This window comes from Eschscholzia californica, unplaced genomic scaffold (assembly GCF_041429995.1).
Source record: "Eschscholzia californica isolate CP2 unplaced genomic scaffold, dmEscCali1.0.p SCAF_3, whole genome shotgun sequence".
NCBI classification, from domain to species: domain Eukaryota; kingdom Viridiplantae; phylum Streptophyta; class Magnoliopsida; order Ranunculales; family Papaveraceae; genus Eschscholzia; species Eschscholzia californica.
Window position 1 is genome coordinate 60,649,127 of NW_028238420.1, and position 137,279 is coordinate 60,786,405.

A 137,279-nucleotide genomic window follows, 5' to 3' on the forward strand; every position below is an offset into this window, starting at 1 on the left:
TAACATTATCTACAACTTATACATGCAATATATATAAAATTTACTCGGAGAATCGACATGAATTGGCTCGGTCTATCCGATCCACGAGTTACTCTAGTGGGTCAGGCGATTGCTGATTAGAAGAACTACAACCATCTTTTCATTTCTTGTTCTTTTTATGATCAGTAAATAGGCCATCTACGGATTCAATGTTTTTTAGTACATAATTTACATTGACCTAACCTAATTAGCGACATAAACAAAATTCATATTTCACGTTTTACTAAAAATACCCAGTTCAGAATCCACCAATAGAGCACAGATACTCCATGTTAATACTTTTGGCCATGTCGGATACGGATATTTGTCACATACTACTGGTCACCTCAATGGGTGTAATGTAATATTTTGCATGAGTGCATGTTGTCTGTACTTGTAAAAATCATGTTAGGTCACAAAACCTTTCTTTAGGTTAATTTTATTGTGTATTATCTAGGAATGTTAATCCTAAAGTAAAAATTTGAAAATACAAACGTAACCTAATCTCTGACACAAAAAAACTCATTTGGTACTTTTTAGCGTGTTGCATCTGATATGTCATACCTATGCCGAATACCGATATATGAAGTTACGAACATGGACACATGGAACATAACAATCTAGCATATGTTCAACTACTAATAACAAGATAAAAACAACTTCCCATATACTACATTTGTGTAAACTCCAACTAAAGGCAAGATGACAAAATAAAGTAAAAATATCAGGGGAGAAAAAAAAAAGAACTGTATTTATGTTGACTTATTCGATTATTCTAAATACCTTCTTCAATGCAAATGGGTGATTCAATTGTCTCTATAATCTCCATATCGCCAGCTTCGTCAAGTTCTGGTTGCACATCCTCCTCCTTGACCTTTTTGACCTGACAAAACCGTACTTGGGATTGTCAGAGAAAAAAGGAGAATACAGTCTATATTTTTTCTTAAATAACTTAAAATATAAAGATTGGCATCTTTTTTTTATATATATTAGATCTCGAAACTTACAAGAATACCCTCAAGATCCTTCGCAGAATATCCCTTCACAAGCTTCCCTCTTTCTCTCTTCTGATATCTAAACAAAAACTCGAATGAACAAAAATATAAAACAATACATATCAAGCAAAAAATGTGTACCAAAATAATAAAGAAAACATATATATTTGTCAACCTTCCTTGAGGACGAGTACTCTTAACAGGTTCTTTGACATCTTTCGACACATCTTTCTCGACTTTTACCGGAGAATCATCTTTTTCATTATCTGTGAGTTACACAATATCCTTGTCAAATCATTCAACCATTACAAAGTTCATTCTAGGTTTTCTATAATTACCTTCTTCGATATGTTCGGCTGCTTGCTGTCAATTACAAACACATAAAACACACCAAATGAGTTTCCGTAAAATCACATAGAATTGAGTCACATTTCTTGTACTAGGTATAAAAATGAATGAAACTTTACCACTTTCAATTTCTTCAGTATATTATCAAATTGTGTAGTGTCAAATGCCCAATTGTTAACTTTGTCCAAACCAACTCCTATCAAATAATCAAGAAATCATATCATAAATTAAGCAAACTCTAAGCTTTTCATAAAGCAAATAACACACACAAAATGTTAACTTTCAAAAGAAATCTAGAGAGAGAGAATGAACCATTAGTATCCTGTTTAACTTTAACTCTGACATGACCCTTAATTCCTTGCTTGTCTTTTCCAAGCCCTTCACCTTCTTCCCAACCCTAAAAATTATTCTTGTTTTTTATCAGAAGACTTGTAGTATAAGAATCAAGAAATCAAATTTATATATGGGGTTCAGATTTCGAGGTGGATTCAAATATAAACCCTAAAAGTTACTTAGTGTTGATGGTAGTTTCCCAAAAGATAAATGTAGAGAGAGGGAGAGAAGATTGACCATTTGCTTCATGAGTCGGAAAGCGGCAGACTGTCTGGCGATGCCGACGTAACATACGGGAGCTTCAGGTGCCGCCATGGCTTCTTCTCCTTCCGATTACGATTACTCCCTCTCTGACTGTTCGCTTTTGTTGGAGAGAGAGAGAGAGAGGGGTTTCCGAGAGGGAGGAGAGAGAAAGAGGGGGGTAACAAGGGTTTACGAAGCTAATAAGTAGTAATGTTACGGAACTAACTACAACCGTCAGATGTACCGTAGAAAGGGATTAATTCCGTTTAGACCCACATATCTGGCCAACTAACTATTTCGACCCCTACAATTGTCTAATATGTCGTTTTCATCCTCTAGCTAACAATTCTTTTATGAGTTAATTTTTTTTATTTCCAAATTCACCCTTCAATTAGTTGGAAAGAAAATTTATTGTCTCCTTTCGTATGTTTTCGTTCTTCGAACTTCAACTAATTGAATTTTTTCTTAAATATATAAGGTTTGAATTTACTTCCCACATATCCTTTCGGAAAATTAGGGAGAAGATTGCACAGTGGGAAGGGGATTAAGTGGAAGAGGAATCAACTCCTTCGGAGATGGGAACGTTCCTCGACACAACGTAAGTGATCCGTTCTCTTCCTACTTTCTTTTATGCCTCAAAGCGCCCACCAAAAAAAAAGAACATTAAAAAATCAATTTTTTCTTGGAGGAGGCAAAATAATATTACGAGCGACCCAGTGACCAAAATAACATGTTGATCACATCTGGCGACAGAAACACAAGCAATGTTCACATTTACAGAGCAAGATGGAAGTAACCCTCATCCTAATTGATCCGAAGATCTTATGGTAATCATTTTGCCATGTCAGGTTGCATGCGTGTAATTTTTTTTTTTCAATTTATTTACGGGTACTTTGTGGATTTTTATGGCCATTTTTATACTCCCTCTCCCTCCTAATTTAACAAGTTCTCTCTAAAGTCTTTCAAAAAAAAAAAAAAAAAAGTTCTCTCTAAAGTCTATACTCCAATTTTTTTTTTAATGGAAGTCCCAACTCTGAATTTGGTTTGAAATGTCCATGTGAGGAGTAGCATTTGTCTAACTGTCCTCATCATTTCAACGTGGCAACTGATGTGGCCAATGACGTGGTAATTAGCCACGTCATGTGGTAAGCAAGTCGGTAACAATTTCGTGATACTATGCTAATAATCAATCAGCATTTTCTTGCCTAATCCCTGTAAATTGCCCACCTCTCTCTCTCTTTATTGTCCAAAGAAGTAGAAGAAGAAGCTTCAATGGTGATAATGGCCTCTCCCATCCTCCCCTCCACCATATTTCCCGCCAAATCAACTTTTAATTCATTTCCCTCTTTCCCTCCTCTCTCTTCTTCTTCTTCTTCTTCTTTGAATCTCATCTCACTTTCTTCTACTCGACCATCTCTACGAAGTCTCTCTCTAAAAGCTTCTTCAACTACCACCACATCAATTGAAGTAGAGAGAGAAAACCCCACAAAGAATTCAGTAAAATCTTTGCCTTTTCGAATCGGTCATGGTTTTGATCTTCATAGATTAGAACCTGGGTACCCTTTAATTATTGGTGGTATTAATATTCCTCATGATAAAGGATGTGAAGCTCATTCTGATGGTAACAACTAGGGTTTACTTTTGTGTAAAGAGAATTTCTTTGATGGGTAATTCTGTTAATGTTCTTTTTGTTATTGCAGGGGATGTTTTGCTTCACTGTGTTGTTGATGCAATTTTGGGTGCATTAGGGCTTCCAGATATTGGGCAAATTTTTCCTGATTCTGATCCTAAATGGAAAGGTGCTGATTCTTCAGTTTTCATCAAGGAAGCGGTCAGTTCTCTTCCAATCAATTTAGGGTTCTTTTATTGCTTTCGTGAGTATTTAGTTTAAGTATTTGAATTTTGATTCCAATGAAACTAAAGAGTTAGTGAATTTTAAATTAACCATTAGAATTCAATTTTGCTTATTAGGTTAGATTTTGTGACAAATCTCACATAATTTTGAGTTTTCAGTTTCAATGTATGAACTATCAATTACTAGTAGTGTTTGCTTGATAAAACGATTAACAAAATGTCTATAGACAAATTGGAGCCTGTTTTTCGGTACAATTTGATCAGATAGGTAATACATTCGTTTCTTTAGAACTTGTATGCGATAGGTATTTCCATTAAGTGAGAATTAGATTCTTTCACATGTACAAAATTATGCATTATCCTTGTATATGGTGTTCTTTTCCTGTTAGAATACGTTTCGTCTATTTGAGAGTTAGAAAAAGTAAGTACTCCAGGTCAGCAAATAGGTTACCATAAGACATGATTGCGTTCCGTGATTGATTTCCACATCATGGTGATATCCTCAGTCCTCATCCCTACGACAATTCTGGCTATGTTTTTAATTAGTTAAAAAAACTTCTGAATTTGAACTCGTGAAGTGATGACCAGTGTGCATTGTTGTTAGGTTCTATCGAAATTGAAAAAGAGGGTAAAAAGGATAGAGAAGTTGCTTGACAAATCAGCAGTTAGGTATGAGCTCAGTCATAGAATGGTTGGTAAATAGTCTTGGTTGGTAAATACTTTTCCTGTGTATTTCAAGGTAAACAGAATTAGATGACCTATTATTTCCCTCAATTGGAAGCTGAAATAAGAGATCTGTTGTTTTGTCGTTGTTACGGACTCTTCAAGGAATTAAATCCGTGACGCAACTTCGTTAGCAGAATGAGTTTATAGATATAGGAAGTTGTTTGAAAATGTCCTTCCTACTTTTGGTGCTTGTTTGTTTAATTAGAGTTTTCATTCTTGGCCATTGTTGGGATAACATAGGTAAAGTAACCTATGTTTTTCAAGGAATGGAAGAGTAAGGCAACTTTAATTACGTCAAAGTCTTTTTTTTTTCATTTCTTCTATTTTTTCTCCTATATGTCTACTTTGTAGTGTATGAAAGGCATTTATGTAAGCAACAATGCCCATAATAGAAGTCGGTAACTAGAAGTCTTCTCTTTCGTCCTGACTAATCTATAAGAGGTGGTTTTTGGTCCTTATTTCCACTAAATATAATAAGTTGTAAGTCTCGAGTACTTGTTAGTGGCAACTAAGTGTCTGACGTTTCCTTCTCATTCTGTACTTCTTACAATGTCTTTTCTTTTTTGAGAATTTAATTATCTGCTAAAGTTTGTCGCTTGAAATATGTGATTAGCGTTTATATTATTTGTTATTTGTAGTTTGATGTCAACCTGAGTATCTGTTATCCGGTTCATTTTCAGGTGAGGCTAATGCATGAAGCTGGTTACGAGATTGGAAACTTAGATGCAACCTTGATATTACAAAGGCCAAAAGTGAGCCCACACAAGGAGACCATCAGGGCCAATTTGGCCGACTTACTAGGTGCTGATCTTTCTGTTGTCAATCTTAAGGCGAAAACTCATGAGAAGGTTGATAGCCTTGGAGAGAATAGAAGTATTGCAGCTCATACCGTGGTTCTGCTGATGAGGAAGTAAAAGAGAGAGAGGGAGAGGCGCTGGATCTCTTTCGGAGCTCGATCTCGACTGTAGAACTTGTAAGAACTTTACTGTCATTGTTTAGGGCAACTAGTGGTTTGCCATGGTTGAGGTTAAATCTGTATTTCATGCATTTGCTGGTATAGAAATATGTATTAAAAGAATTGGAGAATTTGTACTTATATCTAAATTGAATAGTAATAAAATATCTGAAAATTCTCTATTCCAACCAGTAATTGTATTTTAGATATAATGCACAGATTGAATAGCTCAGAATCACATAAAAAGTCATACAATTTTCTCCATGTAAAAGAAAGAAAGAAATCAAACTGACGGAGCACGAGATTTTCTGAGTCTGATTCATTTGAATTTAGTTCATCCGTGGATATAAGAGGAATACACCGGAGTTAAACATCTAGCTGTCGCGGTTGAATCCAACCTTTGAGTTAGATAAGGTTGATAGCCTTATAGAAACCAAGTATCGCAACTTTCTCGGTTTTAGCTGTTAGATAATCGTTATAACGCCTCACCTAATATCATGAATAAACATCTTAATATATTTACTTTTTAACTTCATAGCTCTAAAGATCTAACAAAACATCTGAAAGATATGGATTAAAATTAGTGGACCCTAATGACTTAAGACGAAGTTGTTAATGTTGCCTCTTTACACCCATCTTAATCACTTAATTCCATTTCTAAACTTGTTTATACCAATTAAACTACATGAAAATGCTTAGACAATGAAGTTTAAGAGAAAGCATATTCTAAACTAATCTGTAATCAAAAGATACTTAAGATTAATAAAAACTCTCTTAACAACTTCACTAATCACAAAGAAATAACATAAACCAAACATAAGTGGGTGTTTATACTTTTCAACTACTCCCACATTAACACTTGATTAGCATAATTTAAGTCTTAACCTGCACTAAATTACACAAATATCATTTTCTATGTTCAATAATCAGAATATCTTATGCTTATCATCTTAAACTTTAGAGCATAATTTTTGTTACACGTTTCGATAGATTACGTGTGGTCAATGTTCTTACATTTATTTCATTAATTAGCATTATTATTTTGGCCTAAAAACTCATGCTTGGGTAGTTAACTTTCTTTCACAAACAAAATAAAGATTAACATGTCCTCGATTGGATTTCTCCGTTTAAGAACGAAGAATTGAATAAATGTAGTTGAACTTTGTTCATATTCAAGTGTGAATAGAACAGAACTATAAAAGTGACTTGATTTTCGAGAGATGGGTTAGTATGTGTTCTTGATGGTCACAACATATTTACTACTAAAAACTTGATTCAGGTCTTATTCTTCGCACTAATCTAGAACCAAACAACAAACGTTATAAACTATATCGGTTCTCGCACGAACGGTGCAAACCAATCCATGTTTCCAAACACCCTTAAAGTTCTTTCTCTATCAACAATTAGGTTCTTACTTTTCATCACCATTATAGTAACCTAAAACCAAGATATTAGAAAAATTAGAATTATCTTTGGCAGTTTGGAGTTGGAAACTTGGGTCTTTAGTGAATGTCATCCTCCACTTTCCACCACTCCACTTTACTCCATTAGTTTTCTCTCTAAATACAAAAAGCTTATGAACTTTCTTTGTCATTAATGTCAAGTGGGATAAACTAAGATAAAAACATACCTGAATCGAATTCTTTATCATCTTGTTACAGAATTATCTTGTCTCTTAAACCATATAAATCATCTTCATTTTTCAAACATGTTTTCTTCATAACTAACATAACCGCAACCAAGCTCGGCCACATTTTCACATTTTGTTCAGAGCAAAGCAACCATGGCTGCAAATGATGTGCCATGTTGTGAACCCATGTTTTGGATATACATACTTATATGTGTTGCTCTTGTCATGTTTGCCGGCTTAATGTCTGGTCTTACCCTTGGATTAATGTCCCTTAGTCGAGTCGATCTTGAGGTCCTCATTAAAGCTGGTCAACCACAGGACCGAAAAAATGCAGGTTGGTTTCATACCTTTCTACTCTGGAACTCTCCGATTTAAACTTTACGGATTGACAACTCATTTTTCTCACGTTTTTTTGTTCTACCCGATGCAGCTAAAATTCTTCCAATTGTGAAGAATCAACACTTGCTTCTTTGTACTCTCCTTATAGGCAATTCCTTGGCAATGGAGGTATAGATCTTCATGTGCGTGTATGTCTCTGTCAGTTTTATGTTGTTTGGTTCCAATTCTACTCAGATGATTAATGATGGACTTTATGTTGTTTAAGGCACTGCCTATTTTTCTTGATGCCGTTTTACCGGCTTGGGGTGCTATACTTATATCTGTTACACTTATACTTGCCTTTGGTGAGGTAAAATGATCAAACCCTGTAACTCGCAATTTGATTATATGAAAATTATCTATTCTTTGAGTCGCCTAAGGAATGATATCTTCTTTGTTATTACTTATTAGATTATTCCTCAAGCTGTGTGTTCAAGATATGGGTTGAGTGTCGGAGCAAAAATGGCAGTGATTGTTAAGTTACTCGTGTTAGTCTTCTTCCCGATCTCTTATCCAATTAGTAAGGTAAGTTACTTCTTTGTATACCAAGCAGACCAAGTCAGAAATGAAGACGTTTTAGAATTGTCTTTACTTATCATAACATGGTATACGAGATCCACTCAAAGTTTCTTGGGATTCCTTTGATTGTAGTTACTAGATTATCTACTAGGGAAGGGACACTTTGCTCTTTTACGACGAGCCGAGCTGAAAACGCTGGTTGATATGCATGGGAATGAGGTATATTGAAATCAAACCTCATTTCATCTCAAATCTCTTATAATTTTTTTTATTGTCGGTGTTTATTGTGCGAATGTCTTCATTTGGTTCCTGGATAGGCCGGAAAAGGTGGCGAGTTAACCCACGATGAAACAACTATTATAACGGGAGCTTTAGATTTAACACAGAAGACTGCCAAAGATGCTATGACTCCAATCTCTCAGACGTTCTCCCTTGATATAAACTCCAAACTTGACACGTATATCCCATAAATATTTCAGTAAATTATTAGAAATTATGGTATGAATCTCTTTCTATGACTCTTATGGTTTCGTTAAATCTTTCATCAGGCCTACAATGGGTTTGATAATGAGCAAGGGGCATAGTCGTATACCGATCTACTCTGAAACACCAACAAATATTGTTGGCCTCATCCTCGTAAGTACTTCACAATCTTTTTTTTTTTCGAAGGAAAGAGAGGTTGATGTTTTGAGATTTACGGGGTCTGGCTGATTTGTTTGAACTATTTAAGAATCATCGTCATTTTCATGCTTTATGCTAGTGATTGAGTGAATAGTTAGTATTGTTGGCGATTAAGGTAATTTTTTCAGATTTGACTCTATCTAGAAGCATAGTTTCAATGAAGCGAGGGGCGGAACCAGGAATTTATATATTGTTGGGTAATGGTTGATAAGCTACTGTAGCGAATATATCCACTTGGACTAGTTAGTATGAACCCCACAGACGTAGCCATTGTTTGCCTACTAGTGGTCCAACCCTGGGCTTTTTACTTAGTCTATCCATGTCATCTGATCTTCCTCTAATATACTTCAAGAGATTGGTTTTTTGACTTAGACTCTCTTGGAGATTAATTCATGTTATAATTTATCTACTTGTAGGTTAAAAATTTGATCTTCTGCAACCCCCAAGATGCGACACCACTTCGAAATGCAACTATTAGAAGAATTCCAAGGTACTCCTACAATATCTTTTCTGATCATAGGCATAAACTTAAATTCAAAAAACATCAAATATGTTTTTATGTATAGCTAACACAATGTATTATTTATATGATAGAGTTCCCGATCATTTGCCGTTATATGAAATACTTAATGAATTTCAGAAGGGAAATAGTCATATTGCGGTTGTTGTTAAGTCCATGAAAGATGTAATATCGACCCCAGAGAGTAGAAAAGGTTCTAACACGGAAAGGAAAAGAATGAACATGAACATGAAACAATCCCATCTTGAAGAAAATGGTAATGCATCATCTATACGATAATGTTTTGATAATTTTATTTTCACACGGTTTTCTAATAGGTACTTTCATTTGTTTTTTTGTATTGACAGGAAATGATTTTCACTCAGTTATGGCTATTCCTAATTCTCCCTCTGTTAACTCCGAAACGATGAGTCCTAGGTTAAGGAGCATTGTCGAAACAAACAAAGGTACGAGTCCACAGTTGAGGAAAGGAAAACAACGAGGATTTTACGACGATATTGTTGATGCAGATTTGGATTCTCTCTCTAGCTATTCACCAGATGAAGAAGTCATTGGTATTATCACAATGGAAGATGTTATAGAAGAACTTTTACAGGTATTCTACTATTTTTCAAAAAAAGTCAAGTCTCATAGCGACTTTTAAAATTACGGCAAATGCCTAATGTCGAACAAAAATGTTACGGTCTTCAAGGTGGAACCAAGAATTTATATAGGCCGCTCTAATGGATGCACTGACCCGGTCTTAAACCCCGAAAACCTATGAACCTATTACACTCCTGTAAGGGGAGCCATTAGTAGGAAAGGTTGGTCTGTCAACCTCGAGGAGGGGGACCAAGAATTTCTACAGGCTACTCAAGTGTAGGCATTGACCCGGGATAGCCAGAACGTCTTTGGATCTGTCAAGCTCCCTTTAAGGTGAACCATCATTAGGCAGGTGAACCACCATTAGGCAGGTGAACCATCATTAGGCAGGCTTGGCCACCGACCCTCCCAGAGTGGAGCAAGGATTTCCGTTGGCTGCTCAAATAGATGCGTTGGCCTAACCACCTGGGCTAACTGGTGTAAACCCGAAGATATTTGAGGCTCCTTTAAGGAGAGTCATCAGTAAGCAAGCTCGGACTGCCAACTTTTCAGGCATAACCAAGACCTTTTTGCGGCTACTATAAAGGATGCATCGACCCAAGCTAACTTGTGTGAATCCGAAAACCCATCTACTTCAGGAGAACCATCAATAGGAAGTTTGGGCTACCGACCCTTCAAGGGCGGAATCAAGAATCTGTAGTCTACTCTTATGAACTCATTACCCTGCGAAAAGCTTTAAACCCATTAGACACCTTTTAGGAGGATCATATGTGGGCAATCTCTGAGCTACAACCCGAGCTAGCCTACTAGTGGGCCAGCCCTGTTGACCTCTGATTTCAATTATACGACTTTCTACATATCCATTAACAGATACTAAATCCTTGCAGGAAGAAATATTTGATGAAACTGATGAGTATGTTGATGTTCATAACAAGTAAGGGAATTTGACACTTGGTGCATTTCATTCTATTCTTCTTAACTTTGCTCCATTAACGATCTTAATCGATGTTTGGTTCTCTATGTTGTTGCAGGATTAGAATAAATATGTTAATGCCAAGAAAATCACCACCAAGTTCTCCTAGTCTGGTATCGCCTTATCGTTACATAAAACAGACTCCACTTTCCTCTCCACGTTCTTCGTATCATCATACTCCTATACTGCATTCACCTATTTCTCCTTACGTTCAGTCTCCATCTTTTAGACCATCTCTATCTAGCTCTCCTGCAGCTGCAAGATCTTCCCCTGTTGAATTCCAAGGCAATGGTCGATACTCGAAGCTCTCTACTCTCGCATCAAGTATGTAAACAAATAATTATACTACATATTGTTATATACTATGTGAAATATATACTTGTCTTAACAGCATTTTTCGTTTCATATAAGTATTTCTTCGCTTTTGGTTATCAGGTTCGAAGAAAACGATACAATAAAACTAAAGAAAGACCCATCATCGTATAAATATATTCTGTTAAAGGATGGAATTGGAATAATTAAAGATGCTAGCCCTCCCATTGAAGGCAAAATAGGAATGTAAATGCTTGAATGATTAATCGTTAATCCTCTTTTTCATTTCTTCTCTTCGAAAAATATCATGTTATGTTAATGTCATTTGGTTTTCCCTAATGATATTTTCATCAACAAAAGTGTATCATATGATGTTGTCTATTAGTTAGTTTTTTATTCTAATGCAAAAGTCACCATGTCTTTTTAAACAGTGACGATTGAACCTGTTACTGGTTTCTCTCATAGACCTACCACATACGAGTTGAATGAAATTTCTTGATGCCAAACCGAGGCCTACCATATTCGAGTTCAATGAAATTTCTTGATGCCAAACCGATAACTAATATTTCTCAAACAACCACTTATCTTCGAGTGGGCTTGATAAAGGTTATTGTATTTTTCTATCCAGACAAATGTCGATCTTCTAGTATCTTCTGATAAATAGTATGTCAAAAAGTTCTAAATTTGAAAGCATTCAAACACTCCTGATCGGAGCCAGAGTTGATAATCTTAATTTTGTGGCTCATTTTCATAAGAGAATGGACCACTTAAATATTAATTTAAGAACAATCATTTAACTTCAAAATTGACAAATCAAATATGTTTTTAAAAAGTTTATACTTACTTTATAAGGATGGATTAAAAGCGTTTTTGTATTTTTTTTGAGTTAAGAGGAGGTTAGGAAACAATTATGATCCAAAATGTGCCACCAAATTGTTTGTTAACACCACAATCACATCTTTATTCGTATTTGTTAGTAATGAATACTCTCTTAACCACAAGATTTCGATTCAATTATTTGGCCAAAGTTAGTCAATATCAAGTGGGTAAGAGTTGAAGGAAGAAAATATTGACAAGTCCAGCAATTAAGTCGTTTTGGCCCCTCCCCCACTCCCACTCCCAAGTCCCACCAGACACACGCATTTGTACTATATTTTGTATTTTTGTTCGAGTGTATAGGTTGTAACATTATAAATTGTACGAATGTCGGAGACTCGGGAAGAATAAGCTATATGTCCTTCCGATCAAACCACAGTAATAGTCTTATTATTGCGCAAACAAAATTATGACACAAAAATATTCAGTCAAAACACTTAAATTATTCATTTGGTGAAATTAGCTGATAAGTACGGTTTATGATATTTCTTTTTCCCTCTTACTTTATAATAATTTAGAAATAAGAGAAAATGATTTTTGAAAAAGAAAACTCAAAGAAAGTATTAGACCATCGTCAATAGCACGACAAAACACCAAAATTTGTTATGATCTTTCGTGTTCCCTCTTACTTTACGATAATTTAGAAATAAGAGAAAATAATTTTCAAAAAGAAAATTCTACGGACGTATTAGAGCATCCTCACAAGCACGGCAAAGCACTAAAATTTGACGGGTGTTTTGATGTGCTGATGAAGTCCAACGAGATAGTTTTGCTAGTCGCGTCAACGGTGTGACCCGCCAAATTTGGGGGGTGTTCATCAAATTGGTGGTGGATCTAATTATTTTTTAAGTTATATTAAGTCCTTTTACTACTCTTTTAGTTGCTTTTAGTCCTTCTAATCTTTATTTATTTTGCCTTGAGTTCCAAATTAATAAATTTACTTAATTAAATTATCAATTAAAATGAAAATTAAACATTCTAATTATTTGTAATCTGATTTTGTCTTAAAAATAAGAGTTAAAAGTAATAAAAATAAAATTTCGTGTGTGGTTGAAGTTGAATAGTGATTTAGTTGAATTTTTGGAGTTTTTCTTTGAAATCAAAACCTAATAAAACCAAAAAAATTGGTCAAAAGTCTTTTTTGGTGTTCTTTTAGAGGGATCCATAAGGTATGCTCTTATACATACATCTCTTCTATCTATGCATTTTTCAATAATACTTCCATCATTTTCTATTATTCTAATTAATCTTCCTATTAAAGTGTGAGAATAGTTTCACGTTAGATGACTACAAACTTAACGAAAACTATGAAACAAATTAAGAAACAATAATAAATTCATTTAAATAATAATAAATCTTATTAAGAAGATCAATTACTACACATCTTACCCCTCTCTCTTTCCCTCAATTTTACTACACAAGAAAGAAGAAAAAAACACTAATGGTGTACATATAAGTTTCTCTTTTTCTTGAACTATAAGAGAATATGAGATTCAATTTGGAACTCAAATTCAAATAATAATTTAACAAATAACACAAGCATTTGGATTCTCTTCAGCACTTTGAACATAATAATGGGTTGTCAAATGAGGATGATAAGCTTTATAAGCATTTATAATATCTGTTAATTCATCCTTCTCACTTTTCTTCTTATCATCTTTCTTTGGTTCTTCTTTCTTTTTCTCTTCTGTTTTTTCAGGTCCAAATGATACCACTTCTGTAAAATAATGTTTTTTTCTTAATACAGCAACAACATGAACAGGATCAACTTCACCAATAACTGTTAATTTCTTCTCCTTCATATCCACTGAAACTGATCCAATCCCTACAAATTAACAAAATGGGTAAGCTTAATTTTGTTTTTTAAGATCTGGGTTCTGATCATTTTGAACTAAAATTCAAGAATTTAAAGAGAAAGCTACCTGTAAGACTAGTAACAGCTTTCAAGGCTCTCTGTTTGTCTTTATCATCATGTAAATCCAAACTCAGAATAAGTTTCTGTGGGGAAAATTTTTAAAAAAAATTACTCCTTTGTGAAATTTAAACAATTCAAGCTTATAAATGAAAGAATCAATTAAGACCCAGATGAAAACAAATCTAGAAAACTGATTAATAACCACTGATAATCAAAATTTGAACTGAATTTGGATTGAAGAATGATCACTTACCTTAGTCATTCTTTGAAATTTTGTGAATTGATGCTTAATGTGAGAAGAAATTAGAGAGAGAGAAAGTTAATGAGAGAAGAAGCAGAGGAAGAAGATTGGGTGAAAATTGAGATTTAAAAGAGTAAACCAAAATGAAGGGTATTTATAACAAGAAAAGTCAGTCAAGGCGAGTCAAGTTAAGTACTAGTACTATTGACTATTGAGAGGTGTTTCGAGGAAGGAAGTGAATTTCCCTAACACCACAAATTTTAGTGGAACCACCCCAGAGTCTAACAAGTGATTCATTCCTATTTCCCCCCTAATTTATGACTAACTTGAAATTTGGCCCCAGAGTGTAGCACTCCAACTTCACACTTAACTGATGATCTTCCGAGAAAGTTAAGTTTAAATAATGGGATCATGTCTTCGTAGACCAAATTGGAAACATGGACGTATTATAGAGGCCAAAGTTTCTAGTCAGTCACATATGGGGGCGAAATTGGAATTGACCCTCAAAAGTGTAAGATTATGTCATAGCACAGCGACATCATTTGACGATCTCGGTGTTGAAATGTGAGAAGAAACTTGAACTGATTAATAACCATTGATAACCAAAATTTAAACTAAATTTGGATTGAAGAATGATCACCCACCTTTGTCATTCTTTGAAATTTTGTGAATTGATGCTGAAATGTGAGAAGAAACTAGAGAAGAAGTGTGTCAGAGAAGAAGAAAACGAAGAAGAAGAAGAAGATTGGGTGAGAATTGAGACGAAAGAGTAGACCAAAATGAAGGGTATTTATAACAAGACAAAACAAGTCAATGGAAGTCAAAATAGGTACTAATGAGAGGTGTTTCGAGGAAGGAAGGGAATTTAGGTCGAACTCCACACATTTTATTCGAACCACCCCACAGTGTAGGATTAATTCCAATTTGAACCCAAATTCGTTATCAATTAAAAAAATTGTGTTTACATATCTGTTCCACGTTGTTACTTGGTTACTCACTTACGGTTTTCCCGACAAGCGTAAAGGGGAAAAAGAGGGACAAAAACATTTTGGAAAGAAAGACAAAATATAAAGTATATGTTGACTGTTAAATTTGACTACCGAAATTATAATTTTAGAGACTAATTTAGAATGATGGGCAGTAGTAGAGACTAAATTTTGGGGGTTAAATAGGAATTAAGCGGAAAGTGTAAGATTATGGGGTTAGTTCCATTTTGGCCCCTTATAGATAACCAACTCACCAAAACGGCCCCAGGAAGATGACTAACTTCCAATTTGGCCCTTTGTTACATTTTTCTATCAGACGTTAGTGAGCTGATTTTTCTCACCAAAATCCTCTGCCACCTGTTCCCACCCATTCTTGAGAACCCATAAATGAAAAACCGCGATTCAGATTCTCTAGATATTGTTGTGTTGGAATAGCCATCTATTAATCCATTGAAGGTAAACCCCATTTTCGTTATCTCTCTCTAGATAAAGAGTACTACTATCAATAAAGAACAAACCAAATCACACCTCTCTATGACTCTATCTATGATTTTTGTTAGTAATATAACCTTATTATCCACTTTCAAATTTTGAAAATTAAATAAAGTTCATTAGTTTAACAAGTTGTAATGAGTCTTCTAACCCCAAAATTTTGGCTGGCAAGGAAGATACATGCATGAGTATTTTTTCGTAAGAACATCCTGCTCACTAAAGTCTGACGAAAAATAAAAAATAAAAAAATGGGGGGGGGGGGGGGGGCAAGATTAGAAGCTAGTCATCTTTAGGGAGCCATTTTGATGAGTTGGTCATCTTTAGGGGGCTAAAATGAAATGAACCCTAAGATTATGTCCCATTACTCAGACATACTGTAGGTAGGACCTAGTTTGAAAAACTTTTTGTGGCGGGCGGAGAAGTAAGAGAAAATTGGTCCAACACTTAGAATCTAGAACTTGGAAGATAAATAAGAGACTTAAGAGTTGTTTGACTCATGAAGATAATAAATCACTACTTAATGTTCTCGAACTCAAACAAACATTATTTGATTTCATTATAATTACTTATACAACTTATATCCTAAGAATTTATTTTCACATTCTATGAATGAAATGATACGATTTCTACGGAAATGTGCTCACTTATTGAGCATCTGAGATCCCTTCCATAGATTTGTTCTATTTGACATGGTTGTCACACAATGTACATGTTTAGTTGGGAAGACCTGAGATTAGTTTCACAAAAAAACATTATTCAACATATCCATCTACAAACAAGGTTATTATTCATAGTAGTATATACCACATTTAATTTAATTTTTATATTGAAGTTTATCTAATTTTTTGTGAATATATAGAAAATTCACACCATATTATTTTGACAGGATTTAACTAATAAACTTTTAGAAAAAGGACTTAATACCTCAAATCATTCGATGATATTTTAATATTTGACCATATTTAGTACTTCACCATATTATTCTGACTGGATTTAAATTGTAATTTCTGTCAAAGAATGTATGCTTCTATATTATTATATACAATAAATAATTTATTGACGTTATGTGAATACTACGCTAAAAGAGTAGATGAACATTAGTTTACACCAGATACAATCTTTTAATAGTTTGTAGATATTTTAAGAAAAATGTACCTGTATTTTTTTTTTAAAATGTGTAATGATCAAAATTCAAACGCCGGAAGTTGAATCTAAATTCATAGTTGTAGTGTTTCAGTATGTTAACATTCTTTTTGCATCAAGTGAGTGAAAATGAACAACTTCCAACAAAAAAAAGATGAAAATCTTTCAACAAAAAAAATGAAAATGAACAAGATAATTTTGTTTATTAATTTATCAAATGCAACTAAATTCAATTTGTTTCTTCATTTAGTTTTTTTTAAGTGAATTGTTGATCCATTAACACAAAAGAGGTAATAGAGTCAAAAATTCATCAACAAGATTGACCTAGATGAATGACATTCTTATGTAATTTTTGTGAATGAAACATCAAAATGGCATTTGATGGTGTTTGGTGGTGGCAGAATCCATTCCTTAATAATGGTGGAACAAGTGTCCTCTTGTCAGTATGATCCTATGAGTTTTAAATCTCCTTTTGTGTGGGGGATCCTATGGCCGTGGAAGTTGGAACAAATCCTAAGAGTTTTAAGTGTCCTTTTGTCTGGAGGATGATGTCAACGGGGCGGGTTTGGGACGGGTTACCTCTTTCCCAAGTCCACCCCGTTAGTAAACGGGTTTTACCATTTCCGTCCCGATAGTTAACCGGGGTGGGTATTTAATTACCATACCCGTTCCGATTAGAAATTACTTAACCATTACCGACCCGCCCCGCCCCGTTTAACATGAAACGGTGCGGGGCGGGTCGGATTTAAATATAAATTTCATATTTTTATTTCAAATAAGTTAGATTAATCAAAATAATATAAATATTATGACCAAAATTTTATAACATTTTGGTTTTATCAACTATAAACACTACAACTTATTACATAATATAAAATATAAAATAGTTAAATTGATGTTATAAGATAAAAAGTTTTAGAAACCTATTGTATATATAATACATAACATATATAATCGGGGCGGGGCGGGTTTTACTACCTAATCCCAAACCCGCCCCGAACCCGGTAAATGGTTTTATCTTCATACCATTACCGTCCCATTTAATAAACGGGGCGGTAAAACCCGTTCCATTAGGGGCGGGTTCGGGAAAAAACCCACCGGTTCGGACCAAATTGCCACCCCTAGGAGGATCCCATGGTGGAAGAAGTTTCCTGCAATTCAATTTGTTCACACTATCACTATTCACTAGAGGTTGGGTGAACCGTGTTATTTCGTCATTATAAAGATATTTTTCTGATTTCTCTATTGACTTCATTTAATCATTGTTGACTCGTTTACTTTGAGACTTCTTCGTCAATGTCGTTTATAATTATTCAATCTAACCAGATGTATTTTAATAATCTAGGCCACAAATAGAAGCTGTGTGTGTATGAACAAGTTTATTCGATAATAACTTCTAAACTGCCCACTTATCTTACGTGGCAAATATACAACCTCTGATTGCATCACACAAGCCTAAAACTTGGTTAAACTTTAGATGTAAACTACCTGCAAATAGAATGTCCTGTAGTCCAAAATTTCGAACATGTATTTTATTAAAATCGTGGTTATAGTTTTTAGATTCCTCTAATAGTAAGACATGAAGTTATCAAGTACTATATTTTAACATATATGTGTTCTCGAATCGGGAAATTCATATCAATAAAACCATTTTATCTTACGGTTTTGTCTCCTCAATTCCATGCCAATATTATAAATTACTACCAACAGTCTTAACCATCGGCCTAACATAATTTCCTGATCTTATGTGACCACATTTCAATTTTTGATTGTACTAATGAAGTTTTTAGGTTGTGGAAAAGTTGTACGCAAATTGAGTGTTATGTTGAAAATATATAGTTTTCGAATAAAAGACCAATTGTAAAGGTCAGTCATAATCCTCGTATTTCAACAAATAGATAGAAGAAAAAGATTGGTATGTGGGAATTTTTTCTTTTTTAAACTTAATAACGATATCCACTTATTTAGTGACCTTATTTATACTACTATCCAAATATACAATGAAGATGGAGCAAAAAAGGACTAGCTTTTGAAACAATTTCATCTTTGACAAAAAATTCAACACAAACTCAACACTTTCATGCCAAAATCACCTCCATGATGAGTACAACAGGGACATCCACAGAAAATTGAACATTGACTTAAATTTTAAAGGTGTCTGTCAAATTGGTTCTAAATTTTTTCATACCAAAATTAATGTACAAATTAAATTAATGGTCCCTTCAACACAAACACAGAGAAAGGCAGAGGAAGAGAGAGATGTAGAATCAAACCTTGTTCCCGAATAGTTGAATACGTTCGGTTTATGTGTTCGGTGGAGCAACAACGCTCGTAGTTTTGGGTCACACTCATTTACAAGTTTTACAATTTTAAATCCTAATTTAAATCCAAAATAAATGCCACATAAGTAAAAATGATTCTTGCAACTAAAAAAAAAAAGTAAAAATGATTGGTTTTTGAGTGTTGCAAAAAAACAAACTTAATTATTCATATGCATCGAGTGTCAATTAAATTTGTATGTTTTCAATGGAGATCTCAAAAAGAACTCTAAATGAGAAACATATCATTCATTGATTCAATAAAAATAAATTAGATATGAAAAAAAGTTTCTTATTGGTTTAAAATATAAAAGGTGTTGACCAAGACAATTGAGATAATCAAAAGAAAACTCAAATATTGAGTTTTTTGGTGAGATATCTCAACATAAAAAATGTCACATCATTAAGATGTTGATTAAATGTTGCATTGGAGATTGTTTTTGAAAAACTTAATTTAAAAAATGCCACAGTACTCTGACTGTCCGACATATTGTTGGACCTAGTTAGTTTGAAACCTTTTGTGACGGGGTCGATTTGGGAACGAGTAAATTGGTCCAGCACTTGAATCTTGACCTAGGAAGATAAGGGAGGTGCTAAAGTTACTTAGAGGATGTCATGTTGACTTATTTTTCACTAAAAGACGAAGTTTTTTCAAAGTTTGACTACGATCTAGACCGTTCTTTTACCCGGATGAGTCAGCATGTCATCCTCTAAGTAAGAATTCTAAGTAACTTTAGTATTTCCCAAAAGATAAACACCAGTTGTTTCAGTTATGAAGATTAAAAATCATAACCTTTCTTAGTCTATCGATGTTGTCAGAGGCAAGAAACATTATCTAATTTTATCATATATAACACAATCATTTACTTTTATCGTAATTTTTTTCTTTTCTTTTGGTAAATTTAGGCCATTGCCTGATTTTGTTAGCTACTAGAGCAAATATTAATGTTGCCTAAATATGCCGCCAACGTTCTTACAATGCAATTCAGAGTCTCATAAGTATCCATAGTTTGATTAAACTCAAGCTTGAAATTAAACTTTGATAATGAATGCGCAACATTATTTGCCTCACGAGGGCAATACTTGAGTTCCACTCTTTGAAGTGCAGCCGAATCATCTTGAATATCAGTGATAATAGCTCGAATTCTCCATGGTGCATTATCTGAGTGATCTGAACAAGCTTTTATGACAATTATGACATCTCCTTCAATGATGCACCCATACTGGGGAATTTTTTCGCCATGTATACAACCAACTGTGTTGCCCAAACTTCAGCTTTCATTGTCGTTGAAGCTACAAAACTTCTCACAGCAGCCAGGGGCGGCCCAGCCCAAAAGCAACCAAAGAAGCTTCTTTGGGCCCCAACCTCATTAAGGGCATATTCTTGAGAATTCTATCGGCTGTTACGGTTAGAATACATTGAATAAAACTAGGAAATTGACAAGAGCCGCGATATAGTTCAACGGTTAAGTACTTTGTACAAGTAGTAGAGGTCGAATCCTCCCTCACATATGATGGAGAGAACACATCCATGCCTCCCTAGTCTTTCTACATGGACAGAATAAGCGATCGTTATTTTCATCACATGTACGGAATAAGTGATCGATATTTTCATCCTACTCACAAATTGAGAACCTCATGGATACCTGTGGGTTAAACTTTAAGGTTCGCAATTTTGTTGGAAGACATCGTGTAAAATTCTCTCTCTCTCTAAATTTTACGGACACTCGAAAGAAGAAAAAAAAATATATTAATGGTGTACATATAAGCTTCTCTTTTTCTTGAACTATAAGAGAATATAAGATTCAATTTGGAACTCAAATTCAAATAGTTTAACAAATAACACAAGCATTTGGATTCTCTTCAACACTTTGAACATAATAATGGGTTGTCAAATGAGGATGATAAGCTTTATAAGCATTTATAATCTCTGCTAATTCATCCTTCTCACTTTTCTTCTTATCATCTTTCTTTGGTTCTTCTTTCTTTTTCTCTTCTGTTTTTTCAGGTCCAACTGATATCAATTCTGTAAAATAATGTCTTTTTCTTAATTTAGCAACAACATCAACAGGATCAACTTCACCAATAACTGTTAATTTCTTCTCCTTCATATCCACTGAAACTGATCCAATCCCTACAAATTAACAAAATGGGTAAGCTTAATTTTGTTTTTTAAGATCTGGGTCCTGATCATTTTGAACTAAAATTTATTGAAAATTGGAATTTAGAAAGAAAGCTACCTGTAAGACTAGTAACAGCTTTCATGGCTTTCTTTTTGTCTTTCTCATCATGTAAATCCAAACTCAGAATAAGTTTCTGTGGGGAAAATTTTAAAAAAAAATTACTCCTATGTGAAATTTAAACAATTCAAGCTTATAAATGAAAGAATCAATTAAGACCCAGATGAAAACAAATCTAGAAAACTGATTAATAACCACTGATAATCAAAATTTGAACTGAATTTGGATTGAAGAATGATCACTTACCTTAGTCATTCTTTGAAATTTTGTGAAGTGATGCTTAATGTGAGAAGAAATAAGAGAGAGAAAGTTAATGAGAGAAGAAGCAGAGGAAGAAGATTGGGTGAAAATTGAGACTTAAAAGAGTAAACCAAAATGAAGGGTATTTATAACAAGAAAAGTCGGTCAAGGCGAGTCAAGTTAAGTACTAGTACTATTGACTATTGAGAGAGGTGTTTCGAGGAAGGAAGTGAATTTACGTCCAACATACAAATTTTAGTGGAACCACCCCCACTGCCCCCACAGTAGTCTAACAAGTCTGATTAATTCCAATTTGCCCCCTAATTTGTGACAAAATGAAAGTTTGGACCCAGAGTGTAGCACTCCAACTTCAGACTTAACTGACGATCTTCCGATAAAATTAAATTTAAATAACGGAATCATGGTTTGGTAGACCAAATTGGAAACATAGACGTATTATAGAGGCCAAAGTTTCTACTCAGTCACATATGGGGGCTAAATTAGAATTGACCCTCGAAAGTGTAAGATTATGTAATAGCACTGCGTCATCATTGACGATCTCGGTCAGTGTGGGACCTACCTAGTTTGAAAAACTTTTTGTGGTGGGCGAATTTTGGTAAGACTAAATTGGTCCAACACTTGTATCTTGACGTAGGAAGATAAAGGCCGCGGCTTTGGGGAATAAAGAAAATTCTCCGGGGAATAAAGACTTTTCTTGAAACTAGTCAAATAAGATTGACTTTTTATGTTTCTTTTTATTGCTAAGGGGCTTCTAATTTTAGAAAATGCTATAAAAAAGGCTCCTCCATCTCATCACCTCTCTTTGCCACTTCATCTTCTCGACACCTCATCATCTTCTCCGGCGAAAGTCGTCGGCCGGCCAATTTTCCGGCCGGCGACCTTCAAACATAAAAAAAAATCTTTTTCTTTTTTATTTTCTCTCTCCTCTCTCTCTCTCTCATTTTTTTTCTTTCTTTTCTCTCTCTCTCTCTCTCTCTCTAGAACAGATCTAGAAAGAGAGAGAGATCAATGGTCATATTATCCGAGACTGAGAGAGGTTAATTCTTACCCTAATAAGCCTGTATTTTGGTTCGTATTTCTTAGCATTGTCAACCTAGTCATAAATCAATCCAAACCCGGTAGATTTTCCATCTCCAAAGTGAGTTCGGAACTTGAACACGAAGATTGAATTAGGGTCTTTCACTTCGTACGTCTTCCCCAACTTCTCTTTCAACTCAGCCTACAAATTTACACGAATTAGAAACATGAATACCCTAATTCAAACTTACCAGCAAAAAATAAGGAAAAGGGGAGATTATAATTTATATACCTTTGAAACATTTGGTCTTCCTGGGCTAAAACTACCCTAATTTATATACCTTTGAAACATGAATACCCTAATTCAAAGTTACCATCAATGACCTACAATCAAAAAACACATAAGAAGAAGGTCAATTAGGGCTAAAACTATTATGCTAAGCAGTTTAATTAAAAGAACTCACGAATTGCTTCCTAGAGAGAAGTCTATTAGTCATGAACTTCCTAGAACGGATCGTCACTGCCTTGGTATCCGCCATGATTCTGATCAGAATAAGAAATCATAAGTTAACAAACTGATAACACAAGTATAGGTAATGATTAAGAGTAAACAAACAAAAGTAAGATCTATTGATTCAAATGAATGAAACCCTAATCTCGAGAACAGACCTCTCTCTAGATCTGTTTTAGAGAGAGAGAGAGAAAAGAAAAAAAGAATTAGAGAGAGAGAGGAGAGAGAAAATTTAAAAAAAAAAATTATGTTTGAAGGTCGCCGGCCGGAAAATTGGCCGGCCGGCGACTTTCGTTGGAGAAGATGATGAGGTGTCGAGAAGATGAAGTGGCAGATGAGATGGAGGAGAACTTTCAAAAAAATGTATTCTGTGTTCCCCTTAAAAATTTATTCCCCGGAGAATTTTCAAAAAAATCTGGATTCCCTCGAGAAATTATTCCCCGGAGAATTTTTTTTATTCCCCAAAGCCGCGGCCAAGATAAATAGCAGTTCTTGGCTCATGAAGATTAAACACCATAAGTCCATTGCCTTTCCTTTCAAAAAAAAAAAAAAAAGACCATAACCTTTCCCAGGAAGCCAATGTTTTTCCTTTTTTGAAATGAGCTATATCCTACATTAGGCATTACATGACTATGACACATTATTTGACGACAACCGGCAAACCACAGAAGTTAAATTGCAAATGAAAGAGGTGTAGAGCCCAATAACATCTAAAATCCAACAAACTTGTTATCTATACCTTTGATAACTCAAGTTCAATAACTATTGATTTCACTTCCTGTGGGAATCAGATCTGGGACCTCCAAATTTTTGGAGTTTATGTCAACACTTTCAACCACTTGGATGACCAAGTGTTGATCCAGGAAACCAATGTTGTCAGACGCCGAGAATCATTATCTAATTTTATCATATATCTCATTTTAATACAATCATTTACTTTTATCGTAAAAATTTACTTGACCTTCTCTCTATACATTGGTAAATTTTTCGTGAAAATGTGTTTAGTCATTGACCTGACCTCCCTTTTATAACAAGTTCCTAATTGATTAGATAGTAGATAGTGATAGTCACCCGAAACATATGTTTAATAGCGAAGGCGTTGTCAACACTTCGTTGTCCATGCGGTTGAAAGTGTTAAAATAAACTCTAAAAATCTAGAAGTCCCATATTCGATTTCCAAAAGAGGTGAAATTCATAAGTTTGTGGACAGTTTCTTGAAAAGTAGACGAACATTACGTTTACATGACACATTTTTTTAGTAGTTCGTAAATACTTTAGGAAAACAATGTCTATGTTCTTGCAAAATTTGTGTAATGATCTCAACTCAAACTCAAACTCAAAACTGAATCCAAACTAATAGTCGTAAACTTTAATGTTATTTAATGTGGCAACATTCTTTCTATATCGGGTGAAATTGACATGGCTAATTTAATCTACTTGTTAGTATTTAAACACTCTTATTCAATTTGTGTCCCACACTATCACTTGAGGTTCAGTGAACCGTGTCATTTTGTTGTTATAAAGATTTTTCTGATTTCTCTATTGACTTTCACTTGTTCGTCAATGTCCTTTATAATAATTCAATCTAACCAGATGTATTTTAATAATCAAGGCGGCAAATAGAAACCGTGTGTGTATCAGTGTATGAACAAAACTATTTGATAACAACATCTAAACTGCCCACTTACCTTACGTGGCAAATATACAACCTTTGATTGCATCACTCAGTCTCAAGCCTAAAACTTGGTTAAACTTTAGATGCAACTAGCTGCAAATAGAATGTCCCCAAAATTTTCAAACATGTGTTTTATTAATAGCTTGGTTAGAGTCTTTAGATTCCTCTAATAGTTCTTTTTTTTTTGTTGAACTATTCCTCTAATAGTTAGACATGACATGAATATATCAAGTACTCTTACTATATTTTAACATATATGTGTTATCGAATGGGGAAATTAAAATATGGAAAACGATTTTACCAAGATTTTGTCACCTCAACTTCATGAGATATCACAAATTACTACCAACCGTCTTACCCATGGGTTCAACATAATCTCCTAATTTTTAAAGATTTCAACAAATAGATGTTTCAAATTGAAAAGATCAAAGATTGATGTGTCTTTTCTCTTAAACTTTATACGATATCTAAAAGACGACCTTATTTATCTATATACAATAAGAGATGATCAGAGTATCTTTTTTAGAATATACCATCTTCTTAGATGACTAAGATTACTTTTTCTACAAAGTTTGAAATTATATCACCCAAATGAATATATGAGGGTTAAGATTATATTTCATAAACTTGTCTCCAAGAATTAAGTTTATTGAACTATTTCATAAACTTGTCTCCAAGAAGTAAGTTAATGGACAAACTTTTCAACCTCTTCTAAGAGTAAAAGACATGGTATACTTTGGGGGTGATTCTTGTATTTACTTAAATATGAGTAATTAATTTTTTCTCTTCCTTATAATTAACAAAATAGTTTATCTCGACTCACATACTCAAAATTCTTTTATTCTTTGTCTCCCATTTTAAGAGGTGCTAACATTTGAATTAATGAAGGTATCAAATATGGTGTTGGTTCAACTATAAGCATAAAAAGAGTTGGTCATATATCCGAACCCAAAAGATAACCATTCCTATAATTTTCTAGTTTCTTGGACAACTAGACAATTATAACAATTTGAACATATCTATTTGTAACAAATGCTAAATGGTCCGAAAAATAGGATTATATAAAAAATTTATGTGGTCCACTCCCATTTAACATGTCACCTTCCGAGAGAAATGATTTGTCTAATGAGAACCGGCTACATTGATGTTCGGCTAATCAGTCTCACTTTCGAATCATTTAACATTGTTGTAATCCTTTTTTCATAATAAGTGGTGGCATTTTGTGAGGATCATATCCACACAATGAATTTGCCAAAATAGTCCACATAAAAGAGAACCAATAAAAAAGATTACATGTGAGACTAGCACAATGGTAAAATATTTCACACATCATCCCCTCCCATTATTTTTTTTCAAAGAAATCCTTTGTCATCAATTAACTAAGTAAGATTATGTGAAAATTTAGTTAGAAGTAGGTGCATGATAGGAGCATAATTCCAAATATCAAGATCAACTTCATATGATTCAATTTGCAACCAAAAAAGAAAAACTTCGTATGAATCGAGATTGGTATCTTTTTTCTTTGTTGTTGAAAGGAGAGACAGTACTTGACAATCTAAGTTGTCATACCCTCAAAAGGATTAGAATAAACTATTCTTTGAAATTTGGACTAAAGTGACAATAAATCAAGAAGATGAATACTTTTACTAAAGCTACCTTTTTGCCCCGGAGTCTGTTGAACAAAATTAACTTAAAAAATTAAACTAAAATCATGTCTATTTTTTTTAACTATCTTTTGTTTTTGTCGAGAAACTAAAATCATGTCTTAAAATTACTAGGTGACCTAAAGAAACATCTTATAATGTGGGTTATTTTTGGTTCACCTCCCTTTTTATGCATGTGGAGAATAAGTTCTTTTATAAGTATTTTACCTATTTCAACACAAGTTTCATTTAAAAAACTCATCTTGAAATGCAAATTTTAAAATCTTTAGATTATTTTATTGTAAATATTTGTATGATTCATCTAAAATTTGTCTACATTGTTGTCATTTACAAACTTTTTGCATACTTAAATTTTGTTAACAAGAAACTGAATTGTAACGCATATCTTTTTCAGTCTGGAGAAAGAGAGTTCATGATAGCAGGAGTTTCATCGCGCCTCTTTCTGTTATGAATATGACATGGAGAATTTCTATTCAGTTAGAAAAGAGTAAAATAATGTCCAAAGAGAATGAAAATGTAAAGATTCCGTTGGTCCAAACTAAGGATTGGATAAAATCAAAGGTGCAAATGTTAAATATCAACTAATTTAGGAGGGGTTACTACAAATTCTTAAAAGTTAACAGATTAACAGCTGTCAAGTAACGGACTTTCTCATGTTTGATTGTCCTTTTCCTACGGTCTCCGTTTCTCCTTCCTTCCTTTTTTTTTTTTCTTTCTCTCTCTAAAAAAACCCCATTTTCTCTTCCCCTGATTTCTTCATTCTTCATTTCTCATCTCTTTCTTCCCCTCGGAAAATATCTTCTTCGAGGGAGCAAGATGAACAGAATGATCTGAATTTCAAAACCCTAACCCTAATAATCTATCCAATTCTGCCATATAATCTTCCAAATTCAGATTCAGTTGTTTTTTCTTTCTCTGGTTTCAAATGGATTTTCGTGACAATACTAACGATTCAGAAGCTTCTCAACAGAAGATTTCAACCCTTAGTTCGAACCCTAAAAATTCATCTTTTTATCGGTTCATGAATGGGTCAGCTTTATCTCCTTCAGGTTGGTTTGAGATCCGTTTATTTTATGTTCGAATTTCTCCATGCGTAATTGATAACGTACCAGATCATCTTAAACTATGTCATCTTCGTCGTGAAATTGGGGTTTCGCTTGAAATCAATGGAATTCGAATTCCTCCTTCTGATATAGTTTCTCTTAATCTTCGTCGAGATCGAATTGATCGAGAAACATCAGAAGTTACTTATGTTAGTACAGATAGTGTTAGAGTGATGGGAGCTATTGAATTTGAGGTTTATGAGAATGAAGATGTGATTTTGTGTGGGTCATTAGAAAGGATGGAATCTCCTTGGGGTAATAGTAATTTAGGGTTTGAAAATCATCAAGAGTTAGAGAATGATTCAAAGAACGGATGGAGTATGGATTGTTATACAGCAACTTCCATTTCATCTGGTTCATCTGCGTTTTTTCAGCCTAAACTTGGGATTTCATCGCCTTCCATTGAAGTTTATGTTGCTGGGTGTTGTTCTGGTATTCCTTTGATTCTTACAAAGACAATTAATGTTAGCCCTAGGCGGAAACCTCCAAGACAGGGATCACTTTCTGCTATTCCAGAAGATGAAGAAACTGAGAAGGTTACCCAGAGCACGAATGGCGTGGTTCGTCACAGGAAGTTGCAGGTACTTTTAGCATAACCCCCTTTCCACACTATTACATTAGCTTATAATTTTATTTTGTATGAAATATGAAATGGGTGTTTTTTTTTTCGAATTCGCTGAAGTTAATATTAGTTAAATTAGGGTTGTCGAAAAATATAAACCTTTAGCGGCTGAGAGCCTAAGAACAAAGAAGATCGAAATGGGGATGCATTGAACTTGTGTGGATGAAGTTTTGTTAAGGCATATTGTCAGATTTAGAGAATTTGATGAAGTAAAATTCCATATTAGAAATACTTTGTGGCTTTGTGCAAATTCTGTGAAAGCATTAAGATTTAGTAGCTTGATGGTATAAATGGCAGTTGTTTAGTGTATAATCAGTAAACTGCAGCTACAGATTACACTGTTCTAGATAATAGACATGATGCTGAATTAGGCTTTGCAACATCAGGATCTTGTCCTGAAATAGGGTGCAATTGTTGGCCTAATTTGATAATTCCATGCTTACAGGATCCACTTGATTGTTCTTCATTGTTAATATGCTCGAGGTCCTCAAGAAACATAATATGTATAACTTATACTTTAGGGTTGGTCCAGGGAAGTTGCACGACTGTTCTTTTTAGCAAGGAGAGTGATACCTTTGTTAAAAGTTGAGATTATGTTGTCTTTGTTACAGATTGCATATCATTAGGTCTGAACTCTTCCCCATCTACCAAATGGTTATGCGAACTTTGAAGTTCATCCCTTTTCAAAAAAAAAAATTAATGTTCATCCATATTTTAACTCCTCAACTCAAATTGAATCTAAATATCGGTTTTTGTATAAATTTCTAAATGTATGGATTGAGACGTTTGGTGTTTAGAGCTGAAAGACAAGAAAACAAAACTGTGGCACTGGTTAATCAAGTATGGGATCCTTTGTGTTTTCTAGGTTGATAGATAGGTAAGACCGTAAGAGTAAGACAATAAGAGTTTAGTGCCCGTGTCTGTAGGTAGCTTTGTGCAAAGATCGGTAGTAGCTATTTCAGTGACTTGTGAATCTTGCGAGCCTCCCTCTAATCGTTTGGAGACAGTGGTTTGATCAATTTCATCTCTTGCACCTCATGATTCCCATTTTCAGGTTCATGGTTAGTTTCTTATGAGGTTCTTTTAAGTTTGTAGTTCTTATTGAGTCCAATGAAAGTTGGTTAATCAAATAAGAAACACAACGTATGACAACATAGTTTCACTTACCTTGTCAGTTCCCAGTGCTAAAATTTTCGAAGACAATCCAACCCCCTATTAGCTCGACCTGTAACTTCTCGCTGCAGCCTTTCCTGTCTCCCCAAACTTATGCACATTAATGTCCCTGGATCTTTCTGTTATGTATTCTTATAATGCATATTGTTAAGGCAAAAGTATTTCGTTTGCTGATCAAATGGGTATATTTCCCTTATTTCATTTTCCAAAAATAGATTGTGTAGATTTAAACGGGTATTCTCTAGTATACAATGGTTGACCGATTTTCCTTGGCTAGTGTTCTTCATTCTACTCTGAGCAAGCTAAATTTTATGGGATCAAGTTCATTCCATTTTTAGTACTTATGCTTAAGAGTCATCCGCCAACTATGAACTTAATCTTCTGGTTGTGGTGTTATAGTACCATTTTCGATTTCCATTAGTTCCTTCCATAGCAAAAGAATTAAAATAGATACCTTTTACCAATTGTTATGCTCCAACAAGTTCTTTTTAAGTTTTTAATCTGATTGTTTCTTTGTCATGGCTATTGGCTAATGACATTACTCGTAATGGACACAACCGGAAAATCTCACCTATTTGTACCCTATTGATTTAGTAGTCTACCTTCAAAGTTCTACTAGTTTGCTTATTCGTAAAAGTTCAATCTAATTCATGATTCTACGAAAAATTCAGCAGGATACTGACTCAGAAGTTGATGAGTATGAATTGGAAGGGAAACTTGCACACGATTACTATCCGCAGGAAGCTTACTACGATGAAGACGGGCAACTCTCATGGTTCAACGCTGGTGTAAGAGTTGGTGTTGGCATTGGTTTAGGAATGTGCCTTGGAGTTGGAATCGGTGTTGGTCTTCTCATGCGCTCTTATCAAGCAACAACCAGAACATTCAGGAGAAGGTTCATCTGAAACTGATATCGTAACTCACCGAAATCCTGCAAGTTTGTTTCAAACACTACGAAGAAGCACCATTAATTGACTGAGTCAGACTTGTTTGGGTAAGTAAGCAAAGTTTTGGTTAATAGGGTGGATATTGTACAGCGTTTAGATGATCGAATATATAGTTTTGATCTCCTTTTTCATTTGTTTTTTTTTTATCTTAGAGAATGAGTCATTCTCTTTCACATATCTGTAGCTAAAATCTTTTTATATCATAAGTAAGTTTGTGGTTTCATAGTTCAACAAAAAAAAAAAGTTTGTGGTTTCAAATTGGTTGAGGTAAATTTAGAATGATTGCTCAAGTGATTTCTCCCGGACTTTGTTTTCTTTTGTTGGTTATGTATTTCTGATTTGTTTATAAACCATATTAAAGCTCTCAAGGTAAACACAGATGTAGGAGTTATAGGCCTCGCCTTCGGACTTTTGGTGTCGAATAGTATGTTTTACCTTAAAATCTTAATTATAGTTCGACTTAGAAGCTGATGATATGACATCTTTTTTTATTACGTATTGATATAATAGTATTATTCCATTGGTTGTTTTCTGAAAATCTCTATCAAAAGTACAGATTCTGCCATCAATGATCGAGGAAGAATATGAATGAAGTGAGAATTTGAATGAACTCCAAGTGATTGATTAAGAATAAGTTAGCCTCATATCAAAATATCAAACAGTTATTACCTAACAAATACTACTTGCTAATATGATTTCTGATTCTAGAGAGAGAGGGATTCTAGAGAGAGATAGAGAAAGAACTGTGTGTTAACAAGAACCCCTCTCTGAGTCCATCTGAAATCCCCATTTTCTAATCTGGAGATGAATTTGACCAACAGCAACCAAAAATTTCACTGTTTGAACTGAACTCAAAATCTCCACTACCTTCATTGTTGTCTTCATCCTCAAAAAATCAGCTCTTTTTACCAATATCTCCATTGAAGATCCCAATATTTCAATCCCCTTTCTCTCTCCTCCTCCATTACCCAATCTTCCCCATTCTCTAGCAATCTCCAACAATGGTGGTGCACCCAAACTCTCCTGAACCCTAGCCATATCTTCCTCCAATTCACTCTCTTCAACCCTAATCCCCAATTTCAATTTCTCCATCATTTCTACCTGTTCTTCCCCCAAATCATCCACAGATTTTGAAACAATCTGAATAGCTAGACTTGGTCTAAATCCAGCTACCCAAAGGAAAGATTGTTCAAAAGAACTAAACCAAGTCGGAGCAAACAAGATATAAACATCTGATTCAGATAAAAGTGATTTAGCTTCATAATATTGTTGGTAATGAGAAAGAACTTTCTCAATCAAATCTCTTAAATCAGTTTCATTCTTTTCGTAAATGTTTGATTGGGTTGCTGAGATTAGTTCATCTAAGTAATGTTCTTGACGAACTAACCAACCTTCAAAGAAGATTTTGAACGAATTTGAATTCCAATTTGTTGTCGCCATGATTGAGAAATTTTATTAGATTCCTAAGGGAATTTGGGAGAAGAAGTTAGGGTTTTTATAGATTGATTTGAATTTGAGAGAAAAAAAAAAAGATAGCTTCTGTTTGGATTTACTTCGAAGTTAAGGATTTTTCATGGATATTCGTTTTTTTCTTTCTTAGTTGTGAGAATTTGCTTGGATGTTTCTTCTTCCTAATGATGACAAACCAGTAGTTATTTCCAGTCCACTTCATCCATTTTTATTAGGTGGGGCGGGGGGATGAGTTAACCACCGCAACCGACACGGTTAGACACCGAGAGGGATGAGGGAGAGAAAGTGCTGATGTCATAAATTTGGGATAAAATTCGAATGTCCAAGTTACGTGTGACACTCTCAACAACAACAAAAAAATAAAAAAATTAGGCGTGACAGATGCAATGCCGATTTGACCAAATAGTTGTTTGTCCAACATGACTAACTGACGTTTATGCTGATACTACACTCTCGATTGAAATGGTTGGCCAGCAATACGATAATTAACAAGACTAATGGTCAGTGACCGTCCATATAATTTATTTCAGAAAGACAGTCGGCCATGAAAGGTGGGGACTTAGAGAAAAAGGCGATTGTTGTTCTAAGAGTGGTGTGCGGGCGTTCCTTGAAATTGCTATTCACGTTTCAGAAATGAGATTGATTTTAGTCAAACTCGTTTGACTTTCGATATCTATAGGCTTCTTTCTTTTGGACGGATGAGTACGAGAAAATAAACATATTCTTAGACTCGAACGAATATGTTATACGAGTTCAACATTTTTAAATATTTTGACTAAACTAGACTGAACTTGATCGGCTCAAACTTAAATTAGTACTGACTCTAGTTGACAAGGTCATAGATAGTGGGTAACCTAATATATAGTTGTGTATATCAAAAAGGTGAAGTTTGGAATCAGATCAAAGTAGTGGGAGAAGACGAAATGAAAGTAAAAAAAAAAGTAACATTCCAGCTTCCATTTTTAGGTTGGGAGTTATATATCGTTGCATATCACCAGCTACGTCATGGTAAAGGTATGTTTGTCTAGAGGCTGATTTAGTGTATGGACTACAATTGCCATTTGCATAGCAATATAACACAAGAAGAAGATATCATATAAAGACAGAAAGATAAAGACTTGAAAAACAAAGAATAACAAAAATTGACGGTAACAATCAAAGATCAGGTTTTTAAAAATCACATCCACATATTTGAGAAAATCTGGCAGCACCGAAAGGCAAAGTGGGAATAGAAAAGTTAACGTTAACGTGTTGGAAACGAAACAGGAGACAAGTTTACAAGAAATCAAGACAAGAAGGGCCATATAGGTATGTTACCCCAAGGTAGAGGGTCAATCGGAAACTGGTCATAAATTAGGGGGCCATTTGAGAAATAACTCAAAAAAGAAAGTACTCTAGTAGAGGGAGAAATGAGATAGAGCGAGAGGAGAGAGAAACGAGAGAGAGAGAGAGAGAGAGGTATCAGTAAGCCCTTGGCTATGGTGAGATCTAGCAGAGTAAAAGAAGAAAGAAGATGTTAACAGAGAGAGAACCAACTACGATCGGCGCCATTAAAACTCAAAAAACAATGTCACGCCGTAACTCCACCACCACCACCACTTCCAAACCACCACCACCTCCTCTCCCTCTAGTCATTTCTCTTAACTGTCTTGAAGATTACAGCCTCGAACAAGAAACCCTAGACACGATCGCCACCGTCGAACACGTCGGTCTTAACCGTTTATCAGATGGTCGGATCGAATCAGCCGCTGCCGTCCTCATCCACTCACTCGCTTTTCTTCCTCGCGCCGCCCAACGCCGCCTCCAACCATGGCAACTTATTCTCTGCCTTGGCTCCACCGATCGTTCAGTTGATTCAACATTAGCTGCCGATCTTGGACTCAAACTCATCCATGTCGATGCCTCGCGCGCTGAAGAAGTCGCCGATACTGTTATGGCTCTTTTCCTTGGCTTGCTTCGCCGGACACATTTACTCTCTCGTCATGCCTTTTCTGCTTCCGGTTGGCTTGGATCAGTTCAGCCGCTCTGTCGTGGTATGCGCCGATGTCGAGGGCTTGTTTTAGGGATTGTTGGAAGATCGGCTTCAGCTAAGTCTTTGGCTACTCGGAGCTTAGCTTTCAAGATGAGTGTACTATACTTCGATGTTCATGAGGTTCGAAATTCTAGGGTTTCAGTTTTATCCCATTTTGTGATCACTGTAGTTAACACTTCCTTTTTCTTCTGATTTGTTGTTAAATGAAGTAATTTTAGTTGATTAGTGTTATTCTAGTTAAATGTGACAATTTGCTTAGGGAATTTATTGATAGAGTGAATGAGTTTAGTGTACTTAATTCTCTTTCAAATCAAGTGAATTCAAAAGTACTATGATTTGATGTGGGTTGAAAGTCTGTATATGAGTAGGATTTTAGTATGAATTGTGCTTATCTAGTTTAATTTTGCCGAATTGCTCTTAAATTAAGTGAATTTAGTGATTTAGTCTATAAGTGTGACCAGCAAAATTAGAAAAATTGCAGAAATCATGATTTGGGAACTTGTTGAATTCGTGCTTCGAGTTAGGTTGAAGTTTCAATGTCCTATCATAATGCTGTTGTAGTTTAAGAACAGCACGTTTAAATTTTTGGACTGTATATAGCTGCCGAAATCATACTTTTTCAGTCTTGCTAAAATTATGCCTTCTTGTATTTTAATTGTTTGACAATCCTGCAATTTGATATGCCAATGAAACAAGTGGAACAACTAAATATGGTTTTTTCAATTTGTTAACCACTAACATCGTTCATACATAAAAGAAGCTTTGTGGTTAAAGACAATCTTGGACATGTTAAAGTCATAGAGAGAACCTTTCGATTCATCATTTCTTACTTCGGCAGAATTTTCTGACTCGTCACTTAATTCTGTATAGAACTTGGTTATTTTGATGTAACTTGTACTGTTTTCCTGTGTTAGGTTTCAAATCCATTGAACATGTGATTTAATCTTTAGAGTTTCTTTTTTCTTCCTTTGATTGTTACTGACTCTATCATCCTCTTCTGTCTGTATGTATTTCATTCAGGGAAAAGGAAAATCAGTCAGGCCTTCTGTTACATTTCCTTCTGCCGCACGAAGAATGGACACTCTTAATGACCTACTTGCAGCAAGTGACCTTATTTCTCTCCATTGTGCTCTAACAGATGAAACTGTTCAGATCGTAAGTGCAGAATGCTTGCAGCAAATAAAACCTGGTAAGTTATCATTTTCCTACGCTTCAACTATTTAGACATTGGTTTTTGCAATTAAAGAAAGAGAAGTTTCTTTTCTCCAGGAGCATTTCTTGTAAATACGGGTAGTAGTCAGCTGTTGGATGACTGTGCTCTGAAGAAACTTTTGATTGACGGGACTATTGCTGGTTGTGCGCTAGATGGTGCTGAAGGACCTCAATGGATGGAAGCATGGGTATGAGCAATAGATTTAGGGCACCAATGTTGGGTTTGGATGTATATGGTCATGAATAATAACCATAATTCATTATTTTTTTGTCATCCTGTTACTTTTTTTCGAGGCATATGATATTATGATGTATTAACGTGTAATGATTTGGGTGCTGAAATTTGATTTTATTTAATCATGACCTCATTTTAGGTAAAGGAGATGCCGAATGTACTGATATTACCCCGAAGTGCGGATTACAGTGAAGAAGTGTGGATGGAGATTAGGGAGAAAGCTATTTCTATACTTCAGTCTTTCTTTCTTGATGGTGTCATTCCAAGCAATGCCGTCTCTGATGAAGACGAAGAGGAAATGGAAAGTTCCTATGAAGCTGAAAAATCACGGGAACAGGATAAACAAAGTGCTTTGCGGAGTTGGGATTCTAAGCTTTCAGTAGATGACATACAGTTGATTCCAGAAAGTTCCAAAGACAAAGGTATTTCTCAACCAAAGGGATCAAGTAGTCAAGCTCAAGGTTCTGGTCTATCTCAAGATACTGCGAGTCGACCTGAGGGAAGTAATAGCAGATCAGGTAGGAAAGGTAGAAAGAGGCATGCCCGCCGTAAATCCCAACAAAAGTCCGATGAAACCAATGCATTAGAAAAAGATAATAACTATACCTCACAACGAGAAGATGATACTGCTATGAGTGGCACAGATCCAGTTCCAAGTTCTAGTTCCCGATTTGCTTCCCCAGAAGATTCTAGAGGTAGGAAAAATCATCTTGATTCAACCCCAGAATCAACTCCGGATCAACGCATGAAATTGAGCATTCGTCCCACTGGAAACTCCACAAATTTGTTGAAAGATGGATATGTTATTGCTTTACGTGCGAGAGATGGTGCATCATTTCATGTGTCAAGGCAAAGAGTTCCAGGCGGTGCTTGGTTCCTGGACACGATGTCTAATGTAACAAGAAGGGATCCTGCGGCACAGTTCCTTGTTACATTTAGAAGCAAGGTATGTGCTCATATCTACCGTGCTCTTTATTCTTACCAGTCCACGCTTCTTTATCTCAAGTTCAATAATCCACCTGGGAGTTTGATTCCATTTTCCCTGTCACTAATTTGGTTAACGCAACTATTTGCAGGATACAATTGGGTTGCGGTCGTTTGCAGCAGGTGGTAAACTATTGCAGGTAATTTCACGTCTGAGCTGGTCCAAAATGTGTTGAAACCAATCACTGAGGTTTTTCTTTTCTTCTCGAAGCTCAATATCGAGGCCTTTTTTTTGCTTTGTATGATCAGTAGCATATTTTTGTTAAAGTCATCTTTTGAGAACTGAACTTCATTTTACCACTTTGCAGATAAATAGAAGAATGGAATTTGTATTTGCTAGTCACAGCTTTGATGTTTGGGAGAATTGGTCCTTGGAAGGTTCTTTTCTGGAGGAATGCAAGCTTGTTAACTATAAAAATTCCGCAGTAAGTTCCTTGCTTCTTAAGTTATTTTTCTCGCACAAAGCTACAAACGATAATCATGACATGTTTGCCTAATCTCGAATGCCCTACTTTTCGTACCTCAAAACTGCATTTTAGGTATCTGTCCACCACCAACCTAACAGACCACATGGGTTTCTAATATCCTCATATTTTTGCATATCTACCCATTACCCAACCACAGTTCCTACTCTACAAGAGCTTCTCGAAGCTCGAAAAAAATATCTTCTTTTCCGAAGAGGCATATAATATCTGATCCCCATGATAAACTTGGTGTTAAAGTTAAAAGTATTTTTGTCAGTACGATTCTAGGCTTTAAAAAGCTGCCGTTGGATCTTCGCCATGTCAAAGTTGTAGCCTTGTATGTAACAGCTGTCAGAAGATCCTCAATTATGTTTCTTAACTTAATTATAAAAATGCAGGCTGTGTTGAACATACGCATAGAGATACTTGCAGCTGTAGATGAGGAAGACGGAGTAGCACGTTGGCTTGATTAGGGGTAAATCTATCCAACTATTCCTCTTCGATTTTTTTCTCGGTGGATTTTATCCATCAGCTTGTAACGAATTCCGATTTTGATAATTAGACTAAGAGAGAACCAACAAATTGGTGTCAACATATACAAAGTGTGGTATTGTAGGTTCAAATTTCTTTTGTATTTTGATTTGTTTTAACAAGAGATTCGTCATTGTTTCAGTTTGTCATCTTTCCTTATTGTGTACTTGGACTAAAGCTAAAAAGAAAAACAGCTTATTTAGTAAGCAACAATAATTTTCGATTTAGGGTTTGTCATCAATGCTGGTCTACATAAGTTCAACCAATTATTTATAGTCATAATTAAAACTAAAAGTAAAATATGTGGGATAATGGTGCTTTCCTTCCCAAACTTTGAACCCACTCCATTTTTAATTTATTTTAGAAGTTCGATTCCAAAATGTAACGAAGAAAATGAATAAGATAAAGAAGGGTGAGAGAAAAGATATTGATAAGAGAAAAGGGAGAGGATGGCAAAGATGAACAAGGGTTTCAAGATGGTAAAAAGATAAAAAGAAAGCACTGTATGAAGAGAGAAGATGGGAAAGATGAAGAAGCGTTCCAAGATGATTAAAAGATGAAAGGGAATGAAAATGGCATGAGTTCAATTGCCCCCAAAACATTATAATTGGTGAAGAGAGGATCTATAAGCGCTTTGAAATTTGCCATAGGCTAGCCTGGGTTCCAAACTAAGCAGTCCGAAGTCACTCGGACCGACTTAAATGAGTTTGTGTTTTTCAAATCCAACACGGATTCGGTCGGATTTGGTCTGACCCTCCCCTAACAGAAACACAACTTGTTATTTGGCATACACTATTTCATGCGGTCGAATGGGTAACCAATGTCAACCGTTAAAGTCGGGCAATCCCAACTTGTTATTTGTCCTTTTCTTGACTTTTAATTCTTAGAGCTGTTATTAGAGCTGACAAAACACAACTCAAACCGCACCAGTACCGCATAGGTACCACCTTTTATGATATCCATGGTTGAGATTTGTTTAGCAGGGAACCACTAGTTTCTCTCTGAAAAACAAAAGTCGAAACACCCAAGGGTTATTTGCTCACAGCCACTACTTTCTCTCTCTCTCTCTCTCTAAAAAGAACTTTCTAACTATTCCACCCACAAATCAAAACCTTCAAAAACAACACACAGCACACAAAGGGTTAGTTACTAAACTTCAAAACCCAAATACAGAGAGAAAGAGAAGGAGAAGAGAGAGAGAGATAATATATTATATACATGGTGTTTTTGAAAAGAAACCCATCCTCATTAGAAGAAGCTGGTGGAGGTTTTTATTTTGATAATCCAATAGAAATGGCTTCACTTCCTGGACTCAATACCATCTCCACTAGTAGTACTACTACCACATCAGCTACAAATGACTTGTATGAAGACCCATCTAAGAAAATTAGGAAACCCTATACCATCACTAAATCAAGAGAAAGTTGGACTGAACAAGAGCATGATAAATTCCTTGAAGCTCTCCAACTGTAACTTCTCTCTCTCTCTCTCTCTCTCTCTCTCTCTCTAAATTTCATCTATCTTTTGTGGGTTCCACTTATTTTTTGTATTAGATTAGGAGGAATTTATGCTTTTTTATTTCTTTTTGTAAAATTCAACTTGGGTTTTTTAGCTGATTCTCAGTAGTTTACTTGGTTTTAGTTGGGTAGAGAGAATTTGGAATGGTTTGAAATTGTGGGTATTGAGGTGGGATTGTAGATTTTGATGTATAGTGAAACTCTTTGGTGTTCTCTGTTTGAGGCAATTTTTTGGGGATCTTTGAGGGTTGGGATTTCATCATGTTTGTAGTTGTAAGAGTGATTTAGGGTTTACATTCAAAAGAAAAGGAGAGATCAGGGTTTCTAATGGGAAGTCCATAATTGGCTTTGGATTATAGGATTTGGTGGCTTTGGGGTGTCGTTATTGTTGATTCACATTGACTAGTTGTCCAAATGTTCTGGTTGTCCATATGGCATCATGTTCTCTAATATCTATCTTCTAAATCTTGAATTAACTCTTTGATGGTTAGCCCACCTTCCAAATCAAAACGAATTTATAAATACATAATTGGTCGACGAGTTCTGAAAAAATACCATACCCATATTTGTGACTTAGCTAGTAACATAGTCATTTCAAAAAATTTAGTATTTCAAAATAGGAGGTCTTTCATATCAAGTTTAGAACGAAACTTCTCGAAGCATTCCTTCACGGAATCCGCTGGGTTGAATGTCTCTTTACTAGTCCTTCAGCACAAAATGACGATTTTGGAGGAGATTCATTATAGATTAGGTTATATGTAGAGAGGTTTATCTTTCTAGTTTTATCCGGAATCCCAAATTATGACATTAAATTGTGTTCCTTTGGTTTTTTTCAGATTTGATCGTGACTGGAAGAAGATTGAAGCATTTGTAGGGTCTAAGACAGTTATCCAGGTAACTTCAAATTGTTTATATCATTTCAGCAAGACTTCTAGAAGTTAAGACATTTACAGTTTCTGAAGTAGGAATTTGTTGTTAAAACCTAAAATTGAGACATTTGCAGCTTTGGATAGCAATACTAATGGACAAGTGCTCGTCTTAGTGAAGTTTTTGTAGTTAGTATTGTTACTCATTTATAAGGTATTTGCAGATTCGAAGCCATGCACAAAAGTATTTTTTGAAAGTTCAGAAGAATGGAACTAATGAACATCTACCACCCCCTCGGCCAAAAAGAAAAGCAGCTCATCCATATCCGCAGAAAGCTACTAAAAATGGTAAAGTAGTCAGACTACTATTTTCCTTAATTCTTCATTTCTTGTAGTGCAAAAAGTAATCGTTTCCACTCATATTTTACAGAGCTGGCATCCCCTGTACTCGGACAAATAACTGGGGTATTTCAATCTTCAACCCCTCTTTTGGAGTCGGGATCTGATCTCAGGCCTGATTCAGTATCCGTGCTTAGAAACTCAGTTCTGGGTCCTGGTGCTGCTTCATGGGATCATAGTTCTTCTGCACCTGTCTGTGTATCTCAGTTATCCAAAGGTTAAACTTCTTCCATCCTCTTTGTCAAATTTATTTACTTTCTTTCCTCATCGTTTTAGTTTCCATTTTGAGGTAATATTAGCAATTCTAGTCTACCTGAGCCCTATGCTCAAGCTGGCCAAAGCCTTGATGTCGCTCGCAATTTAAATGGTTGATTATATGCATCTTTTTAACACATCACGAAGGAACGTTAAGTATTTATCGGGACCCTCGAATCACGGCTCGGTCTGGGGCCCATATGGCTTTGGCCGAACTTCTTAGGTTGAGATCTGCTAAGGATCGGGGATATGGGTCGGTCCGCGATCCCCACTGGTCCGAGCGGAGTAGCTGGATCGAAATTTAGTAGCTCTTCTATAATATACATACATGTATTTTTGTGTAGGTCACTCTTATATTTTAAATTAAACAAAAAAACGAAGTTTCACTACCGCGGATCCGAATACCGAGTTACTCGGGTGGACCAGCCAATTCCAAGTACTTTGACTTAGGCACAATATGTTTTTGTCATCTGATGTTCTTTTTCTTCTTGTCTAGATGATACAGGAAATGCTGGACCTGTAGTATTAAATAGCTCTTACAGCAACAATGAGAACACTCAAAGTACATACCCAACTTGTGAAACGCTTGATCAAGGGAATCATGTCCCATCACAACGAGGTTAGTCTATTTCCAACTTTTGCTTGCCGTGTCGATATTTTTGGAAGAAAAACTAAACAATATTGGAATAGCATGAAATTCTTAATCCTTTTTGTTTCTTCAGTTTACATTGATATGTATAATGCAAATAACACCAAGAAATAGCCTATAAATAACTCTAACAAGACTGCAAAGTTTCCATATCGATATCTACTTGTCGGGTCGACATTTCTGATATCTGTATTAATTACATACCTTCTCTTAAATATATTCATCTTGGCATGTTGGCTAATTACATTGTTTTGTGCAGTTATTCCAGATTTTGCTCAGGTGTATGGCTTCATCGGTAGTATCTTTGACCCGAGCACGGGTGATCACTTGCAGACGCTAAAGGAGATGAATCCGGTTGATGTTGAAACTGTAAGCATTTTGCCAAACTCAAAACTCCGTTCTTTTGCCACACACAATTTAGTAAATGGCATGCCGTAAAAATTTCTAGATAAATATGTTACAGTAATTTCACACCATCTATGTGCTTCCAGTATTAGAGTTCTTACTGTTCCCAACTACTTCAGCCTCAATTACAGGTTTTCGACACACCCATACCCGTAGAAGAGAAGTCTCCGACCTTCCAATTTCACAAGTTCCTTCACTACAAAAAATTATTTAACGTTTGGGTTTTACTAGCTTGAAGCTGATAGTCATACAGGAAAAGGGAATGTTTATGCCCCACTGGGAAACCCTTTTCAACCATCTATACATTTCATACATCCATTACAAAGCTAGTTTTTCTTTTCGTTTCGTTTTGGTAAATTACTCGTATAACTGACGGCATAGCATTTTGGTTTTTAAAGAACACAAGAAATACCAGAAGATCCCATTAGAGATGGACTTGATATGATCTTCACTTAGTTGATGATTAATGAATATAAGTAGGAACTGTTCTGATTAATATAGTCTGAATTTTCTTTTACTCTTTTGGTACCTGTTTAGGTGATGTTATTGATGAGGAACCTCTCAATGAATCTAACAAGCCCAGATTTCGAAGATCATGTAAGTTCTTCGTCGATCAATTCCCTTATATTTAACTATTCATACTTGCTTCACATTTGTGTATGAGAACGACGATAACTTATCTATTACATTGTTGCAGAGAAGGTTGCTTTCGTCTTATAATGCCGACTCTGAGAAGGGTATCACAGGTGGTACGGAAGATCAAATACCCAATACCGTCGAATCCAAGAATACACTTGAATTCAGCTAGAGATGAAGTGTTATTTCCTTTCGTTCGGTCGGACAATGGGTCCAAGAATACACTTGAATTCAGCTAGAGAGAAAGTGTTCTTCCATTTCGTTTGATCTGCAACGATACTGTACTCTTAGTGAACTGTATAATGTAATAATTAGCCTAAACTCAATTATATTGTAACAAGAGTTAAATCAGGAAATAAAAATCTTGTTCTGTGTGTATAGTTATTTGGCTTCTTTTTCTTGATTGTTCTGCAATTGTGGATATATAGTTACCACCATTTTTGAACTTCATCAGTTAATCGGATGATGAAATGCAGTTTGCCTGAGGGCGTTTTTCACATCTTTTACGCGGGAAATGGACTAGATCCAAACGTATCGGTCTATGCACTAGCCACCACGTCTTTTTTATCCTCTCTTTCCATCACGGCAACTACTGGCTGACCACCACCACCACCACCACCACCACCACCACCACCACCACCACCACCACCACCGTAGATGAACTGAGAGAGAACAATGGTACTTGTGGTGGGAGTTGAAAAAAGATTTCTTTTTACAGAAGGATCATCAATAATGTCGAAAAGCTGTTGTAACGGGTTCTCTCTGGTCAAGACCATGCGGAGAGAGATGCCGTGACCAGTAAGAATCGATCACACGCTTTTTTTTTCTGTGGTGGAACTACATTTTCTGACAAATAGCACTTCACAAAACAAATACTTAGAATTGCACCAACATTTAGTCTCCATCGACCTACTACGACATCATTTTTTATTTTTATTTTGTTGAAAGATCTACTACGACATCATGGTTAGTAACTTTTTTTCAAAAAAATACTTCCAAGTTAGTACCAAATAGTATCCTTTTATCAAAAAAAAAAAAGTACCAATATCGATCTTATACTTTTATCAAAAAGAGAAAATAAATGTAGAATCCATCCTATCGTTTTAACAAAAAGAATCCATCCCTCTTCATCAAAAAAAAAAAAACAAAAAGAATCCATCCTATCGTTCTTTTCACTACCCACAGAATAAAACAAAACCAACAGAAGTTTCACAGGGCCGGATGGATGAGATCACCTCCTCCAACTGACTCCTCCGACCTCAAGATCCAACACCTCTCTCCCTCCTCTTTCTCTCTCTCTCTCTTATGCTAATGAAGTCAGAAACCTGAATACTATCAATCTTATCCATTTTCCTTAAAAACAGAACCTGCAAGAAGACAATCGGTGGTAATAATACTACTAGTTCATAATTGATAGTAATAAATAATGGTGGATCGGATTTCAGCGAGGTCAATTCCCAAACCCTCGTTTATACGATCAGACTATTCCATGGCCTCCGATCTTTCCTCCGATCGTATTACTTATACAACTGACTCCACTCGCAGTAGAGGCGATCTAGTCTTCGTAGTCAATCCCAAAGGTCAATCCTTCTCTCTCTCTCTCTCTTTCTAAAAGTTCTCTAAAAGTTCATCTACTTACTTATTAGATTCATTTCTGAAGTTAATTTGTTTTGAATTCAGGTGCTAATGGAAGAACTGGTAAAGAATGGAAGAAACTATTACCATTTCTTCGCTCTCGTCTCGGTAAAGATCGCAATGTCAGTCTCTCTCTCTCTCTGTCTCACTCATCTTCATAGAGTTGTTAATCAAATAGACTTGATAAAATTCTGAGCTTAGCTGAAAAACTTCATCTTTGAGTTCATAGACAACAACTAAGATAACATGTGTATTTCTCCACTGGGGAGACTAAAAACTATTCTGAAATTTCAAGATTTATATGGAGTAGTTTAATTTGTGAAAGTCTTACTTGATGAAAGGGTCTTTATGATTCACAACCCACCCTAGAAACAATATATGTTCTTACATGGTAGGCAAACAAGCTTACTTAGTTATATTAGAGGACATTATTTTAGTGACATTCCTACTTGTACAAACGTTTAGATAACCCAATTGCTTGACTAAACTATTGAAGGACGCTTATCTCTTATGGATTGATTTATATTTGCTGTTATTGTTTTTGTTTGGGCGAACAAATTTTGCTAATTAGTTGAATAACTTTTTTGTCATCAGATATGTGAATGTCTAACCTCGGGTCCTTCTCATGCCATTGACATAACTAGAGAGGTAGAGATGTTTCTTGAATCTACCACTGCATTTACTTGTTCACTCTTTTTTTTTTGGTTAACTAGGTCTTCGTTTAACTGTAGCTGAGCATTGTTGGTCATTTTGCTTGTTTTTGTTGTCGTCTTTGACAAGAAATGGTGGTGGTCTTGATGTGTATACAGGCTATAAAGGAGGGAGCTGATGCAGTGGTTGCAGTTGGAGGTGATGGGACTCTTCACGAGGTATGTGTTCTCATTACTATAAAATAAAGTAATTTATGTAGGCTTGAGGCCATTTAATTCGTCAGGCTATAGGCCACTTAATTCGTCGGGCTTTAGGCTCAGTAGTATTTCGGCAATATCGTGCTTATCACATCGTCTCGATGTATCAATGCCTTGTAACGACTAACGTAGACCGTAGTCGATTTCTCAAACAAAAAAAAGTACTATAAACTTCGTTGTTTGTGTTGCATTTTTATCAGTTTCAACAACCATTTGCTTGCTGTTTGCACTTGTTGCTCATGTTTACGGGATAACAGAGGCATCAGTCGAAAAGTTCTGGTTTACCTAGTCCATCTTATCTTAAACCAAAAAATATTTTGGCTAAAATTTACAAGTGCACATTTGATGGACTCTTAGAAAAAAATACTATCAGTTGTTCAGGTAGTTCCTCATCTATGGTTACCTAATGCACTACATGAGGAACGGAGGTTCACGTGACGGATCTAATTATTATGAGTATTTTCTATGATGGGTAGAATGTTTATAGGGGATTGGTCTACACTTTCTTTTGTGAGATTGATGCAAGCTTGATCACTTTTTTAAAACTTCTGATCATACTTTGGCTTGAATTGGCAGGTTGTAAATGGATTCTTCTGGGGAGGAAAACCCATGTTAGCTCATGAGCATAGGAGTAATCATACAACTGCCCTTGGGGTAAGTTGTACAAAATACATATATTATAGCCAACTGACAAAAACGTACTTCTGATTATGAACTCTCTTCCACAAACTTCTAAGATGTAGTTGCTGTATTCGTGTAGATCATTCCTTTAGGTACTGCATCTGATTTTGCCAGAACGCTTGGTTGGTTAGTTGATTCTAGTCCCACCTAGTTCCATAAGTGAATTTTGAATTGTTCTTGTCTATCGGATAATAAAAATCTCTGTTGTCTTTATCAGGAAAAATGACCCACATGAAGCCGTCGAACGCATATCTAGAGGTCTGTCACATTCTGTAAAAAGTAATCCAGTTTTGTTGCTATTGTTTTATAGGAAAGTTATTTGCACATTTTAATGTTTCCTTTCTACTTTTGACACTACTTAAGTTTGCAGGGTTAAGATCTCGAATAGACGTCGGAGTTATCAGTGGAGAAAGCGGAGAACCCCATTACTTCATAAACGTCGCTGACATTCATCTGTAAGGTTATCTTCTTTTGAAAAGATTTAACGCTAAGGTTGAACAAGCAACATCAACCGTTCTAAATCATCTCTTGATCATATTTTGTGGAAGTTTGTAGGAGTGCAAAAGCAGGTTATTATGCTTCGACGTACAAACGATTTGGTAACCTTTGTTACGTTTTTGGTGCTTTGAGAGGCTTTATGGGGCACAACAATCAGGATCTCAGAATCAAGGTCAGTGCAATTTAATTGTCGTGAACTTTACTATTGTTGTGGTAAACGAAATGCGGATATGTCCAATCCTTCCATTCCATCCTAGTTGTCCTTTTTAATTTCATAATTTTGTATATTTTTAAGATAAATGGGGGAAATTGGGAAGTATTTCCTCAAGTAACAGCTCTTTGCATCGGAAATGCGAAGTTCTTTGGTGGAGGCATGAAGATTACTCCAAATGCGGACCCTAGCAATGGAAATCTTGAGGTGTATAATCTCTCCAAGCTTCTTCTAACAAATTTTTGAAGTAATTTTTCATTCAATACCATAATAAAACCTCTTTCCATGATTTTGATTTTTTCTTCATTTAACTTTTTTTATCTCAGGTTGTGATTCTTCAGAACTTTAAATGGTACGATTTTATATTTAAGATGCATCGGCTGTACAACGGAACACATCTATCTGTAAAAAATGTGTCTTCCAGAAGGTATGTTTCATTTCTTATTTATATAAATTCCTACATTTGGCACTACGTTTTGGTTGTTATCGATAATCAGGACGTCATAAGTGTATAAGGAAAATGAACATTTGACGACTTCGCATTCAGTTAAAGCATAAGAAACATAACCAGCGACCTACTTGAGCTGCAGTGTCAAACGAGCTTTATCTTTCTGGTTAACACTCTGAAACAGTCTTTTTGCCAATAAGTAGAGAGCTAAATAGCTGGGATCAGCTGATCCACCTGAATAACTCGTGGATCATATCGGGATTTGAGGTAGCCCAAGCCAATCCTATGTTGAATTGCAGAGTTAGTTGCTATATATGAAACTTTGAATAGTTGGAGTTCAATTTGAATTGTTAGAATATAGTTTATGGCCTATATATGAACATGTATATAGTTGATGAAAACTTGGCCAAAACTTGGCCAAAACTTGGGTGAGTTACTAGGCTCTGGGACCTATGGTGATCAAGGATCGGCCACTATATGATCTGGAGCCTGTCCTGCACCCTGTCCTGCACCCGACTGCTTGATAGAAAGACTAATTATAGTTAGGCCCTCATACACTGAGAGATCTGACGAATGTAAAGATTTTGAAGAGGAAATCGTTCATTTATATATTAGCTTCCTAATACTTACTACCAAGTGTTCCCGTTGTTATGCGTCATGCCATTAGGGTTATCATCTCCTTATCTATATAGATTTTGCTCCACTAAATGCGAAACCTAGTTCGAGAAATACCACTTATTTGTTTTGACAGAGTTGTTTAGTATAGGCATATTAGAAGTGAGATACGTCAATTGAAGTCTCCAAAGAAGGAAAAACAATTAAGCATATGAATCCTTTTATCAACCACATCCAAATACGTTCGTAACGTGGGAAAGTTATTATTTTTTCAGTTACCTTATAAACATATATTTGTCTTTTAATGTTTACGTTGGTGATGTTGCAGCGTCCAGTCCATTGAAGTGGAGGAAATAGTGGGAAGTGGTAAAATTTTTGTACAGTCTGATGGAGAACATCTAGGGTTTCTCCCAAGGAAGTTTGCTATTTTACCATCTGCAATCGAATTGCTGCGGTAACTTCAAATTTACCCGTTGTATGCAACCATTCATCAAATTCGTAATCAAAACGTCATTTTCGAAAGAAAAAGAAGGAATTGATCTCTGGTGACTGCAACATCACACAAAGTAGGTTTTCAATCTAAGCATAACAAAGAAGCTTCCCTAATTTTGTTTGTAGTCCGAGGAAGTTTAAGTAGAAAACTAGATCATATACTCTTATCCGTTTAATTTTACAGGTTGAATTTTTGTCTCATGTTTCTCATATTACTATGTTAATGTTATCATCATTACAAGTGTCTTCAAAACAGATTTTTTTCTCATGACACAAATAATAATGTAATAAGTCAGTCGGTTTTAGGTCTCTTTCAGCTTTAGGCCTTTTTCATTATTGATTTAACTTAGGCGTTTATCGTGCTTATCACATCTTCGTGATGTATCAATGTCTTGTAACGACCAACGTATATTGTAGTCGATTTCTCAAAAAAAAAAAAAAAAAAGTCTTTAGAAAGGGTGATGTTTCACAGTTTTTAATCCACTTGGACGGAAATAGGTGTTTTCTAATCAAATTCTCTGTGTGACTGCAAGTTAGACCTCCCCAACCAATTGTGTCACCAGGGAAAGTCTGTCAGGACCTTTCTTTTACAAGGACAGTTTATAAATGGTCATGTAGGCCTAGGGGTGGGATTTTGGCCCGAAAAACCGGAATCCGCCCACGACCGTCCGAGTCCGAAGGGTCCGTTACCGTCTGATGTCCGTATCCGCCCGACCGAAAGAACTTAAGCGGACGGACGCGGACATAGGTCCTTGTCCGGTGATCCGACCGAGTCTGCCCGCTTATATAGTCCGCACGACCGAACTCGTCTGTTTATCAGACCCTTTATACCCTTCCGCCTATAAGATTGATTTTAAGCCTTTAGATTTGTAAAGTTAACTACAACCATGAGAGTTCAAGAGTAAAAATATCTCACCAGTAACCCTAGAATCCAGAATACATCGATCCTAATCCATGAGAAATCTCAATGATTATCTTTTAATTTTGTATTCATTTACTTTTTCGAATTTGAAAGTGAGAGTTTAGAAAGTTGTATTTAGCTACTAAACAATTTTAATTTCGAATAAAAAATTCTTTATTTGTTCATTAGTGACCGGTGTCCGCCCGATCGATATCCGGTTTGTCCTACTATCAAAACGGTCACGGACGGGCACTTTGTTGGAGAAAAATCCGAAATGTCCGCCCGTTTTGTCCGGATATCCGAGTGGACACTTAAGACTTGTGCCCGTTCTGCCCGGACCGATTGAGTTAGTGTCCGTTTCCCGCCCGTCCGGACCGATTCCCACCCCTATGTAGGCCAGAGGTTTGGTACCACCAGCTCGTTATGTCCAGTCTTATTTGGGCGCGGGAGACCCGCCTAGGTACCTAGTGGTGAGAAAGATGCACGTGGGTTCAAAATCGCTCAGACACCGGAGCCCGTTCACAGACACCTCAGTCCACAACTGACCGTTGGCACCCGTCACCTGTTGCGGGTAGATCCCGCCTGGCTTGGTGATATTTGATTGGACGGGCTCGGGATAAAACCCTTACCCAATCGCGCTTCCCACACCCAATGACCCAAGACCAATAGATTCAGCATAAACACCCACATGCCCTACTCGTATCTTTCTGCGGACGCCTCCCCACTAAGGGATGCAAGAGAGGGAGGGGTGAGAAAGAGGAACTTTGGATGAAATCTTGAGGTCCATGTTGGGTTTGTGGTTGTTGTGCAACAAAGTAACATTTTTTTTTCTTCTTATTTTTGTATGGATAGTATTCGTTTAAACATAAACACTGAGAGTTAGCTCATTGCCTCATATTGGCAAGTAATAAAGTCTTCCAATTTCACTTCAAATTTTCCAAGTTTTATTAAAACAGACCCCAAAAAATTCAATCCAACTATGTCATCATCTATTCTCTCATGTCATTCTATTAATCCCCTCCGAGAATCTCACTGTCGAAATGTCATTTCCCGGCCTAAATTACACCGGAGAATCTACACTTTCCGGTGTACTGAAAAAAACACCCAACTGACGACAAGTAGTAGTTCATCAAGTTCAAGTGAGGATTCTGAATCCGATAATAATAATAATAAGAAGAATTTGTTTCTTAAGATGGCTTGGTATAGTTCTGAACTTCTTGGAATTGCTGCTTCATTTTTTCGGAAATCATCATCTTCTGATAATGAAGTTCATCAAAGAAGTGAATTTGATCTGGTTGGTGATGGGTCTGGTTTAATTGATCGTGTTCAAGTTGTTGAAACTATTAAAGAAGATTTCAATCGATCTTATTTCGTTACAGGTTTATTTAAAAAGCTCAATTGGATTTTTATAGTAATTCATTTTGTCTATTTGGTTCTTAAATGTTAAATTAGGGTTTTGTTATATTTTTCATAATTTCATAGTTTAAGTTTGTATAACTAAGTAGGTCATATACACACTAAGCCCAGAGGGTGGGTGGATTTGTGATTCCTTTTTATCTTAGAATAGTAAATCAAACAATGTATGGATAATATCAATCTCTAACAATCTTATTTCTGAGTAAACCGAAAAGTGGAGTAAGGTATTACGATTATTAGGAATTCCCTAATGGGACTGATATTCCCATTGGTCACATTCCTTTTCCGTGCGCCAAACACGGACCAGATAGTTAGGAAAATTTTAAAGCAATTGAGAGTAAGGAAAAAAAATGAAGAAAAAAGATTCTTACGAAAAATAAAAACGATAGGATGCCCTCTTACCTTAGTACCTTACCTCTTATAATCCGCCTGTGTGTATAATAGGATGAGTCGTGAAATGATGAGATTGCCCTTGAAACCATGTTTTTCTCTCTTTGTCTTGTTCAAATGCAGTAAGGTAGGGTGCGGAGTACCTGTATCCTGATCGAAGTTATTATGCGAGGAAAATGTCAGGAAATGAGGACTGGCCATACCATGACATTGTTTTAGCTTCAATTTTTCTTCAAAAGGGAAATGTGATTCCCTATTTGAATAAAAAAATCATAAGAAAATGTTAATAGAAGTCTTTCTTTCCCTCGAAAACGTATAAAACATGCTATGAAAATCTTCTCCAAATCCGAGGGACAAAATGGCAATCAAACACAACATTAGAAGTATGTGGCGTGAATATCTACTCTGTCATGTGTTGAGCTTAGAATTTGTTTAGTGGTTTTCGAATTTTTGAATCATATAGCATTCGTTTTGATCATGTACTTTGATGATCAAGTTCTAGCAGTTCTAAATAATTTATAGTTCATTTTCAGGAAATCTTACTCTGAATGCATATGAAGAGGACTGTGAGTTTGCTGATCCAGCTGGTTCCTTCCGAGGACTTGGCCGTTTCAAAAGAAATTGTACCAACTTTGGATCCCTTATCGAAAAATCTAGTATGAAACTTATGAAGTGGGAAGACTTTGAGGTTAGTCTCCATGCTTATTTGCCAAAAACTCATAGTCAAGATATATTTTGACCCTCTTAAGTATGAAATAGCCATAAAGGATATCATTATCACTCATTGGATTGTCAAGACTTGCATCAAAACTTAGTATTTTTAATCTCAATATCTTTGATTTTATGGTTTTAGGGGAAGTATTTTGTGCCTGAATCCTATACCGGACCCTGGTCCGAAGATGTGCCACAAGAAAAAGATGAAACTACTTAATTGCCTTATTGCTAGTTAATTGAAATTTGAGCCCAAGTCAGGAACGCTATTCAGGCTCAATAAAATTGTTGATTATTTGATGCCTAACACTTTATCTTATGCAGGTGAAGGGAATCGGACATTGGCGTTTCAGTTGTACCTTATTGTTTCCTTGGAGACCCATTCTTTCGGGTACGTTTAAAGACGTCTGAATTACGTTACACGAGTATTGAGTTACAATCTTGTTTTCTTCTCATACTATGCTAAAAGTAAACTACAAGAGGAATTACATATCGTTTTATCAGTAAGAAAACTGTGCATCTCCAATCCAAGATATACTGAATACTACAATTCTGTTTCATCTTCCACAGCTACTGGATACACAGAGTACTACTTTGATCAAAAATCTGGTAGGGTATGCAGGTAAGAAGTTACCTAGAAAAACACTACAAACGTTAGATTTCATTTTCGACAAGACGTCATGAGTGCCTTTTAGAACCAGCACGAAACATAGTGTACTTATAGAGGGCCTGGTTTATATAGATTGTACTACTAAACGGGTTATTCTGAGTAAGCTCAATATATCGGAACCTAGTAAGCTCTCTTGAAGACTAAAAGGAACCATTAGTACACAAACCCGAGCTAGATCCCACCCTTGAATAGAACTCTGTAAACTCTAGGTTGTGGGTATATCATTTATTTTACTTTATTGTTTCTTGGTAAATGAATTACCTTTATGCTATATATCTCGTTAAGTTTGTATATCATTCCATGACATCAGCTAGCTTTTTCAGGCATGTCGAGCACTGGAATGTCCCCAAAATGGCACTTTTCAAGCAAATGCTGCGGCCTAGCCGACGATTATGGGGTAAGTAAAGAAGTGTTTGAAGAGTTACAGTTTTCTTTTTATACAATACTTCTGTTTCAGTCTATGAGGCAGATCGACTGTAGTATTTAGTGTATACAAGATTTCTACTGGAAGATGATCTTTGGGAGTAGTATCATTCATTCATAACGGATCTCCCTACCCGACGAGCGATGCAGCAGCAGAATAGTTTAGACTGCATTAGGAAGATCATACATATGTATTTATGTACATTCATATGTATATGTACGTGTATGTCAGAAAAGATTTTGATATGCAAAAAGTGACACAAATCAAAGTACCACAAACCATATATTTTCGTATGTTATTCTTGTAAATCTATAAAGATCGCTGTATTTAGGAATTCACTTTTTTAGGTATCTTGATGATATTGGTCGATAAAAGCGTATGACAGATTAGAACCACCAAAAGCTTATGACAAGCAATTCCTGAAATGAGTTTATCTTTCAATGATAGATTTGATGGGACTTAAATTGATTTTCAGATATAATGATCAATATATACTGATGGGAAAAATATTGTAAGAATGTTGAATGTGCAGAAAGGGAAATGTCCATTTTCTATAACAATATCTTGATGGAAGTGGTTTTCCCATCCCATCCATGTGTGTCAACCACAACTAGTAGTACCCTTTTGATATCTCCAATTGCAACAATCACTTAGGGCTTATCTCAGTCTCAATTCATTCATTGATAACACTCTGTACTTGAAGATTTAGAACCAGATAGATTTTCAAAAAATAGTTTATGAAACTATATGGTCGGAGAGATATTACATCAGTTTCTGACTGAAATTCTAAGTACGACACTTAAGGAAAAGAGTCATTTCTCTTCATATTGAAATCCGCTAATTACATTAGTGTATTTGCGTGGATAGGTTGATCGGATAACGATTTGATGGATTCCCTACTTCCTTTAAAATCATCTTATCTTGAGAAGTAGGTAGCAAGTTTATACTTCAAAGACTATATATGACCACCCTTCATCATAATAATTGAAGTTTGAAAAACAGGAAAAAACCAATTTAAGTTAGATTAAATGGTACACATCTGACTGACAATCATAATTTATGTCTAAGACCATACATTTCTATCAATAAAGCTACTATTTCGTTTCATGAATGGACATATTGTAAAAAATTTAACATTATTATAAAAACGCTAGAATAAGCCCACAAACGATAAAAACTTCTTTTAATAGTAGTCAGAATATAGAGAAGTCTCGCTCTCTCAGCAAAACTACAAGAACCCTATGTGACCACGCATTACCATTGTTGCTCTTATTGTGCATAAAAATATTTGATCTTTGCCTTTGGTGGTGAAGTTCGTTATCTTCTGTTAGAACAACACTTCCTATAAACTCTTGAATTTGCTTATTCTGTCGAGCTAGGTGTAGTAGACAAGCGACACGCTAGGGATAAGCTATTATATATGAGATTCCAACTCAAAACAGATTCTAGCCCTATGATTATCTAGTTGATTTACAATACCGCATTGATACATGTAAGATTGTCTTCATCATTCGAGAACTATAATTTACGAGCGGCTCACTCTAATAGCATATTAAAGTTAGTAATTGTATGGGCAAATATCCGCCCCACGAGGTGCCCGCAGAATTTATGAACAACCGCTTCGTAAGGATAAAATCCGCGAAGCATGATAAGGAGGCCCGGTAACGGCCCAAGACGCTAGCATGATCACCAGATCCATACCCGCTTAACACTAAGCGTATCTGACACGTGTCGCGCGATAACCACCTCCCAGTACTAAGCTATCTGACGGCTAGAAGGTTATCGCGCAATCCATAACCGCACTAATGGTGAATATTCCGTGTCTTCCACTTGAAGACGGACGTTACCGGCCAGTAGCTTATCGCACACGCGGTAACATCCTGACCGTCCCCCAAGAGATTCGAATACTCATCTGACGGTCGATACGTCAGATCCCCCTATCTCTTAACGTACTTCCATGAGTAATGTCACAGAATAATTACGTCGGTTACGAGCTGACCGTCATCAAGACGACCCTCCTCTACCACTATAAATACAAGAGGCTATAACCAGACCAAGGCATCCAATATTCGACAACAGTACTCGAGTAACCTAATCCATTCTCTCTACTCACTTGCTCTCTCATAAACATCTCAAAGATCTTCTGATCCTCTCAAAGTCTCTGACTCATTGTCTTAGAAATTGGGAGATAGGGGTCTGATAGTCACAATTCAAACGACAACTAGCTAACCGTATCAACACCCTACGGCCACCACCTTGTTGCATAAGAGCCCTCTGGTCTGAAATATCTCCCATCCAACGGTAAGGAGCTGGCGGTAACACCCACCCAGCAGTAACTAGCTGGCTGTATCACCATCCTAATACCACCACCTCCTTATCGCATCATTCATCTAGCGATAAGACGCTGGGCGTATCATCTTCATTCATCCTCACCGTCTGATCCACTTACGACCAACACTCTATTGCGGATCCCTTTACGACCAGCACCTTATTGCAAGTCTCCTTTACGACCAGCGAGTTAACGAGGATACTTCATTACCATTACCCTCTTAATTATTGTAAGTAAATCACTACCGTGGAGATCTGTTCCGACAACTTCACGAGCCGCGACACCTAAGCACTCCGACGACGGTTACCCTTCTATTGCCCACTTTGACTTTCTTATTTATATTTGACCGAATATCTGACTTGACCGTCGGAGCCCCCTTAGGCCGGCACCATCCCGGTGTCCCAGAGGCTTCACGATCTCTTCTCTCTTTTTGTGTGCAGGTTCTTTTCGACACGTAGCCGGTCCCCGAAGCATCCGACCCGACCCGACAAGACTTTTGACCGTCGACCCGTTGACTGTCAGACTTTCCGACCCGTAGACATTTTACCGTCTACAGTAATAATCAAAATCAATTGAAGTGGTAGGTCCAAAGCAAGCTTAATATTTTCTCAAACAATAGTTGCTCCTATCTAAAGCTAAAGTTTAATCATTAAGATCTTCCATCTTTTCTTCCAAAATCATCTAATAATTAAGTAATAAGAAGAAATGCTGCCTCATTAAATAAAGGATGTTGTTAATTACTTTCTAAGTAAGCTTTGCTATTCATCTAAGCAAAAGTCTTCTCCTTACCTTCACACTAATTGTGGTGACTTATTTACATCAATCAACATATTGTCCTCTTCTTTTTGTCTTTCAACATCTATCAAACTTCCTTTAAATCTCCTCTTCTTATTTGTATTATATGTATTTTTTTATTCAAAAACATTACTATTAGACATCAAAATGTCACTATAGTACCATAATAGAATGTAAGGACCTCAATGTGGGCCAATGAGCTACCAAATTATTACTAGAAATTGATAATAAGCTATATGTCCTAACAAAGCCATCGATATAACGAACTAATGGCTATTGTTTTAGTAATTTGCACTCACCAATATGGTTTATCGAACCTCATATTCGCAACAAGAATCGTGATCTTGCCTTCTCACTTTTACCCTATATTTATGTCGCTCTTCATATGGTAAAAAATGTTTTTGATGGTTACGAATATGTTACAATGAGAGTTTTTAATGAAAAGAATATCATGATCAAGTGAGTTTGCAGATAGCGTACAAATATAGTCGTACACTCGTACAGACTATTACGTAGAGGGACACATGATGAAGTTGATGGAAAGTCATTTTAGGGTTAGATGGTAGGTTTTTTGAGATGTTGATATTCATGATGACAAGGCTACTAAGGTCCCATAAGTACAATTTATGGGTCATTCATGTTTTTCGATTACATATATATAGAGAGAATAGTTGGTGACATATTCATCTATAATAAGAAATTAAAGATAAGAATACTAATTAACTAGTTAGGGAGAAGATGGGCAAACATTCATGTTGTAATCAACAAAAGGTTAAGAGAGGGCTTTGGTCACCTGAAGAAGATGAAAAACTCACTCATTATATTACTACTTATGGTTATGGTTGTTGGAGTGAAGTTCCTGACAAAGCTGGTTTGCTTCTCTCTCTCTCTCTCTCTCTCTCTCTCTCTCTCTCTCTCTCTCTCTCTCTCTCTCTCTCTCTCTCTCTCTCTCTCTCTCTCTCTCTCTCTCTCTCTCTCTCTCTCTCTCTCTCTCTCTCTCTCTCTCTCTCTCTCTCTCTCTCTCTCTCTCTCTCTCTCTCTCTCTCTCTCTCTCTCTCTCTCTCTCTACTCTCTACTCTCTATACTCTGTCTCAGCTTCATTTGATATGGTGCAGGGCTTCAAAGATGTGGGAAAAGTTGCAGGTTGAGATGGATTAATTATTTGAGACCTGACATTAGAAGAGGTAGGTTTACACCTGATGAAGAAAAGTTGATCATCAATCTTCATGAAGTTGTTGGTAACAGGTTCTCACTCTCACTCTCTCACTCTCACTTTTAGTTTGACATGATCATGAACTTGCTTTATTAAGATTTTATGTAAACATAATAAACATGGGTTAATGAATTTTACATGTTTACTTAGATGGGCTCATATTGCAAGTCATTTGCCTGGAAGAACAGATAACGAGATAAAAAACTACTGGAATTCGTGGATTAAGAAGAAAATTAGAAAAGTGACTCACTCTTCACCACTACCACAACAAGTTACACCAATTACTCATTTTGAGCATCTTCAATCAACTTATACTTTGAACAATAATCAAGTAATGGACTTAGTAAATCAAGATTTTACTACAAACCCACCATTACTACTTCAAGATACAACTCCTTCATCTACTACTAGTACAAGGTCAATTTTAATGTTTGAAACTAATTGGATAGACGAAATTGGCTATTTCGATGATAACTTGAACCTAAGATGTTTTGAACCTCATTGGTTTCCAAATGGTCATCAAGCAAACCAAGTTCTTGACCCCTCGACACCGATTTTGTGCGGGACGAATTCAAGTTATCCTTCACTTTTCGAAAATACAACCGAAGATCAAGAAGTGCAATATTCATGTACTAGTATAAATGGTGATGAAGATATTGGAATGGAATACTTAGGAAAACAGAATTATTTCATGAATGAGTATTGGGTTGAATCCAACAAATGTTTAGAGTTTGTGAGTTGTGAGCACTTTGAAGGACAGCTTGGTGAGGAAGGAGAAGTTGGAGAAACTTCATCATCAAATATAAGAGATATATTCTCTTCTTCATTCCCTTGATTAACTTGATATATATCTAATAAGGTGTGAGTATTGGTTTTAATTCAAAGTGAGTGTTCTTTATCCATGACAAAGATTTTTAATTTTTTGTGTGTCGGAATGTATTTATAGAGATGTAATAGGGTGTGTTTTTTCAAATATATACATTTGGTACTTCGAGTCAAATTTATGTGTCTCTCGACTCATCTATGGGAACGGAAGAGTAAAAAATCGTGCAAAAAATCTCAGCAACTCCTAAAAACTGAGAAGAATGGAAGGGGTGATAATTTATTGATTGTAAATCTATTGGCAACCTAGCTAAACTACCTTCCAATAAGTTGGAAATTGTGTTGAAGTTGTAATTTTGAGTAGGCAAGAAGTGTTTCATGATTGTAAAGGAATTGAATAAAATTTAATAATAAAGATGAATTTTCTTCAGTTTCTCTTGGTATGTTTTATAACAACAATTACCCAAATAGTCACTAATTTGGATTATAGATCTACATTAATGTTGTATCATATCAAAGTACCGAGACAATCATAATTCATTTGTGGTCCGGTCAAATATTCTTGTTGTCAATCGGGTGATTGACCACCAACTTAACATTAACCACATCAGCATCCATTTTTGGACACAAATACCATTGTATATATAGTTATAATAATAACAATAATTTGTTCTCCAAGAACCATTTTATACTTTCAAGAAAAAAAAACCATTTTATTATATAACAAACATTTACTAGTTGTTTATGTCAACCTACCTTGTCCCTTTAAAGAAATAGACAAGTAGATGATATACAACCAAAAAGATGAACTTGAAAGGGTACTCAAGAGATTGATGAGTGGTAGAAATCCTATAGCTATGATATTGTACTCAAGAGGGCAATCCCTACTGTTTATTCGAGATGTTTCAAGTACTTGGTAGAATCCGGTGGTGAGATCTTATTCATTTTTCTAATCTCGAGAAAATCACTCAAAAGAAGTAAATGGTATAGAGGTTTTTCGCCTCGATCTTTTACTAAAACGACATTGATGAAGATGGAAATCAAACAGTGTTCATTCGTCTAAACTTTCATTGGTTTGAATGAAAGATTCAAGATGAAAAACGAATTGTCTATGCCCATTAGTGGGAGTGGATTGGGATATAAAGAGGTCATAACCTAAGCATATAGACAAAATGTTTACTTTTAAGTGTTTCTCTGCTTTTCAACTTACGCAAAAGATTCAAGTTGCTTAGGTTCGATTACATATCAACCAAAATTGGTTGCAATATTGAATTGATTGGTCCAAGATTTAAGCATGTTGGCAATGTTAAGCTCCTCATTTGGTAGCTTGCTCAAAGATAAAGTACATCAATTTCATAAAAAAAAAAACGAAATAAAAAAGACAACCATCTCTCTAATGGGAGTAACTCAATTTTAGATTCTTACAACTTTCAGTAACAACGACCACATATGAACATCATCCTCACCAACTAGAACTAGTACTCCACATATCACAGACTTCTTAAGACAGACATACTTGACTCTTTCGACACTGGACAATCTTCAAGAAATCAAAACAAAATACACACCCTAAAAACCCAGTTCCTCCCCACAAAACTCTTTACTACTCTATTAATCAACTTCTTCCATCTTGCTTTCCTCATTTGCATCTTCCTCTAGGGCTGGCATTTCAGCATCTTCACCACCAGCTTCTTCTTCCTCGTCGATACTTAAACCCAATTTCAACATTCTATGAATCCTTCCAGCAAATGTGTTTGGATCATCCAAACTAAACCCAGATGTTAGTAGAGCCGTCTCAAACAATAACATTACTAAATCTTTCACCGATTTGTCGTTCTTATCTGCTTCAGCTCTCTTCCTTAATTCCTCCATGATTCCATTATCTGGGTTTATCTCCATTGTCTTCTTACTTGACATGTATGAACTCATACTACTGTCTCTTAAAGCTTGAGCTTTCATTATCCTTTCCATGTTTGCTGTCCATCCATACTCACCTGTTACTAAACAACATGGAGAATCAACAATCCTATCAGAAACAACCACTTTCTCCACTTTATCACCTAATATGTCCTTAATGGTTTTGCAGAGTGACTCAAAAGACTTCTTCTTCTCTTCCTTTTTCTTCTTCTCTTCTTCTGTTTCATCTTCTAGTTTCAATCCTTCTTTTGTTGCAGACACTAGTTTCTTTCCATCATACTCTTTCAGTTGCCCAATTGCGTATTCGTCGATAGCGTCCACCATGAACAGAACTTCGTACCCTTTCTTCTTCAATCTCTCCAAGAATGGGGAGTTTTCAACAGCTTTCTTACTCTCACCAGTTATGTAGAAAATATCCTTCTGACCTTCTTTCATTCTTGTTACATAATCCTTCAAACTTGTCATCTCATCACCACTCTTTGTTGAGTGGTATCTGAGTAGATCAGCTAGTTTTGCCCTGTTCTGACTATCTTCATGAATACCCAATTTCAAATTCTTCGAGAAAGCTTCATAGAACTTAATGTAATCTTCCTTGTTCTCTGAGATTTCAGTGAACATCTCAATACACTTCTTGACAAGATTCTTCCTGATTACTTTCAAAATCTTGTTCTGCTGAAGCATTTCCCTGGAGATGTTGAGTGGGAGATCATCTGAATCAACAACACCCTTCACAAACCCTAGGTATTCAGGAATGAGTTCTTCACAATTGTCCATAATGAAGACTCTTCGAACATATAACTTGATATTGTTCATCTTCTTCCTCGTATCGAAAAGATCGAAAGGAGCCCTCTTTGGTACGAAGAGAATTGCTTTGAATTCAAGTTGTCCTTCTACAGAGAAATGCTTGACTGCAAGGTGTTCTTCCCAATCATTAGTTAAACTCTTGTAGAATGAAGCATATTCATCTTTGGTGATTTCTTCTGGTTTTCGAAGCCAAATTGGTTTCTGCTTGTTGATTAGTTCCCATTCATGGGTGACCTCTTTCACTTTCTTCTTTTTCTTAGAATCTGTTTCTTTCTCTTCATCTACTTCTTCAATGTCACCTTCTTCTTCCTTCTTCGTTTCCTCCTCTTCATCATCAGTGAGCTCCTTTTCTACTGTCTTCTCAGTCCAGATATAGATTGGGTAGCTAATGAACTCGGAATGCTTCTTCACAAGATCCTTGATCCTCCTCTCTTCCAAGTATTCTAACTGCAAAAATCAAACAAAAAATCAGAATTTACTGCCCCAATTTGAAGATCTTGCGATCGTCCCAAACAAACAAAAATTTAGTTTTACACAGTCGCCTCATTTGAATCAGACAGGCGGTACCAAACAGTCTGAAATCTTGCTAAGTCAATTGAGACCTCGAATAGATCTGACAAGGCAACTTCAACATAGAATCATGTTTGAAACATGGTGGTGGTATGGTACAAACTAAGAACACAATTACACAACACTAAACGTTTTGAAGTCTAGCCGGGTCAGACCAGTCAGATGAGTCAGATCTGAACTAAAAAAACAACTATATCTAAGTAGGAAGCTTAAATCTTACCTGATCTTCTTTGAGGAAGAGGGTGATTTTCGTTCCTCTTCCTAATTGTTCACCATTAACGTCCCTAGTAACAGAGAAAGATCCACCAGCTTGAGACTCCCAAATATATTGTTCATCATCGTTGTGTTTGGTTGTCACAATAACCTTCTCTGCTACAAGATAAGCAGAGTAAAATCCAACACCAAATTGACCTATCATACTAACATCTGCTCCTGCTTGCAATGCCTCCATGAATTCTTTCGTTCCGGACCTAGCGATCGTTCCCAAATTGTTCACCAAATCTACAATAGGAGATTCAACCACATCAATTTTCAATTACATGATTAAGAATCAAACCTAGAATTGAAGGTAACTGGATGAAATCTTCAGATTACAAGAATGAAATCTACAATCAAAGATAACGATATGAAATATTCAGATTATTGAAAATTGAAGATAACTAGATGAGATATCCTCATTATTGAGAATCAAAGCTAGAATTGAAGATGATTACTGCATAAAATTGCTCACCAAATCGTGAATCGATCAAAACGATTATCAGAATACAAGATTGACAATCAAAGATAGAATTGCATGTAACTAGATGATGAAATATTCAAATTTCATGATTCTTACCAGCTTTCGTCATTCCGACTCCACTATCGATGATCGAGAGAGTCTTATTAACTTTATCAGGAACGATCCTGATGAAGAGTTCAGGTTGAGCATCAAGCTTGCTTTTATCCGTCAAGCTCTCAAACCTGATCTTATCCAACGCATCAGAAGAGTTACTAATCAATTCACGAAGGAAGATCTCTTTGTTACTGTAGAAAGTATTGATAATAAGACTGAGAAGTTGATTGATTTCAGCTTGAAAAGCAAATGTCTCAACATCTCCTCCCATTTGAACGTCCGCCATTAATCTCTGTAACAAGTTGCAACTCTAGAACACAGAATTTGGTAATGAAAACGCGAGCGAGGTTGTTTTTCTTCTTGAGTGGATTCTTTTTTGTCAGTCACAAATCGATGAATGACGAAAGAAAGATGAGGGATTTATAGGTAAAGTAGAGGTTCTGGTATCTTCTATGAAATAGAGTTCTAGAGAGAGAAAGAGGTTTGAGAGAGAGAGAGAGAGAGAGGCTTTAACCTTCTGGAGAATTCTTGTTGGTTCAATTCCAGAAGACTCTTCTGGTTATTTGTATCGAGAAAGTTCCCCCGTTCTTAAAATTGGATTATTTTTAAGGGAAGTCTTAAAACGCCCTCTTGTAAATGTTAAAGGCGCATCTTCTCTCACAAAATTTCACTATAGGCAGGCGCCTTTAACATTAGTTGGGTCCTTTAAAACTTCCCATTTTTGAGTATTCCAGTTTTAAGCGGTTTAATTTCCCCGAGTGTCTAGCACGTGTGAGCAAGCTTAAGAAAGCTAGATTTTTGCCCAAACAAAATGGTGTAAAATAGTAGTTTCAAATCCTATCAACATGTCAAGGATATAGCTAGCTAATCTCCAAAGAAGGCATATATCTTTAGACCAACATCCTACACTCTGTAAGGTTGAAAACTATGTTACTGTTTTAAGTGTACCTTTCGTTAGGAAGTTAAACTATTTACATGTTTTTCAAATACAATAACAATATTATGTGTCATCCAATCTCTCTTGAAAATAAGATTTGAGAGGTGTTTCAAGAAAAATATTTCAAGACAATTAGTATCCTTAACAAAAAAATAATGTCCTTAAAGTTTTCTCATGAGATTCGCCTTTATGTAGCCACAGTTAGGGATCGACATGACCTCATACTTATCTTTTCTTATAGCGGTGCATTATCGAAAGTGATTCCTCTTATATCCCAACTACTATTATATACGAAACCCACTCTCGACAAGATTATGCTGCCCTCCTCTGATCAGATTTGGAGAGTAAATACGACCTCTTAACATCTTTGTTTAAACAGTTGAATCGGTAAACAATAGGGTGAGTCTTCATGTAGGTAATATTTTTTTTTAGCACTGGAACTTCTTCAAACTATATTGCACGCCTTGTTTTTTTTTTGTTGAAAGTTATGTACGCCTGGGTCGTAGTTCAATATAATCGAATCCAACCCTAATTTTCAACTCGTTTCAAAGTGGATCTAAGACGAGTTTATCCATTTCAATTTTTGTTCATTGCAGGTACCATGGGTTCATGTACACATGTAGGAAAGATAGCATAAATTTTCATTGTGAAGATACACCATTTTCACTTTTGGAACTTTTTGGAGAAGTTCCCTGGACCATTAGTGGATAATTTCCACTTGCGTCCTGTTTTTTTCTTCGCGGTGTTAATGGAGCAGAAAGCCACTTCCTCTTTTCAGAACAATTATGGTTGATAAAGGTATTTGTGAATTATAGAGTTCCCGTTCCGGGAAGTAGATAGAGGCAGAGAAGATGACATCAATGGTCACGAAGTAGTCGGTCTTCGTTCAAGAGAGTAGGTAGAGAGCTTCCATTCGAGATATAGCTCTTTTCCATTTTTTCTTTCAAAATGGTAATGGTTTATCGTGATGTCCAACAACTAGAGACCTTCCGTTCGAAAAAGTAGGTAGAAACAAAGAAGATGAAACGAATGGTCACCACGTAGTTAGTCTTGGTTCAAGGAGTAGGTAGAGAGCTTCAGTTTGCTCTTTCTCTGTATCTTTTATCAAAAAGGTTACGGTTGATAGTGATGCCCATCGATTAGAGAGTTTCCATTCGAAAAAGTAGGTAGAAGCAAAGAAGATGTAACAAATGGTTATCAAGTAGTTAGTCTTCATCTGATATACTCAATTAAGTATAAAGCTTTTTCCGAAAGAGCACGTTAAAAAGAAAGAAGTACCATCGGGAGCACGTTAAAAAGAAAGAAGTACCATCGGGTGGACAGAAAAGGGCTTTTCCTTAGAAGAAAATGTGAAAGGGATTATGAATAATATCCATATCTTCTCGGCTCTCACTCAAAATTTCTCTCCACCTATAGCAACCATATGTAGGGTGTCTTCCCTCTAACGACTAGGTCCTGTTTCTTGTTCCGGTCGACCGGTCCAAGAAAGAGGATGCTGCCCTTCTCCTGTCATGGAAGGACTTCCGCCAGTGGTGTGGTCCAACCAATGGGCGGAGTCGCCCTCACCCCCACGGCTTAGTGCTCCCTGTTGGTTCTCTGCGCTTTACCCGTCTCCGGCGTGGACGCGGGTTTTTATAAGAGAATGATAAACTCTCTTAACAAGAAAACGCGAACCACGCAGAGCCCGCCCGAGTTCGTTTTCTGCCGCCACTGGCCGGCCTATGGGGAAACACAGCCCGGTTGTTTTTTTCTTACACTCTGTTTACACATCAATGTTTAGTCGCTTGTAATTGGTTGAAGTGGTGGTGGGTCAGACGATCCAGCTCCCCGAATTTTGCCGCCTATATAATAGCTGTTAGACTTTGGACAGTTCTAATAAAATACTACCAATTTAATCGAAATGGACATAAACGTCATTTTCTCAAATCTAACGGACATTATTGTAAATCTCTTCTTGATCATATAGTGATCTCTAGTTTTAGTACACAGTCCCACACTCATCTTTACTTTCTCTCTCTAAACTTTCTCAGTTTTCCATTCGCCGGAAAACTCATCAGATTCCTCGGTAAACCGCCATATTTACCGGTGGAAGAATCATGCAAGCTTGCAGGTCGCCTTAACTTCTCTCATCTATCTCTCTGGAATTTGAATCATGTCGGGAGATAAAGCAGCATTTCTCAATACTGAACTTTCAAAGACGACCTCAATCTTCGGTTTACGTTTAGGTGTAGTAATCGGAATTTGTGTAGGAGCAGCGATTGTTCTAATTTTGTTCTTACTTTCTTTATGTATTTGGAAATCACCTAAATCTGGTTCAAATTCAAAAAAGAAACGTTTGATGAATGGAGTAGATCCAACTCCTGTTGTTTCTAAAGAGATTCAAGAGATTGTTAATGTAAATAGTTCATCAGATCATCATCATCATCATCATCAGAGATCTGGACAATCTGGTTCAGTTCCTGAGATCCAGATCGATATAGGTAAATCAGAACATCGTGTTGTATTTTCTGATCGACCTTCATCTCAAGCAAGTGGAGAAAGTCGATCAACGAATGCTACTGATTCAGTTTCTATGTCCGGTAATGGACCGCCTGAAGTTTCTCATTTAGGTTGGGGACATTGGTATACTTTGAGAGAACTTGAATTAGCAACTAATGGATTAGCTGATGAGAATGTAATTGGTGAAGGTGGTTATGGTATTGTTTATCGAGGTCTTTTGCCTGATAATACTCTTGTTGCTGTTAAGAATTTGTTAAATAACAGGTAATAATCATCATCATCACTTTCCTTTATTACTTTTAAATTTAGGGGCAAAAAAAAAAAATGGTATCAGATAGATTAAGATTACTACTTTCTATAATTGTTGTTAATTATGAGTACTGTTTCTTTTCTGTTCTATTGATCATTACCCTAAAATTAAGAGTACCTAGTTTCAGCAATTAGTTATTGGGTTAGTAAATGTTTCTTCTGCTTAAGCAATAATTAGCATCAGATTGAGATCATTTTGGGAGATAATTTGATTAATTGCTGTTTGTGTTGTGTATTTATGGGTTTGGGTTTGATTTTGTTTATATCTTGAAATGATTTTTGATGATTGATGAATCTCAGGGGTCAAGCTGAGAAGGAATTCAAAGTAGAGGTAGAAGTAATTGGTAGGGTGAGACACAAGAATCTGGTCAGGTTGCTTGGGTACTGTGTAGAAGGAGCTTACAGGTATTGATAATTTAGTGATCATTTTGCCCTCCTTGTTGGGTTCTTGCCTTCTCGGTGTTTCTTCAATCATGTTTCTTGTTTTGTTGATTAGGATGCTTGTTTACGAGTACGTGGACAATGGTAATCTCGAACAATGGCTTCATGGCGATGTAGGGCAATTCAGTCCTCTAACATGGGATATTCGGATGAACATAATCCTCGGAACTGCAAAAGGGTATGAAAACTTTTTCTAATAGAAAACCCTTTACGGTGATTTCGTTTAGAAGTTTATGCAAATGGGTAGCTTAAACAATACTTTTTATGCAGTCTGGCGTACCTTCATGAAGGTCTTGAACCAAAAGTTGTTCACCGCGATGTAAAATCTAGTAATATACTACTTGATCGACAATGGAATCCTAAAGTCTCTGATTTTGGTCTTGCTAAGCTCTTATGCTCTGAAAGCAGTTACGTCACTACTCGAGTTATGGGAACATTTGGGTTAGTTCATTTCCTTTTCAAGATTTGTTTGTAAAGTTGCTTTCAAATTTTCGTGATTATTGAGGATTTCATGATGGATTTTGCAGCTATGTAGCACCTGAATATGCTTGTACTGGTATGTTAAACGAGAGAAGTGATGTTTATAGCTTCGGAATACTTATGATGGAGATAATTTCAGGAAGAAACCCTGTTAATTATAGTCGACCTGCAGGAGAGGTTTGTTCATCTTCACCCTTGTCACTCTCCTTGTCTTTGCTACTCCACAAACTGAATTTAATGATGAAAAAATGACACGTTTGCAGGTGAATTTGGTTGAGTGGTTAAAAACCATGGTTGGAAACCGAAAATCCGAGGAAGTAGTTGATCCTAAGGTGCAGGAAAAACCTTCTCCGAAAGCTCTGAAACGAGTTCTTTTAGTTGCTCTTCGATGTGTCGACCCTGATGGACAAAAAAGACCTAAAATGGGACACGTAATCCACATGCTCGAGGCAGATGATTTACTATTCCGTGATGTGAGTTTCAATTCAACATTCTTTGATAGAACTCAAAACAATAACACCTAAACACATCACTTATGAAATAAACCACAAATGTTTTCCAAATTTGTATCTACTAATATACATGAAAACCGTATTTCAGCAGGAACGACGAGTTGGAAGAGAGGCTTCTAGTTCTCGCCGTGATTATCGACAAGAGAATCAAGTTGGTTTAAAATTGGGTGATAAAAAGTTGGCTGAGACGATTTCAGATACAAGTGAAGGAGAAAGCAGTAGCAACCATGACCAACAACTAAAATGGAGATAATGAAGAGTAAACTAGGTGATTGTCTTATAACTAAAACTTCAATTCAGTTTACGAAGTTTCATCAATTATTCGTTTTGTTTCCTAAGTTGAAATCAAAATTATCATTGCTCTTAATTTTATATACATCTATTCATTTTCGGATCTCAATAAGCCTTGATTTAGATTATTTTACAGGTCTTCAATTGGAAATTGTAGATAATGTATATGTTTTGTTTCTCTCTCTCTTTAGACTTCAATTACATTACTATTTTAGTTTGAGTCAAATCTAAGTACTCTGGTTATTATAGGTTTAATTAAATTATTCATCATAAGATTTTGAGTTGATATTTTGAAGATTAAAAGAATGGCAACTTGGTGCAATTGTAAGAAGAGATGATATTATTTCTGACAACATAACATGTTTGTCCACTGTGAAGGAGTGCTATAATAATTCACATGATGTTGCTATGGTTTTGGTTTAATGCTAGACTTTAAGTTTAGAGAGAGAAAATGAATGGTTGAATAAAGTTTTGGCAGGGATATTCTACATATACAGCACAAGTATGTCTGCTTGTTTTTTTTTCTGGAAACAGTAAGACTCGGTTCTTGATTTCTTCAGTGAAAATACACTTGTGTTACAACCCAACTAAAATAGACTTTATCGTCGTGTTTACTTGTGGTGGGAGCTTTGGATTCAACAAGATTCACAAAACCCACACAATACTGGGATTTGCAAATGTCATTTGGCCAAGATTGCATATGATAGAGCCATCTCTCGTGAAACCTATGGTCTGAGCTTGACATAACTAAAACCTATGGTCCGAGCTTTGACATAACTAAAGCCTCGAATATAGGTGCAACCTTAAGTTTAGTATGGGTTGGAGAGTTTTCAATAGGATCGTGAAACTTTTGTTGAAAACAAAACTCAGTTACATTAGATTTGATCATCGTGGTCAAAATTAGAGACAATATGTAATGGCTTAAACTTGGGCTATCACGCAAAAATAATGCTAAAGTTTTGATATTGGAGACAAACTTAATTAGAAATGACACAAAACCTAAAATATAAGTGCCAATATAATCCTCTGCTTATAACCCAAAAGTCACATGTCTTTAGCAGACCCCAAACTAAAATCAAACCCATTAGGCCATGTTTGGCGCGCGAAAATGGAATGTCATTCCCGGAAATTACATTCCCGTAATGCGATTCCCGAGAATCAGATTATTTTGATTTAATGTTTGGTTCTATTAGGGATAAGAATTCCAATCCTGCTAGACTCCTAACTTGTTGTTTGGTTTGTATAGGAATAGGGATGTAAATTTTACGAAAATCCTGATATATCATTTTACTTAAACTACATAAATTATAGGTCATTCTAAAGATATGGAGAGAGAGGGAGAGTTAAGTTCGAGCGAGGGAGAGGGTGGGAGAAAGAGTGTGTGTTGCTATGGTGGTTGAAAACATAGGTTTTTAATTTTTTGGTAAAAATATTATGAAAATGACGATTTTAATATTAGTCGTTCTAATATTTTATCAAGGATCATTTTGTCCAGAAATATTAAATCAAATTATTTTCGGGAATGGGAATCCCAAACTCACCCCCCTCCTTGGGTTTGCTATTACACCATTTGAGGGGATTTCATTCCTTCAGGAATACAATTTCCTCTGCATTCTCGCAATCCAAACAGTCATCGGGAATGTGATTCCCAATAATCACTTCTCAGGAATGTGATTCATGTGAATCACATTCTACTCCAACGCGATTCTCGCGTGCCAAACATAACCTTAGAGTTACAAGAATCATCGGAGTCTAGACTAAGGCCAAACATAGTCAAGGTTTTTTTTTTTTTTTTTTTTCGGGAGAGAGAAAATCGATATGAAAGAGACTCACATTGAGAGTCAGAGACTGTCCATGGCTATTTTGGTCCATTTTTGACTTTGACTTTTTGTCTGCATATCATTTTTTCTATGGGCATACCCCGCATATATGAGAGTAATTTGTACATTTGAGGTGCAAGAAATGATGGACCAACACCAAACAACTACCAACAGAAACCATAAGAACAACAAAGTAGATAGAACTGCATCTCTATTAAAAACATGTAAATCTCTATCTCAACTCAAACAAATCCATTCACAAATTTTCAGATTACTTCTTCACCAAAACAATTCTTTAGCTTCTTCTCTTGTCTCTCTCTACTCTTGCTTCTCTTTCTCTCACTATACCCACCTTGTCTTCTCTTCAATTTCAACCCCAAATCTCTCTCTATATAATCACACCATTAAAGCTTTCTCCAAAAACCCATCTCTTTGTATACATTCCTTATACCTCTACCTTCATATGCTTCGAAAAAGAATCAAACCTGATAATTATACCTACCCTTTTCTCCTTAACTCTTGTGCTACTCTATCAGTTCTTGATCAAGGGATTGAGATTCATGGGCGTATTATTAGAACTGGGTTTGGGTCTTTTATACCAGTATCGAATGCATTGATTGATATGTATGGTAAATGCAGTTCGAAAGATTTGTCGTATAAAGTGTTTGATGAAATGTCTGAAAGAGATGTTGTTTCGTTTAATGCTCTTTTAGGTGCTCATGCTAGGCTTGGGGAAGACATGTCTAAAGCCCAATTAGTGTTTAATGTAATGCCTGTTAGAAATGTTATATCTTGGAATGCTATGGTTGTTGGGTATGTAAATGGTGGTGATTTGGATTCGGCACGTTTAGTTTTCGATAAGATGCCTGAAAGAAATGTTGTTTCGTGGACGACGATGATCGTGGGGTATACTAAAAATGGGTTGGTAGATTTTGCGAGGGTTTTATTTAATTCAATGCCGGATAGAAATTTGGTTTCTTGGACTGCCATGATTACAGGATATGCTCAGAATGGGCGACCGGAAGAAGCTCTGTCACTTTTTCATCAAATGGAAAAGGCAAGGTTGAAGCCAGATGCTGTTACCATGACGGGTGTGATCTCTGCATCGGCACAGTTAGGTGGACCGGAGTTAGCAGATTGGGTTGGATCTTATGTGAATAAACAAGGGATCGAACGAAATGAGAAAGTTCTCACTGCATTGATAGATATGTATGCTAAATGCGGGAAGGTAGAAGAATCGTGCAGATTGTTTAAGGAGATACCTCGGCCCGATGTATTTTCCTATAGTGCACTCATAACAGGTCTAGCTTCTCATGGACACGCTTTCAAAGCTCTCGAAATGTTTCAAGAAATGCAAAACGAAGGAGTTGAACCAGATAACATTACGTTTGTTGGCGTATTGACAGCATGTAGTCATACAGGCCTCGTCGACGATGGTTTTAGGTTTTGGAAAAGCATGGTTGAAGACTACAAGATTGAACGTGGTGCTGATCATTATGCTTGTATGGTTGATATGCTCGGTCGTGCTGGGAGACTCCATGAAGCCCATGAAATGGTCAAGAGCATGCCAATGGGACCTCACCCTGGAGCTTTGGGTGCTCTTCTAGCTGCTTGTAGAACATATCAAAATGTTGAAATTGCAGAAACGGTTGCTAAACAACTTAATAAGTTGGAACCTGACAATACTGGGAATTATATGCTTCTCGCCAGTATCTATGCCTCTGGGGATCGGTGGAATGAGGCAGCAAATGTGCGAGCATCGATGAAAGAGAAAAATAAGCTTCCTGGTTGCAGTTGGATAGGATTTGATATTCAAGGTCAGGGATCTTAGTAAGTTTATGCTTTATAATGATGAGATCAATTATATAACCAGGGACAGCCATTGCTTCAATGTGCTCACTATGTTTTGGATTTTTCGAGCTCTGCCTCCTTAATTAGACGAGCTTATGAGAAGTCAAAACTCCCTTGATAATTGGAAGCAAGATATGAATTTGAGTGACCAAAATCTCAAAAGTTGCTCCAGTAGATTACATAGGCTTATGGATTCTCTTCATTTCTCCAAGATTAAGAACTTGTGCAAAGAAAAAAAACTTCAAATGTGCGGCATGTAGGTAACGGTTCATACAGTCTTTATCTGAAGTATCCTAACAGCAGCATTATCTCCTTCTGCCAAAATGTTGTTGATTTTAAGTTTAAGTTTTTATAAGAAGCTTATAATGATTTGCAGGTCAATGTGGATACTGGTAGTTAGGAATCGATATTCTCTAGTGGGTAAAACAATACAGAAAGATCTCGAGGTGGTTAAATCGTGCGTGAAGAAGCTCTATCCCTGACAAATGGTGGCGTTTTGGGTCCCGCAAAAACGGAGGCGATGAAGAAGGGTAGAAGATCTTCCACAAGGAGCAGATGCTCTTTCCGAGGAAGTCGAGAACTTTTTGGAAGTTGTTTATTCGGGACGAATGCATTGGCCTTGTAATTTGGGAGTATGCAGTTCTAACTCGAACATGAGACCAAAGAATAACGGTAAACGCAAATTTCTATAATGATATCAAGTAAAGCTACTTAACCGAATCTGGTAAACAAAGTTATGAACACATAGTTCCGTTTGTGTTCGGAGCCATGGAAGATGAAGATCTTGGATTGTGGGTCGTCTCAATCTCAAAGTAGTTCAAGTTATTATTTGTATTTAAGTACATGCTCTGTGATATGCAGTGTGCAGTAATATAAAACATTGTAGTAGTATCGGCCGATTGATTTTGAGCCTATGACGTGTCTTTTTTTTGTGACGTGGAGGTTGTCTACGGGCCTATCATTAACTATGATATTATGTCAAACCTGTAGACATCTCACTCAAAACTACCTAGCAACGAATAGAGAAGACTACATATTTTCGGGACTAATTACAGATGCAGAGATGTGGAACAATTGATGGTGTTGAAACGGATGGCAGTGCGAGAAGATGGCGGTGATGATAGTGATAGAAAGACAATGATGGTGGACGGAAGGCAGAGGTGCACTATGGGAGGAAGATGGGAGGATGGTGGTAGACTGATGATGATGGTTGGCACACAACGGTGGTATGCAACCGACGATGCTGGTTAACAGTCGTGGTGGATTGCTCTACAGTGGCGGACGAACGAAAAATGGTGCTAGACAGACAAATGGTGTGGCAGACAAACGTTGACACTCAGACAGATGGTGGTGGTAGATGGCCAATGACTGCGGGCATCTGACAGTAGACATATGGTGACAGTGCAACAATGATGGTGGTAACGGATGTTAGTCGACCGATGAAAGAAGAAAAGGATGACAATAAATGAGCTCCGTTCTTAAATCGAAATCTTGCATGCTCCCTCTTTCGACCTTACTGGTCAACTTTTTCGCTATCTCTAGGCCGTTCCAACTCCAAAGCTTAGACTTCCAGTCGAAATTAGCTTTCCCTTGGGTTCTTTCTGTCTCTTCATAAATCGGGAACCATACTTTAGTGCTCCTATTTAATCAATAACATTCTAATATTATCACTATTCCATCCCTAATTAGGTCTAATACTTCACCAAGACACCAATCCATTCACATTACGATGGTGGATAGATCTTTGAAAATTGATAGGAAAATTTTGACCCAAAACTTTCAACCAACATTTGAACTATAAAGTGATTGATTGACAAGTCAGGGTCAGATTTAGGTCTAACAGGTGTCACGAGGTGGCAGGTAGGGCTAAATATTCCATGAGACAAAAGGATACTTAACTTTTAAAAAGTGGGGGGCTTTACTAGTTAGTTATTTCACACAAGGAGAAAGGGGTCCCTATTAACACATTTCTCTAACGAATTTCTTGTTTAACATTTAGTTCAACAAAAAAAAAAAAGAATTTCTTGTTTAACATTTATGATCAAGTTACTAGTACTTTTTAAAATTCTAAATCAACTACTATTTGAAATTAGTAAATGGATATACAGTTCTTTAGAAAATGTCGAAAATAATACATTAGAGCATCTCCAATGCAAGACTCAATCTTAAAATCTTAAGTGCCACCTAGGACTTTAGAGTTTTTTTTTAGAAAAAACCTCTCCAATGCAAAACTCAATTGAGATCTTAAGTTGATGTGGAAGCATTAAGTTTTAAGATGTCTCAACTAGAAACTCTATTTTTGAGATCTCTTTTGAGAGTCTTAAGTGTCATAGTCATCAAATTTAATTTTTGAACCAATAGAAAACTTTTTTTTCTCAACCACTTTTTCCTATTAAATGTATGTATGACATGTGTATCTATTAGAGTTTTTTAGAGTGTTACATTGGAGAAGGACTTGAATTAGAGACACTCAAGTTAGCCACATAGGAAAGAGAATCTCAATTGAGACTCAACACATAAGCCAAATAGAGTTCTTTTTAAGTTTTGCATTGGAGATGCTCTAAACTTCAAAGGTTTTAAGATCTTTGAAGATCTGATATATGTTTCGAACGAGTACCCCCACTAAAGAGGAAAACATAAAATGGATAATTCTTGTGGTAAGAATTCCTATATACAGATGACACAAATTTGGGAAATGTCGACAATAAGGGTTGAAATTCACCGAGATTCGGTATGAAATAAGAGTTCGAAAATCGCAGAGTTTTGTATCGAGTTCTCATGAGAATTTATATTACCAGTGATCACCACTTCTCTTTGTTAGATTATGTGATTATAAAATTCATAGAGTTGTAATATAAAGTACAAAGATGACAAAACGAATATCAACGAAGAAAATATGGCGATGTAAGAAAAAAATGAAGAAAGGGGAGATAGAAAACAGAAGAGTGAAAAAGAATGAAAAGAAGTAAAGTTCGACTTAGAAAAGAAAAAAGACTCGGTATTCTTTTTCACAAAGTTTTCAGAAGAGAAAGACACAAAAAATTGGTCTAATATAGAGTGAAAGAGGGACGAATGGATCACATATCAAAGGCTAAAAAAACAACAAATTTACTATAGTAACAAATCCTCAATCCTGTATTAATACAAGAGATAATTGGGATCTATCTGGATTTTGGATGCCGATTAAGCATCTGTAATTCGTTTTTACACCTAAACAGCAGATTTCATTCATAAATCAACTCATATTTGCTTCTTCTTTTTTGTCGAAATAACCATTATTTGTATACCCTTTTGATGTAAATAAAATAAGGCTACGATTTTTCTGTTCTAGAATCATTCGTATGTTCAGTAGAGATACACGTTACTACTGAACTGAAATAGATTTTACATAAAATTATGATTAATATCTGAACTGAAATAGAAACAAAACAGAGAATCACGAGTGATATATGTACCTAAAGATCAAGTTCTTTTTTTATCAACGATACTCAGGCAAGTGAAAAGACATTACCAAATTTTCCCAAATCGAAAAAATCACATGCTCAAAGCATTCACGATATTAAATACTTTTGTACGGCGTAGGTTATGCTTATTTTGAAACAACATACCATGTGTGGTGCTATTGTAAATTGTATAGAACATTAGTGGTATTTGTTTAGTTAGAATCATACAAAAATGATAAGAAGTTAAAAGAGAAGAAGCAAGTAGAGAAAGTAAAAGAGAAAGATGAGATTTTAAAGAGAAATGCTCAAAATTGATTGAAACCTTCCATTACAGATTTCCATGACTATCTTAAATCCACATTTTGCATTCAATTCATCCCTTAGATTCCCCAGGTTCTGTTTCTCACTTTCTCTCTCTAAGTTAATTCTTATTTCTTTCTCTCTCTAGGACCTTTTTCTTCTTCTTATAAAGTCTCTTCTCCCTCTGTTTACAAAAAATTGAATCTTCAAAACAGAGAGTTTCCATGGCGGCTGGATTCTCTGTCGCTTCAACCTCAAGAACTTTCAGTTTTGGGCAAAATAATTCCTTATGTTCAAAACCCAATTCTTTAATTACTTCTTCTTCCTTTCTCTCTCTACCAATACGTAGACCCAATCAAAATTTATCTACTACTACTAATAAGAGAAAGAATTGTTTTACTGTTTATTTAGTATTGGGTGAGAGAAAACAGGGGATTAGTAATGAAGATAAAGAAGATAAAGTTGGAGAAATTTCAACAGAATTGAATCAGATTTCAACTAGAATTTCTGAGAAATTAGCTAGGAAGAAATCAGAAAGAACTACTTATCTTGTTGCTGCTATTATGTCTACTGTTGGAATTACTTCTATGGCTATTGCTGCTGTTTATTACAGATTTTCATGGCAAATGGAGGTCAACCCTCTCTTTCTCTCTCTAAATTTTTTATTTACCCAAATCTGAAAGTTACCATTTTTGTCAATTTTAACAGGGTGGAGAGATTTCTCTTTCCGAAATGTTTGGTACATTTGCTTTATCAGTAGGAGCTGCTGTAAGATTTCTTACCTTATCTTCTCAAAGTTCATTATATTTTCTTCCTTTAATCTTCAAATTGATAATTTTTTTGAAGATTTTAGTTTCTTCAATTGATTCTACACCTTAAAAATCTTATCTTTTCTTAATTAAAAATGTTAAAATTAAGGATTATTAATTAAATAAAATTACTAATCTTGTAGAACCAGATTGAAGATAGAGTAGCAATTGGGAATTTGTTTCTCTCTAACTTTCACCAAATTGATTTTGGGTAATGTTAATTTTTTAGGTTGGGATGGAATTTTGGGCAAGATGGGCTCATAGAGCTCTTTGGCATGCTTCTTTATGGCATATGCATGAGGTTTGTTTTTTCTTTTAATGCTCATCTTAATTAGTTCAAACTTTCAATTTTTAATCAAATTTGAGCAAATTCAGGTTCTGGGTTATGATTATTAGAAATTTGATTTTGCAGTCTCATCATCAACCAAGAGAAGGTCCATTTGAATTGAATGATGTTTTCGCCATTATAAATGCTGTTCCTGCTATTGGTCTTCTCTCTTATGGGTTCTTTCATAAAGGCCTCTTTCCTGGTCTCTGTTTTGGTGCTGTAAGTATCTTTCTCTCCCTAAAATTAACCCTCTTTTCACATATAGGTCTTTGCTTCATTTTTTTTTTTGTTGAAAGAGGTCTTTGCTTCATTGGTTGAATAGTTTGCATTTGTTTGAGGTCGTGGGTTGTGAAATTACATGTAATAGTAGCTTAATGCATATCAGGGCTATAAATAGTCTTTAAAGGAGTATATATGAGTATATTCCATCAATACGATGTACTTATGTCATTTGATGTAATGTACAATATATTCAATATAATGTCAAAATGAAATAGTAACACAATTATTTTCAAAAGAAACTGTCGTTTGAAATTTTCAATTTTGGAATTTTTTCAGGGACTTGGAATTACATGTTTTGGAGTAGCATATATGTTTGTTCATGATGGTCTTGTTCACCGTAGATTTCCAGTCGGACCCATTGCTAATGTTCCTTACTTCCGAAAAGTTGCCGCAGCACACAAAGTAAATATACACCGCTTACTTATAGATGATATAATTATTTATTATATGTTGATCATGGGATCTTTGTGTTTGTTTTTTCTTTTGTTTCCTTATAGATTCATCACATGGACAAATTTAATGGAGTACCTTATGGGTTGTTTCTAGGACCAAAGGTATGCCTCATTTCTCTTACTTATTTTGGACCATTTCAAATTAGATCATCCCACCCTTCATCACCCATGTTATTAGTTCTTATTTCCCTAGTATCTCAAAAAAAAAATCCCATGAACGAACTAAAATAAACAAGAAAGTGTCTAGAAGAAATTACTGTAGTTTTTGTATGTAAACTTGTTAAAGCGAGTTTAAAACATAAAATATTGTGATGAAATTCATTAATAATCCTTTGTATATTTTTTTTTTGTTGAAAATAATCCTTTGTATACGTGCTTAGTTACATAAATACTTACAAGACTAATCCGAGACAATGACATCCTGTCCGTGTCTTATTATATTATATTTGGGTTTTTTGACTTTTTTTAATTGAAAAATGAGTTTAGCGTTGGTACTTAAAAATGTGTTAATATGTTGCAGGAATTGGAAGAGGTGGGAGGTTTAGAAGAATTAGATAAAGAAATCAATCGTAGAATCAAACAATTCAGTGGTCCAAGATGAAATTGTTGAGGTGGGGTTAACCCTTAATGTTACATTATGGTGTGATTAAAGATTTTGGTTGTATGTAGATCAAGCAAAAAAGTATAAAAATTAGAAAAATATTAAGTGATAAGTCCATAAAGATGGATTATATGGGGACGGGATCTTTCTTTATTTTTAGTTTTCTTAGTTCGTTTTCATATTTGATTTGTTAATTTTAATATCTGATTCTGTGTCATTTTTATTGTTTTTTACACGTAAGTTTACGTTCACTTAAATAATCGTAAGTTCGGGTCTAGAGTCAAGACTGAGCCTATACCACAATTTACCGTTGAGATCTATAGATTAGTAATTACCAAAAAATTTATACACATATTTAAGTAGACAAAAAAGGTCAATATTCAAACTTATAATTCATTTTCCATATAATTAGGTATTCATCCTATCAATAAACAAAACAAAAAGTTCCATGTGACGTGATTGACCTAATAAAATGGGAGTTACGTGGGATTGCTGTTTATTCCTTCATTTCCTCTCTCTCTCTCTCTCTCTCTCACTCTCTCTCACAAGGATTGACCGACCAAACATTATTTAATAACTCCACTAAAATTTTAGGAAGAGAAAGTGCTTTGAACACGCCATGTAAGTTACTACTACCTTTTCATGCAAAAGGTAGAGAGAGAGAAAGTTAAGATATGGAATTATGCACTCAGTCCCACTGCGGACTTTCATCGAACACTTAATGAGCATTATACACATAAGATCACAACTACTATATGTCACTTACTCTAAAGGTGACAAATTAATACACGGAATTTGGTGTTCAAGTTTATAGCATTGTTGTATTTTATTAATTCTATAAAGGAAGGCACTTCCAATTAGGTATTCACAGAAGATTTACCCGGGTGACTATCTATATTTTTGAGAGTTGGATTTCGATCACAAAATATAGAGTTAGGGTCCGTGGGTATAAGGTCCAAAATAATCTTCTAAAAAGATTTATGATCCAATCTTCTCAAAACATGGATATTTGGTCCTTTTGCTTAATGGACAAAATTATCCATACTTTACAAAATACATACCGTCCATATCCCTCGTTCAAAACACGCGGGTATTAATGAAGTCGGGGGTTAAAGCGTATTTTCCATCTTTTTCCAGCGTGATTTATGGGATTTAAAACAAGCAACGAATCAATCCTTTCTCTCTCTTCTCAACCGTTTCGGAATCAAAATCTAGATTCAAATCTTTTCAAAACCGAACCCCTAAACAATCGTACGCACATCGAATTTGAATCAAAACGATGAAATACTATCCTTTGTCTCCATCTTTTATTGAATCTGTGTATATGAATCCATCCTTTCTCTCTTTTCTCAACCGTTTCGGAATCAAAATCCAGATTCAAATCTTTTCAAAACCGAAACCCTAAACAATCGAATTTGAATAGATCAGAAAACAATGTATTTCATCGTTTTGGTAATGATTACTCACAAAAAATATTAAGGTTTGATTCGAAAATCTTGATTTTGATAATGGTTTGTAATCGGTAAAAACCTAATTTTTATTTGAAAATCTTACTTTTGTTTGAGATTTAGACAAATTTCAGTAACAAAGTATGCATACTTTATTAAACATGTAATGTAATTTTTGGGGTTTAGGGTTTTATTTGAAAATCTTACTTTTTGTAAATTATGATAAAGTATGCATAATTTATGTATAATGTTATATATCTAAGTGTTTATGCTTTATGCAACATTTATATTTATTACAGGTCGGAGCAAGCTCAACCACCAAGAAAAGGAAAACAAAAGAAAACACTTGACTAATTTAGAATAAATTATGCAAACTTTACGAAACATAATGATACATGTATCAAAAATAATAAAATTTTATTCATTAGATTGTCAAAAATAGAACCGGAAGTACATAGTAGATACTGTAACCGAAGAAATAAAATCAGTTATGAACATAGATTCGCATTTCAATGGTGCCCACATGCACGCTTCATTTGCTATCTTCAACAGGACACACATTAGTAACACTGTTCAAATCATTTTTTAAGAATTTGAAATCATGCCCTGTGTTGATTCTATATTGCCTGAAACTCCATCTGTAAATATCTTATCCCAACCCTCTGATTTCAGTGTGATTTGCTTATTTTGATTTGATGATTTCGATGTAATATTCGGCGCTACAACGCTTCAAACGCTTTCACAAGTCTTGGATGCAACTTAGAGCGCAGAAATTTCAATGGACAAGGTCCTATCTCATTTACTATACATGGAGAGTTGCGTCACAGGACCGGATCACTCATACCAGAAGACGGAACAACTCCCTCCTATGCACAACTTTATATCTATGATCCATCAATCGCTCTAAACATCCGTAGCCGTAGAAACGATGACCTAGATGTTTCAGTCCTCCAAATTATCCAAGACACTTTGGTAAATCATAATGTATTCTTGCCAATTTATCGTCAGGCTGGAGCAATTTTACTGCGAGTGAATTCGACAGGGACAGATATACCTGTTAGTCTACATTATAGTGCATCAACTGATAGACGACGCTATAATCTACCTACAACTGAAGAAATTGCCGTGATAATCCCTGGAGATGGCACTGAAGTAACTTCATCTCGTGATATTATCTTGCACTTGAATGGGGGTAATGAATTAATGAGAATATCAGATTGTCACCCTGCTTATTTGCCCTTACATTATGTTTTGCTCTTTCCCTATGGGGAGTTGGGATGGGAACCCGAGCTAAAGCAATGGGATACAAAGTTGAACCGGATAAGTAGGAAACGCCTAACTCAGATGCAATTCGACAACTATCGCCTATTCCAGCGTCCTGATGAATATTCAACTATATTAAGGGCATGTAATTTATTCCAGGAATTTTTGGTGGATGCATGGGCCTCAACAGAGCAGAACCGCTTAAATTATATTAGACTTCATCAGAGCCAATTGCGTTCGGAACTATATAGTGGTCTCACAGATATTACAAGTGATGGGTTGCGTCCTGATCAAGTAGGACGTCGATTTATTTTGCCATCCTCCTTCACAGGTAGTAGTAGACATTTGTTTGAAATCTATCAAGACTCCATGGCAATCACACGTTACCACCATCATCCAGATATTTTCTTAACAATGACTGCCAATCCCAAGTGGCCAGAAATAACAACTGCATTATTACCAAATCAAACTGCTATAGATCGACCTGATTTAGTTGCGCGTGTCTTTGAGTTAAAGCGCAAAAAGTTAATGAGTGTAATTAATAAAGATGGTGTATTCGGAAAAGCTGTGGCTCATGTTTACACAATAGAGTTTCAAAAACGTGGATTGCCCCATATGCATGCTCTCATTTTCCTTCAACAAAAAGACAAAATTCATACCCCTGCTCAGGTAGATAAATTCATTTCTGCAGAATTTCCAGATCAAGATACTGATCCCCTACTTTTTGATACGGTTAAAAATTGCATGATACACGGTCCATGTGGTCTACGACGTCCTACGTCACCGTGCATGATAAACGGAAGATGCTCAAAAAATTACCCCCGTAAGTTTGTGGATAAAACAACTATAGGAGAAGACGGATACCCAGTATATCGTCGCCGTAATGATGGTCGTGCTTTTATTGTTCGAGGTTATTTAGTTGATAATAGAGATGTTGTTCCTTATAATCCCCACCTCTCCAAATTATTTGATTGCCACATTAATGTGGAAGTTTGTGCAAGCGTGCGATGTGTTAAATATATAAACAAATATATTTATAAAGGAGATGATCGTACTAGAATAGTTGTGGGCGCAGTAGATGAGATTCAACAATATCTTGATTCTCGATATATCGCACCACCGGAGGCGGCATGGAGATTATTTGGTTATTTACTGCATGAAGAATATCCATCTGTTGTTAGGTTAGCGGTGCATTTACCTGGTATGCATCATGTAGTTTTCCAACCTATGGATCATCCAGATGTCGTTCAGTATAAAGCTTCTAACGAAATTTCCACTTTGATGGCTTTTTTCTTCCGTTGTGGCATGGATGAAACTGCAAGAAATTACACTTATCAAGAATTTCCACAACACTATGTGTGGGACAAACAATCTAAATTGTGGGTGAAACGCAAAAAAAGTTTTGCAATAGGAAGAATGTATTTTGTTAATCCTAATGAAGGGGAAAGATTCTATTTACGGTTATTGTTAATCGTTGTGAAAGGCCCAGTGTCATTTGAATCGTTACGTACTGTAAATGAGATGGTGTATGATACATTCAAATCTGCATGTATTGCCCGTGGACTTTTAGAAGATGATGGTGAATGGGTATTATGTTTAGAAGAAGCTGCGGTTATAAACACAGGTTACCAATTACGGAGACTGTTCGCTATCATTTTATTAGAATGTACTCCACTAAATCCATCTTCTTTGTGGGATAAGTTCGCCCTTAATATTTGTGATGATCTCGCACATCAACTTCGTACTGCACGAGGCATCATCGAGCCAACAAACTCTCAAATACGAGATTTCGGGTTACACCTCCTCAACGAAATCCTCTTAGAGTACGGTAAAACTCTTAAAGATGATTTTCCATCTATGCCTCGATCACATCAGCAATGGAATCAAATTTCAGGCAATCGGGTAATCTGGGAACACATGCAACTAGAAGCATCAATTAATGAAACAAAATTGACTGCAAAAGTTGACCTTCTCAATAGTGCACAAAGACGCGCTTTTGAGTCTATTATTCATTCTGTAAGTAACAATGAAGGGTTATTATTTTTTCTCAACGGTGGGGCTGGAACAGGAAAAACATTTTTATACAATACAATTGCAGCAACGTGTCGGAAAAATGGCAACATAGTTATTACTGTTGCTTCATCAGGTATTGCATCTTTGTTATTGGTCGGAGGAAGAACAGCTCATTCAACTTTTTGTATTCCTCTAGATGTGCATGAAGATTCTATTTGTAATATTGGTAAGCAAACAACACTTGCGGATTTATTCCGAACATCGAAATTGATTATATGGGACGAGGTTCCAATGCAACACAAATATTGCGTCGAGGCTGTTGATCGTTCACTTCGAGATATTCGTGATAACAATAAGCCTTTTGGTGGATTGACGGTTGTTCTTGGTGGTGACTTCCGACAAATTCTTCCTGTTATACCAAAGGGAGTCAGAGAGCAAATTGTAGGAGCCTCATTAAGGAGATCATTTCTTTGGATCGACGTTAAGGTGTTGACCCTATCACAAAACATGCGACTTCAATCGGAAGATGTTGACAACCAAATGTTTCGGACTTTTCTTCAACATGTATGTTCCTTATTGGGGTTTTGTATTTTATTTTTTGAGATTTCTATTATAAATTTATACATGTTTAGATGCAATGGTTGTTTTATGTAATATACGTTACACTTTCTTATGTAGGTAGGGACAAATGACTCAGAAAATTTGCACTTACCTTCTTACTTAAATAGATGTCATACTCTGGCAGAACTCATAAATGCAACTTATCCAGAGTTAAATATGGTTAAAAATCTTACAATCGATTATCTTACACAACGAACTATTTTATCTGCACGGAATGAAGATGCATCAGAAATAAACATATCAGCTTTAAGAATAACTCCGGGCGAAATGATCACCTATATGGCTGCTGACAAGATGGATGAAACTGAAGATAACGATTACTCTTTAAATGTTCGTTATCCAACCGAGTTTCTCAACTCCCTTAATCCATCTGGATTACCACCATTCAAGTTGCAGTTAAAAATTGGTTGTCCTATTATGTTGCTAAGGAATCTCTCCCCTAAAGATGGATTATGTAATGGGACTAGATTGATGGTTGTCAACTGTGCAACGCGGGTAATTGAAGCAAAAATCCTAACTGGAGATAAACGTGGTAACATGGTGTTTATTCCTAGAATCTCCCTAACACCAAGCTCTTCTGAGGTTAACATTCAATTCACTAGGCGTCAGTTTCCTGTTCGATTAGCATATGCAATGACAATAAATAAATCTCAAGGCCAGTCAGTCACACACGTGGGAATATATCTGCGGTTTCCAGTATTTAGTCACGGTCAATTATATGTAGCTCTATCCAGGTGTACTAACAGCAAGAGGGTCCATATATTATTGCCTGAACAATCAGATTTCTTCAGTACAACTAATGTTGTTTATAATGAAGTTTTATTGTAATTAAATTTTAATATAAATTTTTGATATCAAAACAATTATGTACTTCACTTTTATCATCTTTATGTAATAATTTTTAATATCAGACTTTTCTCTTTATTATTATGTAACTAAAAATATAATTTAATACTTTAATGAACACAATAAGCGTTCAATCTAACCTCCCGTGCCGGAGGCACGGGTTATACCTAGTATATATATATATATCATGATTTCAAATACTACATGTACTTTTTGTCTAACCCTACCTAGTTTGTAATTCAATATTTTGCATGATCACGTAATAATAATTATAGATAGCGTTGCTGACATCCTTTGACAACAAAATGGAAAATATCCACAATATTATAGAAGAAAAGTAAACGTTATGAATTTAAGCTTAACAATTGATTATCTTTAGATATTTATAAAATGATGGAGTAATATTTCACTCCAAAGTGAACTATAATCAAGAAAAAATGAGTGAAAAACCCAAAAATCTAGACCCTAAAAAGAAAAAAATCCACTAAAAAATAATAATGTCAAAAAAACCCATTTTTTAAACATTTTTCAAAATGTTCACAAGATATGTAATTATGTTGTTAACAATACAACATATTTTTTTCATAATTCCATTTTTACCCTTATATGTTGACAACATATATCATTGTGTTGTTATAAAATGTTGACAATATCTATAATAATGTCCCGACTTATTATAAAATGTTGGCGTCATATATAATTATGTTCTTAACAACATATATAATGTATTAGTCAAAATATTATTTGTTCGTTAACGGATTTGTTAAATACAAAGGATAATATGCATAATATTTTAATTTTTGTAAAAGTCAAATAAAAAAAATGCTTTAGTCTTTATATTTATGTCGAAAGCAAAACAAAAAATGCGGTAACCATTTATTTTTTCACAAGACAAATTGAAAAATGTTGTATCCAAAATGTTTGTGTTAGTTTGTCTATGTAAAATGCAAAAGAAAAAAATGCGAAATATTTTGGCAAAACAATGTCTAAGCAAAAACGAATTTGTTCACAAATTTACAAATTGTTGAGACTAACTAAGATTTGTTCAGAAATTTATAAAATTGTCGAGAGCAAACCAATAATTGTTCAGAAATGTTCAAAATTTTTTTTGACATTGATTTGGGCGGAAAATTTCATTTTAGAGGTACCTACTGTGTTTTTTCCTCATTATTATTTAGTATTGGGACTGATTCCCTTTAACTTTCCCATTTTGGGCCTTATAATTACCGGCCTTCTAATCAAACACGTAATGAACACAAGGGAAGAAGAGTACACCATCACTTTAAAAAGACAAAATTAATGTGCCTTAAAAAGTCTCTACTCTCTAGTATACGTGTAAGCAAGAAAATAACAAGATTTCAAGTTATCTTTTGTGGCTCTAAAAATTCACTACTTCTTTCTAAAACTTCACAATCTTTTCTCTCCAGGAAAAGGGTTTTGTCCACCACCGTCCAAATGAATATCTTACCAAAAAAAAATAAAAAAATACCCTAATTACATTGAGTGGACGTGTTCGTTTCATGTCCCTTCACTTTTGTGCTATAGACATGGACATAATTTGGTATCCATAAATGATCCTAACCTTAAAAATAGAGGGGGGATTTTCTTTTTAGAAGAATGAGACATCCCACATTGTTTTAAGTTGTACTGGCTAGATTTTAAATTTATGATGATTATGATAGAAAATCAAGAATTATAAATTAGGTAGAGTTGGTGGGCTGTTGATATTTCGATAGCTAATTTAAGGTTGGATTTTGTAGATTTCAGTTTACTTACAAAGATTTCAAATTTAAAGGATAGAGTGATAACTTTAAAACTGTATCAAAGAGAGAAATCAAAACAATTAGTATTTTTATGGTGCACTATTGGCTTCTTTTTGGAGAACTTCCTTTAGAACCTCTAGGCAATAAACTTGATCAACCATAACCAAAGTAAGAAACAAGTGCTTTGGGCTTCGAATTCATACCCCATACTCTGCAACTATTTTCTCCTTCCAAACACTTCAACAAATAACAAAACCTAGTGTTTTTTTCTCTCGCTTTGAACTTCTTTTACAACATTTGTTCCCATTGCTTCATCTTTCTTTGTTGTTATTGTTGCTATTGTTTAATTCTTTGTGGCGTCGATAGATACTCTTGTCTTTTTTGAGTTTTTTATAGAGCTCCTTTTCTCACATTCAAACCATGAGTGCCTACAGAACCCCATACGAATTTATCATATTGCCCAATTCCATGGGCTTGCATTCACAAACTCGGTCGAGTTAGTGAAACTTCAAGCCTTATCTATTTTCTTGGGAGTTAGGTATTGGTGGTGATTGATTTTGGTGGTGAAAGTGACTGTATCTCCAATTTTGGACAAGGTACCTTTAGCCAGAGTTGGGCTTAGTAATTTATGCAGGCCCGAAATAGCCAAACTTCGTCGGTGCCGATATCCCGTATATAGATGTTAAAATAAGGCCAGGGCCAGGCAAGGTTTTGTGGGCCTATAATAGGCCAGAAAGCTGGACCAGTCGGCCCAGTCCGAGCCAGCAACTTTGGGGCGGCCCTATTACTGACACAAAACACATCCAACTTGCATGTAAATCTGGCACTTCACGTGTTCCCCTAACCATTTGCTGCTTTTACTTAACTGATTAAGGGCTTACTTGATCCAGTTTAAGTCCTGTTCAATTACAACCCCAATGTTCCAAATTGATGTCCAAAATATGTCGAAGTCTTCACACCCTTTGGGATTTTTTGAATTATGAAACTGAAGACGAAATAAGTGTTTTGACTTTATGTCACCCAAATTGGGGTCTCACAAGGCATAAGATAACGATGAATTTTGTCGGTGTCAGAAGTTTAAAAAGAAACTAAAAGTCAAGTTTGCTCCACGAGACACCGAGACTGTAACTACACGTATGTTTATAAACTATTTTGAATAATTTGGGGTCAAACGACCCATCTTTAACCCATATTCGATTCAATTTAGGATTTTGTTTGCTTACTTTCTCTTAATTTTAGGTAGAATAAAGAATTTTGTAGTAGTATTTAACTTTCCACTTATATGCTTCTCAATAAATGCATAACGCGTAATACAATTAACCAACTAACTATTTTTTTTTTTTTGGAAGTCGATAACCGCCCACTGAAACACTAATAGGACCGGGCCTATAGCCCAACTAGAACATGTCCTAAAGAGCAACAACATTATTTACCCCCTAGTAATCCCAATTCAAATAACCACTTGGGCTACCAACTGTTGACATTAACCTACTAATTATCAATCCAATATTGTCGAGTAAATACTAACATCCTGGGATGAAGAATGTCCGTAAAGTTTCACCTGTTTATTTCATCGAGTCGATCGAGTTAAATATGCACGGGAGTTATTCGTGTCCTGTCCATCCATTCTTCATAGTCTAGTTGTCCAGGACGGATGTGGATTTTCAGATCTCTTTCCCAACCCTAGAAGGTGGGGTAGAGAGTACCTTTGCGTGCAAGAGTTTTTAGAGAGAGATTCTGGATTGACGGCTGAACAATCGTTACAGTTAAACCGACAGCCGTCTTCAGTAAGAAGTCTCAGAATGACCTATATACCCTTCTCTTTCCTTCCTCCCTCATGCCTATTTCATGTCTCTTTCTTTTCTCTCTCTACTTCCTCTCTCTCTCTCTCTAAACAACCAAATTAGGTTACCAGTCCGACTCTCTCAGAACCAAATCTACTCATTCCATAAAACCCTAATTTTCAATCTCTAGATCTCTTCCCCGATCGTAAAAACCAATAGAAAATGAAATCTCAGAGAATTCGATTCCCTTTAATTCGTCCTCCATTTCACCAGGTAATTCTCTTACTCTCTCTCTCTCTCTCTAACTGCTTAGGGATCCGCTGGTACTCTTCATATCGCGTTCAATTGATTTTGTTTTGGATGATCTCATGGTGTTTTCCATCGGCAATTCGATCTTATTTTCAGTTCTAGTATTGTTGTCTGATTCGAATTTCATGCTTCTTCTAGTTATAGATATAGATCTGTTTTATTAGATTTTGAACAATTTTAGGAGATTTTCAATCTGGGTTATGGATCATGTTAGTTATTCAATCAACACAGTTTATGGATCTTTCGTACCCCAAATTAGGGTTGTAAATTTGGTTCCAAAATTCGAACCTTTTCTTCTGGACTTATACTTTGATTTGTACGTTCAAGGAGTAGAAGTTTGGTACTAAGATGGTTTTAGAATAGTCCCACAGGGAGAAAGAGTGAAGAATATAATATCTATGTCCTATTCACTCATTGCCGGTTGGTTTTGAATTGGATTTCTAGATACTTAGTTTCTTTTAGATCTGCATAGTGAGGGTTCCCTAGCTCTTTTTGGTAAAATGGTAAACCATTGCTTAATTATGCTAAATCATGTGTTCCCCAATTTTGTTAGGTTTTTTTTTTGCAGATTATGGGTTTTTAGCTCTTGCAAGAATTCACTTTATTTATTTATTTTATAAATCTGTCTTGCAATATTTGGAAGTTGTAAATTGATATTTATCTTATAAATTTCTATCGCAGTAGAGGGATTAATCTGAGATTCTGAGTCGCTTGGTTTGTCTTTGGCTTCTTCAATTAAGATTTGACCTCCATTAGCTATGATGGGTACATTCAAGGGTGTAGTGAGATTGGGAAAAATGATGCCGAAAGATGTGTTTGTAAGCGGATACCGTTTCTCCCTTCTGTTATCTCCCGTAGTTTCTTTTTGGGATTGCATCGTTAGGAAGATGAGATATTCTTTCAGACCTGAGTGGGTGTAGAGCCAATTATCTTATAGATCTTATATTTCACTCGACCGTTATTTTTGGTAGTTAGTGTTTTATATAAGCATAAAACGTTATATAGAAACTTATACAAGTGATAGTTTAGTTGTCGACGAAATTATAGCAAACAGGATTTGTTTATTTAAGTTGAGTCTTGTGACTATGGATAATGCTGGATGTGTCCAAGTGCCGCCGCCTGTTGTTAGGAAAGGGAAGAAGAAGCAGGCGAAGGATGAAGTAGACCGTATCAAACAAGCTGAGAAGAAAAGGAGGCGTCTTGAAAAAGCACTTGCTACTTCTGCTGCCATTATATCCGAGCTTGAAAAGAAGAAACAGAAGAAGCAGGAAGAGCAGAAGAGGCTAGATGAAGAAGGAGCTGCCATAGCAGAGGCAGTAGCTCTTCATGTCCTTGGTGAAGATTCAGATGATTCATGTAAGATTATGCTGAAAAATAATGAAGGTTTCAATCCATGGAACAATTCGAATCTGGGATTTTACAGGGGAGGATGGAGATCGAGCTCGCTCGATCAAGTACTTACGAAGTATTCCATCGAAAAGTTCGGATGGGCATCTGATGCCTGTGGACTAGAACCCAATCGTGGAGTCAGCAGCTGGTCTTCTCCTCCTAATTCAACATCATATTTTGGCGACAGAAGTCGAAGAATGACCGAGATATCGGCAGAGCTTATTGCAGCAGAAGCTGTTTCTTCTCTTCAAATCGCAGAAGATGCGCGAGCAGATACAATCATCATCAATGGAGTGTTGAATAGTAAATTGAGCAGTTATAGTAACCAGTTCTAATTTCTATAAGAAGCTAAAGTTCGATAATATCTAGAAAAGAATAAGGACTTGTATATACTTATCATACGCTTGTTGCCTTAATAGTCCGGTGAAACTGGTCTTGTGTCGGCTTGTTATATGTCATATCGTGGGGTCATTTTGTCGAACAATTATGTGTCGTTTTGAATTGTGTTTCTGCATTAAGCTTGGCTATACCTATCTGTCTTGTGATTTCATTTTGTTCAATAGTCAATTCTGTTTTCTTATTTTGTATTTTATATGGTGATTGAAGATAGACATTTTGGATTAATCCCTTGGTGGGGTGAATATCCGACATAGTTCTTTATGATTTATCTGCAACCATTTTCATTGAAAGAGCTTGAATTCAGAAGAGTTCTCATTTGCTTCATTTGTGTATGTGCATTTTAAAAAATGGTGTCTGCGATATTTTTTTTTTGCCCAGCCCGACTCAGACTCAAATGGATCTAAAACCGGCGTAAAATAGGTTTCGTCCGGATACACAACATATTTTAACAACTTTTTTGTTATCCCTTAAATGAAAAGTGTTTTTTTGTCAATAATCCATTTGATTCGTTTGGTACACTATGTAAGTAAGTGTTTTTATATCTTAAAAAACAACCACAGGCCATATGAAGAACCTTAAGGCCCCTTAAAAGATCAAAATTTGAGAAATTAGAACTTCATTTGTAGTGGTAATGATAGTTTTAGTATTGATGGTGGTAGTAGTGGCCGAGTTGTAGCGACTATGGTGGAGTTGTAGTAGTTATGTGGTGGAAAGGGGTGTTGTTGGTTGAGTTGTGGTGGTGGCAGTGCATGATGTTGGTGGAGGTGTGGTGATGGAGCAATGGAGACCAGGTGTGGTGGAGTTGTGGCAACGACAATAGTTGTGGAAATGAGGTATTGTTGGAAATGAGGTGGTGTTGATGAAGTTAAGACGATGGGGTGAAATGTTGTCGGTGGAGCGGTTGATTGGTGGCGATGTTTGTGAAGTAGTTCTTGGGTGGTTGTGGTGGTGGAGGAGTTGCGGTGGAATTGGAATTGCGACAGACGCCTAGTTGCGACGAAGTTGCTGAAGTGGTGGAGTGGTGGCAAAGGTGGTTGTGATGAGGGTGAATGTATATTGACGTTGACGAAAGAAGAAAGTATTTTTAACCTGACTTTTTAAAAAACAACTACTAAATAAAAGCCACAAAATTGAGGCTTCAGTCTTTTAGATAAAATAGATTTTCTTGTTTCAAATAAACTGCAAATTTTTTGAAAGAGGAAGCACATAAATTTTTAAAGAAACACTTAAATAAGCTCATTTTTAGGTTATATAAAACAAGCACTACACTTCGTCTTTCCATATTTGCATTTGTTTTAGGGTTGGACCCAAGGCAGGTCATATTTGCATACGTTCAAATTTGAAACGTATTACTACTAACAAATCACTCTAAAATCACTGAAATTCAACATATTACCGATGATAAGCACTTTCCAAAGATTTTTAATCACTTCAAAAACTTTTCAAACACTAAACTAGAAGATAAACTCATAAAAGAAATACTCCATTTTCAGAACCAGTTTCGTATAAGAAATTGAGACAATCTAAAATTTTTTTAGTCTATTTCTTCAATGAACAAACTATAGATGATACCCATGAACAAACACGAAACAATCTAAAGGTCTTGAAGCAGATTTCGAAAAAAAAAACAATCAAAATGAAAATGGAAGAAGAGAAATAAAATGTCAGAGTTCTTGGAACCCATACATACCTATCAATATAGCGAGAAGGTTGTGCGCCTATAGTATCGCGGGCGTATAGCAAAAAGAAAAAGGAATTGGGGTACCTATAGTATTACACCAAATTTTGCCATTTGCAAAAAGAGAGCCTTGGACTTGTGTATATGTAAAAGATGGGGACAGTTGACAAAATGCCATCCCTTAGAAACAACCATCTTCATCATATAATCAAGTTTTATAATACCAACTCTGTTCCCTTAAACCTGTCTTCATCTATCTGTCAATAACAAATACTCCCATACAATAAGAATCTTCTTTGTTTCTCTCTCTAAAACTCCTCTCTCTCTCTCACTAGAACAAGAGTCTCTAATAACTCACACGGCCATAGAAATTCAGATCTTGTTATCCACCAAACCATCATACCAAAAAAAAAAAATTGATAAAATGTGCTTCATCTTCTCTTTCTGGTGAAGGGAATCTCTGTCTATTGTCAGACAACATATAGCTGGCTTTGCTCCCCTAACTTCCTCACTGCCCTTCTGTCCTATAATATACCAAATCTATATACTACTTTCCTCCACCTTTCTTAGATCAATTTCCTCTACCCATTATCAGATTCATCTAAATGCTCTATATAAGAAAGAACCCAAACCTCAAAATTCAAACCAGTTCTATCCAAAAATACTCAAAATAGCAGATCAGAGAAACTTTTATCTAGTAGTGTTATCTTATTAACTATTGGGAAGATGAGCAATAAGGTCAGAGTTGTACTTGATTCCGGAGTTGCAGGAAATATTCGTCGGAGAAGACCCCTGCCAAAGAGAGGTCAGATTAAGTCCAAGATAGCAGCTAACGCCTTCCACTCCATCGTTTCTGTACTATGTAAAGCCACTTCACAGCGATCGAATTCCAAATACTATCTGCTGAGAGAAATCAGAAATATTAGACGTATATGAAACAACGTATGAAATGGTCTAGCTCATCAATGTAACTTAGTTTTGTTCACAATATTTCAGTTTTAAATGGAAATATTTGTTCTCGTTTTTTTATTTTGTACGTTTTTATATCTTTCGTAGTTTTTATACGGTATTTTGTAGCGGTGATATACCCATTTTGGATGATTTATTCACATTCAAAAGACAAAATTTTCACCTGAATCAGTCCCATCTCAAGTATCAAACCACACATGAATAAATGTCGATTCTAAATGAAGCAGTCGAATTGATAGATTCGGGAACAAATCGACAAAAAGGAAGGTCATAATGTACCTACAGACAACAGCCGAATTGATAGATTCAGGTAGAACTAAACAAAGTAAGCTTTGACTTTAGGCATCTGCATAATGTACCTACAGACAGAAGCCGAATTGGTAGATTCGTTTAGAAATCAACAAAAAAGGAAGAAGATCGTCTCGCCCGTAGCACTGTGTTTCAGCATCACCTTACTGGTTGGACACGTAAAAACCTTAATTCCCCGTTCGCAATAACTGAAAGACCATTCCTCGTCTCCATAAACCTGCCAAACAGAACATAAAATGATTATCTTGACAAAAATGTAAAGAGAGTAATTTTTAGCATGCATTCCTTTTCGGTCACTTTCAGTAATTTTTCTTTTGTTGAACCGGTAGCCTTCAGTATAGTTTGAGAAACATACAAAAACAAGCAAGACAAATCACTTATAATTGCCAGACGGGAGATTAACCAAACACTCTTTTATCAAATCCAGGAATGGAATTGAGATCAGTCGTCTCTTTCGAAGCTCCTTGGTAAGTACGGAAATGAAGACATCTCCCATGACTGACAGCCCTAGACATTATACCTACAATCTCTGTAGATAGACCAGAATACGGAATTTAGCTAACACTAATAACTTTCGCTACGAAGCCTAAGTTTACCCTATGCGTCTGACAACTTAACGCACATCATAAGGTACAAAGAAGATATTATTAGAAAGAATTCATAGTTATCCTAGAAAAAGCATTATTATATAAGAGGAAGAATAGAAATCATATTCGCATCACGGAATAAAGTTCATACTTTATCTCGGAACAACCTACAAGTGTCAAAAATCAAGCCTCGGTTAAATTGAGCTCTTTCTGCGCAAGTCATGAGAAACTGCACAATTTTTACTTCACGTAACAAGTGTTTATGCTTCTCAAAAGTAAACCAAGTAAATGCAGGACCTACTTTATATCTAAAATGCCAAATCTTTTAGCAGAATTTAGCCTAATTGGGTCAAAATCCACATGATCTAGACCTAGTTGCAGTTGTACAACAACTTCTCTCCTGAAACAGAAACATTATATATATGACACCACTTCCCACATGTGGAATAATATAATCATTTATATGTAAAAGGATGCAGTTGACAAATGAATAGACCTCCCTTAGAAACAAGGATAACAACCATCTTCATACAATCCACTTTTATATATCAACTCTGTCCCCTCGAGTCTGTCTTCATCTATCTGTCTCTCTCTCCCTCTTTTCCTAGAATCTACCAACAACCTTCAACAAAGAAGAGTCTCCAATAACCCACACGCCCGTAGAAATTTAGATCTTGTTATCCACCAAATCATCCAACCCAAGAAAAAACAATCTTAATCATCTATTGAATGGAATCTTTCTCTACAGTCACAGACAACATAGCTGGCTTTGCCTCCCTAACTTCCTCACTGCCCTTCTGTTCTATAATATATCTATCTATATACTTTCCTCCACCTTTCTTAGATCAATTTCCGAGACCAATTATCGAACTCATCTAAATGCTATATAAGAAAGAACCCAAACCTCAAAAGGCAAATAATTTCTATCCAAAAGACTCAAATAGAAAATCAGAGAAACTTTTATATAGTAGTTATCTTATTATCTATTGGGAAGATGAGCAATAAGGCCAGAGCTGTACTTGATTCTGGAATCGCAGGAAATATCCGTCGAAGAAGGCCACTGCCAAAGAGAGGTCAGATTAAGTCCAAGATAGCAGCTAACGCTTTCCACTCCATCGTTTCTGTACTGTGTAAAGCCACTTCACAACGATCGAATTCCAAATCATATCTGAGAGAAATCAGAAATATCAGACGTATATGAAACAATGTATCAAATGGTAGCTCATAAATGTACCTAATTTTTCTTTACGATATTTCAATTTTGCATGGGAAGATTCTTGTCTTTTGAATGGAAATATTTGTTTTTGGTTTCATACTTAATTTTATTTTACACGCCACTGATTTTTCGTAGTTTTTATACTCAATTCTGTGGCGATACCCATTTGGACTGGTAGATTCACATTTAAAAGACAAGATTTTAACTGAATCACCCCGTCTCAAGTATCAAACTACCTATATCCCATGAATAAATGTTGCTTACTAACAAGGACATTTTTATTAATCCGAAGAAACTGAAGTCAAACAAATAAAATTAACTTAACAACAGTAATTGTTATGTTCGGAAGTTTTGGAACAATTCTAGTGCTTCCACCTGGTTATGTAATCAGACAAGCTTCCTATTAACAGAAGGAAAAAAAGAGTGATTTCGAATAAGATGAGGTACCCATAAACAAAGTAAACATGAATGAGCAGTGAAATCCTGTCGACTGGAATTCTAGGGACTTAAAGCCTTTCACACAACTCGCGACATAAAATGATTTCAATTTTTCGATAGCGGGTCATATGAAGCATGCGTTCCTTCTCAGTGAACCTGCCAAACTATCCTGACAAAAATGTAAAGAGATACATATACAGCATGCATTCCTTCTAGGTGACGCATTGGCATGCAGTATAGCTTGAGAAACGCACAAAAACAAGCAAAAAAGTCAATTACAAATTTCAGGGAGGAGGAGAACTGCCTTTATTAGGATTCAGAGGCATTCTACTCTTTCGAAGTTCTTGGCAAGTATAGGAATGAAGACATCTCATGACTGAGACCCCTAGACATTATACGAATAAACTTTCCAGAGATAGAACAGATTACCGAGTAGATGGCAACTTGTCTCAATCGACACTTAAGATTTGCTAAGAGGCCTACCACATTAAGAAACCAACGTTTTACCATGCGAGTCTCACGACTAAATATCATACGATCCAAACAAGTTATTAATAGAAATGTTTTGTCCTTTCTTCGTGTAAGAAGCGAAAACTCATGATGACGATATTATCACGAACATAAAGTGAACTCCTTCACGAGCTTCATGTCTCAGAACGATTCAGGAAAGATGCTTATGAGAGTAAACCAAAGTACCCCCTGAACTTAATTGAGTATCTAAAGATGCCAAATCTTTAACGTGAATTTTAATCTAATTTAGTCGAAATTCAATATGATCTAGACCTAGTTGTACAACAAATTTTCTCCTGAAACAGAAATAGTATATACAACCACTTCGCGGAGATTCAATAAATAAAACAGATTAAACTAATCATTCTTAGAGAGAACTTGGATTTAAAATAGAGAGGGGAAGAACCTGACCTGAATCGCGCTGTGGAAATTCAACCTAAAGCAATCGCGTCTTTGAAGATCATGCTGATCTGGATAATTAGTTGTGTTATTTGTCTCAGAAGAATCACTATTCGTCACGACGTAGATGAGGAGGATTCCTTCCGTCTTCTTGTTCTCTAGTTTCTCTCTCTATTCTCTGTTCTGCTATTCTTTATCTTCTGTCTTAAAAGGGGACACTTCACTTATACATCAAATTTAAGCATGAAATAACACTACTAATCTCAAGATGTGAGATTAGACGGAACCAGAACATTAGTTAATTTTCTTCAAGAAACAAGATCCGAATCCTGCTTTACAGAGACTTTCTTCAACAGGTGTGTGTGCATGCATATGCACAGGTGGGGCAAGTTGTAGTCCAGGACATAAGGACATTGGTGTACTTTTGACGCTCATGTTCGGTACAATTCATAAATTAAACGATGCAATATTAGGGAAGAAAAAGAATTAGTATTTTACTGCAATCTTGCCAAAAAAATTTAATCAAGATCATATATATTACTACCCAAAAGTAAGATTGCAGGTTGGGAGATGTTTCCCCTGAAAACAACAAAAAGATTCATCAGGTTCAACCTCTCCTCACTTACTCCTGCAACCCAAAACTAATACATGAAATAAAAAACAAATAGAAAGCCAAGAAAGTTAAAGTCTTCTTCTCTTTAGTGCTAATTCATCTTCACATTCGGCGAATGATTTCGAATTATTCTCAGTATACTTCACATCTCGGCCATATCTGAAATTACTTTTATCTTCTCTACTACCCCTAGCTGCATCATCTCCAACTCTATTATTGTCAATACTTTGAACATAATCTTCCTTATAATTCCCTCTACCATGGAATCCTGATATATCCTTGTTCCGACATTTTCTTATTTCAAAATCATTTTCTTCGTCATATTGGAATCGCTTTACTGGTTCATTTGTATCGTACCGTCTTCTTATTGGGTTCATCGGGCCATATCTCTCACCATTTTTCTTTTTGTCACTGTCAAGTTCATCATACCTATTAGGTCTTCTACCATTTCCATCCATATCTCGCAACCTTCCAGTATGCATTGGTCTCCTGTAGTATTCATCTGATGACCTCACATGATTTCTCTTGAAAATTCTTTCAGGAGATCCCCTCCATGAAACCGAAGAAGGTTGTTGCTTGTATCCTCCTATATGATCCCTAAAATAATCCACACTACTATCCTTCCTATTATCGTCAGTCCATCTCGATGAATGTTGTGGGGAACCATGCCGTCTTCTAGGAATAGAAGCAAACTCTGATATCATATGGTCCGGTCCATAACCAGGACGTCGATGGGGTGATCTCACTTTGTCCATTCTAATATCGGGCCTGAAACTAGGAGGAGATCTACTGTATCTTCTTCTTGGAGATGACCACATATTGGGAGACCGAGTTCTAGATCTGGGTCGAGGTCGTTTGCAAGGTTGAGATAGATGAGGAGCTTCTCTTCTATTAATAGGATAAATCAAGGAAGAATCAATGCCTTCATCAGGGGGGAACCCATTATGCCTCTCCCTTGGCACTGTACGCACCAGTCGAGGCCCATATCTCTCTGGTCTGCTCCTACACGGGCTAACCTCTCTTACTGTTCCAAGTCCGTTATGCGCAAACACCTCATCCCTGCCAATTGGTGATCCCCTTCTTGTATTTGGTCCATGCCCAACTTGTGATGAAGCATTTGTAGATTGTCTGTGGATTCTGCCACTAGTACTCGGTCCCATACTACCTGATTTTATAATTGTACCATCTCGGGCAACAATAAAACCATTGTTCTCTAATTTTGCAGCAGCAGCTGCAGCAGCATTTTTTGACGCAGAACTGAGTGGCCCATAATAAGTCGGTGAATTCTGGCGATTTTGACCCCAGTTCTCACGTGAAGAATCAAACGGACGATTAGTTCCCTGGCCTCTGCCATGCATATGCAACGAAGACCCGCCCCTTCCTGTGCATTTTAGAGAACCAAACTCCATTATGCCTCTAAGATTTGGATCATCAAAACCGTTGGATCTGAAAAAATAGTAGTGGTCAGTCAAGCATTATTTCGAATGACTCAAGTAATACCAAGAAATGAAACCATAAAAATGTCAAATAATATGGTATAGCAAAATTACCTGCTTGAGTTTATACAAGCCTTATCCTTGTCAACCAACTCAGATGACAATCTAGTCACCTCAGTTATGGTGATTCCTGCCGAATTTCTACAACCTTCTGGAACCTTATCCCATCCTGACAATTTCATTGTCGAATTTCCTGCTTTAACAACATCCTTAATAGCACAAGAACCTAACTCTCCACGTTTAGCCAAGTTCGACTGCTGAACTTTGAACCCAAAATTATCGATCTCCGGATATCTCTCTTGCCTATAAACTTCACCTTTCTCTATTTGTATTGAAATGGAGATGGTATTATCTTCAGGAGCTTTATATCCATTAGTATCTCTGTTATCTGACTCATAATCAACATTCTCAGTTTCCACTTCTTCACCTGCATCTTCCCAATTATGTTCAATTGACTCCCTCAATTCCCCATCCTCATACTGAGATTCATAACCACTCCGAAGCTCAATCACTTTCTCAGTCTCAGCTACAGGCTCAGGAGCATTATGGGAAACATCTGAATCATACTCACAATCATCAAAAGGATCATCTTCTAAAGCTACCTTACCAGGGCTATTAACAGGATCAGCATTACTTCTACATGCTTCGTCGGAGCTTAAACTACACATAGCTCTTCGTTTTTCGAGCATTCTTGGAGTCAGTCTCGCCTTATGGGTGGATATTTCGGAGTCACTATGTACTAAAGCCACTTCATTAGTATCTAAAATAAACACATCTTTAGACGTCACCCTAACATCTTGAACTTCGGCATTTGCATTAGCTACATGTTCATCTTCAGTAACAGAAGCATCCAATGTGCACAATTCTTCACATTTCTGCGATGCTTGTGTAAGACCCAGTCCATCTGAGAGACCCAGTCCATCAGGCCAAGGTTTTAGAGTTTCACAGTGGGTAACATCCAAGTTTACAGTTGTGTTGGGTGCAGTTAATTCAACTAGCAAACCAGAGTTCCTGTTCGAACTTTCATCATTGGAGCAAGTTCTTCTGGAAATTACTGGATCAGATACAATCACATCACACTTCTGAAATAACGAATTCTCCAAGATAACTGTTTCAACTCCTGTCTCTGCAGAGTCTGCACCACAATCACTTTCTTCTTTCTTAAGAACATTAGTTAGGGATGTCACATGTCCAGCCTGCTCGGACGGTGTTTCACAAGGAATACTTCCTCCTGCTGAAGAAGAGTGATTAACATGTATATTACCATCAGGAACACTGGGGCCGGGCTCTCTTTGATCACAGACTAGTTTTGTTACTTGTATGAGGTCATTAGTAGACTTTTTAATTTCCGATGATAGAACCATTCCTTGAGAGCTGGAAGTTTGGTCGACAGCTTTGCTTGCTTCTAACTCAAGCAGCCCAGGAACCAATCTGACAGGGTCTTCAAGCCTGTCAACGTCTTTAAGTGGTAAAACTTTGGTCGAACATTTTGCATCTTTGGTCCCTCTATCAACATTCTCACTCTGCATAGAATCATCACACCTGGTTCCCTGAACAGAAGTTTGACGAGTATCCACAATTGGATTTACACAAGGATTTTCCCAGACATCCATGATAACATTCAAGTCCCAGTGAAATCTGTCATCTCGTGAAGCAGATTCAAGTTCTGTCACAGTCCCACCACCTTCACTGGTAGGAAGTTTTGAAGATGCATTTGTATTTGTATCTTGAAGGACTGTGCTCTCCATATTCTTTCCATTTACAGCATCTCTTGCTATATCTTCGGTGCAGTCCTCGGGTCTCTCTGTTGATTTTACAGGTTCCTCCATAGTACCAGGAGTACACAAAGCAATTCCTTCACTCGAAGTATCAGTACAGTTTTTCAAATCATTCACACAAGATTTCTCTGTCACATGGGATCCCAAATTCGCCAAAACTTCAACAGGCCCTTCTAGGTAAGAAAACTTTTCACCAAACGAACCCTCATCGTCAATGTGGTTGCTGCAAGCAGCAGCGGCCAGTATCGATATACCTGAAAAATCTTCATTCTCATCCGGTGTCTCATGAATCTTCCACGAGTTAACCTTTGCATTAGACTTCTTCAAACCCAAAGCGGGTCGATCGTTCGAAATCCAGCCGGTCCCGGGCTCATCTTGGTGTGGAGAAGGAATGCGAGGTGGCGGTGAAGGAGATCGGAAAAACACTCTTCTTTTCTTGATTGGTACGTGCTCTATTTTGTCGCTGAAGCGTCTCCCAAGCACTGTCACACCAAGCTGCCAAGAAAACAATGGTATTAAGCAAGCGTTTCTGAAAGAAACAAGTTATTGAGAAGCATCTGGACGGATAAGCAATATAATGAGCAGAGCATGTAGTTATAGTAACCTTTTCAGACTCTGAAACAGGCATATCTACTACCCTATTTGAGTTCTTATCACTAGCTTCAACACTCCCAGCAACCGAGTTTTCACTCCTTTCCACGCTTTTCGGGAAAGGTTTCCTAGCTCGTCTTGACGCACTCCTGTTTCCTTTCGAAACTTTCTTCCAAGTCAAATCAGGATTGAAAAAAGATGTAAACTCCAGACCCTCTGTACTGACCATACTTTTGGGTATAGATCTTCGAGCAGCGACTGATGGTTTAACACTACATATCTTGCATGATGCAATCGCTAGTCTATTTCCACTCCGTCTCAGATTAGAGGCTGATCCTCCACTACAAGTACATAACCGAATCTGCAAACCAATAAGAAAATTTTCTACTCAGACTATGAGGTTATACTAATCTACGCATTAGAGATATCCAGAAGTGTGTCTAACAAATTATAATTTTCAAACAATTGGGTAGATGGGATCTGCAAACCAACCATTAAATCCAGATCCTCATTCCTTTGCCCGAACTAGAGATTGCAGCACTGCCGACTCCTTCCCTGCGAAAAGCGTCCCTGTAAGACACGTGGTTAAAATCAACACAGGCATGAAAAAAAGGTATATGATATTTAGAAACAGCATGTACATCGTAATCAACAGCCTAATTACCAAACCCTAAAGCTGATAACAAGACTGCCAAAATAATGCCTTCACAAGCCTTTAAGGCATGAATACAATTTCCTCACTTCAAATCCTTTGGTGCCAACCAAAATTGGCAGACAAAAAGCCTAAAAGTAACATAAATAGGGCATCATATATATGATGCTATGACTTCACTTGCAATTCCTAACACCCAACTGTGAAACTTGGTTTAGGCTCTAATGTCAATTTAGAGCCACCAAGGCCAGCAAAATCTATCTAGAAATGGATTGAAATAATTGAAACAATCTCCACCAACCACTGGCCAAACAAAAGGGCAACCATAGTAACATATATTTCATCATCATATAGATAAATTTATCAGTCAATCCACATAAGCTTGCACCATGACAATCCAGATCAAACATTCAAACCCATTAGTTATAAGTGGATAAATCGGATAACTCAACCAGATCAAAAGAAATCTGCCAAGAAGAAACCTAGATCTTCTTTTGCCATGGTTTAATCCTGAAAACCCTAATCTATCTAATGCTAAGAAAGTATCAACCCATGTAGAGAAATCCTGCGTTTATGAGGTGGAGATCCAGTTGACCTGTATTAATCTCATAGGAGTCGGACTGAACGACGGCCATAGCAGCTTCTGCAACAAACCCTAATATTTCTAGGTAGAGTTAATGGAAACTCGTATAAACCCCTGTCCGCCTGAAGAAGTTTTGGAAGCTTTCCTTGTCTAAAACCCATTAACTAGAAGATACTTCTAAGTCCGGAGCCAAGACAAACCAAACCCTAGATTCCTGCAACAGGAAAACAAGATCCAAGACGATGGAATCATCTGATCAATGATCCAGAGACAAAAGCAAACATCAATCAGTTAACTCCGTTCAGATTGAATCTTCTTTTGATCAAACCCCTAAAACCTAGTAACTCCCAACAGATCTAAATCAGAAGCGGGAAAAAAACTTCATTGATCTTCGACCTGTTTCTAAACGTAATCTTCATACAAACTCTTGCGTGAAGAAGATCAATCCAAGCTTTGGAAGCACAATATTCAATTCGAAGATAGAACAATCGAACCAGTTTCCACCACACCCATTTATTCTTAATTGAAGAAAAACAAACCAAGAAAACATATTAAAATCAAGAACTAGGGTTTCATCAATATACCTGAAAATCAATCTTCTCTTCTTCTCAGATCCTTCGTCAAATCGCAACCCTGATTCCAAAAACAAACAAAGTTTCTCTTTCCAAAGCCAAATACACAAAAACGAACCAGAAACTCTTTCTCTCTCTAGAAATCTTCTTCTTCTTCTTCAACAAGCTACTGATATTGTTGTTTGGATTCTTTTCTTCTACTTCTTCACCTTCTTGTTGTTGTTGTTGTTGTTGTTTCTCTCTCTAACTTTGATGATCAAAATAATACTTTCAGAAAGATGGATTGATTCTTGTTTCCATCCACTCACAAGAATCAATCAATCCAATCTTCTTTCTTTCTTTCTTCTTCTTCCCTGTTTGTTTTCAATCTGAAAAATAAAAAAGAAACTAGGATTTTTTTTCCTTTACCACGTATTTATGGTTATTATTCTTCCCAAACTATCCTCATTTTATTTTCATATTTACTTTACTCGTTTAGGTTTGGTTTCCGGTTTGGTTTATAAGTCAACACCTCCGATTATGACTTTTTTGGACTCTCACTATTAGCAATCCAAGACGACTCATTGCCACATCATAGTGAAGTTTCTACACCACTAATAAAATGCCACGTGGACAACTTAGTGGGTCCAGATTAATTTTATCCTACGTGGCATATCCTTAGGGAGAGTGTAACCTATGTGTTTCAAAGGGAACAAGATCAAATTGAAGATCTCTAAAATTGTTCTGGTTAGCTCACATTGATGGACTATCTATTTAGATCACATTGACAGACTATCTATTCATATCACATTAATACACTATGGAATCGTACCACATTGATACGCTATCGGCTCAGATCACGTACTATCAGTTCAGATCACATTGATAGGTTAAAGTAAATTAATGGATACTCTAAATAGATACTTCCAATGAGAATATTTTCTATATCGAAAAGAAAATAAGCAAGGTCACCCTTGAGATCCAAATTGGATTTCAGTCACATTAGGTCGATGGATAATAGATTCAAGTATTTGATCCTAGGTGGGAGATACATATCATTCCACTTCCACCAAGACTTCAACTATGGATACAAACACACCCAACCCACACCATTAGTTCATATTATTGTTGGGGAACTTCCATGCATTAAGAAGAAGAGAAAAATCTTAAAACCAAATCTAAAAGAACTTGAGTTAGATTTGAAGTTCTTTTATTTTGAGATTTTATGGCTGGTTATCTCAGTGGTGGTTAAGTTGATTTTAGATCAGTCTATGTCGAATATAAAATATATACTCTCAATTAGGAGACTATATTCTAAACCTAACATGATTATCATGTGTATAATCATTAGAATAAAAAACCAAATAGGTTTGTTTGTTGTTGAAAGGGGCATCAATGGCTAGACTATATTGAAACATTATTCATTCAAATGTATTTGGGATATCTATATATCATTAGATTAACGTATTACACCAAATCCAACCGAAACACGAAAAGTAAGACATTGTCCAATAGTGATAGAAAAATAGCACGTTTAAATCCGCCATTAATAGATGTTTTACGTGATACAACAAAATATAGAAGTATTGTACTATATCACTCTTTCCATTATTGGATTTCAGGTCATAATCATACATTCATACCCAGCTTCTCTCCATATGTTTTCACCCTTAACCTCCGAGAAAAGATTTGATCCTTTCCTTCTACTTGAGTGTTTAAGAATGGAAGAAGATTCAAACTTTCCAAACTATCCAACAAGATGAAATGGTTAAGTAATCACCAAGAATCGATATAGTTGAATTCGCGGAATCCTCAATCCCTTCCAAGTTGCAAAATCAATTCTAAGCTGTTAAATTGTCGAAATTTACGAGTTATCTCTAGTTGCAGAAGCAATTCTAAGTTGTTGAGGTTTTTCAGATTCACCATTTCTTCTCCAAAAACTTCTTCTCCACCAAGCTTGAAACCCTCTTTGTATATTTGGGCAATCTTCACCTGAGTTCAAGAATCTATCAAACCAAGCTAGTAAAATTTCTTGTTGCCATGATAATGGAAGTGTAAGAATAGTATTACTCAGTCCGTCTTCAATTACGTGTCGGTCTAGACCTTTCCATGCTCTTCTCATCCATTTGAAATCGTTATAAAACGGTTCTAACCATGTCTGTAAAAGCAAACATCTCACTTCTTTCGAACCTAAAATCTGTCCTTTACCTATTCCAACGAATAATCTAGAAGTCACCCTGCTTACTTCATATCTATGAATTGCAGGAACTTTAGAATGAGATTCTGATAACTCAAATTGCTCAGCCCATATCTTCAAAAAATCTTCTGCTATTTGCCGATCGATCATAATATCAAGAATCCAGTGCAAATTATCAGCTTGTCTTGAAATTTGACTCAAATCGTGTGATTCAGACGATGATGCTCTAAGAAAATGTATTTGAAGCAACTCAAGACATTCGTCACAAATAGAATATAGAGATTCTTTACTAAGATCGTTCGGGGATGAATTTTCTCGAAGCATTTTGAAGATTAAACCTTTCATTTCTTTCCTTGCTTTTTCATCTTTTCCTTTTAGAAGCACCCTTATAAGCTCAAGGAGTATTTCTTCGTTGTTGTTTCTCTCGTCTTGACCTGCAACTACATCTAAAGAAACCCTTTTCAAAACTTCACCTGCTGAAGATCCTTCAATACGAAGCTGTGATAATAGCGCAGCTATTTTATCTTCTTCATCTTCTGCCCATGGAACAGCTTCCAAATATTCTAAACAAGATAAAACCCCCGCATCAAACAAAATCGCATCTGAAACCTAAAAGTCCCACAAAAAGAACATATTAATCGAAGACTCCAACATTAATAATCGCTAAAGAAACATCAAATATAATATTTGCACATCAACCAGTAAGAAGATAAACTTTACAATGTCTTAATGTGTTAACTAGCTAGATATGTGGAACTGAAATGTGTTAATGTTGATTGCTTCATCGGAGCTCGAATGTGTTGCATTTTTCTTACTTCACCGGTTATAACCATTAATAACCTTTGCTTTATATAACTCGGAAACTAATTGTTTCCATCTCAGTGTAATGTCGATAAGCATATTACGTAGTACTACAGATAAATGTAGAAAAAATACTATACATTTATGAGGCAAATTGGTGGTATTAATTACTTATTATGATGCAAAATGATTAGAAACTGTTATTAAGATGGTAATTCATCTAGTTTGCCATAAATACATCAAGAGTACTGTTTCATGTTGAAGTTTTTCACATTGCTGTAAGTAGCAAAATCCAAGTTAAAGTGGGGAACCCTATTTGACGCAAGAATACCGCCAGAATGGAATATAATTACTAGGAATCCCTTTCCATAATAGTGTGTGGTGTACGGGAATGCATCAGGTTTCGCGTTCCTTGTGAATGTTATTCCCCTTTGAGGGGAATCTCAAACCCAAGATATGGGTGGGTCTGCAATTTCTTTTCCCTTGAAATTGTCAATTAAGTAATCTACAGACAAAATGAACCTCTACCAATCCTATTCCCAATCAAACAATAGAGTAAGGCTATGTTGGTGTGTGGGAATAAAATGAGATCGATAATGGTGTTTGATGCACGGGAATGCATAGGAATCACATTCCCCCCCCCCCCCCCCCCCCTCTAGGGAAAACCAAACCCCAAGGCCCAAAGTGGGTGGGTTTGTGATTCTCTTTCGGTTGGAATCATTGAATAAATAATCTACAGTCAAAATTAATATCTAATAATCTTATTCCTGACCAAACCAAACAATCCAGTTACGTATTGCAATTACCATGAATCACATTACAGAATTGCTATACCTCGTAATCACAGTCATTTCTTGTGAGCTAAACATCGTATTTCAATTAGCAAAATAAGAGCTGGGGAGAAAATGATACCTTTAAGATACCAAGTACTTTGGAAACATCTTCTTTCATGAGTTTCTTCTTGAGATCTTTAGAATACATCAATCTCAAAGTTCCAATATAAATTTCAACATCATCACAATCTGAAATTTCAACAATATGGGGAAGTGATTTTTGTTGTTTAGACCATTTATCAGACAACTTAGCTGCAAAAAATCTACTATGAGCAACAAGAATCTGACGATGAACATTAATTGTAACAGTTAACCCATCTTTTGAACTTAGGGTTAGTTTAACATCACTAGCTACAGGATCATTAAATTTGTTCCCAGGGCTACAATTTCCTAAAATCTCAGCTACCCTTTGTTGCAATTGAAGTTGTTTATCTTGTATTGAAATTGGGGGTTTTCCATTGATCATAGAAACGTTATAGTGAGATTGGATCTGGGTATTTCTTGGTTGAATTTCTTGTTCATTAGCCATCATTTCAAAAAGGGTAGGACTTGATCTAGTTTTATCAAGATTTGGTGGAGGTGACATTGGATTTAGAAGACCTGCATTTAGAGCAGAATTGAATTTACTGTAATTTGAAGGATAAGAAACAAATGGGTTGTTACCACCATTAACAACAACACCAACATGTGAAGGAGAAGATGATGAAGAAGGAGAAGAAGAATCCATAATTGGTGATACCCTTCCCGGTGAGAAATTAAGCTTAAAACTTGACGATTTTGATGGTGATTGAGATAAAATTGGTGATGATTGATGTGAATTTGAAGCAACAAAAATGGGTTTTTGTTTGGTTTCTAAAACTAGAAGATTAGAAGAAGAAGAAGAAGAACAGAGAGGTTTTGAAGTAGAACAATACCAGGACCGATCAGGAGTTGAAACAGTCGATGGGACAAGATTCCGGTCGTGATTCTGATGTTGGGTATGATCTGATTCGTCAGCGGAGGTAAGAATGGCGGTGGCGGAAGTAGAAATGGTGGTTTCACGGCGAGTATGACGTTTAGGTTTAGAAGTTTGGGTTTTGAGAGGATGAGTAGCTACAGCTGCCATGAAAGTGTGTGTTTTGTTGTCCTTTAGTTCACAATACTATAACTGAAGAGAGAGAAACTAGAGAGAGAAAATGAATTTTCTATAATGGCGAAGAAGACGAGAGAGAAGGAGAGCATTAAAATAGGTAAGAAATATAAATATTGAAAAGAAAGAACACTTGGAGGAAGAGTTTGTGATGCTTTTTAACACCGTTAGATGGTTTAAACTGATCAGTACATTACGTATCTCGAGAAATTAGAAATTTTGAATGGTGAGATTGGTAATGAGGATTGAGGAGAATATAAATATAGTAAATTAAGAGCAAGCATGATCCACCAATTTTGGAATTCTGAAGTCTCAACTACATGGCAAAAGGAATGAGACAATGGTAGCTCCTATCTGTTTCAACAACAAAAAAAAAAGAAAATGGTAGCTCCCATCACATTTGGAGACCCTCTTTCACAATTTTTTGAGTTCTCCAAGTCCAAATCGATCCATAAAGTCTGATCTAAATTTAGTGTATTTTGTTTATGTCTGGTGTATGTATAGGATTTTAACTCGACATTTCGACTATCTTATTTATTTTTTGTTGAAATGACTTCAAATTTAGAAATTAACTTTCAAGACGAACACAGAGTACAATCGTTTCCTCCACGCCTTCTTTTATTGATTGTACGCGTTTATTTCTGCTGTTGTATCTGGTTTGTTATTTTTTGTTAGTTGTATGTATTTGAATTATAAACTTGTTTGAGTTAGAGATGTGTTTGTCAATCGTTTGTTTCCATGATTATTTAGCTTTCGTTATAAAATTGTGGTAATCTAACTAAATTAGTCCTTGGATTACGATCGATCCACCCACACTAGCGGTTGGAAGGCCAACATCTAGTCGAGAGGGGCACAGTGGACAAGCTCTCCTCTTGGAGGAATCAGACAAAATCCCAAATCAAAATTACATATACAAGATATATGATTAGTTAATCAAACTTTGGTCCCTAAGTTATTATCGAAATAAATTTCTTTGTCTAAGAAATTGAATATTAATGCTAACAAAAATTTTAAGTGACTGGTACTTGGGATATCAAAAAGAACAAGATTTTGTTGTCATAATATAGAGAAAGAATCATGAACCGTTTAAACCAAGTAAAGTTAGAATGATCATCAATCATTAAAAGGGGTGGGGTTTTTCTTATGAGAAAAGCTTGAGATAAAATTTATATTAACATGACACATGGGTCACACTTAATCAAGTTAATTAAGTATTGTTTACTCATAATGATAAAGATTAAAAAGGAACAAAAAGTGGAATTAAAAATTAAAAGTCTTGCGCCATTTTCCACCCTTGCTGGCTAGCAATACTCTTTTGGAAAATTTAAACCCTTTTATGTGGTGGTGGTGGTGGTGGTGGTGGTGGTGGTGGTGGTGGTACCAACTACCATGTGCTCTAGATCTCACTGTGTTTTGTTCTTTTTGTATTTCTCTTTTGTCAAGGCACTCCAATGGGAGGCAAAGAATTTTCCTTCGGCTTGACCTTGAGTTTCTATTAGTGAAATTTTGACAGCTTGGCTTATAAATCTAGTGTTCTCTTTCTCTCATGCAAATATTTTCTCCCTCTATAATCTCTTTTTTCTCGAAGATTTTTCTCACTCTCACTCTCGCTGTATAGAGTAAATATTAGATTGCAAGAGTGACATGTCTCTGTAACGAAAATACCACAGTCCAAAACTAAGCGTCCAAAAAAATTGTGTGAAAAAGGCGAGCCAAAAATACTATTTTTCCATAGTTACTCGTAGAGAATAAGAAAGTTGAAGTTTACACAAACCTTACCCGACACTGACGTTGGATTTCTAATAAACAATTATTTTTCTAAAAGGGCCTAATGGAAGTTCGACATTGGACTTCTAAGTTCTCTTCTACGACCTTGAACACAACTTTGGTACATCGTGTTAAAGAGTCCCTTTAGAGGTTTGATGAGTTGGTCATCTTTAGAAGGGCAAAAGAATTAACGCAAAAACATAAAAGAAGCCAGCCTATAAGTTCTTCAGCAAGTCCAACAACACACCTTCAACAAAAAAGTCCAACAACACAACTCTTTAATTTCTTATTCCCTCTCACCATCATCTTAATTGAATTATTCTTTAGCTCTTTCAGAAAACTAAGAAAGGTTGCAAATAAAATGATGATGGGGTTTAAAGCGAATCTGATTTGGTTGCAGAGGTTGGGAATTGTAATGGAGCCGGTGTCTTTAAATTCATAACTGATTAGTAAAGTTGAAAGAAGGCCCATTATCAAATATGGGCTTAAACATAGGTCCCATGTGTTCAAACATTAGGTCCAATCATGACCCACTGGTTCCTTTTTCTGGGCTTTATACCATGAGTCCATTACATAGAGGGTAATAAAAATGCCTTCTGAATGGCACAATGGGCCCTTTCTTAAGCTGTTTATAGAAAAAGCAGTCTAAACTTTGATGATATCCTTTAACTTCTCTCTTTCTTATAGGCCTACATTTGGCGAAATCAAAAAATTTATGGGGTACAAGATTTTAAAGGAAGCAACTTATGTAAAATTGTCTTTCTTAAAAAAAAAAAAAAAATTAATAAAAATTTAGGTTCTTTCAAATTTTTTGGGACCACAAAATTTGTTCTTCTTCTTCACCTCCGGCCACCACCTCCAACCACCATCATTTCTCACTTTTCCTCTTTTTTTCTTCTTCCACGTACTAGTTGAGAATATCTATTAGGGGAATCCTTCCCTACCCACATACTGGTTGAGGATATTAGATATGGGGAAATCTACCTCCCAATTCGTACTCGTTGAGGGATTTTCTCCGAACCAACAACCATTTCCGGTGAAATAATGTTAGCGGAAGAGGTGATGGTAGTGGTCGTGGAGGAGAAAAAAGAAAGATTTTGTGAAAAAAATTAAAGGTTCTCCGCCATGGTTTTTTGCCACTACCGGAGTGAAAAAAGAATGGTAGCGAGGCTTGGGAAAAACAGATAAGAAAAAAAAAGATTTACTCAAAAATTTGTATTCTGATTTTTTTTTCCCACAAGGGCGACCTTCTTTTATCGAAATTTCACTTATACTTATGTAAATTTTGCATATCGTTGCAGGCAGGGGCGGGAACTATGTGGAGACCAGGTTGGGCAGTTGTCCGCCCTGATCTCCACATATACAAGCTAAGCTACCTCTCTCTATCTACAATAATTTGCTTTAGCTTTGGTGGTGTAATTTCCATCCTTCCAATCCAAGGACACGAGTTCGTGCCTCTGGGCCTGCCGCCTCCTTGCTCTCTTTTTTTATTTTCATTTTGGTTACAATTCTCACTCTCATTTATAGACTTTAGTCTTGCCTGACCTCGTATGAGATCTTGGTTCCGCCCCTAGTTGCAGGGGTCACATCTACTGGCTAGTGTTACCAGTCTAGACAGAACATCCCAACCCTACCCCAGTATACAGTATAATGTACACGTCTTGGGTGAAGTCTAACTAGCGTTACGCAAGTAGAATCTAAGTTGAGTACTACTAACCTAGTCCATTAACATCACAAAAAGGATTGAACAAAATCGAATTTCTTAGAAAAACAAATTAGGGACCACAATTTGAAATTCTAGCATTTGATTCTCTGGAGGTCAACATTTTTGTCTAAAATGGGGCCATAAAAGAAATACACCAAACAAGATAAAGTAGGTGTCACCTCTTAGTCACCAGAGTAGTTCAATATTTAGTATTAGAACTTATAGTCTTATATACACATGTATATATAGAAAAGGACAAGTATAAACTCTAATATGATACTATCATCATTAAGTAGTGATGATGAATACTGAAAACAACAATCAGGATTCAGCCACCCAAAACATACTTTTTTGAGAGAGAAAGTGAAATGAGAGAGAGAGAGAGAGGGATGGGGGTAATTGAAGAATAAAAACCCAAAAACAGTTGGGGTCGGTTAAATAACAAAAACATCCCACATGGTTTAGTGGACCACATATATTGGCTCTGTGACTCATGCCGGCTAAGCACTGTCTTAATCATCTCTAATTAGAAGTTGATTTGGAAATCATGCCCACAAATCAACCTATACATTACAAGAAGATGGTGACAAAGAGAGGATAATTATACATCCTTACCTTCTACTTTGAGAAAAAGTACAAGGAAATCAATGTTAAAGTGTATATATATATATACATATATGTCTAGTTGTGGATGAATGATAAAGCTTCATAGCAAATGGAGGTTGTTTTTACTATTCATGAAAATCCGATATTAAATTACAAATGGGCTTAATATCGTGACATAATAGAATTACTATTCTTACTAAATTTGCAACCAAATTGCACATTAAAAAATGAGTTGTCATAAATATGTTAAATTGTCAAAGGGGTTAGATCGGGATGATACTGTTTAAAACAACAAGTGGACTCGTGATAAACTATACAACTGTATTACAAATCAGTTTTTTTTTTTAATTGGTTGGAAATCGTATCCATATCGACACATGCTGAATCGTATCCATATCGACACATGCTGAATTTTAATAGAATAGTAAATTAGAAATGATTTTGAATCATCTCATATTGAATCATATCCATACGAGATGATTGAAATCAAATGTCTACATTTAGAATTGTGTCAAAAGTTTGTGGGCATCTCATAATTTCATGGCTACATTTTTTCTTTCTTAATTGTGGTTGTGGGTTATTTTTATTATTGAAGATTTATAGCGACATCATGTAAAGTGGGAATAAGTTATTAAACAACCATCCTTTAAGTAGTCTTCTCTAGGCTACCTAGTTTTACCTAAAAACATGAAGGAAATGACTAGGAAATCAAATAAAGAGAAGAAAAGAATGAGAAAGGAAAAGAGAGGAAAGAATATGGTTAGGAAAGGATCCAAATTAAGGGTCAAAAAGAGGAGGGAGCCACCTCAAATCAAAGAGAAGATAATGTTTTTGTAGTTTGATGGAAGAAAGTATGTGGTATGGAAGAGAGAGAGATAGATGATAATTAAGGGGATTATAGAGCTTTTGTCAACCAAAACACCATCCTATTGCGACGATTGCGTAGTCTCTCTCTCTTTATCTTTCTAGTAATGATTAACCACTTGACCATTTTCATATTGGAGATGACCCTTGGGTCACTGTATTGTTTCCAATATTATTTTTCATTTTAGCCCTTAAGCTATAAGATAATGAATGACATTTAAAATTATGCGCAGTGTTTATTTTATTTTACTTCAAACCTGACCATCTAATTGGTTTAAACAAATGACTGGATTAATTTTGAAATATTTGTATTTATCTAACTCAACATTTGACTAGTCTAGATGGCTAGCTAAGTGAGGCTAATTTTAGGTGAATTTTCTTAAAGTAAATTGTTATCTAAAATAGATCAAAATGACAATGTGTTATGATTCTGACCAGAGTAACTCAGACTAAGACAAGTCAGATCAAATTCAAGATTATTAAAAGAAACTAAATGGGCCTTGAAAGGACTAACCCAGTTGAATATGATAATACAAACGGGTAACAAGCTAACCCAAATTTTAAAAAGCTAAAAAAGGCACAATAAAAAAAGGAAAAAGCAAAAGTTATTGTTGAGAAAAGAGAGAACAAAACCAAAGATTCCCAATTATATGACAATTCCTGTTGAGCATTGGAATTTGAATCACAAAGAAGCCAACAAAAACAAAGGTAATGTTATTCTCATTCCATATACTATATAATGCTCCATACTTAGTGAGTTTCTTTTCTTAATTTTCTCTTATCAAGAGCTTAGATTTAACGGTTTGCCCATCTTTGACTCAAAGAAGAGAAGACCTTACAACAGAATGTGAAAGTTTGAGAAAGAATTAGTCGTTTTTGTTTTAACTACACCACATAACTCGTGGATCGGCCAACTGAGAAATGGATAGTGGTTGTTCAACAAAAAAAAGAAAAGAAAGAGAAATGGATAGTGGACGGTTTATTTCTTTGCAAGATAAGTCGGGTTATTCCGTATAATGATGAGCATCAACATATGTTAAAAGAAATACATCTTTTTTTTTTTTTTTTATGAGAAAAAGAAATACATCTTAGAAATCCAAATTAGAAAACTACCTTTGGGAATAGAGATATGGAATCTAATTTAGACTTTCAACAAAAAGAAAAAGGGTTATTTCCCTAATGGCCCCCTACTTTGTGACCAGCTTCCCGCCTGGCCCCCTACTTTACAAGAAATACTCATATGGCCCCCTTCCGTTATAACACCGTTACTCTCTCTCTTCCATTTCTTTTCTCTCTCCTCCAACATGTTTTCTCTCTCTGCCACCTCGTTAAAACCAGCCACATCATCGTCTTCACCGGCAGGGTCGCCGGCCGGCCAAATTTCCGGCCGACGACCTTCAAACTTATTTTTTTTCTCTCTCTTCTCTCTCTCTCTAAAAAAAAAAATTATTATTTTTTTTGAAAATCTCTCACCTCTCTCTCTAAACTTCGCCGGAGTTTAGAGAGAGAGGTGAGAGATTTTCAAAAAAAAAAAGTTTTTTTTTTTTTAGAGAGAGAGAGAGAAGAGAGAGAAAAAAAACGTTTGAAGGTCGCCGACCGGAAATTTGGCCGGCCGGCGACCCTGCCGGTGAAGACGATGATGTGGCTGGTTTTAACGAGGTGGCAGAGAGAGAAAACATGTTGGAGGAGAGAGAAAAGAAATGGAAGATAGAGAGTAACGTTGTTATAACGGAAGGGGGCCATATGGGTATTTCTAGTAAAGTAGGGGGCCAGGCGGGAAGCTGGTCACAAAGTAGGGGGCCATTAGGGAAATAACCCAAAGAAAAAACAATCCGGACAAAAGGAAGGAGAGAGAGGATAGAATGCCATTTAGTTAGGTAGGGCCCAATCACCATGTGTTGTCGGGGCTGACCCAGACCAACCTAACCCCGTTTAGCGACGCTTGTCACTTTGAGACATGGTGGTGGAAGTGGTGGTGGGGGCTAATGATGTGTGCTTCAACGCACTAAGTTCGGATCACTAAAATTCCATGCCCCCTCTCCTCCATGTTGCTTCTGCCAGTGCCACCCAACCGCCCTCTTTCAACAAACTGCCACACACACTATTACGGGTATAGGGCCTGACTGGATCGGGTACCCAACTCATACCCTGGCCAACCATGATCCACCACCACCATGAAGTCGGCCAAACAAGAATATTGTCAAATACTCTTTCTTTATTTAATGTAGTTCCTAGATTTATCTTAACTTGTAATATACCTCACTTTACAATTGGTAAAATTTCAGAAATTTTGTGTATTCAACCCATTGGTTTTATCGCTCTCTTTGCTAATCTCTCTCTCTAGCTTTCGCCTCTCGACTATGTTTTCTCTCTTTCTCTCTCCCTCTCATGTAGAACTTCTAAGTTGTAAATATTCACACACACGCACACACACGCGCGCACACTCTATTCTTTTTATATCCTATTGAGGGCTAGTACTTTGAAGCATACATTTTGTTTATGGGAATGTAGATTTTGGCCCATTAAGTTTGACCAGATTGGCTTACAAAATTAATTTGTACATATGAGAACGGGAGTTCATATGTCTAATTTGATTAGTCGGGAGTTCAAATCAGATAATCGTTCTACATATGAGAACGGGGGATCTTCTTTAGACGAAATGTTTTGTCGAAGAAGACCTCTCCATTGGCTGGAACATATAAAAGGTGGAGGATAGAGAGAGATAGGAGGATAGAAAGCGAGAGAAAGAGAAAATTGGTGATTGGAGATAGTGTGAGCGCGCGAAGAAGATTAGGAGGCAAAAATACAATGATTTTGTTTACTTTACACGACAAATATATATTTGATTTACCAACTACCTAAATCTATTACGTAGTCGGCTAGTAAATGTAGAAAACTAATATTGGGTTCTACCATCGTAAATAATAGAGCTAAAAATAGAAAATTAATCAATGTTGTCCAATGTTCTAATGTTTAATAGCACTCATTGAGTATGTAAATTGGTTAATTATCGATTAATTATTGATTTTGGGCAAAAAAGTTAATACAATGATATTATGTGTAAAAATAAGTACATAAAAATATATAATGTCAGTAAATATTTTTTTTTATTAAAATCCCCACCATCAATAAATGAATAATATAACTTAGAAAATATCATCAAACATAGAAACCCTCTGTTGTCCTACCCAATATACTCCACCAAATATGATTGCAATTTGAGTAACCCACAATCAAGTAGCACGATTCTTGGATCCTTTCTCATACCTAAAGTGTTTTAAGACTTGACAACACTAGGGCTTTTTTTCCCTTTTTGGGGCTCATTGTACGTTTAATGTCTTAATTAAGTGAACTCATCCCTTGATTATTAAGATAAAGGACTCTAGCTATGTAAAAGGGGTACAAATTTGCCAAAATAAAACAACCCCTAATATTAATTGACCTTACTCTAAAAACAATAAGAAACACAAACCCTAAAATGAGGAAAAAGTTTGATAATTAAACTAATGATAACTCAATTATTAGAAGTGGACAGTCCCTACTTATTATCCTACTAAAGAATTACTTCTATGTACTTTCCTCCAGGGTTTAAGACAATAATAGAATTTCCATTAAAAAAATTACTTTTAGGTTTGCTTTTTTTTATTCGGAACATCATATTTCATCAACAAATTGTCAAAGCATCAATTAAAATTACTAATTCGTGCTGAAAGTTTAATGATTTATAGTCGAACATTTTAAGTTTAATAATATGTATCAGAGCAGAGTATTCGAGTACAAAAAGTGATATAGTAGTCTAAACATACAACTAAAACTCGACCAAAATTATCACGCAGACGAAACAGACGAAGTCTATAAAATTATTTTCTCTCTCTAAAATAACTTGTCCATAACCTATTACTCCATAATTCATGTTGTGGTTTAATTTTTGGCCTATTAGTCCTTTTTATTTTCCATCCGACCATACCCACTAAGAAAAGGGAGTAGAGAGAAACTTCAATGCTACCTTCCAACTTCCCTTTAAAGCCCTTTCAGAGCTCTCCCCAATCCAAATCCCTCTCTCTTTCTAAACCTGTCAGACTTGTCTAGCTGATGAGCTGTCCTTAAATACCCTTCATCATCAAAGGAAAAACATCACAAGATTCACCTCAACTCTCTCTCTCTCTCTATCTCTCTATAGTTTTTACACTTTCTCTCTCTAGAAATGGGTTTTCCAGTAGGTTACACAGAACTTTTCTTTCCAAAACTTCTAATTAACATACTTTCCTTCCTGGGTTTCATCAGAAAATTCATCTCCTGGTTTTTCAAATTCATGGGTCTTGGAAATTTTCTCGAATCAGACCTTACTTGGTCAGATCGACCAATCCCTCAATCCCCTCATGAATTCCACTCAGTCTCTGCTGTTCTAATCAGAGAAATCCTCCCAGTAGTAAAATTTGAAGATCTAGTTTTCTGCAATGAAGAAACCCCAGATTGTTGTGCAGTTTGTCTTTATGAATTTGAAGGTCAAGAAGAAATTAGAAGATTAACGAATTGTCGTCACATTTTTCATAGAAATTGTTTAGATCGTTGGATGGATCATGATCAGAAAACTTGCCCTCTTTGTAGAACTCCTTTTATACCAGATGATATGCAAGAAGCATTTCATGAACGATTATTAGCTGCTTCTGGAATTCCTGATTTTTATGGTGAATTCTCTTCTTCAATTTCATCAAGTTTGTAACTGTTTAGAGGGGTTTTGATTTTGATTTTGTTTCGAGAAATGGGTTGTAGATAGAAGAAGGAAATTCTGTAAAAGAAATCAGAAAGAGATGATATTTAGTAGTATACATTTTAATGAAATTAGAAGAAACTTAAAATCTTAATACATTGTTTGATGAATTTTTCTGTTTGATTTCAATCTTGATGAGATTTTGAAGTGGGTATTAATGATACTGATTAACATGAACAACCACTAGATTAGAGCCTGCAATTTTTTTGTAATTTTACTCACTTTGTGTTCAGGTGAAATTTTGGATCTTGAGCCTTTTTAAGATCTTAAATGTGAAGATTTAATTCTAGGGTTTGGAAATCAGTGCCCTGCCGTTATTTTCGGATCTTGTCACAGAAATTTTTGTATTTCTATTTTTTTGTGATTGGGTAACTTGAAAGCCAATCGAATTTTATATTTTTGGTTAGATTTGTTCATTCATTGTCTGATTTTCTTGTATGAGGTAGAAATGAGAAGAATAGAGAGAGAGAGAAAAAATAATACAAACTTATATTTTTGGTTGGATTTGCTTATAATCTATTCTATAGGTAGATGACCTGGTTGGCTTACAGAAATATGTTATTTTCACTTAGTGTCCGTGACTCGAGTTTCAAACTCTTTCATCTATGATTTATTTATTTAATCAGGATATCTAAATTAAGATCGTTAATGAACAATGGTCTATTCTTTTGTGGAGATTGTAGAATTTTAAAAGTTGGGGACATTAGAATACCTATATTGATAAGATGACAGATAAATAGACAGTGAAATTATTAGAGGTTGCTAAATTGAGTTGGTCTAGTATCATTGCTTCATCTATAATATGACAGATAAATAGATAGTGAAATTATTAGAGGTGGCTAAATTGAGTTGGTCTAGTATCATTGCTTCTCAAAATAAATTAGAGTGGCAGGATACAAAACGTGTGCCCTATTGTAATTAGGTTCAAATTAGGTCCATTTACTCAAAGCCCACTAACCAATGCTTGACAGACAAGAGAAAGAAGACAGAGAGAGAGAGAGCTCTATGTTGTCATAGAAATTCTTCATCCACGTCAATCTCAATCACTAACCTATTGTAATTAGGTTCAACTCACCTTGAATGTTATTTCTTGTAAATAAATGGTTAAATACTTAATATATACATGAGCTTAAAATAGTAAATAATCATAAAAAGAATTTTCTTTTAAATTGTTTTATGAATCAAGATAAGATCAAATAAACATGTTAAAGGAGACCCAACTTTGTCCATTCAATGATCTTAAACTTGTATTGTTTATTATGGAAGGTAATAAAAAGAACATCCTGATTATACATGTGAATAAAGTGACAGTAAATCTAAAATAATTATCGATAAAAGGTCTCCTCTGATCCTCTCTTGCCACTAACCGAAGGGTGAATCTAAATTAACAAGTGTCCCTTCACAAAGAGAAAGCAAGTCAATTGAAACCATCTTACTAGGAACAAAGATAATAAATCAACAATGATGGCTCTCAAACAAATAAAAGTTATAGCAAAATATGTTTATTAGACTTTTTTGGCAAACAGATAATTTACTCTATAAACAAATTAGTCTAAATTAAGATAATGATAATGACGGTAGTGAGAGTCTTTCTTAAATATTCATACTAAGATATTGATAACCACTATACTTATCATAATGACAATTTGATTATGATGATAAGGACTATGACAATGATTAAAATACAAATTTTAAAGCTGCAAATATAAGTTTGTACATCATGTTACATTGATAAAACTATCTTATTTGTACTTTGCTTACATTCTCCTATCCTTGCTCACGTGCTTAAATCAGCTTTCCATTGTACCAATACAAAAAATGTTCTTATCAAGTTATTAAAAAATGTACAATTTTAAGATTGCATCATTTTATTTTGAAGGTAGGGATTAAATTTTCGGAATGTTTTTATTTTTACATACTTCTTATACTATATATTGCTAAGATATTTGGTAACTTGGCCTGGGTGTCGTGTTAAGTGGAGAAACAAGTGGTAATCCAGACAAATTTGTGACGTGCATATACCATGTGGATAATGTGATTGTTTTTGAGACGTGTTACATTAGTATGACTCTTAATTCTATTTAGTTAAGGCCGCATTAGTTAATTAGTAAATTCAACTCATGGATTGATGGATAAATATATAATTATGTTGAATTTACTGTCTTACCGTGGAACTGAGTCATATTAACCAAGAAAAAGACACCACAGAGGACATTTTGGGCATCAGCTAGAAAATTCTACTAAAAAATGTAAGTACTTATTAGTAGTCCTAGACAATATGAAACTTGGAAATTTTTTCTTTTTTGGGAAAAATAGTTCTCCATCATCATAATGTCAGATAAAATACCTTCAGGATTAAAATTTAGAAGGGATGCGGATTAAAGAGTTTGAACGTTTGAGATATGATGTTGTAAAGGATTATTTGTCCAATCTTGGTAAAGATTACTTGAACACAAATTACTTCTTAAGATATGAGAAGTCCTTGTATAATTGCACCAAGGTAACTGAAAAAGGGGGTCATATGGGTATTTTTGCTAAAGTAGAGGGTTAGGTAGGAAGCTGGTAACAAAGTTGGAGGCCATTTGAGAAATAACCCAATATATAATTATGTTGAAATTACCATGGAACAAGTCCTCTTAACCAGGAAAAATCACCACCTAGAACATGTTTTTTTTTTTTTTTTGTTAAATTCTAATTGTGAAGTACCTCATTTTCAGTAGCTTCTTTCATCTCCGTGTTAGAAAACTAACCATTCTGGGCATCAATTAGAATTTTTTTTCTAAAAAATGGAAGTATTTATCAGTACCTGTTAGTGCAGTTAGGCCATATTTTATTTTTTTTTAGAAATTGACTACGATCAACGGTAGTCATAGTTGAAAATGGTGATGAATAACTTTTCTTTTATTTCTTATTCATACTCTTTTTGAATATACAATAGCTCATATATATATATATGAGAATTCCTTAAAATAAAAAATATAATTATCTAAGTAATTACAGCAACATAATAATATGTAATATCTTCACAATAATATATAATATATAGATATATGAATATATATATATAAAATATTCTCTAAGGATCTTTACTTTCCCCCTCAAGTTGGTGCATAGATATCACTCATGCCCAACTTGTTTAAAAATGATGAGAATATTTTATAGGAGACTGCTTTGGTGAGGATGTCTGCCAACTGATCCTCTGATTTTATTTTATGTAACTCCACAATTTTTTCATCTAACTTCTCCTTAATAAAAAATCTATCCACCTCGACATATTTTGTACGATCATGTTGCACAGGATTGTGTGCAATGTCACTTGCTGCTTTGTTGTCACAAAATAGATTTATCGGTTGGCTAGAATGATAACCCAAATCTTGTAAGAGAAGTCGTAACCACAATGCCTCACAAAGTCCTAGTGCCAAACTTCTAAATTCAGCTTCTGCGCTTGAGCGAGCGACAACATTTTGTTTCTTACTTCTCCATGTTACAAGGTTACCACCTACAAAAGTAAAGTAACCAGAGGTAGATCTTCTATCATCGACAGCACCAGCCCAATCAGCATCAGTGTATACTTCTATATCTCGGTTACCAGCATTTTTTGTGAACAAAATTCCCTTACCAGGGGCACCTTTTAAATACCTTAAAATGTGCATTACCGCATTCATATGTTGTTCACCTGGATTATGCATGTATTGACTCACCACACTTAATGCATATGCCAGATCGGGCCTTGTATGAGCTAAGTACATCAGTCTTCCGACCAGTCTTTGATATCTCCCTTTATCGACTGGTATTTGATTGGGTTGGGCACACAACTTCAATCCTTCTTCTAGTGGTGTATCAATAGGCTGACAACCTGACATTCCAGTTTCCTGCAAAAGATCTAAGGCATACTTTCTTTGAGATAGAAAGATCCCTTTACTTGATCGGGAAACTTCAATTCCAAGAAAGTATTTCAAGGGGCCTAGATCTTTCATTTCAAATTCACTAGACAAATAATTCTTCAAAGCTTTTTGTTCTTCAGGATCATTTCCTGTAACAACCATGTCATCCACATATACAATGAGTGCTGTAATTTTATCATGTTTCCTTTTTAGGAACAAAGTATGATCTGAATTACTTTGGTGGTAGCCAAAAGACTTCATGGACTTTGTGAACCTCCCAAACCATGCTCTTGGGGACTGCTTCAACCCATATAACGACTTCCTTAGTTTGCACACCTTATGACTTTGTTTTTCTAATGGCATGCATCATGATGGAAGTTCCATATATATTTCTTCCGTCAACTCACCATGCAAAAAGCATTTTTTACATCGAACTGTTGTAGTGGCCAATCCAGATTAACAGCTAAAGATAATAGTACTCGAACTGTATTGATCTTAGCTACAGGAGCAAATGTCTCTGTGTAGTCAATCCCATAAGTTTGAGTATACCCTTTTGCTACTAGTCTAGCCTTAAAGCGTTCAACACTGCCATCTGCTGTATATTTCACAGTATAGACCCACCGACAACCTACTGGCTTCTTTCCAGGTGGACATTCCACTAGATCCCATGTCTTGTTTTTCTGCAATGCTTCTAACTCTTCATTCATGGCTGCTTTCTATCTTGGATCCGTTAAGGCTTCCTGCACACTGTTAGGAATAACTACAAGAGATAATTGATTTACAAATGACTTGTTTGATTCAGACAGACGATGATTAGAGACATAATTACTCATAGGATACCTAACTTTACTAGACAATCCAGGTTCATATGTGGGTTTAGGAATACCTCTGGTTTGACGAGATGGTAGTTGTCTCTTTGGTGGTTCAGACTCTAGATTAAGAACACCTTCCGCAGACGACGATTGGTTTGGTATTGTAGTACACGTATTTTCAGGCCCAAATTGTTCACTTGTTGATGGGGATTGACTTATATTTTCTATCTCATCCGCTCTTCTTTCTTCAATTTCTGGATGTAAATCACTACCAAGTTCTGAAATTCTACCACTCGAATCCAATTCACCCATTTCTCGATTCTCAAATTCATAGAGTTCGGATTCACCTTCCTTTGAAATTTGAGAAACATAGTCAAGAGTCTGAATTTCTTGATGATATTCTCCCCCACATTCAGACACAGATGAAAAATACATTGTGTCTTCATGAAACACCACATCCATCGTAACGAACATTTGTCGAGTTGGAGGGTGATAACATCGGTATCCTTTTTGGTGTAGAGCATATCCAACAAAGACACAACGTAAAGCACGGGGAGTTAACTTGTTGCATTGATGCTTGTGTAGGTGCACAAACGCCACACAACCAAATATATGAGGGGGTAGATTTGGGACAGTTGGTGCAACGACAATATTCGACAGGGCTTGAAGAGGTGTTTGAAATTCGATTGAGCTTGAAGGGGTCCGATTTATTAAATAGGCAGCAGATGTAATTGCTTCTCCCCAATAAGATAGTGGCATCTGAGCTGTTATTAATGAAGCTCGGACTACTTCTAATAAGTGTCGATTTTTTCGCTCCGCACCTCCATTTTGTTGCGGTGTGTATGAACAAGTAGTACGTTGAACAATGCCATGTGTTTCCAAGTACCGCTGAATATCACTACTTCTATATTCTCCACCATTGTCACTATGTAGGACTTGTATCGTTCTGTTATACTGCGTTTTGATCATCTTGTGAAATTTTTGAAATAATAAGCCAACTTCATCTTTCGACTTCATCAAGTACAACCAAGTCATTCTTGTGCAATCGTCAATAAATGTTACAAACCAACGTGATCCACCCATAGTTGATACTTTAGATGGTCCCCAAACATCAGAATATATAACCATGAAAGGAGATGGACTTTTATTCAAACTCAATGGAAACGAAGTACGGTGACTTTTTGCTAGTTCACATACTTCACAATGAAAACTAGAAACATCGAATTTCATAAATAAACTCGGAAATAATTTTTTTAAATAACCAAAAGAAGTGTGTCCCAAACGCCGATGCCATAACCAAATTTCTGATTTATTCTTCTCCCCCTCAGACCCTTGCGCTACTAGAGCTTGCCGCAATTTGTCGCAATCATTAGACTGCAAGTCTAAGTAATATAACTGTCCGCGCTTAATACCACAACCAATCGTCTGTCTGGTTTGGATGTCCTTAAACACACAAAAATCAGGCCAAAAAATTACAACACAAGATAAAGCTTTAGTTATTTGAGAGACCGACAAAAGATTATAATCTAATGATGGAACAACTAAGACAGAATCTAAATGTAAAGTGTCGGTGAGATTTAAAGACCCTTCCCCAGTAACTGGGGTTGTGTTACCGTTAGCTGTGGAAACAAGTTTTTGTGAGGATTGTCCAACTAATGACACCTGTCTTGAATCATAAGTCATATGATTTGTTGCACCAGAATCAATTATCCATGTACTATCTTTAACAGATGCAGAAAAAACCTTACCATCACTTTCTGTAGCAGCCACTAAAGCGGAAGCGTTTGCAGCAAAATTATCCTTTATATTAGCAACAGCTGCTGTTGAGACCTGTTTGTGATCCTTCTTCTTCTGATCGCGGGTGTGCTCCCACCATTCTGGATATCCTACAAGTTCAAAACAGCGGTCTTTTGTATGACCAATTTTATTACAGTTATGACACTTTAATTTTGTTTTATCAACAATAGTGTTCATCTTAGCCTTGGATCTATCTTGCCAGTTTTGTCGTTGACGAGCTACCATGGCTGATGTGTCAGAATCTCCTTTTAAAGTAGCATGACGTACTGCTTCTCGTCGAACTAAAGCATAACAATCTTCTAAATCAGGAATTGGATCTTTACGTAGAATTTCTCCTTGAATTTGTTCGAAATCACCATCTAGCCCAGCAAGAAAGATGTGTACTCGTAGTCGTTCAGTTGATTTTCGATATGCTTCAATGTCATCAAGATCTTTCATAACTACCTTATCTCGATGATCTAATTCACGAAAAATCTCAGTTATCTCCCCGTAGTATTCAGAAAGAGACTTCCCACTTTGTCTTGCAGCAAATGCTCTTTTATTCAGACTAAATACTTGGAGTTCATCACTTCCATCATAAAAGGCCCTTGATAATGCACTCCATATTTCTTGGGCGGTGGGTAAGCGTATGTAGCGTTTCATGATTTCAGGAGTCATAGACATTAATAACCATCTCTTCACTTTCTGATTTTCGGCATACCATTTCTCATAGCCATCATCTGATTCTGAGGGTGGCTTTGTCTTTCCTCGTATGAATGATAATTTTTCTCTTTCGGCGAGATGCATCTCCATTAATTGGGACCACATATCATAATTAGATTCAGTAAGAATGATTCCTGCATTAAATATACTTTCTGAATGCACCATGATTGGAACTGATTTTGTTCCAGATGAGTCAATACCTTTTCCACTCATTTTTTTTATAACACTTCAGATTTGAATTGTATAGTAAATCAGAACAAGAGGGTAAATAAAGAACCTCTACACAAGATGAGAGAGGTTAAAAAAAAAAGGAGCTTAATAATCTTAGAGAGAGAAAGAAAATACCCTACTTTTAATGGAGGTTGTAGACGTAATACTTCTAATCCAATACCCAACTCTTTCTTTTGAATCCCAATTTCAGGACTTGTTATTGCTCTGGAAAATTCAGAGTGCTCAAATAAAATTGTAAGACAAGATTTCTTCTTGTTTCCCGCTGTACTAATTGAAGAAAAATAAATCTTTTCCTCCTCTTCTTATGAACGAACTCATAGCTCTGGTACCAAGTTGAAAATGGTGATGAATAACTTTTCTTTTATTTCTTATTCATACTCTTTTTGAATATACAATAGCTCATATATATATATATATATATATGAGAATTCCTTAAAATAAAAAATATAATTATCTAAGTAATTACAGCAACATAATAATATGTAATATCTTCACAATAATATATAATATATAGATATGAATATATATATAAAATATTCTCTAAGGATCTTTACTGTCATTACATTTGGCATTGATACATCAAAGATGTGATAAACTCGATAACCTTAATTCAAATTCTAACAAGATCCGGCCTATAAGCCAACCAAACAATGACCTAAAAAACCAACTACATTATTTATACCCTAATAATCCCAATTCAAATAACCAAAAATTCCATCTTCTTTGGGACTCGAACCTGGGACCTCCAGAGCTTTCTATAGTTTATGGAGACACCTTGAAACCACTTGGGCTACCAACTGTTGACGCAGTTAGGCCATATGAAACTTGGAAGTTTTTTCTTTTTGGACAAAAATAATCTCTATCATCATAGTATCAGAAAAAATACCTACAGGATTAAAATTTTGAAAGGATGCAGATTAAAGACTTAAACGTTTGAGATACAATATTTGTAAAGGATTATTTGTCCAATCTTGGTAAAGACTAGCTACTCGAACGTTACAAGACAAATTAATTCCTAAGATATAAGAAGTTCGTATGTAATTGCACCAAGTAATTATTGCAAATTTCACTTTAAGAGTGCAAGGACATATCCAACATGATAAAATTAATTGACGACAAAAAAAAAAAATGATAAAATTATTTGACGACAAAATTACAAAATAGAATAATGACGCTCAACAAACATTCCTCGCAATTTGATGAATTTTAAAACACTTATATATACAAATCAAATGGGCTTTCAACAAAAAAAAAATCAAATGTTTATTTTAAATACGAAAATTTCTCCCAAAAAGATGTGACTCAAAATATTGGTACATTATTTCGGCAACCTACAAAATCTCTAGCGAATACAAACTTAGTCAATCAAGTGGTGGCATTTATTTTTTAGCTCGAAAATCCTCTTGATTGTTGTTAACCCTCTAATCTTTATCTCCACCTCTCTTCCACCACTATGACTTCCGACCACTATTATCCTTTCGACCACTGATCACCTCACTCACTCACTCACTCACACATACACACACCTCCCCATCTCTCACGGTCTCACTGTCCCTCTCTCTCTCTCTCGCTCTCTCTAAGTCTTCCTCACTTTTTCTCACCATCACTCTCTCACTCACTCTCATTGTTTTTTTTTTCTCTTTGTCACTCTTTCTCGCAGTAGGTCACTCTTGCTCGCTGTTGATCACACCCACAGACACACACCCTCTCTCTATATATATCCATCTAACTTGTTCGCCCCTCTTTCTGTAGATCTCTCTCTATCGATGTCTCTCTCTATCTTTCTCACAATGTGTCTCTCTCGCTCCACAAAACCCTACGCCTAGAGGAGGGAACACTTCCCTTCGCTGGAACTATGGGAGAGAGAGAAAAAGTTCTATGAAGTGATTCTAATCAAAGTACTTAAAGAAGAATAAAAAGATTTAAAGACATTCAAAGAAGATTTAGAGAGCAAATTCGAAGAAAAAAATAATAAGGAGCCTTTGCTTTGATGCCATAATTAAATCGATTATTCTCATTCATTAGAAATGAAAAGTATTTATAGTTGCAATATGGGAAGTTCAAGACCAACGTTGTAAAGTTGAAATTATAGTTGAATTTGATGGACTTGAGTCGAAATCTGTAACAAAATTTAATCTGAATCGACCAATTTGAATTGTATTCAATAGTACTTGATCTCATTGCGATAAGGTGGCTATGATTTTGTAATCCAATAAGTCGGATTCTATCGGTTTTATATTAAAATAAAGTGTATGGGTGCCCTTTTGAGAATACAATCTATATAATAAGAGAAGTTCTATTCATCCCTCCATTTTGGTCCCTCCCCCAACCCTCCGCCGATGTGGCAACATATCACTTGAGTGTGGAGCAATTGGAGAGAGAATTGTGAAAATATACTCCAGTGATATGTCGCCACATCGGCGGAGGGCTGGGGGAGGGACCAAAATGGAGGGAGAAATATAATTTTTGTATCCTTTATTAAAAAAGGATGTTTGTCCCAGTCATCATTTTTCCTTATGCTTTATTATATGGATATTGTCTAGAAACCCTTCTCAAAATTTAAAATATAGTCCTTCGTAGAAATAAAATTACCTATTAAAAAAACAATAATCGTTTCCTTCTTAGAAATAAAATAAATAAGGGTGCTTCCAAAGGCACCAGGCCAAAAGGCTGTTAGCATCCATCTTTGTTAGCACCAGGCCCAACTGCACCTTTCTCTATTAGCACCGTCCAACTATGTAGGCACCGATCAAGTAGAGTTAACCCCAACCCCTCCATCCATCTCACACAAAATCCAACCAAAAATTCGGTCAGAACAATGACGCCCTAAGACATACTAGACTGGAGTACTGGACCAGTCCGCCCGTTTTCATTAAGTCACGGATTAGCCAATCCGTTAATCTTCACATACTCACGGATTGGCTAATCCGTTTCTCTTCATATACTCCTGGATTTGTCAATCCGTGAGTATTTCAAAACAGAGATGCCACATTCTTCAATAACACAATCAGTCTGCTTCTTCATCTTCCCCTCAAAAGAAACGTATAAGATCCTTTCTGAACGGTAAGTTTGATCTCAATCTATCTCTCTGCATCAGTTCTCTCTTCTAAGTAATGAATCTCATAAGGCGAAACATTAAAGAAGCTTACTACACGATTAGGATTATCAAATTTTACAACATCAATTGCTATCTTCATGGCTTCATAACAACACAAGAATCCTCATATTTCTGGTGGAGAAGTAGAAGATTTTGATTCAATGTCTCGAAACAGATAATTTCATCAAAGCAATCTTCTAACCCAAGTCTTTCGATAATCTTAATCGCAAAACTACGACAAAAGTTTGTGAAAACCTGCAAGTTTTGTAGAGAATCAATTAGGGTTCCAAGGGAATTGTGTTCCAAAATTAAGGGTTTAAGACAAAAAAAGTTGATTAGAGTTACGATTTTTCTTTGTTTGAGGCTTCGAAGAAGGTTTTGTAATTGAGGGGCTGGTTCAATTAATTCAAAGTTTTTCTCTCTCTAGTTCATCCATATTTCTCAAAATCAAATAGGAAACAAGAAGAAAGAAAAGAGATTCAAATTAGGGTTTCTCTCTTAGAAAATCTGTGTGGATGGAATCCATGCAAAACAGAGTAGAATCATGGATCAACAATCAAAGAAATAAAATCCCTAAAGTTCAATGGCTTATCCCTCAATTAAAGTGGCCATGAAAAAATGATAAAGAACAGAAGAAGAAGCTTCGTGAAGAGTTTAAGATAAGAAGAAAACAACTTCAAGATCTTTGTCATGCTGTCTGATTTGCAAGATATTATTTCTTGTATGGTTCTTTCTGAGTGTGTTTACAAGGTATTTGCCTAATTTCAATTCTTTGTTATGAAATTTACTTTCTTTTCTACTGATTAAATTAGAGATTTTTTTGATCTTGATTGGAATTAACTTGTTCTTGGATTATATATAAGACTATCACAAAAATTCTTGGTTCCTCCAATGGTTTGAAGTGAAATTAGGTAATTTGTGTGTAAAATGGAATCTACATTATGTTGGTACTTGAAAGTGCAAGTCACTGTTTGAAAAATTTGGAAGAAGAACTTGTATGGGGAAATAACGAAGGTGAACTTCACACACATTAAAAACCGGTGTTTATAGAGAACTCGGGTCAATGGCCATTGACTCGAGTCAATAAAATTTCCGGATGCTAACAGCCTTTTGGCCCGGTGCCTTTAGAAGCACCAATAAATAATTTAAGAAAAAAAAGAAACAAAATAAATTTTAAGAGTTAAAAAAAGAAATTCAAATCTCTCTCTCAATAAAATAATAACTAATTTAAAAGAAAAGAAACAAAAAAATAATAATAACTAATAAAAATCTCTTTCTCTCAATAAAATATAACAATAAATTTTGTAACATTTGATTGATACAAGTGTCCGTGTCCTAGGGCACGGGATATATCCTAGTTTATTTTAATATAAAATCTTGGCAATTGTAAGAATAAAAAAGATGCCAAATACCAAATACCCCGAGCTCAAGTCGGGATTTCAGTCATTTCAGACTCCTCCATAGTAGCCTTCTTCCGATTGTAAAAATAACAAGTGAATTTCTTATTTACTCGGACCTCACTCAAAAGATTTCGTTTTCTATCTTTCGGTTGAACAAAATTGGTTACCAAGGTTATCTGGTCATGTACAACATGAATAGGAAGAAACCTTCCTCTACACTAATAAAAAAGTCAAGTTAATAGTCACTTCTGTCACCAAATATCATTAACTTTACGATATTACCACACACTCTTATTTGAAGAGCTACACGCCTCTCTACTTCTAATAAATTAAACATCGGGTTATAAATTTTCATAGGTCAGACTGTACAACTAGATTTTTCTGGAGCTGGTCAAGTATGAAATCTTGGATTGGAATAACTCTGAACTTTTCACTTCTAACATCGAATGGAACCATAAATACATAGTACTGGAATACCTATGGGATTAGAATAGCTTTAACTTCAGTGGAATCCCGGTGGAAGCAATTCTTAGGACCGAGTCTCCGTGACCTTTTAAGCGATAAATAAAGTAAATATAGGATTAGATGACCTTTTAAGCCCCTATGATGGTCGTAAGGGTCTTTTACATAGTCTTTCCGACCCTGGAGTCCAATCTCAAAAACAAAAACTTATGGATTAATTCCAAGTGAAATATCAAAATAGTAAAAAACCAAGATCCTAATTCAGAGAACAGTATCAAAATTGAGCAAGTTGGGAACACGCACAGGCACTGGCACAGGCACAGGCAAAAGACTTTCAACAAATGTGGTAAGTTGCCAAATATCCCAAGTTACAGGGGAAGGGGTTCCACTGATTTTGAACTTCTCCATAGTAGCCTTCTTCCAATTGTATGAATGAAAAGAGTAACTCTTATTTACTTCGTTCAATAGATTTCCTTCTTTATCTCTACGTTGAATAAATTTGGTTAATATGATTATCTGATCAAGTACTGCATGAAGACGAACAAATCTACTTCTACACCAATAAAAAGGTAAGTTGATAGTCACTTCAGTCCAGTTTTGGAGACTAGATGTTGTCATGTTCTCATTTTTTTCATCATCAAATATCCATAACTTTACGATATAACTGGTCACTCTTATTTGGAGAGCTACGTGTCCGTCCACTTCTAATAAATTAAACATCGGATTATGCACTTTCGAAGGTCCATATTCAGTCGATGAGGTGGGACTTCGTTAATCCTTCTCCACTTCAATGAATGTATTTTTTCTTCATCCATACTTCTCCCATGTTTAAACTTATGAATATCGTTTTCTCTAAGTCGAGCACCAACAACTGTTAAGACATCACAAACATCAGAACCCGTTTTTAAACTTTGAACACGGACCAATTTGTGTTCATTAGTTGAGGGATCGAATGCAAACTGATATTTTGATCTAGTGTCCATGTCTACTTCCAAATTCCATGTTGATCGTTCTTGGGTACTGATATTGTACATTTGAACCAGACCGAAAATCGAGTCAATGAAGCAAATCAAACCATTAATAGGGTTTGTAGTTGTATCATACAGATGCATATACGGATACGTTCTAGTGTTAACTGATGATCCTTCTTCAATCAAATCAGCTGTTATAAATAACTCTTTATTATTTCTTCTTAGTAATTCTGGTCGTTCTTTAGCGATGATAAGGAAACTAGGGTTACGTGATTTTGATCTGGTAAAGTGTAAATCAATAAAGTTTTGATCTTTTCGAATCGTAGAATCCCATAGTTTACAGACAGATTTGAAACGAAAAAGTGATTTAACTGGTAATCTGGTTAGTATCTCATCTATTACTAAATCTTTATCAAGAACAATACTAGCACCGTTATAACTACTACTACTACTACTACTATTCTGCCTATTCGATAGCTCAAGAGGGTTTGAAAAAACAATACCTCTATTTTTATTCTTCTTCTTTTTCTTGAATTTGTTGTTGTCGTTGTTGCTGATGCTGACGGTTCTTTTCACCTTCATATTGACTGAGAGGAGGAGGAGGGCAACTGGTAGAGATGAACAAGAGTAATGGAAAGAAGCTAGGGTTTTTGTTAAGAAGAAAATTTAGTACCCCTTTTGTTTTATATTGCTCTAGTTTTTTTCTTTTGTTGAAGGGTATTGCTCTAGTTGGTTAGGGTTATCAAAGCATGCAGATACCCAACTTGGCAACTTCCACCCAAGATTCCAATCCCTCAACTGTTAGATGTAAAAGGTAGAAACGAACTACTCTAGTGCACAATGTGAATTGGGCATGCGAATTTTCTATCACAAGGCTCCTTTCCTTTCAAACTGCCTCTCACTGTTAATATGGTGTCTATAATGTACACACACATTTTTCTAGTGAGACATCTAAAAATTTCATTTGGTGGGGGCATTTTCTCTATTGATAAGAGCATCTCTAACCTAGGCACGGCTCGATTGGGGCTACTTCAGTCGACTCTAACACTAGGGTCAACTGAAGTCTCCTAACTCAACGGTCATGTTGGGGTTGATCCTAGCCGTTGGAATTGGATTATCTTCTCCAATTTTTTTTAAAATGTAGTTAAATTAAAATTTTTTTTCTTAAACTTTAATTTGTTATATTTATTTTTAAACTCTTAACAAAGACTCAAACATTAATAATTAAAATACATCCCACCAACGTGTCGGTCCCCGAATAATTTCTCAACCGTGGAAAAAAAAAATATTATTTCAAAAATTGTTCAAAACGTGTTTCGTACATACACAAAAATCACATACGTTTTTCGCACCACAAAAAATTCATACACGCGTTTTCGACATGCACAATTTTCGACTTCAAGAGATGCTGGGGTTGGAGTTGAATTTTTTAGGTCGGGTTGATACTGAAATTTTGGAGTGAAAAAGTGGTTTTTTCAATGTAAGACAGGATGGGGTTGGATTTCCAACTCCAACCCGAGGTCCAACTCAACCCCAACTAGGGGTGGGAATCGGTTCAGATGGGCGAGAAACGGGCACTAAGTCAACCGGTCCGGGCGGAACGGGCATAAGTCTTAAGTGTCCATTCGGACATCCGGACAAAACGGGCGGGCATTTCGGATTTTTCTCTAACAAAGTGCCCGTCCGTGACAGTTTTGATAGTCGGGCAAACCGGGTATCGGTCGGTAGGTCGCCGGTTACTAATGAACACATAAAAAAAAATTATTCAAAATTAAAACTGTTTAGTAACTAAACACAACTTTCTAAACTCCCCCTTTACAATTCCAAAAAGTGCATGAATACAAATTTAAAAGATAATCATTGAGATTTTTCATAGATTACGATCGGTTCTATTTTTCTTCACATGGATTACGATCGGTGCATTGTGGGTTCTACGGTGTATTGTGGATTCAAGGGTTACTGGTGAGATATTGAGATTTTGGAGGAGAGAGAGACTAGAGAAGTAGAGAGGTGAAGATAAGATTAAGAAAAGTGATTTCTAGGGTTATATCTTTTTACTCTGGAAATCTAATGGTTGTAGCTAACCCTACAAATCTAAAGGCTTAAAATCAATCATATAGGCGGGCAGGTATAACTGGTAGGATAAACGAACGAGTATGGACGGATTCGGTCGAGCAGACAATATAAGCGGGTGGATTCGGTCGGACCACCGGGTAAGGACCTATGCCCGCGTCCGTCCGCTTAAGCTCTTGCGATCGGGCGGGTACGGACCGATTCGGGCAACGGACGGTCACAGACGCTTCGGACTCGGGCGGTCGTGGGCGGATTTTGGGTTTGCGGACCAAAATTTCACCCCTAACCCCAACCGACTTGGTTCAGCTGACCCTTAATTAAGGGGCGGCTGAATTCCCCAAAACCGTTGGTGATGTCCCCAACGGTCATGTTGAGGTTTATAATCGGGTCGTTGAATCACATCCAACGATTCAATTTTTTTTTTGTTTTTAAATAAATATTATTAAAAAAAGATGATTATGGCTCATTAATAATAAATAGTTAAAATGCATTAATAATCCAAGGTTTCAATATTTTCTAACATTTTGGGATCATCATCATGCCTTTCTGCAGCTCATTCATCTTCTTCAAACATCGTGTTCAATAAAGTAAAATTGGGCTTCATTGTAGAGAAAGATAGAGGGTATAGAAAATAAATATGGAAGATGAAGTTTGATAAGTTTGTAGAGAAAGAGAGTTGTATTTAAAGAGAAAGAGAGTTTGTAGAGTAACTTAATATGGTTGTTGGATGGGTAGAAAAGAGAAAAATTTAAAATTCAAATTTAAGGCCTCAAGAGAGGCTGAGGTTAGAGCAAGTCCAACCTCAGCATGTCCCAGGTCCTAAAAACCACCTTCTCACCCAAATTTTACAGCCTCAACTCTGCCCTAAAATTCAACTCCAACCTCAACTTCTCTTGAGGCCTTAAATATGTGCATGTGAGAAACCCGTGTGTGGATTTTTTTGTGGGTGTGCGAAGAACTTGTGTTATTTTGTGTATGTACGAAACACTTGTTTAAATTAAAATAATATTTTTTCTAAGGTTGAAAAATTATTCGGGAACCGACATGTTGGTGGGATGTATTTTAGTTATTCATGTGTGACTTTTTGTTGGAGATTAAAAAAATTAAACTAAAAAAAAAAAAAATTTATTTTAAATAAGACAAGATCCTAGTGGTTGGATTTTATCCTATAATTAGTTACATTGATTATTTAGGGCCCCCTCTAGCCCCAGGTTGGAGTTGTTCTAAGAAACTTTAAATTTTCTAAAAATCTAGATGTGACTTTCAACAGAATATTTTTTATATCATATAGCTACAACTTCAACTAACTCGACTATCACTAATTCATGAGTTACATTGACAATTTTTTTTCGAGAGTTACATTGAAAAAAACAAATTTTTTTTCTTGAATTTGCTGTTGTTGCTTTGATGACACAATTAAATGGATTATTCTCATTGATTAGAAATTAGATGTATTTAATATATTCTATAATTGATCGATTAAATCCTGCTGTATTAAGATTTAGAAATCGAGCAACTAGGGTTTTATGCTTTTAAGAAAAACTAGTTTTTTATCCTAAATGTTTACATTCTCACTTACTCAAGGATTCGGTTTCTTGATTCTAACCATAGCTAAAATTTATGCTGAACAACTAGGGTTTTATCCTAAATCTTCAATTTCTCTCTCAAGGATACGGTTGGTTGAATTTTTCTCTCAAGGTATTTCTTTGGTTCATCTTTTAGGATTTCAGTTTTTAGCCTTCTTTGGGTTCCATGGATATTCTTTTGGGGTAATTTCTAGAAAGGTTAAAAGAATATTGAAAATGAGTAGAAAAACACAAAACATTTGAAAAATATTACTCCTATTCAGGTAAAAAAGTGTGCAAATACTAAAATACCCTTTTTTCTCAATTTGTGTAACTAAGTTCTTTTATTTTTCTTTAAACTTTAAATCGATATACTTTTGTTTGAGATGTCGGATTTCTATAAAAATTATATATTTAGAAATGATTTTTCATTAGCTTTCTAACAAGATCCACTTTCAATATTTTTTTTTTCTAAAAAAAACTCAAAAAATAAACGACGCTTTTTTCATTTACGTTTTTCTGCAAACGTGTTTGCAACAATCTGTTATGCAAACGTGTTTGCAACAATCTGTTCTGCAAACATGTGTTTGCATAATGTAAACTGCAAACATGTGTTTGCATAATGTAAAGTGCAAACATGTGTTTGCATAATGTAAACTACAGACGATGTTTGCAAAATATAGACTGCAAACATGATTTGCAAGCTTTGCAGAATATAATCCTGATGACATATCTTGCAAATGCGATTTGTAAATGAAAAAAAAAGTTGAAGTTTCTCCTTCAAATATGAAAATTTTCTTCTTCATCGTGGGTTTCTGATCTAGTTGCACATCATCATCAACATTAGCACCATCATCAACATTGGATTCATCTTTATCATTAAATTTAGGGTTTTGGTTTTTGTAAGGGTTGTCGTCATCAACATCAGATGAAGATCGAGTTTATAAACTACCGAGGAGATTCACCGTCATCATCAAATGAAGGCAGAAGTGGTGGATTGCCCAGGGCTTACTAGTTCTATGTAGAGATCAAATAAAACCCTCAGACATGTATACCTTCATGTTGAATGGCATTTATTTTTCCCTCCATATTTATATAACTCAATCACTATCCAACTACTCCGTGATTCTTACTTATTAGTGTATGCTTGCCATTTTTAGTTGGATCTGACAAAACTGGAAGCTTCTTATCAGTACACGTTTTCTGAGTTCAATAAAAATAAAAAAACTTGAAGCTTCCTTTCAACCCAAGTTTGACGGACTATAAAAAAAAGTCAATTCAATCCACTTCCAGTCTAGAAAGATTACTTGAAAGCTTCCTCTCATTCCAGAAATGTGTTCCGAAATTCACCGAAATAACTTGAAGTTTCCTTTCAATTTGGTTTGTGGCTATAAGAAAAGAGAAATTGTATTGATTGTATTGATTTCCTAGGTATTACATAAGATCTTTATAAAGACTAGTACAAGAGAGAAGTTTAAACATTTACACAATGTGAGACTATATATTCTAACATTCCCCCTCAAACGAATGACTTTTGCTAGTGAAAAATTCATGAGTTTGCTAATTGTAGATGTTCACTTGGTATTGATATGGAGACATCATTGTGAGGTTGCTATGTTGTTGTTTGTCGGTTGTTTGTTAATGTTGTTGTTTGTTGATGTTGTTCTTTTCTCCATTGGAAGTCCATTTGAAGAAAAGTTGGCTCCATTGCCAGGTTGCCCCATTGCCAGATTTTGTTGGCTCCATTGCCAGGTTGGCCCCATTGCCAGGTATTGTTGGCTCCATTGCCAGGTATTGTTCTCTATTTAAAGAGAATTGTGTTCTCTATTTAAAGAGAAAGCGGACAATTATAACCCATTATCCGATTGTGGGCGGAGATATACTCCTTGCTTTTAATAGCTCTCACACATGATTATTCCTCTATATAAAATGCAAACCCTTGATCATATAATTGTTGTTCTCTGGTTAGTAATCGAGAAGTCGATTTCTCTCTGTCTTGGCTTGATTCAGACAGAGTTTCCTTTCTCTAACTCATAGAGAGATAAACTATTAAGAATAATGATTTATCAATATTCCTTCTTTCTAGGGCTGAACATCGGTTGGATAACCGATTTTTCAGCCCTATCCATAGACCGAACCGCAAGGTTCGGTTAGTGAAAATTTCAAGTCGAGCCAAACCGGCCATAGTTCGGTTCGGTTATCCAACCGAACTATCCTGGACCGGTTTGGTTCGGTTGGATAACCGAGAATGAAGAACAAGAAACAGAAAATTAAAGAAGAAGAATAGTGAATGGGGTATCTCTTTTTCAGCCTTATATGAAAACTATTGATTTTTATGTTGGAAGAATTTTACCGTGAATGAAGAAGAAGAAGAAGTAGGAAAAATCACAAGCTGATGGTCAGTAAGTTTCCATATTGTATTTATTTTAATTCAGCATAAATCCCACAAGGGAACAGAGAAACCCACAAGAGAGATACCAAATTAAACACAACAAAAATGGAGAAAAAATAAGAGTAGTTTGTATAATAAGAACTGAAGATGGAGGAATATGATTTGTTCCAAAGTAAAGAGAGAGAGGGAGATGAAGTAAAATAGCAAATGATGCAGAGACTCAACCAAAAAAATGGACTGTTGGTCTCTTGAAGCAGACGAGCAGTAGCGGGTCGTCTTCTTGGTCGGTAAGCCCTAAATCGACTGGAAATTGGAAAGGAAGGTGAGATCTGAAATAGGAGGGAGCAGATTTAGGCATTTAGGGTTTTTTTTTAGTTTCTAACTATTTTTTGTTATGTTACTGTTTTGATGTGTTTGTATAACCAACAAATCTCCACCTTCCATAATATATATTTATATAAATAATATATAAAACTATAAAAGATAATACTAGATGCGGTTCGGTTCGGTTATGTCGGTTATCCGTCATGTACATCCATAGACCGAACCAAACTACTCGGTTTTGAGTTTTTAATATCCGAGCCAATCCACATAACTAATGGATCGGTCTCCAAACCGCCAAAAATCGTTTGGATCGGATTGGTTCGGTCGGTTCGGATACTAAATGTACACCCCTACTTCTTTCGGACTAACCGAGATAGGTGTTAGTGTAGTCGAGGCAAGAATGAATTCTCTTTTCTTAAGACATTTTATACCCCCGTAACAGTACCAAACGTTAGGGTGTATGCCTTCGGGATACAACGACTTTCCTTTCAGAGTTTTAAGATGGTACTTCTTTATTCTGAAAGCGGACGAACCTTTGTAAGTATTATGAGCTCTTGGACTAATGCGGATGATCTTCTATTTGCTTCGGAAATTCAAATATCACTTGAAATTTCTTTCTACCTTTTTCTAGATATTCTAGTCTAACCAGAACTTCTAGAAATACTTCCTAATTAGATATTCTAGGCAAACCAAAACTTCTAATTGTTAGAAGGGAAGAGAAGAAGAGAGTGAATTGAATTGATGTTCTAGACGACCTATGATTATTACTTCATTCTAAAATTTCTTTCTTCCTTTTTCTAGATATTCTAGTCCAACCAGAACTTCTAGAAATACTCCCTTAATTAGATATTCTAGGCAAACCAGAACTTCTAATTGTTAGGAGAGAAGAGAAGAAGAGAAGAGAATGAATTGATGTTGAATGAAGTGGGTTTGGTTGGTTTATATAGGAGTTGAATGGGTGCATAGTGTCTGTTGGGTTAAAAGATGTATCCATTCGAAAGGAGGGACTAAACAGAAAGAATAACTGAATATTGGAGTCGGTTGGACCCTGGGACGTCGAATCTGGCTAGAAAACTCGGGTGGAACGCCCACCGTTAGATCAGTCCCGAAATGTGCCCACAGATTTGGATGCGCGTGGTATTCGCTCAAACGACCCCTGATCTAACTTGTCCCGTTTGACGTTTCAGACCCTGACTTAACCGTTTTTTCACCCAAACTTCAAACTCGAATTTCTCATTCATCCGGAATCGGATTCGAGTAATTCTTTGCTCTAAATTTAAGAGCTCGACGAGACGAACGCAATGGGCCGTTCGGTTTCTGAGTTTGACGAGTCGGGTCGAGCCAAAATTGGCTCCGATTCCAACAATAATTTTATCCTTTTTCAAATACTAGCAATCACCATTCTTAATCTTTCCCACTTCAATTCTTCTCTATACTCTTTTATCTCATCTCCTCTTCATTTGATCTTATGAAAACTAAGGAACAATAGTTTGAGAGTTTTCAACTTTGATATAAGAAGTATGAGCAAATTAACTAAGAGAATAAACTCTTTTGCCATCAAAGAACCCACAAACATGTTCACAAAAACATCAAAAGAAAACCCTCTTTGAGAATAAGCTTCATTTCTTGCACACATTTTACCAAACACCTGATGTGCATACTTTGGTAAATCAAAAAATTGGAAAACTAGAAGTCTAATTTCAAGAGAAACATGGGGTATATAACAAATTTTTTTTTTTTAATGAAATCTCTCCCCTCTCTAATAGCTTTCCAATTTCTCTTTGTTTGGACATCTCAAATATAACTTCATTTATATAAGCTTGATCCACATAGATTTCATGTTGTGGAGAACTTGAGGCATTTGAAATGCTTAGATCTTTGAAGAGTATATCATGTGATTTCTTCAACAAATCACTCTTGTTTTGATCTTTCTTCTTCTTGTTAGTCTTCATCATTTTCAAATACTATTGAGAAGTATTGAAGAATGATTAGATCTCAACAATAGAAGAGAACTACTCTTATTTGAAAGGAAAAATATAAAAAACACTAAACTAGAAGCATAAAAGCTAAAAACCGATAAAAGTCCGGCGGACGGTAGTCATTAATGGACTACCGCCGCCGGCTAGCGGAAGACTATAAACGACTAAC

At 35.8% G+C, this 137,279-nt stretch overlaps 21 protein-coding genes, 2 long non-coding RNA genes and 1 pseudogene across 38 annotated transcripts in view; 14 read left to right on the forward strand and 10 right to left on the reverse strand.

Moving 5' to 3' along the window:
- The window catches only part of LOC147552737 (D111/G-patch domain-containing protein), a 3,813-nt gene extending 1,666 nt beyond the window's left edge, over positions 1–2,147 (reverse strand). The window contains exons 1-7 of the mRNA XM_086666972.1: positions 1,932–2,147; positions 1,674–1,758; positions 1,481–1,557; positions 1,352–1,376; positions 1,189–1,279; positions 1,026–1,092; positions 802–901 (exon numbers count right to left, since the gene is read on the reverse strand). Of these exons, the coding sequence (XP_086523098.1) occupies positions 802–901; positions 1,026–1,092; positions 1,189–1,279; positions 1,352–1,376; positions 1,481–1,557; positions 1,674–1,758; positions 1,932–2,009 (523 nt within the window). The 5' untranslated portion in view covers positions 2,010–2,147. The remainder of the gene's footprint in view (positions 1–801; positions 902–1,025; positions 1,093–1,188; positions 1,280–1,351; positions 1,377–1,480; positions 1,558–1,673; positions 1,759–1,931) is intronic.
- Positions 2,148–3,125: 978 nt separating this feature from the next.
- On the forward strand, positions 3,126–5,660 carry ISPF (isoprenoid F). The gene is made up of 3 exons (XM_086666974.1): positions 3,126–3,558; positions 3,638–3,768; positions 5,198–5,660. Exons 1-3 carry the CDS (start codon positions 3,210–3,212, stop codon positions 5,429–5,431), a joined length of 714 nt encoding a protein of 237 aa, XP_086523100.1. The 5' UTR covers positions 3,126–3,209; the 3' UTR covers positions 5,432–5,660.
- A 1,517-nt stretch (positions 5,661–7,177) lies between these two features.
- Positions 7,178–11,516, forward strand: LOC147552739 (DUF21 domain-containing protein At5g52790-like). Its single transcript, XM_086666973.1, has 13 exons — positions 7,178–7,436; positions 7,533–7,609; positions 7,707–7,790; positions 7,892–8,005; positions 8,132–8,218; positions 8,317–8,456; positions 8,548–8,635; positions 9,097–9,170; positions 9,275–9,456; positions 9,548–9,795; positions 10,670–10,716; positions 10,814–11,079; positions 11,191–11,516. The coding sequence occupies exons 1-13, from the start codon at positions 7,256–7,258 to the stop codon at positions 11,211–11,213; spliced, it is 1,611 nt and encodes a 536-aa protein (XP_086523099.1). The 5' UTR covers positions 7,178–7,255; the 3' UTR covers positions 11,214–11,516.
- A 1,762-nt stretch (positions 11,517–13,278) lies between these two features.
- On the reverse strand, positions 13,279–14,260 carry LOC147552740 (heavy metal-associated isoprenylated plant protein 39-like). Its single transcript, XM_086669357.1, has 3 exons — positions 14,112–14,260; positions 13,866–13,941; positions 13,279–13,768 (listed from the first exon to the last, which is right to left on the reverse strand). Exons 1-3 carry the CDS (start codon positions 14,118–14,120, stop codon positions 13,467–13,469), a joined length of 387 nt encoding a protein of 128 aa, XP_086525483.1. The 5' UTR covers positions 14,121–14,260; the 3' UTR covers positions 13,279–13,466.
- A 6,511-nt stretch (positions 14,261–20,771) lies between these two features.
- On the reverse strand, positions 20,772–21,631 carry LOC147552741 (heavy metal-associated isoprenylated plant protein 39-like). The gene is made up of 3 exons (XM_086669728.1): positions 21,525–21,631; positions 21,279–21,354; positions 20,772–21,172 (listed from the first exon to the last, which is right to left on the reverse strand). Exons 1-3 carry the CDS (start codon positions 21,531–21,533, stop codon positions 20,871–20,873), a joined length of 387 nt encoding a protein of 128 aa, XP_086525854.1. The 5' UTR covers positions 21,534–21,631; the 3' UTR covers positions 20,772–20,870.
- Positions 21,632–27,060: 5,429 nt separating this feature from the next.
- LOC147552742 (Erythronate-4-phosphate dehydrogenase family protein) lies at positions 27,061–31,870 on the forward strand. 2 transcript variants are annotated; one of them, XM_086671391.1, is made up of 2 exons: positions 27,061–28,090; positions 29,979–30,706. In XM_086671391.1, exons 1-2 carry the CDS (start codon positions 27,332–27,334, stop codon positions 30,207–30,209), a joined length of 990 nt encoding a protein of 329 aa, XP_086527517.1. In that variant the 5' UTR covers positions 27,061–27,331; the 3' UTR covers positions 30,210–30,706. The 2 variants fall into 2 exon arrangements, with proteins under 2 accessions (XP_086527517.1, XP_086527516.1); XM_086671390.1 differs by having other exon boundaries at positions 27,106–28,090; positions 29,976–31,870.
- On the reverse strand, positions 30,852–31,691 carry LOC147552743 (protein RESPONSE TO ABA AND SALT 1-like). The gene has a single exon (XM_086671394.1). The coding sequence runs from the start codon at positions 31,689–31,691 to the stop codon at positions 31,002–31,004; it is 690 nt and encodes a 229-aa protein (XP_086527520.1). The 3' UTR covers positions 30,852–31,001.
- A 758-nt stretch (positions 31,871–32,628) lies between the features above and the next one.
- Positions 32,629–37,420, forward strand: AN (NAD(P)-binding Rossmann-fold superfamily protein). The gene is made up of 7 exons (XM_086671384.1): positions 32,629–33,873; positions 34,774–34,942; positions 35,023–35,153; positions 35,340–36,146; positions 36,277–36,324; positions 36,493–36,609; positions 37,047–37,420. Exons 1-7 carry the CDS (start codon positions 33,235–33,237, stop codon positions 37,119–37,121), a joined length of 1,986 nt encoding a protein of 661 aa, XP_086527510.1. The 5' UTR covers positions 32,629–33,234; the 3' UTR covers positions 37,122–37,420.
- On the reverse strand, positions 34,448–35,944 carry LOC147552745 (uncharacterized). Its single transcript, XR_015238431.1, has 2 exons — positions 35,807–35,944; positions 34,448–35,694 (listed from the first exon to the last, which is right to left on the reverse strand). It is a non-coding gene; the product is annotated as an uncharacterized LOC147552745 (long non-coding RNA).
- A 64-nt stretch (positions 37,421–37,484) lies between the features above and the next one.
- On the forward strand, positions 37,485–42,284 carry LOC147552746 (protein REVEILLE 6-like). Of its 4 annotated transcripts, none has more exons than XM_086671387.1 (8): positions 37,485–38,648; positions 39,533–39,590; positions 39,787–39,910; positions 39,993–40,178; positions 40,713–40,835; positions 41,125–41,234; positions 41,808–41,867; positions 41,968–42,284. In XM_086671387.1, exons 1-8 carry the CDS (start codon positions 38,398–38,400, stop codon positions 42,076–42,078), a joined length of 1,023 nt encoding a protein of 340 aa, XP_086527513.1. In that variant the 5' UTR covers positions 37,485–38,397; the 3' UTR covers positions 42,079–42,284. The 4 variants fall into 4 exon arrangements, with proteins under 4 accessions (XP_086527513.1, XP_086527514.1, XP_086527512.1 ...); XM_086671388.1 differs by having other exon boundaries at positions 38,202–38,648; positions 41,973–42,284; XM_086671386.1 differs by having other exon boundaries at positions 38,202–38,648; positions 40,722–40,835.
- A 648-nt stretch (positions 42,285–42,932) lies between these two features.
- On the forward strand, positions 42,933–47,710 carry LCBK2 (Diacylglycerol kinase family protein). Its single transcript, XM_086671385.1, has 12 exons — positions 42,933–43,486; positions 43,587–43,663; positions 44,136–44,189; positions 44,351–44,410; positions 45,026–45,103; positions 45,210–45,256; positions 45,348–45,388; positions 45,501–45,585; positions 45,686–45,800; positions 45,924–46,046; positions 46,166–46,266; positions 47,231–47,710. Exons 1-12 carry the CDS (start codon positions 43,333–43,335, stop codon positions 47,358–47,360), a joined length of 1,065 nt encoding a protein of 354 aa, XP_086527511.1. The 5' UTR covers positions 42,933–43,332; the 3' UTR covers positions 47,361–47,710.
- A 1,252-nt stretch (positions 47,711–48,962) lies between these two features.
- LOC147552748 (Nuclear transport factor 2 (NTF2) family protein) lies at positions 48,963–52,240 on the forward strand. 3 transcript variants are annotated; one of them, XR_015238430.1, is made up of 6 exons: positions 48,963–49,674; positions 50,635–50,789; positions 51,137–51,203; positions 51,383–51,434; positions 51,806–52,074; positions 52,176–52,240. XR_015238430.1 is itself a non-coding variant. In XM_086671392.1 (5 exons), the coding sequence occupies exons 1-5, from the start codon at positions 49,275–49,277 to the stop codon at positions 51,885–51,887; spliced, it is 756 nt and encodes a 251-aa protein (XP_086527518.1). In that variant the 5' UTR covers positions 49,000–49,274; the 3' UTR covers positions 51,888–52,240. The 3 variants fall into 3 exon arrangements, 2 of the variants coding, with proteins under 2 accessions (XP_086527518.1, XP_086527519.1); XM_086671392.1 differs by having other exon boundaries at positions 49,000–49,674; positions 51,806–52,240; XM_086671393.1 differs by lacking the exon at positions 51,383–51,434 and having other exon boundaries at positions 49,163–49,674; positions 51,806–52,240.
- Positions 52,241–55,715: 3,475 nt separating this feature from the next.
- Positions 55,716–57,243, forward strand: LOC147552749 (transcription factor MYB26-like). The gene is made up of 3 exons (XM_086669758.1): positions 55,716–55,901; positions 56,146–56,275; positions 56,394–57,243. Exons 1-3 carry the CDS (start codon positions 55,769–55,771, stop codon positions 57,076–57,078), a joined length of 948 nt encoding a protein of 315 aa, XP_086525884.1. The 5' UTR covers positions 55,716–55,768; the 3' UTR covers positions 57,079–57,243.
- A 1,216-nt stretch (positions 57,244–58,459) lies between these two features.
- Positions 58,460–62,144, reverse strand: LOC147552750 (heat shock protein 83). The gene is made up of 3 exons (XM_086666065.1): positions 61,192–62,144; positions 60,577–60,857; positions 58,460–60,233 (listed from the first exon to the last, which is right to left on the reverse strand). The coding sequence occupies exons 1-3, from the start codon at positions 61,472–61,474 to the stop codon at positions 58,677–58,679; spliced, it is 2,121 nt and encodes a 706-aa protein (XP_086522191.1). The 5' UTR covers positions 61,475–62,144; the 3' UTR covers positions 58,460–58,676.
- A 624-nt stretch (positions 62,145–62,768) lies between these two features.
- LOC147552751 (Protein kinase superfamily protein) lies at positions 62,769–66,943 on the forward strand. Of its 7 annotated transcripts, none has more exons than XR_015236950.1 (9): positions 62,769–64,888; positions 65,234–65,338; positions 65,430–65,552; positions 65,645–65,815; positions 65,902–66,031; positions 66,118–66,327; positions 66,458–66,634; positions 66,794–66,830; positions 66,873–66,943. XR_015236950.1 is itself a non-coding variant. In XM_086666067.1 (9 exons), the coding sequence occupies exons 1-7, from the start codon at positions 64,278–64,280 to the stop codon at positions 66,617–66,619; spliced, it is 1,515 nt and encodes a 504-aa protein (XP_086522193.1). In that variant the 5' UTR covers positions 64,008–64,277; the 3' UTR covers positions 66,620–66,634; positions 66,794–66,826; positions 66,867–66,943. The 7 variants fall into 7 exon arrangements, 4 of the variants coding, with proteins under 4 accessions (XP_086522195.1, XP_086522194.1, XP_086522193.1 ...); XR_015236948.1 differs by having other exon boundaries at positions 64,008–64,888; positions 66,455–66,634; XM_086666067.1 differs by having other exon boundaries at positions 64,008–64,888; positions 66,455–66,634; positions 66,794–66,826; positions 66,867–66,943.
- A 1,473-nt stretch (positions 66,944–68,416) lies between these two features.
- On the forward strand, positions 68,417–71,811 carry LOC147552752 (pentatricopeptide repeat-containing protein At2g29760, chloroplastic pseudogene; annotated as a pseudogene). Of its 2 annotated transcripts, none has more exons than XR_015236952.1 (2): positions 68,417–70,588; positions 70,705–71,811. The product of XR_015236952.1 is annotated as a pentatricopeptide repeat-containing protein At2g29760, chloroplastic pseudogene, transcript variant X2 (transcript). The 2 variants fall into 2 exon arrangements; XR_015236951.1 differs by having other exon boundaries at positions 68,621–70,584.
- A 2,135-nt stretch (positions 71,812–73,946) lies between these two features.
- Positions 73,947–76,760, forward strand: LOC147552753 (beta-carotene hydroxylase 2, chloroplastic-like). The gene is made up of 7 exons (XM_086666958.1): positions 73,947–74,703; positions 74,780–74,839; positions 75,110–75,181; positions 75,293–75,427; positions 75,767–75,892; positions 75,988–76,044; positions 76,463–76,760. Exons 1-7 carry the CDS (start codon positions 74,296–74,298, stop codon positions 76,541–76,543), a joined length of 939 nt encoding a protein of 312 aa, XP_086523084.1. The 5' UTR covers positions 73,947–74,295; the 3' UTR covers positions 76,544–76,760.
- A 1,291-nt stretch (positions 76,761–78,051) lies between these two features.
- On the forward strand, positions 78,052–82,716 carry LOC147552754 (uncharacterized). The gene is made up of 3 exons (XM_086668653.1): positions 78,052–78,065; positions 78,819–81,831; positions 81,946–82,716. Exons 1-3 carry the CDS (start codon positions 78,052–78,054, stop codon positions 82,714–82,716), a joined length of 3,798 nt encoding a protein of 1,265 aa, XP_086524779.1.
- Positions 82,717–84,460: 1,744 nt separating this feature from the next.
- On the forward strand, positions 84,461–88,559 carry LOC147552755 (uncharacterized). Its single transcript, XM_086670862.1, has 2 exons — positions 84,461–86,554; positions 87,272–88,559. The coding sequence occupies exon 2, from the start codon at positions 87,676–87,678 to the stop codon at positions 88,312–88,314; it is 639 nt and encodes a 212-aa protein (XP_086526988.1). The 5' UTR covers positions 84,461–86,554; positions 87,272–87,675; the 3' UTR covers positions 88,315–88,559.
- Positions 88,560–90,241: 1,682 nt separating this feature from the next.
- LOC147552756 (uncharacterized) lies at positions 90,242–93,089 on the reverse strand. Its single transcript, XR_015236613.1, has 4 exons — positions 92,941–93,089; positions 91,477–91,551; positions 91,305–91,384; positions 90,242–90,956 (listed from the first exon to the last, which is right to left on the reverse strand). It is a non-coding gene; the product is annotated as an uncharacterized LOC147552756 (long non-coding RNA).
- A 1,900-nt stretch (positions 93,090–94,989) lies between these two features.
- Positions 94,990–101,752, reverse strand: LOC147552757 (uncharacterized). 2 transcript variants are annotated; one of them, XM_086665001.1, is made up of 5 exons: positions 100,782–101,752; positions 99,455–99,532; positions 98,976–99,323; positions 96,648–98,866; positions 94,990–96,543 (listed from the first exon to the last, which is right to left on the reverse strand). In XM_086665001.1, exons 2-5 carry the CDS (start codon positions 99,455–99,457, stop codon positions 95,166–95,168), a joined length of 3,948 nt encoding a protein of 1,315 aa, XP_086521127.1. In that variant the 5' UTR covers positions 99,458–99,532; positions 100,782–101,752; the 3' UTR covers positions 94,990–95,165. The 2 variants fall into 2 exon arrangements, with proteins under 2 accessions (XP_086521127.1, XP_086521128.1); XM_086665002.1 differs by having other exon boundaries at positions 99,455–99,517; positions 100,782–101,241.
- A 403-nt stretch (positions 101,753–102,155) lies between these two features.
- LOC147552758 (BTB/POZ domain-containing protein At1g63850-like) lies at positions 102,156–106,000 on the reverse strand. The gene is made up of 2 exons (XM_086670717.1): positions 104,659–106,000; positions 102,156–103,554 (listed from the first exon to the last, which is right to left on the reverse strand). The coding sequence occupies exons 1-2, from the start codon at positions 105,682–105,684 to the stop codon at positions 102,613–102,615; spliced, it is 1,968 nt and encodes a 655-aa protein (XP_086526843.1). The 5' UTR covers positions 105,685–106,000; the 3' UTR covers positions 102,156–102,612.
- An 8,695-nt stretch (positions 106,001–114,695) lies between these two features.
- On the forward strand, positions 114,696–115,515 carry LOC147552759 (brassinosteroid-responsive RING protein 1-like). Its single transcript, XM_086672362.1, has one exon. It carries the CDS (start codon positions 114,855–114,857, stop codon positions 115,371–115,373), a length of 519 nt encoding a protein of 172 aa, XP_086528488.1. The 5' UTR covers positions 114,696–114,854; the 3' UTR covers positions 115,374–115,515.
- A 6,007-nt stretch (positions 115,516–121,522) lies between these two features.
- Positions 121,523–122,753, reverse strand: LOC147552760 (uncharacterized). The gene is made up of 2 exons (XM_086665067.1): positions 121,866–122,753; positions 121,523–121,560 (listed from the first exon to the last, which is right to left on the reverse strand). The coding sequence occupies exons 1-2, from the start codon at positions 122,719–122,721 to the stop codon at positions 121,523–121,525; spliced, it is 894 nt and encodes a 297-aa protein (XP_086521193.1). The 5' UTR covers positions 122,722–122,753.
- Positions 122,754–137,279: the final 14,526 nt, after the last annotated feature.

Coding starts and splice junctions, on each gene's coding strand:
- LOC147552754 (XM_086668653.1), top strand. Junction 81,832..81,945: donor TTCGGACTTTTCTTCAACAT/GTATGTTCCTTA, acceptor TTTCTTATGTAG/GTAGGGACAAATGACTCAGA.
- LOC147552751 (XM_086666066.1), top strand. CDS start 64,278: ATGTCGGGAGATAAAGCAGCATTTCTCAATACTGAACTTTCAAAGACG. Junction 65,339..65,429: donor TGTGTAGAAGGAGCTTACAG/GTATTGATAATT, acceptor TTTGTTGATTAG/GATGCTTGTTTACGAGTACG. Junction 65,816..65,901: donor CGAGTTATGGGAACATTTGG/GTTAGTTCATTT, acceptor TGGATTTTGCAG/CTATGTAGCACCTGAATATG.
- LCBK2 (XM_086671385.1), top strand. CDS start 43,333: ATGGTGGATCGGATTTCAGCGAGGTCAATTCCCAAACCCTCGTTTATA. Junction 45,104..45,209: donor ATCATACAACTGCCCTTGGG/GTAAGTTGTACA, acceptor GTATTCGTGTAG/ATCATTCCTTTAGGTACTGC. Junction 45,257..45,347: donor TTTGCCAGAACGCTTGGTTG/GTTAGTTGATTC, acceptor TGTCTTTATCAG/GAAAAATGACCCACATGAAG.
- LOC147552757 (XM_086665001.1), bottom strand. Junction 98,867..98,975: donor CTGTTTCAGAGTCTGAAAAG/GTTACTATAACT, acceptor TTTTCTTGGCAG/CTTGGTGTGACAGTGCTTGG. Junction 96,544..96,647: donor GCTTGTATAAACTCAAGCAG/GTAATTTTGCTA, acceptor CTATTTTTTCAG/ATCCAACGGTTTTGATGATC.
- LOC147552746 (XM_086671387.1), top strand. CDS start 38,398: ATGGTGTTTTTGAAAAGAAACCCATCCTCATTAGAAGAAGCTGGTGGA. Junction 39,591..39,786: donor GGTCTAAGACAGTTATCCAG/GTAACTTCAAAT, acceptor AGGTATTTGCAG/ATTCGAAGCCATGCACAAAA. Junction 40,836..41,124: donor TCATGTCCCATCACAACGAG/GTTAGTCTATTT, acceptor TGTTTTGTGCAG/TTATTCCAGATTTTGCTCAG.
- AN (XM_086671384.1), top strand. CDS start 33,235: ATGTTAACAGAGAGAGAACCAACTACGATCGGCGCCATTAAAACTCAA. Junction 33,874..34,773: donor TATACTTCGATGTTCATGAG/GTTCGAAATTCT, acceptor TATTTCATTCAG/GGAAAAGGAAAATCAGTCAG. Junction 36,325..36,492: donor CAGGTGGTAAACTATTGCAG/GTAATTTCACGT, acceptor ACCACTTTGCAG/ATAAATAGAAGAATGGAATT.
- ISPF (XM_086666974.1), top strand. CDS start 3,210: ATGGTGATAATGGCCTCTCCCATCCTCCCCTCCACCATATTTCCCGCC. Junction 3,559..3,637: donor ATGTGAAGCTCATTCTGATG/GTAACAACTAGG, acceptor TTGTTATTGCAG/GGGATGTTTTGCTTCACTGT. Junction 3,769..5,197: donor CAGTTTTCATCAAGGAAGCG/GTCAGTTCTCTT, acceptor GTTCATTTTCAG/GTGAGGCTAATGCATGAAGC.
- LOC147552748 (XM_086671393.1), top strand. CDS start 49,275: ATGTCATCATCTATTCTCTCATGTCATTCTATTAATCCCCTCCGAGAA. Junction 50,790..51,136: donor TGAAGTGGGAAGACTTTGAG/GTTAGTCTCCAT, acceptor TATCTTATGCAG/GTGAAGGGAATCGGACATTG. Junction 51,204..51,805: donor TTGGAGACCCATTCTTTCGG/GTACGTTTAAAG, acceptor TAGCTTTTTCAG/GCATGTCGAGCACTGGAATG.
- LOC147552759 (XM_086672362.1), top strand. CDS start 114,855: ATGGGTTTTCCAGTAGGTTACACAGAACTTTTCTTTCCAAAACTTCTA.
- LOC147552742 (XM_086671390.1), top strand. CDS start 27,332: ATGGATTTTCGTGACAATACTAACGATTCAGAAGCTTCTCAACAGAAG. Junction 28,091..29,975: donor TTCGTCACAGGAAGTTGCAG/GTACTTTTAGCA, acceptor CGAAAAATTCAG/CAGGATACTGACTCAGAAGT.
- LOC147552741 (XM_086669728.1), bottom strand. Junction 21,173..21,278: donor AGCTGTTACTAGTCTTACAG/GTAGCTTTCTTT, acceptor GTTAATTTGTAG/GGATTGGATCAGTTTCAGTG.
- LOC147552758 (XM_086670717.1), bottom strand. CDS start 105,684: ATGGCAGCTGTAGCTACTCATCCTCTCAAAACCCAAACTTCTAAACCT. Junction 103,555..104,658: donor AAGTACTTGGTATCTTAAAG/GTATCATTTTCT, acceptor TGGGACTTTTAG/GTTTCAGATGCGATTTTGTT.
- LOC147552739 (XM_086666973.1), top strand. CDS start 7,256: ATGGCTGCAAATGATGTGCCATGTTGTGAACCCATGTTTTGGATATAC. Junction 7,437..7,532: donor ACAGGACCGAAAAAATGCAG/GTTGGTTTCATA, acceptor TACCCGATGCAG/CTAAAATTCTTCCAATTGTG. Junction 10,717..10,813: donor TATGTTGATGTTCATAACAA/GTAAGGGAATTT, acceptor ATGTTGTTGCAG/GATTAGAATAAATATGTTAA.
- LOC147552740 (XM_086669357.1), bottom strand. Junction 13,769..13,865: donor AGCTGTTACTAGTCTTACAG/GTAGCTTTCTCT, acceptor GTTAATTTGTAG/GGATTGGATCAGTTTCAGTG.
- LOC147552743 (XM_086671394.1), bottom strand. CDS start 31,691: ATGGCGACAACAAATTGGAATTCAAATTCGTTCAAAATCTTCTTTGAA.
- LOC147552755 (XM_086670862.1), top strand. CDS start 87,676: ATGGATAATGCTGGATGTGTCCAAGTGCCGCCGCCTGTTGTTAGGAAA.
- LOC147552750 (XM_086666065.1), bottom strand. CDS start 61,474: ATGGCGGACGTTCAAATGGGAGGAGATGTTGAGACATTTGCTTTTCAA. Junction 60,858..61,191: donor AGTCGGAATGACGAAAGCTG/GTAAGAATCATG, acceptor CTCCTATTGTAG/ATTTGGTGAACAATTTGGGA. Junction 60,234..60,576: donor TCTTCCTCAAAGAAGATCAG/GTAAGATTTAAG, acceptor TGATTTTTGCAG/TTAGAATACTTGGAAGAGAG.
- LOC147552749 (XM_086669758.1), top strand. CDS start 55,769: ATGGGCAAACATTCATGTTGTAATCAACAAAAGGTTAAGAGAGGGCTT. Junction 55,902..56,145: donor TGAAGTTCCTGACAAAGCTG/GTTTGCTTCTCT, acceptor GATATGGTGCAG/GGCTTCAAAGATGTGGGAAA. Junction 56,276..56,393: donor CATGAAGTTGTTGGTAACAG/GTTCTCACTCTC, acceptor ATGTTTACTTAG/ATGGGCTCATATTGCAAGTC.
- LOC147552753 (XM_086666958.1), top strand. CDS start 74,296: ATGGCGGCTGGATTCTCTGTCGCTTCAACCTCAAGAACTTTCAGTTTT. Junction 74,840..75,109: donor CTTTATCAGTAGGAGCTGCT/GTAAGATTTCTT, acceptor TTAATTTTTTAG/GTTGGGATGGAATTTTGGGC. Junction 75,182..75,292: donor CTTTATGGCATATGCATGAG/GTTTGTTTTTTC, acceptor TTGATTTTGCAG/TCTCATCATCAACCAAGAGA.
- LOC147552760 (XM_086665067.1), bottom strand. CDS start 122,721: ATGTGGTCCCAATTAATGGAGATGCATCTCGCCGAAAGAGAAAAATTA. Junction 121,561..121,865: donor GGCTGCTACAGAAAGTGATG/GTAAGGTTTTTT, acceptor TGTGTGTTTAAG/GACATCCAAACCAGACAGAC.